At 39.4% G+C, this 144179-nt stretch overlaps 4 protein-coding genes, 3 long non-coding RNA genes and 5 other non-coding genes across 15 annotated transcripts; 6 read left to right on the top strand and 6 right to left on the bottom strand.

Moving 5' to 3' along the window:
• Positions 1–25551: 25551 nt before the first annotated feature.
• On the bottom strand, positions 25552–28926 carry LOC141911221 (uncharacterized). Its single transcript, XM_074802203.1, has 5 exons — positions 28903–28926; positions 28768–28821; positions 27183–27942; positions 26811–26951; positions 25552–26642 (listed from the first exon to the last, which is right to left on the bottom strand). The coding sequence occupies exons 1-5, from the start codon at positions 28924–28926 to the stop codon at positions 25552–25554; spliced, it is 2070 nt and encodes a 689-aa protein (XP_074658304.1).
• Positions 28927–46677: 17751 nt separating this feature from the next.
• On the top strand, positions 46678–49326 carry LOC141911281 (uncharacterized). The gene is made up of 3 exons (XR_012619996.1): positions 46678–46911; positions 47332–47708; positions 48635–49326. It is a non-coding gene; the product is annotated as an uncharacterized LOC141911281 (long non-coding RNA).
• A 229-nt stretch (positions 49327–49555) lies between these two features.
• On the bottom strand, positions 49556–50525 carry LOC141911081 (uncharacterized). The gene is made up of 2 exons (XR_012619969.1): positions 50017–50525; positions 49556–49930 (listed from the first exon to the last, which is right to left on the bottom strand). It is a non-coding gene; the product is annotated as an uncharacterized LOC141911081 (long non-coding RNA).
• A 2641-nt stretch (positions 50526–53166) lies between these two features.
• Positions 53167–56175, bottom strand: LOC141911140 (uncharacterized). The gene is made up of 4 exons (XR_012619982.1): positions 56127–56175; positions 55898–56006; positions 55501–55793; positions 53167–53830 (listed from the first exon to the last, which is right to left on the bottom strand). It is a non-coding gene; the product is annotated as an uncharacterized LOC141911140 (long non-coding RNA).
• A 9455-nt stretch (positions 56176–65630) lies between these two features.
• Positions 65631–66978, top strand: LOC141911059 (elongation factor Ts, mitochondrial-like). The gene is made up of 2 exons (XM_074802021.1): positions 65631–65691; positions 65957–66978. The coding sequence occupies exon 2, from the start codon at positions 65964–65966 to the stop codon at positions 66933–66935; it is 972 nt and encodes a 323-aa protein (XP_074658122.1). The 5' UTR covers positions 65631–65691; positions 65957–65963; the 3' UTR covers positions 66936–66978.
• Positions 66979–75806: 8828 nt separating this feature from the next.
• LOC141910698 (UDP-glucose:glycoprotein glucosyltransferase 1-like) lies at positions 75807–109639 on the bottom strand. Of its 4 annotated transcripts, none has more exons than XM_074801427.1 (36): positions 109613–109639; positions 108420–108562; positions 106743–106828; positions 106219–106349; positions 105685–105794; positions 104881–105055; positions 103559–103655; positions 101605–101775; positions 100864–100963; positions 100384–100444; positions 99886–100041; positions 99091–99177; positions 98368–98573; positions 97546–97681; positions 96253–96381; positions 95009–95173; positions 94389–94611; positions 93847–93941; positions 92904–93116; positions 92091–92222; positions 91556–91686; positions 91052–91147; positions 90090–90192; positions 89571–89650; positions 88649–88838; positions 88075–88233; positions 87541–87711; positions 86970–87091; positions 84428–84529; positions 83855–83939; positions 83117–83226; positions 81967–82143; positions 81034–81205; positions 80374–80490; positions 79588–79762; positions 75807–79047 (listed from the first exon to the last, which is right to left on the bottom strand). In XM_074801427.1, the coding sequence occupies exons 2-36, from the start codon at positions 108557–108559 to the stop codon at positions 79019–79021; spliced, it is 4632 nt and encodes a 1543-aa protein (XP_074657528.1). In that variant the 5' UTR covers positions 108560–108562; positions 109613–109639; the 3' UTR covers positions 75807–79018. The 4 variants fall into 4 exon arrangements, with proteins under 4 accessions (XP_074657528.1, XP_074657530.1, XP_074657527.1 ...); XM_074801429.1 differs by having other exon boundaries at positions 87006–87091; XM_074801426.1 differs by having other exon boundaries at positions 101605–101779; positions 103560–103655.
• Positions 109640–112830: 3191 nt separating this feature from the next.
• On the top strand, positions 112831–120451 carry LOC141911219 (uncharacterized). Its single transcript, XM_074802201.1, has 11 exons — positions 112831–112844; positions 113430–113578; positions 114570–114682; positions 115723–115816; positions 116142–116329; positions 116420–116522; positions 117256–117353; positions 117986–118112; positions 118308–118601; positions 119366–119473; positions 120270–120451. The coding sequence occupies exons 1-11, from the start codon at positions 112831–112833 to the stop codon at positions 120449–120451; spliced, it is 1470 nt and encodes a 489-aa protein (XP_074658302.1).
• Trnah-gug (transfer RNA histidin (anticodon GUG)) lies at positions 113714–113785 on the bottom strand. The gene has a single exon. It is a non-coding gene; the product is annotated as a tRNA-His (tRNA).
• Trnah-gug (transfer RNA histidin (anticodon GUG)) lies at positions 115616–115687 on the top strand. Its single transcript has one exon. It is a non-coding gene; the product is annotated as a tRNA-His (tRNA).
• Trnah-gug (transfer RNA histidin (anticodon GUG)) lies at positions 117814–117885 on the top strand. Its single transcript has one exon. It is a non-coding gene; the product is annotated as a tRNA-His (tRNA).
• On the top strand, positions 119841–119913 carry Trnat-ugu (transfer RNA threonine (anticodon UGU)). The gene has a single exon. It is a non-coding gene; the product is annotated as a tRNA-Thr (tRNA).
• Positions 120452–141485: 21034 nt separating the features above from the next.
• On the bottom strand, positions 141486–141558 carry Trnat-ugu (transfer RNA threonine (anticodon UGU)). The gene has a single exon. It is a non-coding gene; the product is annotated as a tRNA-Thr (tRNA).
• Positions 141559–144179: the final 2621 nt, after the last annotated feature.

Here is a 144179-nt window from a genome sequence, read left to right as displayed (position 1 = left end):
CCCAATAAACTCGAATATAGTCAACTTTTGAATACGAACTAGACTCCCGTGAAAAGAAGTATAATAATTTTCCCTCAAAATGTGACATGTCTGCCCACACTAGACAATGATGATTTTCCTAATAGCTTGTTTAGTAATCGCTGATGAAGTAACTTATCAAATGCTAATTCATAATCCATAAATACTATAGGCCTATCAGTCGATTTACCAGGGTCAAAGCATCTGTTCTAGTCACACATGGTTTAAAGTAGGCCAGATTGACTGTTTGTAGACCTTCCTTTTATAAAACCGTGTTGACCGTTGAACAGGATTCTAAATTCCCTTCATTTTCAATTATATGATGCGGATGCGTCAATCATACGCGCTATCGTGGTCAACACGGTACAACAACAAGAATACGCGCCTAATTCCAATATTCAAATGGCAAAATCTAAACCAACACATCAAACTCTCGACTTCGATCGATTCAACGAAATCTTGATTTAAAAAGTGGACCATAGACAACTATCAATCATAAAACTAGTTTATTTGTTGATTGTAATCTGCTTGTAATTGTTACATTTGACATCCATCCGCCTTTGATCTAATGTTATTTCTTGTATGAATCTGTATGCGAGGGGAATGAATGAAGTGTGATTGTGTGTGTTTTAAGGTGGCCCAATGCTCCAAACAAGCATTCATGCTTTCTATTGGGCTATCCTTCACTAGATATCATAACATCTTGTCGACTCTTTATTCATATTTATATCTGTTATAATTTCTCTTGAAAATAAACTAGTATATATATAATACGAACAAGGCTGTGCAGAAAATCCGTTATCGCTGCCTTGCAGCTATATTTACTATCGCTATTAACTTGTTAATAATATCGTTTCGGCAATGTAGACAAATAAAATACTTATTCCATTCTATTCTGCAATAGCTACGGTACGCCAACGAGGAAGAGATGACCTCCAGCGCGCCAGTAGAAGCTGTATAACGTCATCAATGTATCGCTACTGGACTGGTTACCGGTCAATTCGATAATCGATTTTTTTTAAAATCCAAAATTACTTTATTGATCCTAAATACTAGCTTACTTTATATCACGTTTTTCATTGTCGACAATATAACGCATTATGTGTTATTTATAAATGCGTCTAAAATTTCAAGTTAGTTTTCTTGTTTACCTGTGTTGTTGAGATCCGCTGAAATGTGTTCCTGATATTCGTAAAACCTGACGTGCGGCATCAACATGAACAGCATGAAAATACACAATCTAAAAGCGCTTCCCAGACAGTGCACGTATTTACTCCTAGCCCAAATCAGCTTCGACCAGGCCTCGATCGACGGGTTCTTCAAACAGGCGCTGGCGTGCATCTTCTCCAGCACCGAATCGGCGTCGTTCAAGACGATAAACCAGTGCGGCGATTTATCGTAACGATCGCCGTCCGCATCGTAAACCCCGAGATCGTACGAGTATACGACCTTCATGCCGTGATCGGCGGTCATCGTGCGGTAGACGCCCTCCGTGTTCAAAATAACCGAAAACAAACCGAACGCCCCCACGCGGGCGGCGAACTCTAACGGTCGAAGTTCTAGTTTATTCTCGTCCGTCAGTAGAACTGCCATATTCGGCGATATTTGGCGGTTTACGAGACGGTAGATTTCGACGAGTTTTGACTCGAGACGCGGGCACGCGGCCGCCGCCGAGACCAGCGCGTGAACGACGTTGTTACCGTTAACGTCCTTGACCAGCACGTCTGCTCCCTCGGCGATGAGATACCAGACGACATCCGCGCTGCAGAAAATACAAGCCAGAAACAGCGGGTTCGAAACCACCGACTTGTCGGCTATCTCGTCCGGGTAGCGCCGTTCGGGAACGACGACGCTAGAATCGTCGGTTAGATTTACGGTTAGATCCGAATCGATCAAATCCGATCCTCGCTCGAGTTTGAAGAATTCGTCGCGCGTTTTCTTGACGACGCCGAGGTCGTTACGTTTGATGGCGTCCCGGAATTCGCGGGTCACACGCCTTTTATCGCTTTCCATTTATTCGCGGATAAATTCTCCTGAAAAGTTCGCTCCAGTCAACTTGATCGCGAAGTGACAATCAGCTTAGAATGATTTCGCTTCCAAATCACGATTAGTTTTCGATGATTTGGCAAGAAAGTCACAATCAGTTTTCAATGTGTCAATTTCTAAAGAAATTCAAATTCAATTTTCCATCGATTTAGAACTTACAATCAGATTTCATTTTTCACAATCGTTGTCCAACGATGATATCTGTAATGTCACAATCAGTTTTAGCACGTCACTGTTAAGTTTCTTCCGATTGTTTCGCAATAAATTCAAAATCAGTTGTCAATTTTTCCCTCCGAGATCCCGACCAGTTTTCAATATATGAATCACTCGTCATTATCCAGTTTCCAATGTAGTCGCCATAGAAATGTTTAGTTTTTTTGTATCATATACGATCGAGATTAAGTTGTTTTTTTAACATTCATAAATTCAACATAATCAAATTGTAACGGCAACTATGGAACTGGGTTCGACCGGCTCCCGAAGTTGACGAAATCCTAGCGATGATAAAGTACAACTGGTAGCTAGATCACAGAACTGTGTGACAAACAGTCACTGATGAAAAACGCGATTAAAATGACTGTTCAAGTACGTCGCGCACTGGTACGTACATACGAGCTGATGTGTGGAGAGGTGTTGTATCGATACAGATTCGTTTAAAACGTGTTTTTATAACTCATCACCGCGGTTTTATTTGCATTTATTACGAGTGATTTATCCGCTGATATGATCGCCGGCTCGCTGGTGCGTTCGTATAATATGTGGTAAAATATTTATACATCGCTATGAAACGATGTATCTAACCGTGATGTTTATCACTGGCTGTGATATTTGTTATTGGAGAGGGAAAGGAAGAGGCAGAGGCAGAGGCAGAGGCAGAGGCAGAGGCAGAGGCAGAGGCAGAGGCAGAGGCAGAGGCAGGGGGAAAGGCAGAGGCAGAGGCAGGGGCAGGGGCAGGGGGCAGGGGCAGGGGCAGGGGCAGGCAACGGCAGATGCAGAGGCTTTTTGCAATCATCAAAACTATGAACAAATGAAAGTAAGAATTAAATGAACTTTGATTCTGTTATATTTCTAAAATTTAAACTTTTATATATTTTCGAACCAGAGGTCACCCCGGAAAATATGAACTGCACCAGACGTTAGATACATTCAATCAGCAGCCTTTCAATAGTGATCGCTTGAAGCGATGTGGTTCCATGGATACAAACTGATACCCGCATTAAGCGTACGGAATACAATGGATACTCGGTACCGTAAAACAGACAGGTTTGAACAGTTCATATGGCTAAATAACAACATCGCTTACCTAAAGGAATTTACTTGCTTATACGAAAACGGCAAGAGATTTATGAAAAAGTTCTAACTTTAAATCGCGGTTGAGTTTGAATTTTTTTTCCGCATTGAAAGCGATTTAAAACAAAATATTCAGTTAACGAAACTGGGTCCTACATAAAACTTAAGATGGGGCATCCATTCGGCACCTACCCACAAAAGTGGTTGATATCGAAAAGCGATTTTTGTCATTTCCAGATGATCGTACCAAAGCATTATCTATTGGCTAACTCTGCAAACTGTTAGTTGATAAACCCACCTATAGTAAGAAAAGAGACGTTTCGACAATTCTGTGAGCCATTAAAAAAAAAATTTCAAATTGTTCATTTTCCAGAATAAGTGGATAGATGGAGAGTTAGTGTTCTTTTCTGATAACTGATTAAGCGTGATCAACGAAAGTATCTGTCAATCCAACTGTATCGTGACCGGAATTAAACAAGGACAAATAATCATAAACTATATACCTGTATAGCGAGCAATATAGTCAACTTTCGAAATTAAATCTGATAAAGGGGTTAACATGATTAAATTGTGAGAGAAATAAATCTACTATTCTGTTTAAATCACATATTGCGAAAAGAAAAATCAAACCAATCACTCTTACACACACGCTCACACTACATCAGTGAATATATTTATAAATTAATAAGTCGTCAATTATGTAATCGTCTATTTCAATTGCAGTGGTCAGTAAAGAGCTCACCGAGCACCTTAAATCCACACCTTAAGTAAATACTATTGCATTTAACAAACGATCTACAATTAATCTAATAGCTACGAAAAAAACACTGTTTCATGTGAATTGTTTAGATAAAGTAGTGATATAAAAACTGAATAGACCATGGGCCCAAAGGTCGTCGTTAATATCTGTCCTTTGTTCTTTAGATTCATTACTAGAGCTTGGTGCGCGACCATGAACACTAAAACGATTCGTTTAAAAGCTCCTTTATTGCTACTGAAGTGTTCGTAATCTACTTCTTTTGTTGACGTTTATATCTCGTTCTAATTGATTTCATATCGATAGTTAGTATTGTATAAAGAAGCGGATTCAGAGACGAGTTGATCGGTAAAAATAGAACGGCCAGCCAAGCGGCCACCTGGTTCGGTATCTCGACCGAAAATACGGCGATAAACTGAACGATTATTATCGGTAGCCAACAAAATAGATTACAAAGATTGATTACTAAACTCCTTCGAGCTAAAACCAGTTCGGTAGGATCGGCTCTACCCGAGCCCAACCTACTTCCAGATACGAGTCTATACATCTGAGCGTACGTCGTCATTATCGTAGCCAATATGGCCGCATTAAACAAGGCAAAAATAGCGAATGAATAGTGCCAGCCATTGACGTCGATCGTCAGTAAATTCATAGGCAAACAAACTCCGGTTGTACCGTAAAAATTATCTCCGAAGTAAGACGACGATGACAGCGGTAGAATAGAAACTGTGCTTATAACGAGCCAACAAATGCAGCAAATACCGATAACGTATTTCGGAGTTATAATCGGACTTCTAGAAAACGGGTTGACGATATTTGAATATCTCTGACGCGTTAGAATTAAGAGAAAAGTTAAGGAACCTTCGCACGAAACGGTGACAATAACCCCGGCGAGACGACATAATGAGCTATCCGTCCAGGTTTCAGAATACAGAAAATAAACGCCTTTGAACACGTAGTCAGCTCCCGCGATCAAAAACAAATAGACCGACATCAGAAAATCACAACCGGCAATATTTATGATGAAGATATCTGAAGATGTGTTTCGTGTTCCAGAGGATTCCATCCGCAAAGCTTGAACGCGAAATAAGATAACGATACTGTTAGCGAGAAAACTGAAAGATGCGATCATCCAGATAATGGCTCTCAGCACAGCGTTACCCATCAGGTCAGAGCAGGTCGAAAATTGATCAGCTTCGGGAAGACATCGGTCAACATTCGGCGCCATGCAGCAAAATTTGTAAGCATCCGAAGCGAGGTATTTCAATGATGTAAGATCGCCAAGAACGTTTCTTTGTACGGATATTACTTCATAATTGTTGACAAGGTCTAAAATTTCAAGTCGAACCAATCCAGAAAAAGCATAGCTAGAAATATAATGTATTCTGTTACTGCTGATATTTAACGACTGTAATGCGGATAAACCTTTAAATACATTTCCACCGAGAACCGATATAGAAAGTCCGTGAAGATCGAGAACAGTCAGTGACATCAGACCTCGGAAACTACCGTCTTCTAAATGTTGCAGCGGATTTCCGATAAGAAATAGTTGTTCTAAACTGATCAAACCTGCGAATGTATTAGCAGATAATGATGTTATGCGGTTGTGAGTCAGGTCTAATGTGTGTACATTGTTTAGATTAGAAAACGCGTTGGGAACGATGTAAGACAAATTATTGGCCGAAATATCGAGAAAACGAAGATAAATGAAAGAGTTGAACGTCGACTCGTTAAATACAACTCGGTTATTCGACAAAATCAAAACCCGAGTTGATTCTATAAATTGACCAGTAATATCTGATAAAAGAGCATCTTCACAATCGATTAAATGGCCCCGACAATTACAACGTTCAGGACACGTGACGTTACAGTATGTCTCGTCATCCGAGTTATGTTTACAATTTACGAAACCGTCGCAAACTTCAGATTGCGGAAAACATCGATTTTCCTGGCCGCATTTAAACATTCCCGGACACGACCAAGTCTCGCAGTTTCGTTCATCTTCTGAATTAGGACAATCGGATCGACCGTCACAAACGTGTCTGATCGGTATACAGTAAGATGCCGGACATTTTACAGTACCAGCCGCGCATTGGAAGTCATTACACGCGAGTATGTGTTCAAGATTTCGACATACCGGGAAACCAATCGGCATCCTTTCTAAAATACACCTTTCGTGTCGGGAATAACAGCGAGGAGAATTGAACGAACATCTTTGTTCACCCGATTGTTTACACAGATCTGTGAAACGAGTCGTACAGTGATTGTCATTATTACAGTAAACCTCGGGATTCAATGTCATATTATTGACCAATTCGTCTTCTTCGAGACTTCCGCTACAATCAACGACACCATCCCGATACAACTGAGAACTAATACATTCACCGTCCGCGCACGAGAATCCCTGACAAAGTTCGGCAGTGCATCCGATCTCATCGGAACCGTCTTTACAGTCGGCTAGTCCGTCACATCGTTTATAACTATCGATGCATTGGTCATTGGAACAGCGATATTGCGTAGATAAACACGGTGGATGATAGCACGAGTTCTCATCCGAGCCATCGACGCAATCTCTCATAAAGTCACAGAAACCGCTAATCGATATAACCTGTCCATCGTTACAGCGGAACTGACTGTGTAAATTGATATCCGTACAATTGAGTTCATCTTCACCGTGTTGACAGTCGTGTCTGGTATCACATACGCGATGGTCGCTGATACATCTTCGATCGTTACATTCAAACTGCCACGATTTACAACCGCTTATAGAAGCTAACTCTTTACCAGTTACATTATAGGTACACAACACGGAATGCACTTTATCTTTTGTATTATCGAAAGGTTTCAATAACCATTTAACTGACTGAATATAAGTAATTTCATCTCTGGTCACCAGTGGTTTGATAACTTTAAATCCGCCGCGATCCATTGTCAGTATAGCGCCATATTGATGGCGATATTGAAATTTGTTGATCAAATTTTTCATATCACTTTCTATATTTAAGTTGATTCTTACTATTTCGGTGCGGATGCTGTTACACATTTCTCTAGCAATCCGAATATTCAAACCTCGATTGTTTTTCCAGTCGGTTAGTATGTGATAACATTGTCCGGTAATAGTTACCCAACCTCTTGGACAGGTTGAATTAATTAAAGTAACATCGGGAATCATTTGATCTTTGGTTTTATTTAAGCCTGTATTTGTTGAATTGTTCGCGTCGTTTATCGTTGAATTATGTTTGTTTTTGATGTCGATTCTCTCAGATTCACAAATGAATGTCGTGTGCGTCTCCTCGATTTGACACGGGAATCGAACCCAGTTCGCTGATCCTCGTGGATTATTCAGTATCATCGCCGTACACGGCATATTGACGTCATTAATCGGTTGTTTTCTTAGCGGAGATATCAATCCTCGAATAACTTCTGGTATCGTTTCATTAATAACAGGTTTATACCACTCTGCGTAGCTTAATGGTTTACCGTCAGTCCACGTGTAATAACCATCATTCTGTTTCGTGAAGAAAATGAAATATATATCATTCTCTTTAAAAACCTTTCTTTTCTAATTCATATTTGAATACATTAGTCTTACCTGCCATTTCAATCCAATCATCATTATGAGCGCTTTTAATGTGTACGCCATTCGGAGAAGTTCTGTAGCGAATAATCTTTTGATCGAAATCATTTCCTGTTCTGAGTTGACACTGAGTAGATGTCCCGCGTACTTCTGTCTACAGTATATTTCAGCGTTCTCCCAATTCAGACGTTCATCTCTGATGAATTTGACGCAGGAAATTCCGGAATCCTGAAATTCTTGTTTACAGTAGAAATCATCGAAATGTTTAATCGGTAACGACTCGTGTAAAGTGTATTGTATTTGAAATGTCGGAATTCCATTGTTTACTTCAAAACGTAGAATATTATCTGTTAAACTATAAAATATAAGTCCACGAACCGCGTTATTTTGACATATTTTAGTTTCGTGTTGGGTAATAATAATTTTGATCAGTTTTCCATTTAGAAAGAGGTCGTAATTTATTGATTGTATCAAAATGATCGGATCATTCTCAACCCTGCTGTTTGTTTCGCATGAAACTGATCCAATAGATTTGACAATGAATCTGTAATATTGAAATATTTTTTGTTTTATCGGGTTTTCAAATTTATAGGAAATAGATTTTGATGTACTTCCTGCCCAACCCGGGTAGTTCGGTGACTGCACGAGTCCACATTTATCTTTAGTAGTAACTGGAAGACGGGATCCAAGATATCCAGAACTATCCGCTTTTTTCACTCCTAGACATTCACGACGTAGTTTAACTATTAGTGGTTCTTGCCAGAATACAAACCCACCTGTGGAATTTACAGTGTTTTTTACGAGACTGTTATTAAGAAACCGATTACTTAATCTCAGAAACTGTTCACATAATAATGTCACCTTGAGAAAACATTTATCAGTTTGATATTCGTGTTCTGATAATATGTGAATATTTTTCAAGCGAAGGCGTCGATTTTCAGGTGTAATCACGAGACAGTGTGACGTCATATTGATCTGACGTTCTTCTTCCTGTAGAACATAACCGTCACAATCAGTAGGAGCAAATGTAAGATATGAGCTACCAACTGTTAACTGATCGTTATAGTAATAAGCGTATGCTACTACAGTAACCGGTCCACCTGATGTAATCAGGCTGACGACAGATCGACCGTAGTATGAACCAGGACAATACGGACCATAGCGTCTAGCTGTAAAATTACTACCATCAAATATATAAAAACCAGCTCGATCACAGTTTTCTGATAGCACTGTTAGTTTCAACTGTTCTTCATAGATGTTCACTTTCCAGTTTAGTTGTAATGTAGTTCCACGATACAATGTATTCTTTGATCTCGGGAACAAATCATTAGCTGATATTGAGATCACAAGATTAGAAATCTGAAATATAAGAGAATCGATTACAACATTGAACGTTTACAATTCAACGATTCCAAACTCTGTACGACCTCGATATTTTGATAATAGTTCAAAATGTTGCAATCAAATCTTAACTTAAATTCTTCCACAAATCATCGTAATTACTCTGCGTAAACAACAAGTTCGTCCGAATATATTGAAATTTGGGTCACACATAACATTGTTATTCCAAGTTTCTCGGTAAAGTTTCACTGGTCAAAATTGCCATCAAAATCAGAGACTTTTACAATGATTCTATTACACGAACCTAATTTACAAATCACTGTAATAAACTTACCCATATCCTTGGTTTGTTGACGTAGACGTCTAATATTGTCATTGATTTCACTTCAAATTCTATTTTCAAATTCGATCTTAAAAAATCCGATGTCGTTAAAACGCACAGAATCACAAGAAATCCGTCTGATTTTACACTCAGAGATTTAAGATGGTTAAAACTGAGCAAAATATCAGTTCTCACAATACGTAACCCTTCCCGTGTATATACACCAACGACACCTGGTGACGAGACGAGATCACGTGTCCAGTTGAAGACGACATACTGCAGAACATCGACTGTGATAGACCAGCAGTATAAGTGTTTAGACTGAGTTACTATATGTGGTATTCCATCAATTGTAGCGAGCAGTCCTGATTTATTATAGACTTGAATTAACGGGTTAGAGATGTTCCAATCTGATAATTTGTAAACTTGCACGAGTAACTGCGACTTAAAAAGTGGGTTTCTATTTGAAATAATTTCAATACGTGCTTTATTAGTTTTAGTATAAAACGATGAAGGTGGATGTCCGGTTTGTTCTCGTATAAGACCTATAGGTTCACTGGTGCTGTTCCATCCGTCGTAAATTTGAGAACGAGTTTTCATCGGATCCTCACCTGGATATAATCTGAAATCTATCTGTATAAACGTTAAATTCATTGCAAACCCGTCTGACATCCCGATCCATTCTAACAACAATTTACATCGGATGGTAGAAATCATGAATTTATAACCTGTTTGAGTTGGTAATTCTTTTACTGCATGTTTGTAACATGTATGTAAGATTTTCAAGCGACTCTGTTCCTCAAAACGATATATGATATAAACCCGACTACCTCGCGCTCCATCGACGTTACTCCTAAACAACAACGAAATCAAATCGTTACTGCCGATATCTAGTTGTTTTCTTCCGGTAGCGCAGAATTTGTTGTCGGACTCGCCGACGAGAAGGTAGTTTTCGTTACAGAATATCGACGGCTCGATGTCGTAGTAAACTTGAACGAGAAAACTTCCCGGTAAAGAGCTGTTGACGAACCAACGACATTCAACACCGCGCACTAACGACGGATAGTTCGGTGAAACGATGTAACCAGACGTAGAATCGACGGAGTATTGAGTGTTGTTACAAGATGAACTGACTGTAACAGACGCGGCTTCCTCGACAGAGTTTGCGCGATCAGCCCGCATAAATATACAGTCTCCGCAAGCGATCAGTAAAACTACGAACAACGCTTTCATTCGCTGCATATTGAACACAATTCACGCTTCAAAACAAACACATTTCTGACTATTTCCAAGTTTGCGCGATATTTCTCATAAGAGTCGCTGCAAAGTAATGACGAATTCGCAAATACCAGAAGTTGACGAATTGATCCAGAGTCCAATTATTTTATAAAAAGATCTCCCATCAAACTGGCGCCAGTCTCGTATTTGTGAAACTTTCATCTGTTCTCGGTTTCGCTGTAATTACCGCGGTTTCTAAATTTAAACATGTTTCAATATATCGTGTTTATAATCATGTGCAATTATTTCTCTAAAATCATTTACTATCTCTCCCGATCTGCGTTCAGTTTGTGATAATATTCTATGACATTTTCTATCTATACCTCAAAATATTCTGCGTCTCTGTAAAACACTTTGTCAATATCTGTTTGGACTAAATTCGCTCTACAGTCAATATAATAACTGAGTTGAAGCTAAGTGAAGCGCGTGGATATCTGATTGTGGTGAGTAAGGTCTTGTTTGGTACAGATTGTTTTGAAGAAACAATAGCAACCAAGTAAGACGGGGATGACAGCGGTAGAATCGAAACAGAAATGTTAGGAATCTTTAGTTAGGAAACAGTGACAATAACCCCGGCGAGAATCTGACTCGCGCACTCTGATTCCGTCCGTTCTAAATCTGTCCCCTTCCGGACCCGTTTAGAACGGTCAAATTTCCGATGATATCATCTTAATTTATCTTTTATAATAATCAATTGCAAATAGTTCTAAGATTCGCGCTTGATTCCTGTGACAATTCGAGTGACAATTCAATAATGGAAATGTGATTGATTGTTTTGCAAATTGATTTTCTTTTAATTCGATTTTGAAAGGATTTAAATTACTGCACAGAACTATCATTTTAACGAGGACTGTTAGAGAATATCTGATATTGTTTCTACTTCATATATTAGTTACGATATTGAAGTTGAAATATTAACAGGGTCAGTCCGGTATTATTCAGCCAGTGGTTCTCATGTCCATTGAACCGCATTTTATGACAAACTCAGTTCATATTGTGTCCTGTTATTGTTATCGGTCTTTGAAATCATTGAATACTTATTCGTAACATTATTTAGAATTGAGAGATATGTTATAGCAGCCTCTATTTATTACTCTTGATGATTTGAATAAATAAAAATAACTGTGCCTGCTGCTGCTGCTGCTGCTGCTGCTGCCGCTGCCGCCGCCGCCGCCGCCGCCGCTGCTGCTGCTGCTGCGATAGTTCTAAGAAATTCGAGTTACAGACAATGGACATTTGATTAATTGAATTTATTGCATATTTACTATGATGATATCGTCTTAATTTTATTTATTTTATGATAAGATTCGTGTTTAATTTCAGCGACGATTCGAGTTATAGACAATGAAAATGTTATTTATATTACAGACAATTAAGATTTGATTAATTGAATTTTTTGTATATTTCCTATGATGATATCATCTTAATTTATTTTAGGTGATAATCAATTGCAAATAGTTCTAAGATTCGTGCTTGATTCCTGTGAAAATTCGAGTGACAATTCAATAATGGAAATGTGATTGATAAATTGTGTTGCAAACTGATTTTTCTTTCAATTCGATTTTGAAAGGATTTAAATTACTGCATAGAACTATCATTTTAACGAGGACTGTTAGAGAATATCTGATATTATATCTACTTCATATATTCTACTTCGAAACTCGGAATTGCACTTGCGCGAAACGACGCAAAATCGTTCTGGCGTATTCTAAAATCCACCCAGGAAAAAAAAACGAAAGAAAGGGTAATAAACCGACATTAAATGAATTCGAAACTTATTTTGCCGGCCTGGGCGAATCCGTGAACAATGCTACTATTGATCCCGACCTCGAACTTAATAATCAAGACCAATTAAAGTCGCAGGAGCCACGTGATTTAGATTTTCCTGTTACGATAAAGGAAGTGAAATTTGCAATAAAAAAACTGAAACGCGGAAAATCGCCTGGATTAGATGATATACTTCCTTTGTGCTATGTTTGTAGCAGCAGTTGATACCTTGGCGCCTACCCTGACTATATATTCTAATGCCATTTTAGAAACCGGTTTGTACCCAAGCGACTGGTGTGAGGGTTGTATCACTCCGATCTATAAAAAGGGCTCCGTATCAGATCGCAATAACTATAGAGGGATAACTGTGCTAAGCTGTTTCGGAAAGGTCTTTTCTACCATTATTAACACTCGTACAATTCAGTGGACAGAAACATATATCATATCATAAACGAATGTCAGGCTGGCTTTAGGCCAAACAACGGTACTACGCAACAATCGTTTGTGATATCATCCTTAATTAACCATTGTCTTCAGTCGAAAATGAAAGGTGTGTGCTTTGCGTTTATCGATTTCTCTAAGGCCTTCGATGTTCTAAATCATGAGATATTATGGAAGAAATTAATCCAATCGGGAATTACAGGCAAAGATTATAATATTTTGCGCTCGACGTATGCTAGTAATAGATCCTGTGTAAAAAGTGATGGTTTCCTATCTGGGTTTTTTAACTCTGATACTGGAGTGAGACAGGGGGAATGCATTTCACCAGCTCTTTTTAATCTCTATATAAATGATATGGAAAATTTCTTTATTGAAAACGGTCACACTGGTGTAGATTTTGAATTCTTTAGAATATACCTCTTGCTCTATGCTGATGACACTGCCATCGTGGCTAAATCACCCACAGAGCTGCAGAGATCTCTAGATATACTTAACCATTGTACAAAAATGAAACTATCAGTTAACACTGAAAAAACCAAAGTCATGAAAGTATGCTATCGTAGGTCTGCATTTCAACCACTTAGGTGTGTCTACGATGGTAATCAGCTTGACGAGGTATCTGTGTTTAAATATCTAGGATTGATTACACAGGGTAATGGCTGTCTCAGACATTCAATAGAATCGTTAGCTGATCAAGGATTAAATGCTATGTTTGCAATGAAGAAGTATTTGCTAAGTGCAAGACTCTTGACCCCAAAAGTAAAGGGGGATATTTTTGATAAACTTGTAAAATCAGTCTTAAAGTATAGTTCTCCGGTATGGGCATTCCAGAACTTAGAGGCTATTGAATCTGTACACCTTAAATTTTGTAAATATGTGCTAAGACTAAGACGTTCTACTCCTAATGTAATGGCTATGGAGAACTGGGCAGGTATCCCATTAGCGTTGACGTTGCTATTTCTGTTTGTAAGTTTTGGGTAAAAATATTAGATTCCCCTGCCTGGACAAGCTTGAGAAAAACTTACGATCTGTTACTAATGGACTCGAATAATGTTCCAAATGCAAAAAACTGGGCAACAGATATGCGAGATTTGTTGAACCGCCTAGGTTTAGGTAATTTTTGGCTAGACTAGGCTATATACAATAAAACTCTGAGGGATATTTAGATATCAGCGACCATCATTTGGTTAACATTTTAAGTAAATTTAGGTGTAGTAATCATAACCCGCATGTTGAAACTGGAAGATGGGCCCGACCCATCACACCCAGAGAACAGCGTATATGTAGCCTTTGTAACACTGACCAAGTAGAAGATGAGTACCACGTATTGCAATGCTTACAGTGCCCTGAGAAGCAATCTTCTTTCGAACTATTATGTTCACCATCCATCTGTCTTCAAATTTATTAACTTATTATCTTCCAACTCTCCTGCCACCATTATAAAACTAGGCAAGTGTTTATATCAATTATTTAAAAGAAGAAAATTGCTACTCAGGAACGATAATCTCTAAATCGCATAAACCGTCATGGGAGATATTGTTGTTTTGCTTTATCCCGTATTGTAATAAAATTAGTATAACTGTTATAGACTGATCTTAAGAATGATAATGGATCATAATGAAGTTCTGAAGCAAAAGTACTTTAAATAATTCAAAAAAAGAAACAATGAGCATTACTGTAATTTGAGACGAATAGCTAAAGTTTTGAAAATATATTTAATTTGAGTATCCTGGATGTTAATTAAGAACAAAGTCTCTATAATCGCTAAAGTTTTATGAAAATTAATTTCTGTTAAATGATAATACTAGCTCTCTAAAGTTTCTCTTGTTGTATACGTCTGTTGGTAACTCGCAGAGAATAGCTGTTCTCTCAACGATAAGCAAGGAGTGAGTAAATCATTCCGCGTCATGACAGGAGGGTTGGAAAGAAAAAGTGTGTTTAGCAAATCAGTTTCCCAAATAAATTTAGATTAGCGAATCATTAGGGATAAATTCTACATGACCAAAGCAGTCATGACAGTTAGGTTGCTGCTCCTTGCCAAAAGTCGAGTGGGAGAGTCGGTATTTTACGAATGCCGATTCTTTCTATAAAAGGGATCCGCAGTCTTGGGAGAGCAGACACTCGATAGAGATTCGATAGATACTTGTTAGGAAGCTTGTTTGGGACTTGATTCAGGACAGTTACCAGCAGGAGAGTCCAATAGGAACTTAGAGTTAGGAACTGGACTGTGTTTTAACTGGAAAGCTTAGATTAATTATAAAGGTAAATACAATTCGTTTTACTATCATTATATTCATTCAAATTTTCGGCATTCTAGTTTTTTCTTGGGTTTGTGCACGGACACATTCTCTCGACAGGGACCTATCATCGCTTTTATTAAACAACGGCTAAGGAGAGGATTGTGACCGATGTATCACTATGATGATATCAACTTAATTTATATTAGTTGATAATCAATTGCAAATAGTTCTAAGATTCGTGCTTGATTCCTGTGAAAATTCGAGTGACAATTCAATAATGGAAATGTGATTGCTAAATTGTGTTGGAAATTGATTTTTCTTTCAATTCGATTTTTGAAAGGATTTAAATTACTGCATAGAACTATCATTTTAACGAGGACTGTTAAAGAATATCTGATATTATATCTACTTCATGCATTAGGTAGGATATTGAAGTGCACATATGTCCCTTACGTGAGGTTAGGTTAGTAAAAAGGGAGATCTATTAGCTTTTTATCAATTAGGTCTACTAGATCTAAATTCTAATATGCGAAGTTGCCGAGGAATGCTTTCGACAGTTCACATCTCGTGTATGAATTAGTATAGTTGACTCCCTGTCTCTGGGATCTCACGCGGGCATCCAACCTAAACTTGAACATTGATTCAATCTTCCAGTCAGAACTGAAATATGAAATTGTTGTTTTTTAGATCAGCCATTCCTCACTCAGGACCTGATTGCTGCCAATACCCCGAAGCTGAGTAAACCAATGCTGCAGAATCCAGGTTTTTCTAGATAATCCATGATGCTCCACACAGAAATTGGTGGTGAGTAGATTTGTAGGTTTTTAATACTGGCTATAACAGATTACAATGTGCATGTATCGAGGCAAATTAGAAATTATTATTGAGATCAATACTATTTTTCAGACAAGCTCTACTTCCTCGGGACCTGATTGCTGTGAATGCTTGCTGAATAAATCAACATGACCGGACCGATATGATTCCTGTTGCTTGAGTGTCACATCTCCCAATGAAACGATAACTGATCGAAAAAATTCATGAAGTTCCACTCACGAATCGGTAAGAGACACTTTAATTTCAATTCTAAATGTCAAACTTAAGTTACGTCGGATTCAAGCTGATTCAAGTCTCATTAAACTTTGGTCGCTTTTTCAGAGACGACCTTCCTCTGCAGGATCTGATCGCTGCCAATGCGTGTTGACTAAACCGACAAATACAGTTTCCAGATTCCAGACCTTCCTCACTTCATCAGGACCTGATTGCATCAAGTGTGTGCCGACAAAAACAACCTGATCTGATAGATGACTCATGTGAGCTGAATGATAAATCTCTTCGAGGAAAAGATAATCGAAAACTGCTCACATAAATCGGTGAGTAGAAATTTTAAATTTTTTCTCTACAGGAATCTGAGGTTAGGTAAGGTTTAATTTTAATTTTAACAGGAAATTTCGTGTTCACTCACGCGTGACGAGGGTGGATATGCAAACTACCATCGTCACGCATTGAATCATCCAGTAAAATTTCAAATATTGGTTTTTTAAATGATGCACTTTCGCCATTTTTCGGGATCAACCCAAAACGCGACCGGTAGACTCAAACTCTTCCGGCTACGGATCTCCACACTTCACATGAATCTAATGTCTAATCACCATGATTTCATTTCAATAAACTGCAGAGTTATATGATATTGAATAACAACTTATGTTTCAAAAATGAGCGCAAATTATCGCAACAATGGGAACCTCGAGGGACCGCCACAAGATGGCGCCTAGAAACTGGAAACTTCTTTATTATGAATGATACAATGAATCATTGTATTCGTTAAACTTATCAGGTCGTGACCCCAAACGAACTCAACCAAGTTTTAGGATTTCGAGGTTCAAACCCAATTTATAGATAGGCAAATATTATAAAGGGACTCTTGTCAAACTGTTGTTTATTTACTAGATGTCGTCAATCCTAGTCGTCGTTTATTGCGTTCACGAATAGATTTCATATCGATATTTAGTATTGTATAAAGAAGCGGATTCAGAGACGAGTTGATCGGTAAAAATAGAACGGCCAGCCAAGCGGCCACCTGGTTCGGTATCTCGACCGTAAATACGGCGCAAAACTGAACGATTATTATCGGTAGCCAGCAAAATAGATTACAAAGATTGATTACTAAACTCCTTCGAGCTAAAACCAGTTCGGTAGGATCGGCTCTACCCGAGCCCGACCTACTCCCAGATACGAGTCTATACATCTGAGCGTACGTCGTCATTATCGTAGCCAATATGGCCGCATTAAACAAGGCAAAAATAGCGAATGAATAGTGCCAGCCATCGACGTCGATCGTCAGTAAATTCATAGGCAAACAAACTCCGGTTGTACCATAAAAATTGTCTCCAAAGTAAGACGACGATGACAGCGGTAGAATAGAAACTGTGATTATAACGAGCCAACACGTGCAGCAAATACCGATAACGTGTTTCGGAGTTATAATCGGACTTCTAGAAAACGGGTTGACGATATTTGAATATCGCTGACGCGTTAGAATTAAGAGAAAAGTTAAGGAACCTTCGCACGAAACGGTGACAATAACCCCGGCGAGACGACATAATGAGCTATCCGTCCAGGTTTCAGAATTCAGATAATATACGCCTTTGAACACGTGGTCAGCTCCCGCGATCAAAAACAAATAGACCGACATCAGAAAATCACAACCGGCAATATTTATGATGAGGATATCTGAAGATGTGTTACGTGTTCCGGAGGATTCCATCCGCAAAGCTTGAACGCGAAATAAAATAACGATACTGTTAGCGAGAAAACTGAAAGATGCGATCATCCAGATGATGGCTCTCAGTACAGCGTTACCCATCAGGTCAGAGCAGGTCGAAAATTGATCAGCTTCGGGGAGACATCGGTCAACATTCGGTGCCATGCAGCAAAATTTGTAAGCATCCGAAGCGAGGTATTTCAATGATGTAAGATCGCCAAGAACGTTTCTTTTTACAAATATCACTTCGGCATTTTTGACGAGATCTAGAATTTCAAGTCCAACCAATCCAGAAAAAGCAAATCTCGAAATGTGATGTATTCTGTTACTGCTGATATTTAACGACTGTAATGCGGATAAACCTTTAAATACATTTTCAACGAGAACCGATATAGAAAGTCCGTGAAGATCGAGAACAGTTAGTGACGACTACCGTATTCTAAATGTTGCAGCCGATTTCCGATAAGAAATAGTTCTTTTAAACCGATCAAACCTGCGAATGTATTAGCAGATAATGATGTTATGCGGTTGTGAGTAAGGCCTAATGTGTATAGATTGTTTAGATTAGAAAACGCGTTGGGAACGATGTAAGACAAATTATTGGCCGAAATATCGAGAAAACGAAGATAAATGAAAGAGTTGAACGTCGACTCGTTAAATACGACTCGGTTATTCGACAAAATCAAAACCCGAGTTGATTCTATAAAACGACCAGTAATATCTGATAAAAGAGCATTTTCACAATCGATGAAATGACCCCGGCAATTACAACGTTCAGGACACGTGACCTTACAGTATGTCTCGTCATCCGAGTTATGCTTACAAGTTACGACTCCGTCGCAGACTTCAGATTGCGGAATACATCGATTTTCCTGGCCACATTTAAACATTCCCGGACACGACCAAGTCTCGCAGTTTCGTTCATCTTCTGAATTAGGACAATCGGATCGACCGTCACAAACGTGTCTGATCGGTATACAGTAAGATGCCGGACATTTTACAGTACCAGCCGCGCATTCGAAGTCATTACACGCGAGTATATGTTCAAGATTTCTACATACCGGGAAACCAATCGGCATCCTTTCTAAAATACACCTTTCGTGTCGGGAATAACAGCGAGGAGAATTGAACGAACATCTTTGTTCACCCGATTCCTTACACAGATCTGTGAAACGAGTCGTACAGTGATTGTCATTATTACAGTAAACCTCGGGATTCACTGTCATATTAGTGACCAATTCGTCTTCTTCGAGACTTCCGCCACAATCAACGACACCATCCCGATACAACTGAGAACTAATACATTCACCGTCCGCGCACGAGAATCCCTGACAAAGTTCGGCAGTGCATCCGATCTCATCGGAACCGTCTTTACAGTTGGCTAGTCCGTCACATCGTTTATAACTATCGATGCATTGGTGATTGGAACAGCGATATTGCGTAGATAAACACGGTGGATGATAGCACGAGTTCTCATCCGAGCCATCGACGCAATCTCTCATAAAGTCACAGAAACCGCTAATCGATATAACCTGTCCATCGTTACAGCGGAACTGACTGTGTAAATTGATATCCGTACAATCGAGTTCATCTTCACCGTGTTGACAGTCGTGTCTGGTATCACATTCGCGATGGTCGCTGATACATCTGTGATCGTTACATTCAAATTGCCACGATTTACAACTGCTAATGGAAGGTAACTCTTCACCAGTTACATTATAGGTACATAACACGGAATGCACTTTATCTTTTGTACTATCGAAAGGTTTCAATAACCAGTTAACTGATTGGATATAAGTAATTTCATTTCTAGTCACCAATGGTTTGATAACTTTAAACCCATCGCGGTCCATTGTCAGTATAGCGCCATATTGATGTCGATATTGAAATTCGTTGATCAAATTTTTCAAGTCGCTTTCTGTATTTGAGGAGATTCTTACTATTTTGGCGCGGATGCTGTGACATATTTCTCTAGCACTCCGAATATTCAAACCTCGATTGTTTTTCCAGTCGGTTAGTATTTGATAACATTGCCCGGAAATAGTTACCCAACCCCTTGGACAGGTTGAATTGATTAAAGTAATATCGGGAATCATTTGATCTATTGTTTTATTTAAATCTGTATTTGTTGAATTGTTCGCGTCGTTTATCGTTGAATTGTGTTTGTTTTTGATGTCAATTCTCTCGGATTCACAAATGAATGTCGTGTGCGTCTCCTCGATTTGACACGGGAATCGAACCCAGTTCGCTGATCCTCGTGGATTATTCAGTATCATAGCCGTACACGGCATATTGACGTCATTTATCGGTTGTTTTCTTAGCGGAGATATCAATCCTCGAATAACTTCTGGTATCGTTTCATTAATAACAGGTTTATACCACTCTGTGTAGCTCAATGGTTTACCGTCAGTCCACGTGTCATAACCATCATTCTGTTTCGTGAAGAAAATGAAATATATCATAATTTTAAAAATCATCCTATTCTAATTCATATTTGAATACATTAGTCTTACCTTCCATTTCAATCCAATCATCATTATAAGCGCCTTTAATGTGTACGCCGTTCGGAGAAGTTCTGTAGCGAATAATCTTTTGATGGAAATCATTTCCTGTTCTGAGTTGATACTGAGTAGATGTCCCGCGTACTTCTGTCTACAGTATATTTCAGCGTTCTCCCAATTCAGACGTTCATCTCTGATGAATTTGATGCAGGAAATTCCGGAATCCAGAAATCCTTGTTTACAGTAGATATCATCGAAATGTTTAATCGGTAACGACTCGTGTAAAGTGTATTGTATTTGAAATGTCGGAATTCTATTGTTTACTTCATAACGCAAAGTATTATCTGTTAAACTATAAAATATAAGTCCACGAACCGCGTTATTTCCACATGTTTTAGTTTGATGTTGAGTTCGAATGGCTTTTAAATTTTTACCATCAAGAAATGGTTCGTAATTTATTGATTGTATCAAAATGATCGGATCATTCTCATACCTGCTTTTTGTTTCACATGAAACTGACCGAATAAATTTGACAATAAATCTGTAATATTGAAATATATTTAGTTGTATCGGGTTTTCAAATTTATAGGAAATAGATTTTGATGTGCGTCCTGCCGAACCCGGGTAGTTCGGTGACTGCACGAGTCCACATTTATCTTTAGTAGTAACTGGGATACGGGATCCAAGATATCCAAAACTAACCGCTTTTTTCACTCCTAGACAATTACGACGTAGTTTAACAATTAGTGGTTCCTGCCTGAAACCGAACTCATGACCTGTGAAATCAACAGTGTTTAATACGAGACTGTTATTAAGAAAGTGATTACTCAAACTCAGAGACTGATCACACGACAATGACATCTTGAGAAAACATCGGTCAATTTGATATTCGTGTTCTGATAATATGTGAATATTTTTCAAGCGAAGGCGTCGATTTTCAGGTGTAATCACGAGACAGTGTGACGTCATATTGATCTGACGTTCTTCTTCCTGTAGAACATAACCATCACAATCAGTAGGAGCAAATTTAAGATATGAGCTACCAACTGTTAACTGATTGTTATAGTAATAAGCGTATGCTACTACAGTAACCGGTCCACCTGATGTAATCAGGCTGACGACAGATCGACCGTAGTATGAACCAGGACAATACGGACCATAGCGTCTAGCTGTGAAATTACTACCATCAAATATATAAAAACCAGCTCGATCACAGTTTTCTGATAGCACTGATAGTTTCAACTGTTGTGATTCATAGATGTTCACTTTCCAGTTTAGTTGTAATGTAGTTACACGATACAATGTATTCTTTGATCTCGGGAACAAGTGACCAGCTGTTATTGGTGTCACGCCTGCATCATTCTGAAATATAAGAGAATTGATTACAACATTGAACGTTTACTATCAATTTTTACGTTTACAATCCTCCCTCCCCCCATAATAAAATGTTTGTCCCTGTTCCCTCTCTGGGGATAGTGTGTGTCGTTCTTGCTTGATATATATACATATATATATATATATATATATATATATATATATATATATATATATATATATATATATATATATATATATATATATATATACTGCGAAATGCCATACTTTTAGTCATTCTTGAAAATAGTTTTTAGCATAAAACCGAAAATTCGAGGTTTTGAATAGATTTAGATAGTTTTGATGTTTTAAAATCTTTATCGATCCTGTGATTGTGGGACTCATATTTCATTCGTCTCTCGCGATTTATTGCGTTGTTTTATCACGTTGAACAATACAACAATTTCAAATACCCTATTACAATGATTCTATTACACGAACCCAATTTACAAATCATTGTTATAAACTTACCCATATCCTTGGCTTGTTGACGTAGACGTCTGATATTGTCATTGATTTCACTTCGAATTCTATTTTCATATTCGATCTTAAAAAATCCGATGTCGTCAAAACGCACAGAATGACGAGAAATCCGTCTGATTTTACACTCAGAGATTTAAGATGGTTAAAACTGAGTAAAATATCAGTTTTCACAATACGTAACCCTTCCTGTTTATATACACCAACGACACCTGGTGACGAGACTAGATCACGTGTCCAGTTGAAGACGACGTACTGCAGAACATCGACAGTGATAGACCGGCAGTATAAGTGTTTAGACTGAGTTACTATATGTGGTATTCCATCAATTGTAGTGAGCAGTCCTGATTTATAATAGACTTGAATTAACGGGTTAGAGATGTTCCAATCTGATAATTTGTAAATTTGCACGAGTAGCTTCGACTGAAAATATGGGTATCCTTTTGAAATAAATTCAATACGTGCTTTTTCAGTTTTAGTATAAAACGATGAAGGTGGATGTCCGGTTTGTTCTCGTATAAGAGCTATAGGTTCACTGGTGCCGTTCCATCCGTCGTAAATTTGAGGACGAGTTTTTATTGGATCCTCACCTGGTGCTAATCTGAAATCTATCTGTATAAACGTTAAATTCATTGCAAACCCGTCTTGCATCCCGATCCATTCTAACAACAATTTACATCGCCGGGTAGAAATCGTGAATTTATAACCTGTTTCAGTTGGTATTTTGTTAACTGCATGTTTTGAACATGTATGTAAGATCTTCAAGCGACTCTGTTCTTCATAACGATATATGATATAAACCCGACTACCTCGCGCTCCATCGACGTTACTCCTAAACAACAACGAAATCAAATCGTTACTGCGGATATCTAGTTGTTTTCTTCCGGTAGCGCAGATTTTGTTGTCGGACTCACCGACGAGTAGGTAGTTTTCGTTACAGAATATCGACGGCTCGATGTCGTAGTAAACTTGAACGAGAAAACTTCCCGGTAAAGAGCTGTTGACGAACCAACGACATTCGACGCCGCGCACTAACGACGGATAGTTCGGTGAAACGATGTAACCAGACGTAGAATCGACGGAGTATTGAGTGTTGTTACAAGATGAACTGACTGTAACAGACGCGGCTTCCTCGACAGAGTTTGCGCGATCAGCCCGCGTAAATATACAGTCTCCGCAAGCGATCAGTAAAACTACGAACAACGCTTTCATTCGCTGCATATTGAACACAATTCACGCTTCAAAACAAACACATCTCTAACTATTTCCAAGTTTGCGTGATATTTCTCACAAGAGTCGCTGCAAAGTAATGACGAATTCGCAAATATCAGAAGTTGACGAATTGATCCAGAGTCCAATTGTTTTGTAAAAAGATCTCCCATCAAACTGACGCCAGTTTCGTATTTGTGAAACTTTCATCTGTTCTCGGTTTCGCAGTAATTACCGCGGTTTCTAAATTTAGACGTGTTTCAATATATCGTGTTTATAATCGTGTGCAATTATTTCTCTAAAAATATTTACTGTCGCTCCCGAACTCCGTTCAGTTTGGGATAATATTCGATGACATTTTCTATCTATACCTCAAAATATTCTGCGTCTCTGTAAAACACTTCGTCAATATCTGTTCTGATAATTCACACTCTACAGTCAATATAATAACTGAGTTGAAGCTAAGTGAAGCGCGTGGATATCTGATTGTGGTGAGTAAGGTCTTGTTTGGTACGGATTGTTTTGAAGAAACAACAGCAACCAAGTAAGACGGGGATGACAGTTGTAGAATAGAAACAAAGAAATGTTAGGAATCTTTAGTTAGGAAACGGTTACAATAAACCCGGCGAGAATCTGACTCGCGCACTCTGATGCGGTCCGTTCTAAATTTGTCCCGTTCCGGACACGGACCCGTTTAGAACGGTCTAACTGGTTCCAAGTGTGAACGCGACGAAAGTCCAACCAATAATTAATGAGGGGAATTGATAATTCCGAAACTTATGATCATCATTTAAAAATGTTTGATTTGACTCAATCTATGTACATTACAGTCCGTTCAGCATTTTTAGTTGGGACACGGATCAGCAAATTCATCGAACTGAATTGTTTTTATTCCTCCTTCCTCTTTTTGGTACAATTTTTCAACAATAAAAAATTCTGTTATTCCTGTCCTGGTTTCAATCCACTAACTTATAGAAGTTATGTTCATCTTAATTTTCAATCTCATGGGATGCGAAAGCTAGTTCTTTTTTCATTTTTCCAATTATTTGAATCAACTTAATCACGATTTCCAATTATTTTCATTTTTTGCGGTCGTTATTTTTTTTTGTGTTGAATACTCTTATAATAAAACAAATTCATTTTTTTCCTGTTTGTCTCCCTCTGTTTTGGAACGCCTACACGTATGATGGCAAAAATGATGATCTGATATGTTCGGTCACCGATAGTTGGGGAAATGTTTGTGTGTCTAAATAATTATTATTGACAATAAGTTGGCGCCAGCGGTAGATTCAACTTTTAAGTATCTGATATAATTTGTTCTTCTGGTACGAAATTATCATCGGTTGATAATAGTTTTAATTCAGATATATTAAAGAACTTTAAAATATTGTATTATTTCAACACTGGTGTATATTCGGTCCGTGAAAAAGAACATATTTCAATATTCCCCAATCAACTGTGTTTATGCATTATGATGTTATATTTCTGAAGGGAGGTGCTTCGTCTCTCGTGGTAGAAACCGTTATATTGATAAATCTAACTAACAGCGTCCTCGCGAGAGACATGAATTCTTAATCATTTTCATCGAGTGACTTAAATCATCGTTAAACTCAATTCTTCTTCTTTCGGAACTTAATGACAATACTTCATAGATTTTTGAGGGTTGAATCGTAGATTACTATTTAGTAAAATAAACGCCTTCGAATTAGGGGAATTTTATATGCATGAAACCCTAAATTCTAGTTTCAAACGGATGATTCCCTCTCGCTCCAATCAAACCCGCTTATATTTACGCAAGAATCTTGGGGATATAGATGTTGAAGTATTAGATATTAAGTGTAAGCTTAATCCTTCACAGTTAGAAATAATTTTGAAGGTTTTTTACGAGTTAGTAATTCGGAAAACACGACTCCGGTAAAATTACTACCTATTCGAGAATGTTGTGAGTTAGATATAACAATAACCAAAATTTACGGTATTTATGATAATCGGGGTAATTATGCCCTGCTGTTAACTTATCTCATAGTATTCGTTCATCTAATGCGGTCACGTGACTCCAAACGAACTCAACCAAGTTTTAGGATTTCGAGTTTCAACCCCGATTTATAGATAGGCAAACATTATACGGGGACTCGTGTCAAACTATAGTTTATTTACTGGATGTCGTCAATCCTAGTCGTCGTTTATTGCGTTCACGAATAGATTTTATATCGATATTTAGTATTGTATAAAGAAGCGGATTCAGAGACGAGTTGATCGGTAAAAATAGAACGGCCAGCCAAGCGGCCACCTGGTTCGGTATCTCGACCGAAAATACGGCGCAAAACTGAACGATTATTATCGGTAGCCAGCAAAATAGATTACAAAGATTGATTACTAAACTCCTTCGCGCTAAAACCAGTTCGGTAGGATCGGCTCTACCCGAGCCCGACCTACTTCCAGATACGAGTCTATACATCTGGGCGTACGTCGTCATTATCGTAGCCAATATGGCCGCATTAAACAAGGCAAAAATAGCGAATGAATAGTGCCAGCCATTGACGTCGATCGTCAGTAAATTCATAGGCAAACAAACTCCGGTTGTACCGTAAAAATTGTCTCCGAAGTAAGACGACGATGACAGCGGTAGAATAGAAACTGTACTTATAACGAGCCAACAAATGCAGCAAAAACCGATAACGTATTTCGGAGTTATAATCGGACTTCTAGAAAACGGGTTGACGATATTTGAATATCTCTGACGCGTTAGAATTAAGAGAAAAGTCAAGGAACCTTCGCAGGAAACGGCGACAATAACCCTGGCGAGACGACATAATGAGCTATCCGTCCAGGTTTCAGAATTCAGATAATAAACGCCTTTGAACACGTGGTCAGCTCCTGCGATCAAAAACAAATAGACCGACATCAGAAAATCACAACCGGCAATATTTATGATGAGGATATCTGAAGATGTGTTACGTGTCCCGGATGATTCCATCCGCAAAGCTTGAACGCGAAATAAGATAACGATACTGTTAGCGAGAAAACTGAAAGATGCGATCATCCAGATGATAGCTCTCAGTACAGCGTTACCCATCAGGTCGGAGCAGGTCGAAAATTGATCAGCTTCGGGAAGACATCTGTCAACATTCGGCGCCATGCAGCAAAATTTGTAAGCATCCGAAGCGAGGTATTTCAATGATGTAAGATCGCCAAGAACGTTTCTTTGTACGGATATTACTTCATAATTGTTGACAAGGTCTAAAATTTCAAGTCGAACCAATCCAGAAAAAGCATAGCTAGAAATATAATGTATTTTGTTACTGCTGATATTTAACGACTGTAATGCGGATAAACCTTTAAACACATTTTCACCGAGAACCGATATAGAAAGTCCGTGAAGATCGAGAACAGTAAGTGACGTCATACCTCGGAAACTACCGTCTTCTAAATGTTGCAGCGGATTTCCGATAAGAAATAGTTGTTTTAAACCGATCAAACCTGCGAATGTATTAGCAGATAATGATGTTAATCGGTTGTGAGTTAGGTCTAATGTGTATAGATTGTTTAGATTAGAAAACGCGTTTGGAACGATGTAAGACAAATTATTGTCCGAAATATCGAGAAAACGAAGATAAATGAAAGAGTTGAACGTCGATTCGTTAAATACGACTCGGTTATTCGACAAAATCAAAACCCGAGTTGATTCTATAAAACGACCAGTAATATCTGATAAAAGAGCATTTTCACAATCGATGAAATGACCCCGGCAATTACAACGTTCAGGACACCTGACCTTACAGTATGTCTCGTCATCCGAGTTATGTTTACAATTTACGACGCCGTCGCAAACTTCAGATTGCGGAATACATCGATTTTCCTGGCCACATTTAAACATTCCCGGACACGACCAAGTCTCGCAGTTTCGTTCATCTTCTGAATTAGGACAATCGGATCGACCGTCACAAACGTGTCTGATCGGTATACAGTAAGATGCCGGACATTTTACAGTACCAGCCGCGCATTCGAAGTCATTACACGCGAGTATATGTTCAAGATTTCTACATACCGGGAAACCAATCGGCATCCTTTCTAAAATACACCTTTCGTGTCGGGAATAACAGCGAGGAGAATTGAACGAACATCTTTGTTCACCCGATTCCTTACACAGATCTGTGAAACGAGTCGTGCAGTTATTTTCATTATTACAGTAAACCTCGGGATTCACTGTCATATTAGTGACCAATTCGTCTTCTTCGAGACTTCCGCTACAATCCACGACACCATCCCGATACAACTGAGAACTAATACATTCACCGTCCGCGCACGAGAACCCCTGACAAAGTTCGCCAGTGCATCCGATCTCATCGGAACCGTCTTTACAGTTGGCAAGTCCGTCACATCGTTTATAACTATCGATGCATTGGTGATTGGAACAGCGATATTGCGTAGATAAACACGGTGGATGATAGCACGAGTTCTCATCCGAGCCATCGACGCAATCTCTCATAAAGTCACAGAAACCGCTAATCGATATAACCTGTCCATCGTTACAGCGGAACTGACTGTGTAAATTGATATCCGTACAATCGAGTTCATCTTCACCGTGTTGACAGTCGTGTCTGGTATCACATACGCGATGGTCGCTGATACATCTTTGATCGTTACATTCAAACTGCCACGATTTACAACCGCTTACAGAAGCTAACTCTTCACTAGTTACATTATAGGTACATAACACGGAATTTACTTTATCTTTCGTATCATCGAAAGGTTTCAATAACCATTTAACTGATTGAATATAAGTAATTTCATTTCTGGTCACCATTGGTTTGATAACTTTATATCCGTCGCGGTCCATCGTCAGTATAGCGCCATACTGATGTCTATATTGAAATTCGTTGATCAAATTTTTCAAGTCGCTTTCTGTATTTGAGGTGATTCTTACTATTTCGGCGCGGATGCTGTGACACATTTCTCTAGCACTACGAATATTTAAACCTCGATTGTTTTTCCAGTCGGTTTGTGTTTGATAACATTGTCCGTAAATAGTTACCCAACCTCTTGGACAGGTTGAATTAGTTAAAGGTACATCGGGAATCATTTGATCTATTGTTTTATTCAAGTCTGTATTTTTTGAATTGTTTTCGACGTTTATCGTTGAATTGTGTTTGTTTTTTATGTCGATTCTCTCAGATTCACAAATGAATGTCGTGTGCGTCTCCTCGATTTGACACGGGAATCGAATCCAGTTCGCCGATCCTCGTGGATTATTCAGTATCATCGCCGTACACGGCATATTGACGTCATTTATCGGTTGTTTTCTTAGCGGAGATATCAATCCTCGAATAACTTCTGGTATCGTTTCATTAATAACAGGTTTATACCACTCTGTGTAGCTCAATGGTTTACCGTCAGTCCACGTGTAATAACCATCATTCTGTTTCGTGAACAAAATGAAATATATCATTTCTTTAAATATCTTTCTATTTTAATTAATATTTGAATACATTAGTCTTACCTTCCATTTTAATCCAATCGTCATTATGAGCGCTTTTAATGTGTACGCCATTCGGAGAAGTTTTGTAGCGAATAATCTTTTGATGGAAATCATTTCCTGTTCTGAGTTGATACTGAGTAGATGTCCCGCGTACTTCTGTCTACAGTATATTTCAGCGTTCTCCCAATTCAGACGTTCATCTCTGATGAATTTGATGCAGGAAATTCCCGAATCCAGAAATCCTTGTTTACAGTAGAAATCATCGAAATGTTTAATCGGTAACGACTCGTGTAAATTGTATTGCAATTGAAATGTCGGAATTAAATTGTTTACTTCAAAACGCAAAGTGTTATCTTTCATACTGTGAAATATAAGTCCACGAACCGCGTTATTTTCACATATTTTAGTTTCATGTTGAGATTTAATAGTTTTGAAATATCCACCATTATGAAAAGTTTTATAATTCATTAGTTGTATTAGAATAATCGGAGCATTCGCTATATCGTTATTTGTTTCGCATGAAACTGATCCAATAGATTTGACAATAAATCTGTAATATTGAAATATATTTTGTTGTATTGGGTTTTCAAATTTATAGGAAATAGATTTTGATGTACTTCCTGCCGAACCCGGGTAGTTCGGTGACTGCACGAGTCCACATTTATCTTTAGTAGTAACTGGAAGACGAGATCCAAAAAATCCAAAACTATCTGATTTTTTCACTCCTAGACATTTACGACGTAGTTTAACTATAAGTGGTCCTTGCCAAAATCCAACCGCATAAACTTTGAAATCTACAGTGTTTAATACAAGACTGTTATTAAGAAACTGATTACTCAAACTCAGAAACTGGTCACATGACAATGACATCTTGAGAAAACATCGGTCAATTTGATATTCGTGTTCTGATAATATGTGAATATTTTTCAAGCGAAGGCGTCGATTTTCAGGTGTAATCACGAGACAGTGTGACGTCATATTGATCTGACGTTCTTCTTCCTGTAGAACATAACCATCACAATCAGTAGGAGCAAATCTTACGTATGTCCAGTCAGGACGATCTACTGTTAACTGATTGTTATAGTAATAAGCGTATGCTACTACAGTAATCGGTCCACCTGATGTAATCAGGCTGACGACAGATCGACCGTCGTATGAACCAGGACAATACGGACCATAGCGTCTAGCTGTGAAATTACTACCATCAAATATATAAAAACCAGCTCGATCACAGTTTTCTGATAGCACTGTTAGTTTCAACTGTTTTTCTTCATAGATGTTCACTTTCCATTTTAGTTGTAATGTAGTTACACGATACAATGTAATCTTTGATCTCGGGAACATTTGATGAACTGATATTGGGTTTGTGAGTAAATGCTGAAATATAAGAGAATTGATTACAGCATTAAACGTTTACAATACAACAATTTCAAACTCTGTACGACCTCGATATATTGATAATAGTTCAAAATGTAGCTATCGAAACTTAACTTAAATTCCTCCATTAATCATCATAATTACTCTGCGTAAACAACAAGTGCGTCCGAATATATTAAATTTGGGTCACACATAACGTTGTTATTCCAAGTTTCTCGGTAAAGTTTCACTGGTCAAAATAGCCATAAAAATATAGATAATTACATTGATTCTATTACACGAACCTAATCTAAATCACTGTAATAAACTTACCGATATCCTTGGCTTGTTGACGTAGACGTCTGATATTGTCATCGATTTCACTTCAAATTCTATTTTCAAATTCGATCTTGAAAAATCCGATGTCGTTAAAACGCACAGAATCACGAAAAATCCGTCTGATTTTACGCTTAGAGATTTAAGATGGTTAAAACTGAGTAAAATATCAGTTCTCACAATACGTAACCCTTCCTGTTTATATACACCAACGACACCTGGTGACGAGATGAGATCACGTGTCCAGTTGAAGACGACGTACTGCAGAACATCGACTGTGATAGACCAGCAGTATAAGTGTTTAGACTGAGTTACTATATGTGGAATTCCATCAATTGTAGTGAGCAGTCCTGATTTATTATATACTTGAATTAACGGGTTAGAGATGTTCCAATCTGATATTTGGTAAACTTGCACGAGTAACTGCGACTTAAAAAGTGGGTTTCTATTTGAAATAATTTCAATACGTGCTTTATTAGTTTTAGTATAAAACGATGAAGGTGGATGTCCGGTTTGTTCTCGTATAAGAGCTATAGGTTCACTGGTGCTGTTCCATCCGTCGTAAATTTGAGGACGAGTTTTCATCGGATCCTCACCTGGATATAATCTGAAATCTATCTGTATAAACGTTAAATTCATTGCAAACCTGTCTGGCATCCCGATCCATTCTAACAACAATTTACATCGGAGGGTAGAAATCATGAATTCATAACCTGTTTGAGTTGGTAATTCTTTCACTGCATGCTTGTGACATGTATGTAAGATTTTCAAGCGACTCTGTTCTTCAAAACGATATATGATATAAACCCGACTACCTCGCGCTCCATCGACGTTACTCCTAAACAACAACGAAATCAAATCGTTACTGCCGATATCAAGTTGTTTTCTTCCGGTAGCGCAGAGTTTGTTGTCGGACTCACCGACGAGAAGGTAGTTTTCGTTACAGAATATCGACGGCTCGATGTCGTAGTAAACTTGAACGAGAAAACTTCCCGGTAAAGAGCTGTTGACGAACCAACGACATTCAACACCGCGCACTAACGACGGATAGTTCGGTGAAACGATGTAACCAGACGTAGAATCGACGGAGTATTGAGTGTTGTTACAAGATGAATTGACTGTAACAGACGCGGCTTCCTCGACAGAGTTTGCGCGATCAGCCCGCGTAAATATACAGTCTCCGCAAGCGATCAGTAAAACTACGAACAACGCTTTCATTCGCTGCATATTGAACACAATTCACGCTTCAAAACAAACACATTTCTAACTATTTCCAAGTTTTCACGACCTTTCTCTAAAGAGTAGATGCAAAGTAATGACGAATTCGCAAATGACTGAAGTTGACGAATGGATCGAGTCCAATTATTTTGTTAAAAAAATCCGCCTATCAAACTGGCGCCAGTCTCGTATTTGTGAAACCTTCATCTTTCTGTTCTCGGTTTCGCTGTAATTACCGCGGTTTCTAAATTTAGACGTGCTTCAATATATCGTGTTTATAATCACGCGCAATTTTTTCACTCAAAATATATTCACCGTCGCTACCGAACTGCGTACCGAATGATATTTTCTCTATCTTTACTGCAAAATATTCCTCGGGTTCTGTTCAACTCAAATCGAACGTATTTCTTCTAATTTCAAAGACCGAGGACAATAACAGGACGCAGTATGAACTGGTTCGGTCATTTGCCGTTCAATGGACACGAGCACCACCGGCTGGAATAATAGCAGGATAGTACTTATTTCAACTTCAAATATCTTCTCGAATACATATCGAATGTATGACGTGGATGATCAGATATTCTACCAGTTCTCAGTAACATTTAGGGTTCGCTTTAAAAGCCGCATTAAATCCCTTTGAAAATCGAATTATCGCGAGCAAAATTTGTACAACAATACATAGATTTGTAGAGCAGTTTGTACCGCGTCGTGCTGTCGGTCACGGGCGATTCCTCGTCCTTGTGAGAATCGGCATCGACAGACGATCTCAGCAATCACGGTCGCTCCATGTCCGCAGAGAACGATATCGACACATCAACGAACGGCCAAACTCTTGGAAACGTCAGCTTTGACTTTCCGAATGAGTAAATCGCGCTTCACGTAACCAAGAAATTGAAAATCTATACTCAGATGCATATAAACGAAAATTCTAAATTATTGATTGTGTTTGGTAAACAGGACGGAATATTTCTTTTTGAAATATTGATTCCGATTAAAACGTCAATTTCTGTAGGGAGAGTTTTTCTTAACCAATATTGACCTAGTCGTGGCTTGCTTAACTATAATATGAATACAGTCAATCCCCGATATACAGCCCTCCCATTTACCGCTACCCCCGCCTACCCCCAAGATTTCTCGATGTACATCTCTATATACAGATACACGTACATAGTAAACTATAAAGAAGAACATTCGTGATTCATAAATTCTCGTTTGCCTTCGGCGTTCGGTGGATTACGGTGCCGAGTATGGGATATAGTTCCGCTCGTATTGATTCTGACGAATCACTCTTACACACACACGCTCACACTACATCAGTGAATACATTCATAAATTAATAAGTCGTCATCTATGTAATCGTCTATGGGGCCGTGCATAAAGTACGTACGTCCGTAGGGGGGGGGGGTTCTTAAAATCCGTACAAAAGCGTACAGGGGGAGGGGAGGGGTCAGCTAAAAACGTACATACTTTCCAAGGGGGGAGGGTTAATATTAATAGTAAGTACTTTGTGCACGAAACATAATGTGAATTTCACAAATATCCCCGTTTGCCGACGATCCTAAGTGTGTCTAGTGACAATAAAATGAATATATTACTTGAAGTTTGTTGGATTATTTTTTCACATTCGACTGTTTGGGGTTCGATCATAAGCCGTAGCTGTCGCTAATTGCTCATTTAAACATCCACTATTGTTTCAACATTGGTACTCTTTATTAGATCCTACGATAATGGCCGCTACGAAATATGACCAGTTTATGGAGGCATACAAAGCCGCATATTCTGACATTTTACAATTGTTTTTTAATAAACTGTCTTGAAGATAAATCTGTTGAAATGATAGATACATCTGTTCATAATTATATTCAATAGGTAGTAGAATAAAACAAACAATAGTTTATTTTTATTGTGATCATTATTTTAATATTAACATCTATGTCTGCGGGTAAACCTGTCTTCCTTTTATGTACAGCAAACACTGCCTTAATTGCGAAACCGGTCTCCCTGGGTTTGTTGCATTCGATATATTATATTTGGATCGCGGGAATTCCCCACTTTCAGTCTTTCATTTTGTCGCCATGGAAGATCGTTGATCAACGTCAGCAGGAACTCTGTTGAATCAGGGTGGATTTTGCCTTCTTTAAACCATTATTCCTGAAAATTCTGTTTTACTGGGGGGGTTACCCCTAAAAGTATGTACGCAAGAGGGGTTATAAAAAACATACAATGAGCGTACAAGGGGGGAGGGGGGTTAAAAATACCCGGAAGTCAAGCGTACGTACTTTATGCACGGTCCCTATTCCTGATCAGTAAACTGGTCAGTAAAGGGCTCGCCGAGCACCTTAAATCCACACCTTAAGCAAATACTATTGCATTTAACAAACAATCTACAATTAATCTAATGGCTACGAAAAAAAACTATTTCATATGAACTGTTTAGATAAAGTAGTGATAAAAAAACTGAATGGACCATAGGCCCAAAGGTCACCGTTAATATCTGTCCTTTGTTCTTTAGATTCATTACTAGAGTTTGGTGCGCGACCATGAACATTAAAACGATTCGTTTAAAAGCTCTTTAATTGCTACTGAAGTTTTCTTAATCTACTTCTTTTGTTGACGTTTATATCTCGTTCTAATTGATTTCATATCGATCGTCAGTATTGTATAAAGAAGCGGATTCAGAGACGAGTTGATCGGTAAAAATAGAACGGCCAGCCAAGCGGCCACCTGGTTCGGTATCTCGACCGAAAATACGGCGCAAAACTGAACGATTATTATCGGTAGCCAGCAAAATAAATTACAAAGATTGATTACTAAACTCCTTCGAGCTAAAACCAGTTCGGTAGGATCGGCTCTTCCCGAACCCGACCTACTTCCAGATACGAGTCTATACATCTGAGCGTACGTCGTCATTATCGTAGCCAATATGGCCGCATTGAACAAGGCAAAAATAGCGAAGGAATAGAGCCAGCCATTGACGTCGATCGTCAGTAAATTCATAGGCAAACAAACTCCGGTTGTACCGTAAAAATTGTCTCCGAAGTAAGACGACGATGACAGCGGTAGAATAGAAACTGTGCTTATAACGACCCAACAAATGCAGCAAATACCGATAACGTATTTCGGAGTTATAATCGGACTTCTAGAACACGGGTCGACGATATTTGAATATCTCTGACGCGTTAGAATTAAGAGAAAAGTAGTAAAGTAGCCTCTATTTATCATCTTGATGACTAGAATTCATAAATATAAATAGCAGTATTTCCTGCTTGGCTACTATTACTACTACTGCTGTTGCTGCAGGTGCTTAGACAGTTCTAACAAGTTACAGACAATGGACATTTGATTAATTGAATGTATCGCATATTTCCTATGATGATATCATCTTAATTCATTTTATTTGATAAATCGATTGCAAATAGTTCTATGATCCGTGTTCGATTTCAGTGACAATTCGAGTTATAGACAATGTAAATGTAATTAACAGATTGTCTTGCAAAGTGATTTTTCAGTTAATTCAATTTTGAAAGGATTTAATTCACTGTATAGAAATATCATTTTAACGAGGACTGTTAGAGAATATCTGATATTATATCTACTTCATATATTAGTTAGGTTTCTAAAGTTAAAATATTAACAGGGTCAGTCCGGTATTTTGTAGCCAGTGGTTCTCGTGTCCATTGAACCGCATTATGACAAACTCAGTTCATATTATGTCATGTTATTGTCTTCGGTCTTTGAAATCAATGAATACGTTTCGATTTGAATTGAACCAGTTTGGATTAATTCTTAAAACACGTTGAATTCACTATACACGCGCATATATGTCCGGTCCTTACGTGAGTTTAGGTTAGTAGAAAGGGAGATCTATAAGTTTTTTTTCACTAATTTAAAGACTAATTTGGGAAGTTGCCGAGGGATGTTTTCGACAGTTCACATCTCGTGGATAACTTTGTCTAATTGACTCCCTGTCTCTGGGATCTCACTCGGACATCCAACCTAAACTTAAAATTGATTCTTCCAGTCAGAACTGAAATATGAAATTGTTGTTTTTCAGATCAGCCATTCCTCACTCAGGACCTGATTGCTGCCAATACCCCGAAGCTGAGTAAACCGACGCGTGAACTCCAGACATTTTTGAGATAATCCATGATGCTCCGCACAGAAATTGGTGGTGAGTAGATTTGTAGGATTTTTATACTGGCTATAACAGATTACAATGTGCATGTATCGAGGCAAATTAAAATTTATAATTGAGATCAATACTTTTTTTCAGATAAGCTCTACTTCTCACATGATCTAATTGCTGTCAATGTTTGCTGACTAAACCTACAAGGCCGGACAGATATTAGTGCTGTAGCTCGGATGTCACATCTTCCAAGGAAACGATAACAGATTGAAATCCATGCAGTTCCACACATGAATCGGTGAGCGGACATTTTAATTTCAAATCTAAATGTCAAACTTAAGTTAGGCCGGATTCAAGCTGATTCAAGTCTCATTAAACACTTAAGTTGCTTTTTCAGAGAAGATCTTCCTGTGCAGGATCTGATTGTTGACTAAACCGAGAAATAAAGTTTCCAGATTCCAGAACTTCCTCACTTCATCAGGACCTGATTGCATCAAGTGTGTGCTGACTAAACCAACCTGGTATGATAGAGAACTCCTGTGAGCTGAATGATAATCTAAAAACTGCTCACATAAATCGGTGAGTAGAAATTATAAATTATTTCTCTCTAGGAAACTGAGGTTAGGTTAATTTTAACAGGGTATTTCGTGTTCACTCACGCGTGACGAGGGTTGATATACCAACTACCATCGTCACTAATTGAATCATCCAAGAGAACTTCAAATATTGGTTTTTTTAAATGATGCCCTTTCGCCATTTTCTCGGGACATGATTGCTACCGTTTCGATTAAACCAACCCAAATCGCGACCGGAAGACTCAAACTCTTCCGGAATAAACTAAGGAGCTCCACACGTCACATGAATCATGGCGAGTAGACATTTTGTGGAGTCGAAATATCTAATCACCATGATTTAACTTCAATACACTGCAGAGCTGTATGATATTGAATAAAAACGTATGTTTCAAAAAATGAGCGCAAATTTATCGCAACAATGAGGATCTCGACGGACCGCCAGGCGCCTAGAAACTGGAAACTTATTTATTGTGAATGACACAATAAAAAATTAAACTAATTCGGTCAAGCGATTTCAAACGAACTCAACTAAGTTTTAGTATTTCGAGTTTCAACCCCTATTTATAGACAGGCAAACATTATACAGGGACTCCTGTCAACCTGTTGTTTATTTACTGGATGTCGTCAATCCTAGTAGTCGTTTATTGCGTTCACGAATAGATTTCATATCGATAGTTAGTATTGTATAAAGAAGCGGATTCAGAGACGAGTTGATCGGTAGAAATAGAACGGCCAGCCAAGCGGCCACCTGGTTCGGTATCTCGACCGAAAATACGGCGCAAAACTGAACGATTATTATCGGTAGCCAGCAAACTAGATTACAAAGATTGATTACTAAACTCCTTCGAGCTAAAACAAGTTCGGTAGGATCGGCTCTTCCCGAGCCCGACCTACTTCCAGATACTAGTCTATACATCTGAGCGTACGTCGCCATTATCGTAGCCAATATGGACGCATTAAACAAGGCAAAAATAGCGAATGAATAGTGCCAGCTATTGACGTCGATCGTCAGTAAATTCATAGGCAAACAAACTCCGGTTGTACCGTAAAAATTGTCTCCGAAGTAAGACGACGATGACAGCGGTAGAATAGAAACTGTGCTTATAACGAGCCAACAAATGCTGCAAATACCGATAACGTATTTCGGAGTTATAATCGGACTTCTAGAAAATGGGTTGACGATATTTGAATATCTCTGACGTGTTAGAAATAAGAGAAAAGTCAAGGAACCTTCGCACGAAACTGTGACAATAACCCCGGCGAGACGGCATAATCAAAAAATCTCCCGCGATCAAAAACAAATAGACCGACATCAGAAAATCACAACTTGCAATATTTATGATGAGGATATCTGAAGATGTGTTACGTGTTCCGGAGGATTCCATCCGCAAAGCTTGAACGCGAAATAAGATAACGATACTGTTAGCGAGAAAACTGAAAGATGCGATCATCCAGATAATGGCTCTCAGCACAGCGTTACCCATCAGGTCAGAGCAGGTCGAAAATTGATCAGCTTCGGGAAGACATCGGTCAACATTCGGCGCCATACAGCAAAATTTGTAAGCATCCGAAGCGAGGTATTTCAATGATGTAAGATCGCCAAGAACGTTTCTTTGTACGGATATTACTTCATAATTGTTGACAAGGTCTAAAATTTCAAGTCGAACCAATCCAGAAAAAGCATAGCTAGAAATATAATGTATTCTGTTACTGCTGATATTTAACGACTGTAATGCGGATAAACCTTTAAATACATTTCCACCGAGAACCGATATAGAAAGTCCGTGAAGATCGAGAACAGTCAGTGACATCAGACCTCGGAAACTACCGTCTTCTAAATGTTGCAGCGGATTTCCGATAAGAAATAGTTGTTCTAAACTGATCAAACCTGCGAAGGTATTAGCAGATAATGATGTTATGCGGTTGTGAGTAAGGTCTAATGTGTATAGATTGTTTAGATTAGAAAACGCGTTTGGAACGATGTAAGACAAATTATTGGCCGAAATATCGAGAAAACGAAGATAAATGAAAGAGTTGAACGTCGACTCGTTAAATACGACTCGGTTATTCGACAAAATCAAAACCCGAGTTGATTCTATAAATTGACCAGTAATATCTGATAAAAGAGCATCTTCACAATCGATTAAATGGCCCCGACAATTACAACGTTCAGGACACGTGACGTTACAGTATGTCTCGTCATCCGAGTTATGTTTACAATTTACGAAACCGTCGCAAACTTCAGATTGCGGAAAACATCGATTTTCCTGGCCGCATTTAAACATTCCCGGACACGACCAAGTCTCGCAGTTTCGTTCATCTTCTGAATTAGGACAATCGGATCGACCGTCACAAACGTGTCTGATCGGTATACAGTAAGATGCCGGACATTTTACAGTACCAGCCGCGCATTGGAAGTCATTACACGCGAGTATGTGTTCAAGATTTCGACATACCGGGAAACCAATCGGCATCCTTTCTAACACCTTTCGTGTCGGGAATAACAGCGAGGAGAATTGAACGAACATCTTTGTTCACCCGATTGTTTACACAGATCTGTGAAACGAGTCGTACAGTGATTGTCATTATTACAGTAAACTTCGGGATTCAATGTCATATTATTGACCAATTCGTCTTCTTCGAGACTTCCGCTACAATCAACGACACCATCCCGATACAACTGAGAACTAATACATTCACCGTCCGCGCACGAGAACCCCTGACAAAGTTCGGCAGTGCATCCGATCTCATCGGAACCGTCTTTACAGTCGGCTAGTCCGTCACATCGTTTATAACTATCGATGCATTGGTCATTGGAACAGCGATATTGCGTAGATAAACACGGTGGATGATAGCACGAGTTCTCATCCGAGCCATCGACGCAATCTCTCATAAAGTCACAGAAACCGCTAATCGATATAACCTGTCCATCGTTACAGCGGAACTGACTGTGTAAATTGATATCCGTACAATTGAGTTCATCTTCACCGTGTTGACAGTCGTGTCTGGTATCACATACGCGATGGTCGCTGATACATCTTCGATCGTTACATTCAAATTGCCACGATTTACAACCGCTTATAGAAGCTAACTCTTTACCAGTTACATTATAGGTACACAACACGGAATGCACTTTATCTTTTGTATTATCGAAAGGTTTCAATAACCATTTAACTGACTGAATATAAGTAATTTCATCTCTGGTCACCAGTGGTTTGATAACTTTAAATCCGCCGCGGTCCATTGTCAGTATAGCGCCATATTGATGGCGATATTGAAATTTGTTGATCAAATTTTTCATATCACTTTCTATATTTAAGTTGATTCTTACTATTTCGGTGCGGATGCTGTTACACATTTCTCTAGCAATCCGAATATTCAAACCTCGATTGTTTTTCCAGTCGGTTAGTATTTGATAACATTGTCCGGTAATAGTTACCCAACCTCTTGGACAGGTTGAATTTATTAAAGTAACATCGGGAATCATTTGATCTTTGGTTTTATTTAAGCCTGTATTTGTTGAATTGTTCGCGTCGTTTATCGTTGAATTATGTTTGTTTTTGATGTCGATTCTCTCAGATTCACAAATGAATGTCGTGTGCGTCTCCTCGATTTGACACGGGAATCGAACCCAGTTCGCTGATCCTCGTGGATTATTTAGTATCATCGCCGTACACGGCATATTGACGTCATTAATCGGTTGTTTTCTTAGCGGAGATATCAATCCTCGAATAACTTCTGGTATCGTTTCATTAATAACAGGTTTATACCACTCTGCGTAGCTTAATGGTTTACCGTCAGTGCACGTGTAATAACCATCATTCTGTTTCGTGAAGAAAATGAAATATATATCATTCTCTTTAAAAACCTTTCTTTTCTAATTCATATTTGAATACATTAGTCTTACCTGCCATTTCAATCCAATCATCATTATGAGCGCTTTTAATGTGTACGCCATTCGGAGAAGTTCTGTAGCGAATAATCTTTTGATGGAAATCATTTCCTGTTCCGAGTTGATACTGAGTAGATGTCCCGCGAACTTCTGTCTACAGTATATTTCAGCGTTCTCCCAATTCAGACGTTCATCTCTGATGAATTTGATGCAAGAAATTCCGGAATCTAGAAATCCTTGTTTACAGTAGAAATCATCGAAATGTTTAATCGGTAACGACTCGTGTAAAGTGTATTGTATTTGAAATGTCGGGATATGATTATTAACTTCAAAACGCAGAGTATTATCTGTTAAACTATGAAATATAAATCCACGAACCGCGTTATTTTCACATATTTTAGTTTCATGTTGGTTACTAATAATTTTAGATATTTTTCCATTTAGGAAAAGGTTGAAAATAATAATCTGCATCAATATGATCGGATCATTTCGACGGGCATTGTTTGTTTCACATGAAACTAGTCCAATAGATTTGACAATAAATCTGTAATATTGAAATATATTTTGTTGTATCGGGTTTTCAAATTTATATGAAATAGATTTTAATGTACCTCCTGCCCGACCCGGGTAGTTCGGTGACTGCACGAGTCCACATTTATCTTTAGTAGTAACTGGAAGACGGGAACCGGCAAATCCAAAACTATCCGCTTTTTTCACTCCTAGACATTTACGACGTAGTTTAACTATTAGTGGATACTGCCAGAATCCAATCTCATAAACTGTGAAATCTACAGTGTTTAATACGAGACTGTTATTAAGAAACTGATTACTCAAACTCAGAAACTGATCACATCGCCATGACATCTTGAGAAAACATCGGTCAATTTGATATTCGTGTTCTGATAATATGTGAATATTTTTCGAGCGAAGGCGTCGATTTTCAGGTGTAATCACGAGACAGTGTGACGTCATATTGATCTGACGTTCTTCATCCTGTAGAACGTAACCGTCACAATCAGTAGGAGCTAATTTAAGATATGACCTGCTGGGATCACCAACTGTTAACTGATTGTTATAGTAATAAGCGTATGCTACTACAGTAACCGGTCCACCTGATGTAATCAGGCTGACGACAGATCGACCGTAGTATGAACCAGGACAATACGGACCATAGCGTCTAGCTGTGAAATTACTACCATCAAATATATAAGAACCAGCTCGATCACAGTTTTCTGATAGCACTGTTAGTTTCAACTGTTCTTCATAGATGTTCACTTTCCAGTTTAGTTGTAATGTAGCTACACGATACAATGTGTTCCTCGTTCTCGGGAACAATCGATAAGCTGTTAAATCCTTCGCGCCCACATCATTCTGAAATATAAGAGAATCGATGACAACATTGAACGTTTACAATACGACAATTCTAAACTCCTTACGACTTAGAATTAGATAAATATATCAATAACAGTTCAAGATGTTCCAAACTTAACCCAAATTCTCAACACCCATCATAATTAGTGTCTGCGCAAACAACATGTGTTTTGGGTCGCATTACGTTATTATTCCAAGTTTCTCGGTAAAGTTTCACTGGTCAAAATCGCCATCAAAATATATGTAATTACAATGATTTTATTACACGATCCAAACTTACAAATCACTGTAATAAACTTACCGATATCCATGGTTTGTCGACGTAGACGTCTGATATTGTCATTGATTTCGCTTTAAATTCTATTTTCAAATTCGATCTTGAGAAATCCGATGTCGTTAAAACGCACAGAATCACGAGAAATCCGTCTGATTTTACACTCAGGGAATTAAGATGGTTAAAACTGAGTAAAATATCAGTTCTCACAATACGTAATCCTTCCTGTTTATATACACCAACGACACCTGGTGACGAGACGAGATCACGTGTCCAGTTGAAGACGACGTACTGCAGAACATCGACTGTGATAGACCAGCAGTATAAGTGTTTAGACTGAGTTACTATATGTGGTATTCCATCAATTGTAGTGAGCAGTCCTGATTTATTGTAGACTTGAATTAACGGGTTAGAGATGTTCCAATCTGATATTTGGTAAACTTGCACGAGTAACTGTGACTTAAACGACAGTTTATTTGAAATGAATTCAATACGTGCTTTATTAGTTTTAGTATAAAACGATGAAGGCGGATGTCCGGTTTGTTCTCGTATAAGAGCTATAGGTTCACTGGTGCTGTTCCATCCGTCGTAAATTTGAGGACGAGTTTTCATCGGATCCTCACCTGGTCTTAATCTGAAATCTATCTCTATAAACGTTAAATTCATTGCAAACCTGTCTGGCATCTCGATCCATTCAAACAACAATTTACATCGCCGAGTAGAAATTGTGAATTTATAACCTGTTTGAGTTGGTAATTCGTTTACTGCACGTTTTGAGCATTTATGTACAATTTTCAAACGACTCTGTTCTTCAAAACGATATATGATATAAACCCGACTACCTCGCGCTCCATCGACGTTACTCTTAAAAAACAACGAAATCAAATCGTTACTGCGGATATCTTGTTGTTTTTTTCCGGTAGCGCAGAGTTTGTTGTCGGACTCACCGACGAGAAGGTAATTTTCGTTACAGAATATCGACGGCTCGATGTCGTAGTAAACTTGAACGAGAAAACTTCCCGGTAAAGAGCTGTTGACGAACCAACGACATTCAACACCGCGAACTAACGACGGATAGTTCGGTGAAACGATGTAACCAGACGTAGAATCGACGGAGTATTGAGTGTTGTTACAAGATGAACTGACTGTAACAGACGCGGCTTCCTCGACAGAGTTTGCGCGATCAGCCCGCGTAAATATACAGTCTCCGCAAGCGATCAGTAAAACTACGAACAACGCTTTCATTCGCTGCATATTGAACACAATTCACGCTTCAAAACTAATACATTTCTAACTCTTTCCAAGTTTGCGCGATATTTCTCAAAAGTGTCGCTGCACAGTAATAAATGACGAATTCGCAAATGTCAGAAGTTGACGAATGGATTGAGTCCAATTATTTTGTAAAAAGATCTCCCATCAAACTGGCGCCAGTCTCGTATTTCTGTTACTTTCACCTGCGCTCGGTTTCGCAGTAATTACCGCGGTTTCTAAATTTAGACGTGTTTCAATATATCTTGTTTATAATCATGTGCAATTATTTCTCTAAAAATATTTACTGTCGCTCCCGAACTGCGTTCAGTTTGTTATAATATTCGATAATATTTTCTATCTTTACCTAAAAATATTCTGCGTCTCTGTAAAACACTTCGTCAATATCTGTTTCGACAATTCACACTCTACAGTCAATATAATAACTGAGTTGAAGCTAAGTGAAGCGCATGGATATCTGATTGTGGTGAGTAAGGTCTTGTTTGGTACAGATTGTTTTGAAGAAACAATAGCAACAAAGTAAGACGGGGATCACAGCGGTAGATCCGGAATCTACACCTCGGAATACATCTTCCTACCAAGTTTAGAAGGAATCAGAGAAAAAATTTTTTTCGCCGAAAAAAAACTCCTGGACTAACACCTTAGATTTTTGCCGTTTTTGGCCAAAAAATCGAATCTCTTCGATTTGCTTAAAATTTTAGTCCTAAATATTTTCGGGGGTGCTGATTCCAAATCTGCAATCTCAAAAACCCTGGGGTCTAGGGCCTTTTTAAAATTTAAGGGGTACCCCTAAGAATTCGAATTTCTCATTTTTGAGGCCTCGGATCCTAAGAATTCTTTCAGATTTGTGATCAGCACCCCAGAATACATGTCTATACTAAATTTCTCCGAAATTGGAGACAAAAAATATTTGACCCCTAACCCTCGTTTTAAGGGGTACCTTAGATTGCCATTTCTATGATACACCAGTAACTAGACTTAACTCTAACATAAGTCAAATTTATTAAGTTTCATGTATATTTTTAGGATGTTTGTCATCAATATGGTGGAACTATTGACGGATGTTATGGTGGTGACGATTCCCCCTTTACCTACAATCAGTAGAGAATTGATTTGAACATTATACAGACATTGATGCAGTGGAGCAGATGGACCAAGATGAACCAGGACGAGCCCCAATAAACCAGGATGAACCAGGACGAACCCAGATAAACCAAGATGAACCAAGTAGAGTTGTGACTTGGAAGAAATGTTAGAAATTGATGTCTCATTTCAATAGTTATCAATAGGTACGTAGGTAATCGAGGCTGGAGACATGCTAGTACATAGGAATAGGGATTTCTATTCTTAAGCCTAGTTACTGTGTGAAACTCCCTGGCCCTGCTCCCTCTCTCTATCAATCCCTAGCCTAGCATCTAGAATGATGTTACATTGTTTACAATGTTATTACATGTATATTGTAGATAACAATGATCTGTACGTGTGGGGTAGAAATAAACATGGCTCCTTAGGTTTAGGAAACATGGACGATCAATTCTTTCCGTTTAAGGTAAGTCTCAATTTCTCTAGATTTAAAACACTCCTAAAGCACCACTCACTCAAAATGTTTGGTTTATTTCTACTAGACGGTGCAAAGAGTTGTCGGCTTTTAACTCAAAAACAGTAAACCTTGTCTTACTGAAATGGAGACTTGCAAAATTTATACTGAAATGGAGACTTGCAAAATTTATACTTGCGAAGCAAAAATCTGAGTTGAGGATCAGAAAATTCCATTAGAAAGTCAGAAAATTTCATTTCCGTCTGAATTCGACAAAAGTCCAGGAGTTTTTAGACATTTCCGAGTTAGATTGCTAGGTTTTAATTCTCGACCACAGAACTTGAATCATCAGTCAATGGGATATCACTGGTATCACATTGATTCAAGTTAGGAACAGACTCTTCTGTACTGTAATAACATAGCGCACCAGAAACAACATGTGTGATACTGATGCATCATAAATCTGATGTCTGATATTGTAAATATGATTTCAGGTTTCGATTCCTGGGTTAGTTCAGTCAGTTCTTTGCGGAGTTGATCACATGTTCGCTTTATGCAAGACTTTTATTTGATATTTAACTCTGATGCACATTTTTCACTGAAAGAAATAAATTTCACAATAAATTGATTATTCACTAATTTTGTGGTGGTTGTAACTGATTTTCTGTTCTAGTTTAAGTGGAATCTCGTTGATATGAATCTTGTGGGATGCAATTGTTGAATCAAACTGGTTTCGTCTTTACACAGATTTGTCGTATTAACGAGGTTCAACTGAAGTTTTTCCAGTTGTTTGCGCCAATTTGTGGTTGGGAGAGTTTGATTTTAACCCTGACCAAGAAGGGTCGACCTTAATAGGAGGTTTAATGGTTCACGTGCTGCAACTTTGATGATAGCGTTGGATGAATGCACTTTTTTGGAGAATAAAATTTAATTTGCTTTAGATTCTGTCTGTGGCATGTGAGTCTACCTCTTTACCGCTTTATGCAATTAGATTCCGTTGACAGAAGAGTTCTATCAAAAATGGCTTGAAAATCGTTTTAAAAAGAAGATCCCCTTTCCAAAAGCTTAAAAATTAATTGAATTATTCATAGAAAACGGAATCGTGGTGAATAATGAACGAAATTCGGCTAAAATAATATCTGTATTACTTGCATGCCACAGTAAGATTGCGAGGCTGGGTTAGATATCAACCGTACAGTGCTGCCCCTATGAATAACGACAGCGGAATTTCTGTGAACTAAAATAGCGCCGCCGGAATATGAATTTCCCATTTACGTACAATACGGACCAGTGTGGCACCTAATTCTATTAAATATTAAACTATGAATACTCTATAATTTTTTAATGAAATTTTCTTATTTTTTAGGTAACGATATTCAATTTTGATAGCTAAAATTCACTTTCTTATCAATTAATTAGTATTTATATTCAGAATAAGTTATTCATTTATATTTTTGAATGATAATTTATCATCTGAATTGACAAAATTTCCATATTTTTTCTTCGATATATTTTAATTGCGCGCAAATAATCAGGGAACATTCAAACACCTGTCGCTCTCTGCCAGACGATACTAGAAATATCCCGATTCAAATTTACTCTTTTAAGGTTAATTCTCTTATAGAATGATTGTTTGGTTCAAACGTTTCAGAGCAGTTGAAAGATTTTGAGAATTCCCTCGGAATCCGGCCCGCAAATCGGTAATTAGTTCGTCCACTACGGCTGTCCGAAGACTCTGGCAAGCGAGTATTAAGTTAGTTCACGTTTTCCCCGCTATCGTTATATGTAGGGGCAGCACTAGACGGTCGACATGGAAATCGCGCACTGTGGAGCTCGCTCAATTCAATCTCTAATTCTTTATTTACAATGAAACTAAGTCTCTCAATTGATAAAGACTTTAAAGCCACAATGATTCCCAACGTACGAGCTTTGATATTGGTTTAAAAGATAAGAATTCATGAGATTTCGTGCCCTCACAGACACTCGGACTTTACAGACACGTCCACAGGGACCTGGAGTCAAGTGTTTAACGGTAACCTTGTCCTTGCTGTGGTCACTTTCACTTGGCCGTTTAAAGTAAGACATACGTAAGAATAAGAATTCACAAGATTTCATGTCCTCAGGGACACACAGGGGGACCTCACAGACACAGGGACCTCGGCACTCAGTATCAATAACCACTTTCACTAGCCAGGCGGCGCCGCATGCACGACATGGTGCAGGTGATAGTTTCACAAATCTTGATGAGCTGTTGTTACAATTCCTGTTAATTCCTCCTCTTTTCCACATGTTCAGCAGGTTACCATCACCAGCTGACTCAACCAGTTTCACCATCTTACTCCTACAGTGGCCGAGTATATCAGTTACGTAAAAACAATCTGTTAATCCAGTAAAGTTGTGAAAACTTTTGTATAAGCCTTTACTAGTATGTCTGAGAGTTTGAGTTTGAGTTTGTTAATGTGTTTCTCTAGAGACTGTTTCAATTTCATATTTCAGGTTTTCCTCTCTCGACTATCGTTGGTAAACTTCATCACAAATACTGGATGTGGACTTCGACTGAAATTCATCAGTTTTACTTCTTCAGTCAACTTCTTCCGGACTAGTGAACTTACCGGACTACTAGTGAACTAACCGGACTATATGTGAACTTACCGGACTACATGGGAACTACATGTGCACTAACCGGACTACTAGTGAACTAACTGGACTACATGTGAACTTACCGAACTACATGTGGACTAACTGGACTAAAAGTGGATTGATACTCGTAAAAAATAATCAGTGGTTGACTCCTGAAGGTGTGGAACTCTGTATGTGGAATTGTGGAACTCAGTGGACTATTATTACTGCTAGACAAGGGAGGAGAGACTTGTGTGAGTAGAATTTCTTTTATGTTCCAAAAACAATTATGAGAGAGCAGTTTATCTGTAAACATAGTGTTTACTGAGTGTCATAAGAATTGTCAATGGAGTTTCTGCCTTAAAAATTAATTGAATACTCGGCTCAATAGATGAAATTGTACTTTTGGACCAAATTTCATCAAAATTTGTGACGAAAATAAGGGTCAAAACACAAAATCCTGAATATCTCATTTTAGAGGCCTCAGATCCAAAAACTAACTTCATATTCGTGATCAGCACCCCAAAAAACATGTCTGCACCAAAATTTATTAAAATTGGGCCAAAAAAAAATTTTGACTTTGTACCCCATTTTTGGGGTGCATATTTTGGGCATTAAAACCCTTATTTGCCAATGAAGATGAATTCCGATTCAAAATCTGATTGCATATCCGGAATCTACACCACAGAATACATCTTCCTACCAAGTTTACAAGGAATCAGAGAAAAAAAATTTTTCGCCGAAAAAAAACTCCTGGACTTACACCTTAGATTTTTGCCGTTTTTGGCCAAAAAATCGAATCTCTTCGATTTGCTTAAAATTTTAGTCCTTACTATTTTCAGGGGCGCTGATTCCAAATCTGCAATCAGATTTTGAATATCTCGAAAATTCTGGGGTCCAAGGCCTTTTGACAATTTAGGGGTCCCCCCAAAAATTTGAATTTCTCATTTTTGGGGCCTCGGATCCGAAAAATTCTTTCAGATTTGTAATCAGCACCCCAGAATACATGTATATACTGAATTTCATCGAAATCGGAGACAAAAAATATTTGACCCCTGACCCTCATTTTGGGGGTACCTTAGATTGCCATTTCTCTGATACACCGGTAACTAGACTTAACTCTAACTCTGTATGTTTGATTGATGGCCTTAAATCTATTAAGTTTCATGTATATTTTTAGGATGTTTGTCATCAATATGGTGGAACTATGATCAGGACTACATCAGATGGTGTGGGCAGTGTTCAAACTCAGCGACAGGATAAACAAACAAACGAACTCATATTGGGAGAACTTGACTTCAGTTATAGTGAACTTTATGTCCACGAGGACAAAATAATAACATTACTGCTGATGGGATAAATATCTGTTTGAACTAGAAACTGTAAACGGCATTCTAGATAGAAAACAAGAGGAACATAAGTTCAGGTGATATGCCATCCTATCCTCTCTATCTCTTTCTATCCTCTCTCATTCTCACTCTCTCCTCACTCTGTTTCACTCTCATCTCTCCTCACTCTGTCTCATTCTCACTCTCTCCTCACTCTGTTTCACTCTCATCTCTCCTCACTTTGTCTCATTCTCACTCTCTCACTCTGTTTCACTCTCATCTCTCCTCATTCTGTCTCATTCTCATCTCTCCTCACTCTGTCTCATTCTCACTCTCTCTCTGCCCACTCTTGTCTCATTCTCTATTACCATCTACCGGGTTGAAATGGGAACTAGTTCCTGTCTCGCCCGGTAGATGGCATTATTTTTTTGATAAAATTTGCTTAAGCAATGGATAAATATGAGTTCCTCTGTGTGCTGCCGGTACGTCCCTATAGCGTAGTGGGTAGGGTGCTGGACTGCTAGTCGAATGGTTGGTGGTTCAAATCCCATTTTAGTTGATATTAAATATTGATGTTTCAATAAAATGTTGAATTTTACTTTTGCAAACAAGCTGTAAGAAATTCCTACTTTGAATTTGGAATAAATTCTTTGATTTGTACTTTGCGTTTGTCCTTTCCTATTTGACTTTGTCCTTTCCTTGATTGTGTGAGAAGTTGTAAGCGGAAGAGTTCTTTCCGGAGCCCGAGACAGAGATTTTTAGTAAGACGAGCATTTTATGTAGATGGACGTTTATTTATTTACGTTACTTTATAACATGCGGCAAAACGAAATAATGACGGAGTAGAGTCTGCGTCTCGAGGTTTGGAGATGGTGCTTTAGTCGGAGTAGAGTCTGCGTCTCGAGGTTTGGAGATGGTTCTGTAGTCTGAGTAGAGTCTGCGTCTCGAGGTTTGGAGATGGTGCTTTAGTCGGAGTAGAGTCTGCGTCTCGAGGTTTGGAGATGGTGCCTTAGTCGGAGTAGAGTCTGCGTCTCGAGGTTTGGAGATGGAGTGGAGTCTGCATCTCGAGGTTTGGAGATCGTGCTTTAGTCGGAGTTGAGTCTGCGTCTCGAGATTTGAAGATGTTGCTGTAACTCAAATATAGCCGGCTGAAAAACAAATCGGATAATCGTCAAGCTATTGAAGAAGATTGAATATGCAAAATGTAAGGATGGGTGTAGTTTAATATAATTACCTTATCTTAATGTAAAGATACCGAAACAGCAAAATGTGGGTTGATGCGGTTCCCAATGCAGCAGCAGCAGCAGACTAGTTAGGACGTTGCGACAAACGAGTTGTGTACATGTAGTTGTCAGTAGTAGCGAACTGGTTTCGGTTTAACCCTAAAAAGACACAATATTCATAATGTATGAATGTGCGCGAAATAGAACATCGGAAATCAGCGACAACAGCAACTCGTCTTCATCAGCAAATTAGCCGTAATCTGTTTGTAGTTGAAATCAGACATCATCAACAGCAGCAGCAGCAGTATCGTGATCTCCACCGCAATCATCAGCATCAACAGCCGCCAGTCTCATCTTGCGTTCTCAATCGCAAGGCGTCACAAATTCCTTCACGTTCCAGTCTCTCCTAACATCATCAGCCGCTTATCAGTAGGTTGTTTGCTTGAAGCCACACGTTCTTCACGCCTTGTTGCAGAGCTCTTATAGGTCGACCTTCATCACTGGACATCGGTTCTCGGACTGGCACCGGGCGGCTCGAACCGCGCTTCTAATACCTACGTCAACCAATCAACGACGGTGCATAATCGATGCGACCGGAATGGATCAATCAGAAAGCTCGATCGCGCATTCCTGTGACAGACCCGAGTCCGTGACGCTAATCCGAAAGAACTATTCAATTCGTGCCAAACATTTTCAATGGGGCCTACAGGTCATCGAGTTTAATTCGACTATTCATAGAGGCACATATTGTTTAAGATAGAAATATCGAATGCTTCGATTTTTGCCTAAAATTGTAAGCTGAAATTTTATCTAAACTATCCAACAAACTTTAGTGTAGATTTCCCTTCTATTTACGTCTGGTTTTGAACTATAATACCGGCTCAATTTTACTATTTTCGAGTTTTGCTTTAGGATATCGAAGTTTGCTTAAGGGTTTGTGCAGTGACGCGGCACTATTGTGTAGTAGAGCGTATGGCAGGTCTCCAGTGAGTGATTCTCTATTGGATAGAGTCGTTTTGAATCCGAATTTATACACAAGTTCACCAGACATCGCCGCGTACACATCTTCTTTAACCGAAATCTGGTGAAGTTAAAAAAATTATCAAAGTTTTATCATCAGTTGAGAAAGAACTGTGATTGATAACCGCGTGCGCTGCTTGTACCGAATAGTCGCTTGGATTTCTTCAGTTCGAGGAATTGAATAAATATAAAAAAATTTCCCAAACCCTCACCACTAAACTTAAAATAACAAACTAATATTGTAAAAAAGTCGAAGGTCCCTGGGGGAATTACTCCGCAGCCTGGACCGGTATTGTGGGATAAATAAATAATTCAGCCAGAAACGACTGAATTAAACATAATTTACCCCACACCAGTTATTTTGTAGGACTCACGCATTAGCAACCTCATTCCAGGGAGGACAGTACTCTCGACTCGCCCGCTTACCGGAGATCATTTGCCACATCCTGACCCGCCTCCTCCGAGACTCGAACCCGGGCCACAGCGGTGACACGCTAGTCGCCGACCGACTAAGCCATCCGGTCCGCCCGATTGTGATTGGAAAACATTCTAACATGTAACTACGTGTAACCATGTTACATGTAAATGTAACCATCGATTTCAAATTTGATTCATGCAACTGATTTCATGATGCTGTATTTTGTCGAGATACATTTGGTTGACGAAAAGTGGCTTAATTACATCAGCAAACTGCAGAATTTCTTTTCTATTGCGTCTGGCAAATCCGGTAAAATCCACCGAATTACTAATTAATTCGTGTAATTTGTATTTATCTCGGATTTAGCTTTAACTCACAACTGTGCCACTGGGTCCAGCATGTTTATCCCCGTATCAACGCGGCGAACCATCCGTTTCGGGATCCCAACGGTAGAGTAGAAATTTTGAATTATTTCTGTTTAGGAAATTAAGGTTAGGTTAGGTTTAAGCTTAGTCGAAGAAATGACGGACCCTCGTTATAGCAAACTGAAATACAGTGGACTCAATCTTAACTCGAATCGATTGTGATCTCAGTGATTTGTGTTTGAATTCCAATTAAACAACGGAAATCTGATTGCCAGCATCGAATGTAAGTATTCCAATATTTGTTTTCGGAGTTTCAATGCTTATTCGACTTAAAGAGATTCGAGTTACGAGTAATCTAACGATTTATCAGATATAAACAATCGAAAACATTTGCTTCATTGCATATTGGGTCATACAATCCACATCGTATACGTTGTAACCCGCGTTAATCGTCTGAGACTAAAACCATTCTGGATTCTGTATTTAGACGCGAGACAAATGTGAAAATTATTGAGAAATAACTAAAATTGTGGCTTTGTCACCTGACACTCAATAACACAAAACTTTTGCAGGGATTTACTGAAACTGAAGTGTCCGTTCAAACTTTTAAATTGGCTTTAAGTGCAAAATATAAAACCAATTCTAAACACATTTAACCTGGTCCAGAGTTGATACGGGCAATTCGGCAGTATAGGAAGGTGGGCTAGACTATAACGGGCACCGAGGAGTCGAGTAAAGGTTTGTGAAAGGTTGCCAATATATAAATATATATATATATATATATATATATATATATATATATATATATATATATATATATATATATATATATATATATATATATATTTGAATGAAGTGTGGGTTTGACTATTTCACGGAATGGCTTCTTATTGTAATAATGTTATAAATGTGTAAGTCACCGGGTCCGGAGATTGTGGTTCTAAACAACGCAACAGATGTCGCCTTCGCTAATTTACACTTGTCGTAGAGTTTTCTCAGGAGACTCAGGAGGTTAGCTCGGTGGGCACAGGACGGCGCTCCGGCCCACAGACTGATGGAGGTTAGAAACTGACTTTCACCGAGATGGTTATTGCGCTTTGCGTCCTGTCAGACGTCAACTTCATTCACAAATCCTCAAGCTCGTGCCACTAATTTCCCAATTAACTGAATTACTGTAGAGATTGATTTAAAAGTTGAAATAATGTTCCTGTAACTGGTATCTGGCTGACGAATGGAGATGTCATCAACTTAAGCAAGCAGAGCCTCATCAGAAATGATTTTGTCCCAGAAACCGATTTTACATTCGAATAAACTTTGTACAATTTTGAATAAAATCATGTAGGAATCAAGGTTTCAAATTTGTCATTTTATTTAAATCTGCAACAAGTGTAAATTACGAGTCTCCTTTATTTTAATAATTCTTGCTCAGTCACACGTATAAAACCAATAAACCAAATACAATACATCGAAATAGTAAAGCTGATCTTTGAGTGAATACCTGGCTTAGTTGAATAAAAAGTTTTATAATCAGTTTATTATCTTCGGTTATGAATATATCCGAAAAATGACATCTGTTGCGTTTTCTAAGAACCACCCGGTAGAGTTTGGATGCTGTAACGACGCTTTGCTCATATGCTGGTGCTGTATAAGGACTTCTCTCCGCTGCTGGTTCAAGGTTCCGATAACGATATACATTTGACAATGTCGCGTTCCTCTAGGTAAGTGAAGTGTTTAGCGATTTGAAATATTGAAAACCAAGATAGAAACTTTCGAAATAATGCATTTATCTATAACCATTTCGAATTCTCTTGAACTTCGAGCGTTTGGTGTGTTGACGAAACCTGTTATTTCGGTATTTCTATGAAAAGTTCTTAAACCCGACCTAAATTGCAGAAATCGAATTCTTTATTTCAAACACTTTATTTTCATTGAACACACACGCAATGAATTTCAGTATTTACACCTCGCATATCTTCAGGTATTCCACCTCCTCACAGCGTTATTCACTTATACTACGACACCCTACAAAACAAATAGCATCAACATTTTAAAAATATGCAGGGCATATTTATGAAAAGGTGGATGTGGTTGTTAGGCTTTAGACACGTCAGTGATACCTTTTCAACGTGTATTTCTAACTCAAATTCGTTTTAACAGTGTCTTAATCTCTAAACCTAACCCTAAGCAGAACGCCGTCCCCAAATATGTGGAACTGCATCACGAAACGGCCTAGATAGTGGAAGGCTATGGAGGGAGACGTGTTCGCGCTGGTGGAGGGAGACTCCGACTATTTCGTGTTCACTCAAGGAACAACTCGAAAAAACTTTGTATCAATTGCATCAAGCTTCACTTCAATGTATTTTACTGTTTTTACACGTGTGACTGAGCAAGAACAATAAGAGAATAAGTAATTTACACTTGTCGCAGATTCAACCAAAATTACAAACTTAAAACAGAACACAATAACATGATATGATTTATTTTTCACTTAAAGATAACAATGAAATAAAGAATGCCGAGTTAACATCAATAAGTGAGGGTGCAGTCACAGCGCTCACAGGCTGTAACAACTTTGGACCAAGCCAAGTGGTTTCCGCAATGGTTTCCACGATAATGTTATTCAAAATCTGCCATCATTTTTCCAAGAACCAGGAAGGGCCATCACAAAATAGCTATGTCTTCATTCATTCGGCTCGGAGAAAGTACAGTCAACATCGCTTAAGTCTTCTTTAGTTGGGAGAATCGTTTAGATGATGACTTACCGAAAGAACGTATTACAAATTACTCCAGAGAATTGTTATTAGAAATACTGATGTAGTGTGATGATTATCTGATAATGACTTAAGCGAGGTTGAGTGTGTAGTGGCAAGGTGTTAGGTCTGGTAAACGAGGGGATCATCTGTTGGTCGGAAATGTAAAAAACCATTTTAGTAAAAAAGTCTATTTCTGTCATGAATTCGCCGGTGGGCCGGAGCGCCGTCCTGTGCCCACCGAGCTTACCTCCTCGGTCTCCTGAGAAAACTATACGACAAGTGTAAATTAAGCGAAGTAACTCACACATTTATAACATTATTACAATACGAAGCCGTTCCGTGAAATAGTCAAACCCGAACTTCATACCACTCGTCATAACCGGATTAATCGTCCTTGACCGATCAGAGATTACATTCATAATTCCAGGCAAGCAGACGATCGAAACTAATTTGAATCAATGATTTAGGACAAAATTGCGATCTATATTTAATAATTGCGACCACCTTCCCAAGCCTATAGCTCGACTACTCTCAGGTGCTGTATAAATGTCTCGGACGATTGAACCGGTTACAAGTTGAATTTACAAGTAATATTTCATTGTCCAGTTTTATGGAATAAGTTTCTTTTATCTGATAAATGGTTTTACATAGGACTCCTCTTAACTCAAATTTGTCAAAACCGGCAAGTGGAATTATCATTTCAAACTTTAATACAGATTTAGAACCATTACAACAAAAGAATAATCAAGAATATCAATCAGGTTTTTCTAACACCTCAAACATTTAACACTAGTCAGAAATTAATTCGAGTTAAGAGGAATGTTAGTAGTCTAATGTATCCGAAATTGCTGTAACGAGGACCAATCTGTTTGATAGATAGGCTTAAACCCGACCTAACCTAAGTTTCCTATACGAAAAACTGTTAGAAATTCTACTCACCAATTCATGGATTACTTCGATCAGTCTTCTGTTTGTTTCTTAGAAGATATGACATCCAAGCAGGCTACAACATTCTACTGGTCTGTTGGTCCAGGTTGGTAAAATCCAGCACGCAGACAGCAATCGGGTCTGGAGTAATCGAGGAATGTCTGAATTCCAATTATGCATTTGTTGATTTAGTCCGCAGCAGGTATTGACAGCAAACAGGTCCCGAGTAAGCGAGGAAGGCCTGAAGTCCACTGTGTATTAGTTGATTAAGTCCAGCACGCATTGACAGAGGAAGAAGAGCTCCTCTGAAAAAAAACGTAATGATCATCGTTATGATTTTTAATTGGACTCGATACATGTACATTGAATCCGTTGTATCCAGTATTAAAACACCTACAAATCTACTCACCACCAATTCAATTCTGTGTGGAGAATCATAGATTATTTTGAAAACAGCGTTGGTTTAGTCAGCCCCGCGGTATTGGAAGCAATGAGGTCCTCAATGAGGAATGGCTGATCTGAAAAAGAAAACAATTTCATATTTTACAGGTTTCAATTCTGACTGATGAATCAATATTCAAGTAAAGAAGCCCGAGCCCTTATAGCTTATAGATTTACAAAATCCCGATTCAACTCACCTAACCTCACGTAAGGACTGGACATATATGCGCGTGTAGTGAATTCAACGTGTGTTAAGAATTAATCCTCAGAATTGGTTCAATTCAAATCGAACACGTATAACATGATTTCAAAGACCGAGGACAATAACAGGACACGATATGAACTGAGTTTGTCGTAATGCGGTTCAATGGACACGACCACCACTGGCTACAAAATACCACTGAACTACAAACGCGTGGTTCTATGATAATACGTACCACACCCTCTGTACTATTCTAACAAACTCAAAAATATTCATTTCAAATACAATGAATAAGAAGTGGACCAGTGGGTATCAATAATTCATTAGCTGGATTCATTAGCATCGGTCAAATATAAGAAGTGGACCAGTCTTCATTAGAATGCACAAGAAATATCTTAGAACAGTTCGCACTACATTTCAAAAAATCTAGTTTCCATTGTGTATGAATTGTCGCTGAATTCGAAGAAAAATCTTAGAACTATTAGCGATAGACTGTTAACTAATGCCAGATCTAGCTCATTATCAGACCTAGCTCATTCTCAGAACTAGCTCATTCTCAGAACTAGATCATTCCCGCCAGACCTAGCTCATTCCCAGACCTAGCTCATTCCCAGGCCTAGCTCATTCCCAGACCTAGCTCATTATCAGACCTAGCTCATTCTCAGAACTAGATCATTCCCAGACCTAGCTCATTCCCAGACCTAGCTCATTCCCGGGCCTAGCTCATTCCCAGACCTAGCTCATTATCAGACCTAGCTCATTCTCAGAACTAGATCATTCCCGCCAGACCTAGCTCATTCCCAGACCTAGCTCATTCCCAGGCCTAGCTCATTCCCAGACCTAGCTCATTATCAGACCTAGCTCATTCTCAGAACTAGATCATTCCCAGACCTAGCTCATTCCCAGACCTAGCTCATTCCCGGGCCTAGCTCATTCCCAGACCTAGCTCATTATCAGACCTAGCTCATTCTCAGAACTAGATCATTCCCGCCAGACCTAGCTCATTCCCAGACCTAGCTCATTCCCAGGCCTAGCTCATTCCCAGACCTAGCTCATTATCAGACCTAGCTCATTCTCAGAACTAGATCATTCCCAGACCTAGCTCATTCCCAGACCTAGCTCATTCCCAGGCCTAGCTCATTCCCAGACCTAGCTCATTCCCAGACCTAGTTCATTCCCACCACACCTAGCTCATTATCAGACCTAGCTCATTCCCGACGGACCTAACTCATTCCCAGACCTAGCTCATTCCCGCCAGACCTAGCTCATTATCAGACCTAGTTCATTCTCAGACCTAGCTCATTCTGAGACCTAGCTCATTCCCGACGGACCAAGCTCATTATCGGACCTAGCTCATTCCCGTCAGACCTAGCTCATTATCGGACCTAGCTCATTCCCGCCAGACCTAGCTCATTATCAGACCTAGTTCATTCCCAGACCTAGCTCATTCCCGCCAGACCTAGCTCATTCTGAGACCTAGCTCATTCCCGCCAGACCTAGCTCATTATCAGACCTAGTTCATTCTGAGACCTAGCTCATTCTGAGACCTAGCTCATTAGCACAAATGGTGCAAAATTACCACATTAAAACGAGAAATTGCCGCGATAAAACGAAAATGACCACGTTAAACGAGAAGTCGTTCTATCGCGAAAATGAACCCACAACATTTCGGTTTTTACTGACAGCCATCATCAGTAATAGCGAGCCAGCGGGATTGACGTATCTTCGACGGGGTGTGTACGATGAATCTCTGTTTAGCAACTACTACCGAGTCACTGGTTCTGCTCTATAGGTTAGGGATAAAGAGGCGTTGCGCACGTAATGTCGCGCTAGAGAGTCGCCATATACGTAAACAAAAAAGATAACCAAAGCATTTACGAACGTTCTTAGTTAAGTGCGACTCTCAGAGTTAAGATCAGTATTTCGATACATGGATTATCAATGTTCGAACTCAGTATGCTCGCGTTCCTGGCGGTACATGCAACGGCGGTTCTCAATGAACGTTCTGTTCTGGTTGGTGTAATAGGCCAAAAACACCGGGGTGCCTTTTGCTCAAAAGTTGATTACATTTAACCAATGGATAGTCAGGCGTCCCGAGGAATTCGAATAGGGGGTTCGAATTAGCATCGATCCAGCATCCGAGCACAATGTCTGGTGTTTAGTGGACATCCCCCTCAGTAACTGGTCCCGGAATGTTCTCTCTCCTCTCCGATGACGAACTAATGAGAAATACACGTCTTGTCTTTCGTAAATTTGTATTTATTGATATCAGTCAGAATCGGGAGTCGTTTGAATGCAAACTGCTGGCTGCTGAACACCGAAATCTTGGTAATCCAAATCTACAAAAAAAAATCAATTGAAAATTAACATACCGGTACGTGAACTGAACAGAGCAAGGCGCATCTTTGAAAGCTGGCCGAAGGTCGACCTTGCGACGCGACGCGATCGTCGCGTTGCATCACAAGTGGCTGCACAAGTCGGTTGCGACGCGATTGTCAGCGACCGTGTGCGACTAGTTGCTCTTCAGTCGCAAGAGCGCGTTGATCGGTTGCGATGGTCGCGTCGCGTCGCAGAAAGTAGAACATGTGCGACTCATTGCGACTGGCGTTGCTGCCAGTCGCAACCCGTCGCTGGCAGTCGCAAGGTAGCGTAGGTCGGTTGGTCGTTGCGACGCGATCGTCGCTGGCGGTTGCAGTAAGTCGCGTCGCAGTGAGTCGCAAGCCGTCGCAAGGCCGACCTACGCCCGGCTTTAGATAGCTGGGCGTAGGTCGGTCGTATTTGGCATTGTAGTAATTAAGAATGGTATTTCCATCGAAATTGTGTTAAATCGGGTGGTAGATTTCTGACGGATCCCTGTAAGATCCGCCTACACTCACTCCAGCCGGTAGTACGGCCGACGACGTCGTAGTTGAAGATGGACTTGACCTTGACCTCGATGACGCCGTCTGCGGGTACGTCCTTCATGATGAAGAACGCGCCGTATTTAGCGCGTTCGGTCGCTCGCCACGTCTCTTCTCCCGGCCATCGGTAATTCACTTCGTAAATGGCATTTCTAAAGATAAAACTGACATGAAAGTTTATTGACGTCTTGAAGAATAACCCACATATTGCTCGATATCTTCGACAACGAATGATATACTATGAATGATATAATATCAAGGATCAAGAAAGTTATTTTCAATTTGAATATATCGACAATATTGAACGCCAACCAGTCCAGCCCCAATATCAATGACGTAGTACACACATCCACTCCCACAATATCCCGATTACCATTAAAATTCGCTATCATAAAGTTCATCTTAGTTCTATAACCAATACAATAACTTAAGGCTAGTCTCAAGATTTAGGAACACTTGTACTCAAGGTACGATGCGCAACTGATCCCGGAACGCCCTAAAATTTTTGTTGTAAAAATCTTCTTTCTTCTACGTAAAAAATAAAACGCACAGTTATATGAAGAAAAGTCTATTTTCTTACTGCTTCGGGGTTACTCCTAAAACTCCATCATCAAAGAAACTAAAAAGAAAAAATGCTTCTACGTGCATCCCTCGGAAGAACTATTTCCATACCTGTAATTGTGAAATGTTAATTGCGTCCAGAATTTGTTTTTTTCGGTGAATCGGTACTGTATGTTACCGCGAACAGGACACGGCACCATTTTCCACGAATTCGGGATCCAGCCCGACGGAAGCTGCATCGCGATATCGAAACCACCTTCAACAAAAACGAAATAAACATCATCGATCTATAAAACCAGGGAGGTCTCATTACATTTCCCTGATAAAACCAACGAGGGATTTCTGGTTAATTTTATGGGCCCAAGGGACCGGTTCCGTAGTCAGGACTTCAGACCAAAAGAGGTCTTAAACCTTAACACTGGTCTTAAATTATCAGATTGGCTATAGAATTAAGTTTGTCTTGGAACGGTCTGAAGTCTAAGCCCTGTCTATGGAACCGGCCCCTCAGGTGCTACGACTTAAAGTCTTAAAAATGGCCTTAGATCGGCCTTAAGTCGCTAGAACCATAACAGAATCTAGCAACTTTTAAAAACGCTATATTTCCCATGAATTTTACACGATCGATTTCGCTGATAACTATTTACAGATTTTTCAGTTCTAGAAATTGGGAAACGAAGGTTAAGGCAGTAGTGGCGAAGGACGGGCTTACTACGTTAACTCACCTGGAGTCGGGCAGCCGTAACAGACGTCTTTGACCATTCCCAGGTACTTCCTCCCGTTGTACGTTATTTCCATGCACATTCCACACGTTAAAGACTCGTGGTAGTAATCAGAGCCCAGCGCTACAGCCGCGTAACCGAAATATCCGTGTAGTGGACCGGCTGGCCGCACCTCCGATGGCATTCCGCATGATCCCGAACTTTCCGATGCCATGTGAGTTGACATGACTCCATCACGTCGCTGCAAAATATGTATTTGAATTTATGTTGAGATTTCTGATCATCTTTCGGCGAATACTCATCTGTTTCTTATTCCAAAACTTACCTCGAAGAGTTCGTACAACGATTTAGGACCTAAGTTGTTAAGTGTAGTGGTTTGTACAACTGTCGTTGTGGTTGGAGGTTCTGTGGTATGCGGTTCCGGTGTAGAGGGTTCTGTGGTATGCGGTTCTGGTGTAGGGGGTTCTGTGGTATGCGGTTCCGGTGTAGGGGGTTCTGTGGTATGCGGTTCTGGTGTAGAGGGTTCTGTGGTATGCGGTTCTGATGTAGGGGGTTCTGTGGTATGCGGTTCTGGTGTAGGGGGTTCTGTGGTATGCGGTTCTGGTGTTGGGGGTTCTGTGGTATGCGGTTCTGGTGTAGGGGGTTCAGTGGTATGCGGTTCTGGTGTAGGGGGTTCTGTGGTATGTGGTTCTGGTGTAGGGGGTTCTGTGGTATGCGGTTCTGGTGTAGGGGGTTCTGTGGTATGCGGTTCCGGTGTAGGGGGTTCTGTGGTATGCGGTTCCGGTGTTGGGGGTTCTGTGGTATGCGGTTCGGGTGTTGGGGGTTCTGTGGTATGCGGTTCTGGTGTAGGGGGTTCTGTGGTTGGAGGTTTGGCATTTTCTTGTAATGGCTTGAAAAAGGCTACAAATAGAATACATGAAATCAACACTTACAAATCTGTCATGAGTCATATCAACAAAAAAAAACAAACTTACTATTCCAACCAGAAGTCTTCGCTTGTGTTTCAGTACCCATTATATCGGTGACCTTGATATCAAATTTACCGCTACCGGCGACTTGGGTCATCGTGAACAGCGCCGCGTAACCGGCTGGCTTCACCTTCACCCATCGATTTCCACTTTTATACTCAACGAAAGCTATCGGATATCTGGACATTAACAAGAAAAGACAACTTGAAACTTTGACGCCTTGACGAAAATAATAACACATCTACTGCTTGATATTGTTGAAAATAACTGATATGATGTAATGGCCCGATAACAATTGAGAATTGTGATTGCATTTGTTAGAAAGGACAACATTTAGGTGTGTTTGTTAACAGAGTTCGTACTTGTTATTGGAAAACGCCATTTGAGTCCACCAGCGGTTAGCCTGCTTAAATCTATACTTCAGACCCTCGCCCGTGACCGGGCAGGGTATAGCTTTCCAGCGGTTTCTTCTGTATCCCGACGGTAAGCTCAGTCCAACGTTGAAACCGCCTGAAATAGAATGATATATACGTAAGGAACAAATTTCTAAGATCGGATAGACATTTTTCTAAGACCCCCCCCCCCCCCCAGCTTTTCTATGTAAACGCAGTCATTAAACCTCCAACCCAGTTCTCAGTCTGTCGACCAGAATAGCCCCCTGTCTAGGTCGCCCTTGACGTATAATTGTTATAGCTTGTCATTCTCCATTCTTGAGTTCCACATGGTTTTTAGTTTGACTATGGATCCACAGTTGTGTCGTTTTAATTTGACTCTGGATCCAGTTCCACTGTTGTGTGGGTTTCATTTGACTCTGGATCCAGTTCCACAGTTGTGTGGGTTTCATTTGACCCTAGAACCATTTCTACAGTTGTGTTGGTTTAATTTGACTCTGGAATCAGTTCCACAGTTGTGTGGGTTTAATTTGACTCCGGATCCAGTTCCACTGTTGTGTGGGTTTAATTTGACTCTGGATCCAGTTCCACAGTTGTGTGGGTTTAATTTGACTCTGGATCCAGTTCCAAAGTTGTGTCGTTTTGATTTGACTCTGGAATCAGTTCCACAGTTGTGTGGGTTTAATTTGATTCTGGATCCAGTTCCACGGTTGTGTGGGTTTAATTTGACTCTGGATCCAGTTCCACAGTTGTGCGGATTGAATATGAATTCCAAGATTCAAACACTGTTTACCTGGTCGTGGGCAGCCCCCACATTGATCCTTGACCAATCCAATATACCTCTTGCCATTATATTGTATCTGTAATTCAAATATTAAAATCAATTCACAAATTTAATAATGCGTGAAATTTCAGGAAATTAATTTAACTCATCCAATAAACCTGACTGCACTCTTTCAGCAGCGGAAGACTGATATAGATGCACACACGTGTAGATAAATATCCGTCTGCGCGCGTATTTATACAAACAATATCGATCGTCTGGACAAATTTGCACGAATGCCAAAAACAAAGATAGAGATTTCCAACAACAATTTTGCTAAGCATTTGACCACTATTTTGCTGGACGGATTCCTGAAGATGTCTATTACGTATAGGATATGGTTGCAAAAGTCGGATAAACTTTAAACTAGCCAAGGGAAACATTTCGGACTCTTTTTATTCCTAGTACGGGATTCTATGTTGAGATCGAGATGATATAAGAATCCGTTTGGTTTGTTATGTATTTTGCAAACTTTTACCGAGAAATTCGGGGATAGAATGATTATTTGCACGGATTACCTCTAAACACATGCCACAGGCCATTCCACGGTAGAAATTATTGTCGCCAATCGCAACGGGAGCATAGCCGTCATAGCCGGTACTATCAACCTTCTGTAAACCCATATTACACGATCCCTGAGCGTAGTTTCCCATCACTGAAGACATCTGAAAATCATTGAGAATATTTTTAAATATGCAGGTGTCTCAATCGGCAGTCTCCACACCTCGTATACCAATCAGCCTGGACTATAAGCACGACATCGGACATTCGTTATTTTTCACCATTCTTTACTTTACTTTTTATCAGCACGCTTCGAGCTTCACCAGAGTTAGAAATGAACTACAAACACCAGACATTAGACATTTTATCAGCAAACTTTCAAAAACTGATCATCCACACTTCACATGTGTTCAGTGCTTCACCTGAGACATTTTTAATTGAAAATGAAATACAAACACCAGATATTAGACATTTTATCAGCAAACTTTCTAAAACTGATCGTCCACACTTCACATGTGTTCAGTACTTCACCTGAGACATTTTTAATTGAAAATGAACTACAAACACCAGATATTAGACATTTTATCAGCAAACTTTCAAAAACTGATCGTCCACACTTCACATGTGTTCAGTGCTTCACCTGAGACATCTTTAATTGAAAATGAAATACAAACACCAGATATTAGACATTTTATAAGCAAAGCTTCAAAAACTGATCGGCCACACCACATGTGTTCAGTACTTCGCCTGAGACATTTTTAATTGAAAATGAACTACAAACACCAGACATTAGACATTTTATCAGCACTCTTTCAAAAACTGATCGTCCACACTTCACATGTGTTCAGTGCTTCACCTGAGACATTTCTAAATGAAAATCAACTACAAACACCAGACATTAGACATTCTATCAGCTCACTCTTCCGGGGAAGTTATTTTCAATAAAAAACCCCGTTATTACCTTTCCTCTGGTCCCTTTAGTGTAAAGTCTCTTGAATTTAGCTGGAATTTGCGCCTCCGTTAAAACGACTGAAGTTGCCGCCAAAAACAAAACTGCCAACACGGCGGTGAGACTTCCAGCCACCATCATAGAATCTGCACGCGCGTTACCTTCAAAATATGAAGTGAACCGTGAGCTAACAAAAACCTATAGATACACTGAATCATAAAAAAATCACATAGGTTAAAACGATTTGCAGAAGAATGAATGATTTATTTACTTACAATATGTACAAGATTATAAACATAATTTCTTTGGATATCATTTCATAGATGAATAGGTACCTATATGAGAAGGACAACCCCGAGCCTTAGGGGCTGAGTCTGATAGGGAGATTTCCCTGGGAAAAAAGAATTGATAAACTAAGTGATAATTATATATTAATATGTATTACATATGTATTGATATTTAATTATATATAAGAAACACGCTTGTACAACGAGTTTTCAGGCGCGGATCCAGGCCATTCGGTGACTACAGCACAGTGAAAAAAGGGCACAAACTTTGAAAAGGGCCCGTGTTGCATGTGCGATAGTCTGGATCCGCGCCTGCTTTTATGTGACTGAACGTACCTTTGAACGAAAACACTCGTCTAGATATCCGCCACGTATTTCAGACCGGTCACCAACAACTCTCGTTGGATCGTCAGATGATCGCGATCGAGCAGACTTGTCCGTTCTTATCTTGTCCGGGGGTTGTATCGATACACTGTGGCAGTTTGTTCCGGTCACACACACGCACACTGACTGTCCGAGCCTAAACTAACCGCGCGTGCCGTGCTCATCATCAAATAGTTATTAATCAAATACGAATTTATTAAATTGTGTATCGATTCGGGGACAGTTTTGATGAGTTTGTACGAACAGCGTACGCGTGTTATATAAGATACGAACCAGTGCAAATAGTCCAAGTTTAGAAATGTCGGTTAGAACGTGGGACCCGTTTCATAGGATGAGTAGGCCAACATACAGACTATGTTGTTATCATAACTACATGTTTTAAGTTACCTTGATTTCTATTCCTGCATGAACTACGACAATGCGATCAATGATCAGTGGGACAACATAAAGAAGAAGGGCTTGTGACATATGCGCCCCCCCCCATGAGAAAACTTTTCTGCTGCAAATCCGCTGAGTTTTCCCAGACTTTGTTTTTTATACTTTGTTTTTCCGCGGTGTCGTTGCCGCGCTGTGGCTGGTCCTCTGGCCAGGGCGGTAGCACATCCCGGGATTCCGTAAACTAATCCCTTGAAAGTTTGTGAAATTATATTATCTCTTTCATTTTCGCTAATAACCTCCGTGTTTTTTTTAATGCATAAGATTTTTCTCATCCTTTCTAAATTGCTCTACCGGACCGAATTCGTGATATTAGTAGGGGGAGGGGGGCTTCCGCCGTGGTGACAACAGAAGTACAAAAACCTAGCAAAAGACCAATTCGAGAGGACTGTTGAATAATCTCGTACTTATGCAAACTATGTCAGCTACGTCGATATCGGTTTTAATGCTATTTCAGTCACAATAAATTTCTGTTCTTTTATGAATAAAATTCGATTTAATTGATCCATTCGCCTAAACGCCACCCTTGGCAGTAGAGCATAAATGACGGAATAGTTACAGCCGATTAGCAACAATTTCGTCAAATTTTGCCGCATAGAATTTTCACCCGGAAATTAATTTTATTCCACCAAAAACACAAGGTATTTGTCAATTATGTCTTCATCTTATTGAATTTCTACCGATTACTCTTTCATTCCGCTGCACAAGACGCCAATTTGATATCGGTAGCTTACTTGACCTTGAAGGGCTAAGAATATCAAAATACTCCCACAGAAAATCAATAAATTTGTTCCGATTTTCAATTATGAAGGCCTTCAACAGTTCACCCCCAAACTTCAAATATGATGGCCCTGGTTGATAATCTTAAAATTCTGTGTGATTTGTGAATGTTTTTTTCTACGGTAGGATCGCGATGTTTTCCGCTGCTGTGCGAGGTCTCTGTTCGCGGCATCTCCGTCGAATCGTCGTTAGACCGCCGCCTGTGATAGGTCGTTCGGTGCACCTGACCGCCTACCTAACCGCCGACAAGGCCTCGTTAAGTAAATTACGTAAACGGACTGGTTATCCGTTTATTAATTGTCGCAAGGCTCTCGACCGATTCGAAAACGACGTCGACAAAGCCGAGGAGTGGCTTCGCGCCGAGGCGCAGAAAGAGGGATGGGCGAAAGCGACTAAATTACAACACCGCGCCATGTCTAACGGGCTGATCGGATTAATCGTCGAGGGCGACGCCGCCTCCATCGTCGAGCTGAACTGCGAAACAGATTTCGTCGCGCGCAATAAGAAGTTCCACGCGTTGGTGCAACAGGTCGCCGACGCCTGTTTACGCGGCGGCTCGACTTCGAATAGCGATACGCGAAATATCGTCGCGTTCGATAAAAGTCGAATCGCGTCGTTGCCGTGCGACGGCGCCGAAACCGTATCGGACGCGATCGCGTTGGTGATCGGGAACATCGGCGAGAATATGGCGCCGCGTCGCGGCGTCGTGATGCGCGCGGCGGACGGTTTCGAGTTAGCGAGCTACGTTCATTCGGCCGGTCCCGAAAGCGCGAGTTCGGGCGCGTGCCAACTCGGTAAATACTGCGCCGTTGTTTCGTACCGCCGGACGGCGTCGCCGCCTGACGGCGCGCGCTTCAAAACGGAGGAATTGGCGCGCCAGTTGTGCCAGCATATCGTCGGCATGAACCCGGACCGCGTCGGTTCGCCGGACGACGACGACGAACCCGACTCGAATAAAGACGACGAAAAGCGGTTGTTGTTTCAGGAATTCCTGATGGACGAATCGATCACCGTTAAAGAATTCTTGGAACAAAATTCGTTGGAAATTTCGGACTTCGTGAAGTTTCAATGCGGGGAACAACTTCCCGGGGACGATTTAGAATAGATTAATTACTTTAATTATGAATGGTATAAATATGTTTTTGTCTTCGAATAAAATAAAGAAATAGCTTTAGAAATATTTCTCAGTTTTTTTAATGTTCATTAGACATATTGAAGCGCATATAGCTATCGGCCAGCCCAGGATCCAGTTGCGCAGTTCTGAGTTATAAGTGTTATATTTAAAGCCCTATGATAACAGACACGTTCAAGACCGTCAGTATGCCTACACAGTCTCATCGAGTACATCGCATCAGAAAATGGAGTGTTTTTATAAAATCCGTGTTTCGAGTAAGAAAATCAATAACGTTTTGCGTATATGCATGAACAGTTCCTAAATAAATAAATTCCCCCTAAAATGATTTTCAATTATTCAATTTTGGCTATTAACGTACATCCGTTCGATTTTCATGAACGTAGAACTTTTTGTAAGGTAATAGCCACGCGCTATCGGGTCGGGGTAGTGCTCGCGTGGAAAACCTGAAATTGAAAATCAGATGCAGAAGCAATTTCACAACTTCACATTTTCGGGTGAAAATTTTGCTACTTTTTCCTACAAAAATGAACTAGGCTTGGAAGTATATATATGCGTATATTTTTGAACGAAAACGAATAAGTGTTAGGCTAAACAAAAATCATACCTTGTTTCTCCGCAGCGGCCGGGTCATTTTTGTAAAATATGATAAAATTTATAAACAGTTCATTTCTATAGCGGCCGGGTCTGTTATGGTAAAATTGATCACGATTTAAAAAAAAGTAATGTATAGGGTAGATAGGCGGCCGGGTCAACTTATAAGCTCAGCAGAGCGGAGAAACAAGGTATCAATTTTTTTTAGCCTTACGTACCAATGAATAATCCATAAATCAGGTCTTTTCTAAAAACCAATCGCCCAAGTTAGAAATCTATACGCGCCCGTAAAGAAATAAATCCCCCTTCGTGACGCGTGTACGGTAGTGGATCTGATTCCGTGAACGACGAAGAAACTGTTCCTATTACGTTATTTAAGCAAACTACGTCGTCAGGTTGACAATAGATAATTTATTCTACATATGGTTACTCTCTGACTGAGGGGCTTGTGCCTGTATTTAACTGGGGCCAGTCCCGCGAAGGTAATTAGCGACCAGTTGCTTATGATAACCTTTGAATTTGAATTTTTGTTTAATGTGTAAAATTGATATAAAACTGCCCATCGCCGGTGCGGCTAATGCTGTTAAATCCCCACTTGCCATTTATAACACAAGTAATGATATCGTGCACTAACATAGGAAACAGATTTTGTCAATGCTGATTTTATTTTGTGGACAATGAAATATCTATCTATCTATCTGAAATAAACGACAAAGAAGAGATGAACGATTGTCAACGGATTCGTTTTCTACTCAAAAATATCAGCAGTCATGTACCCATGAGTCAGTAGTATAGGCCTACAAACGAGTTGTATGTAGGGCGCATAAACTCTTAATTCAAATTATTCGTCCAATTTAGAAATTCGTCCCCTGACGCAAGTCGCGGAACTTTCTCTTGTTTTGGTATCAAGGCTTCTTTTAATAATCATTTTGATCAGAGGCGGATCCAGGGTCAAAGGGGAGGGAGAGGAATCCACTTAGCAATTTAGGGCCTTTTTCCAAACTTCGCCGTGGTTTCGTCGCTCGCATTTTCAGATCTGGTAAACCAGCGAATATAATTGCCACTACAAAATTTTCAACCTTGAATATTGATCTTTCTTCAGAAAATATCCAGTCCAGAATATCGGAGGGTGGACCCCTCACAAGAACCGAAACACACGAGTGTTCTTGCCCAGAACATCCAACGTTTCGGTTCGTAGGCAGTAAATGTGTCAGCATCCACCCGTAAATAACACCACGCGGGATCTGTTGGTAGGAACTTTGTTCGGGACCTCATGAAACCTGACTCAATCAGGTCAGGATGTCAATCAGTTTTACTTCTGGCTGGTTTATCATAGAACCAATGATCGCCATACTCTGGACCTAACTATAAGCACACGTGGTTAACCCTAACCCTAATTAAGTTTTTTCCCAAGAGATCTGTTTTATTATTATACACATACAATATGTTTTCTAACTGAAGTGACGGGGTTTAAAAAGGACTTGATTTCTTAATCGATGATGCGTTGTACCCGATGAGACAACTGTCTCGCAGCAGTCGTAGAGCTCACCTGACTTTATATATGACATATATAGAGATTCATCTTCGTGAAATCTGAATTTTCAGCGCTATGTAATTTACGTTCCATCCGACGAGAATTTTGAAAACGTGCGTCCGCGTGTAGTACGCTTAGATGTAATAACAGAGACAGAGAGCGAGTGGGGTGTTACCGAGTCACTGATTACAGGTCATGGAAGAATGAATTCTACCACAATCTCCACGACTTCTGCTCCGCGGCAGTGCAAGGACCTGTTACCACCAGAACGATGGGATCACGTTTTCAGTTATAGAATTTATGTGTACGGATATTTTCCGGCTACAGTTTTAGGAATGATTCTAAACTCTGTTTCTATTCTAGTATTCAGAACAATCGGTCGCGCTATTTATCAAACTATAATGATTCTCGCCTGGTTTGATTTACTGTTCGTATGTTCAGTGTTTCTTCTTTATCCACTTCGAATATTCAAAATCGGTATGAATTCCAGCGTGTCTATTCTTGGCCGTTACGACGACTGGTTTTTTGGACACGAAATTACAATTTGGGTTCAACCGCTGTTTCATACGTTTCAAATGACAAAAAATTGGGCCGTAGTTATAATCAATTTTGAAAGACTTCTGGTCGTCGCGAGTCCGCTGTATTTCAGACGATTCTGGGACAATAAACAAATAATTTTTCTGTCGGTTTTCAATGTCGTTATATCCATTGTTTGTTACTGGCCGTATTATTTGCCACAACGTTTACCCGGAAAGGCCACGCGACATTGTTTCAGGAGTCAATCCACGATGGGAGCTTTTGGAGCGAAAACAATTCGAACACCTTTTGCCTATTCCCGTGCTAATGCTGCAGTTCACGTTAATAATTCCAACATTTTCATGACTGTTCTTGCACCTTTCATTACTTTAATTGTGATAAATCTAACTTTATTAGGAATTATGATGTTTAGAAAACTAAATCGAAAGAAACAATTTCACGCGGACGCAGCGGCGCCCGGTAAAAAATCTACCGAATTCAAAATATTAAAAGTGGTTATTATCATTGTAATTCTGTTTTTTATTTGTGAAACTCCCGCCTCGCTGGACCGCGTGTTAGGGTTTTTGCAGAAAAGGTATGGATTACTCCACGGCGTATCTTTTGATGAACGAATGATCATGCGTAAAGTAGGAATTCTGTTCAGTGTTTTAGACTCGTCCGTAAATTTCTTCGTTTACTGCGCTACAAACGGCGCCTTTAGGAAAAAAGCTAAACAGATTTTACTAATAAATTATCTGTGGGATTCTAAATAGAATTAGAAAAATAATTGATTTCATAAGAATCAGATCGAAACATCTGCCGCATCGAAAGCGGTGACAATACGATTTAAAACCCGATACGATGTTCATTTATCTTCGTAATTTTGATACGCTGCTTGAACTGATACGACGCCTTTTCCATCAATGACTTTGTTTCTGAAGCGCGGGTTCGATTTCATCATTATCAAAGGGAATGCATATAGAATGGACTATTGATTTCGTATGCGGTCTATTCAGGACAAGAATAGCTTTTGTTTCACCTTGGACTACTCCCAAGATTTCACATTCGTCCGATCACTTAGAGACAATGGTATTTAGTGACACGCAAACCTGTGACTTTTCTTATCGTCGACGTATTTTATTATCCATACAAAAAATATATATTTCAGTCGACTCCTTTAAAACAGAATGCTTTCGCGTCGAACGAAAATCTCAGAACCGTTGCATTAGCAGAATGTGAATTAGATTTCATGTGAACACAGCAGGCACAACGATTCATGATGGAATTTTCATCCCAAGCGAGAGACTATTTCAATCAATTTCTTACTGGTTAAAACGAACGTATATTCTGGTCCCGTGAAGTTCGCTGTAACGAGCATCCACTGTGTACACTTATAACGCGAATTTTATCGCCTAAACTCGAACACAAAATATCTCAATTGATTTGAGTGCGGAGGAGTTGATTTTATTATTTGATATACATATTATCCATCATCAAGCCTACGTAGTTCTTATTATACCTATGGACATGATTGGTGCAGTACCGATTGCGATGACTAAATTACTTTTCTGGGTAGGATTATTCTGTTTACAGCAACTTGTTTCCTATACTCGGTACCGGTAACCGCGCGCCTGTATAAAAAAATATTCTCTCTTTTCTGAAATTGGTACCGGGCAAGTCGCTTGTCTGGGTATAGGAGATTCCGCTTCCTCGGGATGATCTTATATACATTGGGGTTGTCTAAGAGAGATTTGCATAATAATCAACAAGGTCTAAGATAACAATTTTCCCACCATTATCCGCTTTTGAAATTTCTAACAGTTGTTAAGTTTCAGAGTTCATGAAGAGTGAGACGGAATCGACGTGGTAAATTATCAAAATAATTCCTGTTCAGTTGATCACAAATGGTTTGTAAGTTCATAAATATGAAATCGTAGTCCAGACTTGGGTGATAATTTCCGATATTCTAAGTGAGTGTCGAAGTCCAAAACATGCTTATTCCGATGTGGAAGCGAAAAGTTTAAACCATATATATTTTTGAGATTGGCGAAATCTTTCTTAGCGCGATCTATTGCGAATTGCAGTCGTTTGTTAGCTTCAGGCGGAAAAGCTGAACTGGAATCATACTTCCAAATCCAAGACAGCGAACGCGGAATAACTTTTTCGTAGTAACAGTCCCGGAGAGATTTAACTATACTCTCGGCGGTTCTCGATTTAATGTAGCATTTTTGATAATTTCGGAAACTGGTAACGAGATACCGAAACGCGAGGAAATTCAAAACAATACTTCGATCCGTTGGTAACATTATAACCATTGAAGAAACACTATTCCGTAGTCGCCATTACTCCTAGTTTTAAACAATGAAGGAATATACCCTTAATTGTTCGTGTGTAATGACTGTAGACCCGGGTATAGGACTACCATTGTTAAATTGATAAAGCTATAAATATGCTTCCCTCATATATTCAAGAGTGAAAGTGAGCACCAGAGCATCTCATTATCAAATAGTTGGGTCCGCTCGGCCGTTTGAGGTTGGGCAACACAGCCCAGTAAATGCAAAACTACAAACATGGATACCTGATTTCGTATATTTAGTATATATAGTGACACTGCGAGGGATGGTTATATTTCAAGACCAGAATCAATAGTCTATCACGCAGAGATTTTTTGCTTGTGTGATCGCGGCTATAGATAGGCCTAAACCAACATTTTGCTTGCCATGACTCCTGGAATTTTTCACTTTTCGCCTGGACAACTCCCAGAAAACACCTGTATTTCCACTTGCCCTGAAGTTTACGAACTCTGTAGGCACCATTTAGGCAGAAAGTTTCCGGAAATAGATCCTCCGGAAATTTCCGGTACGATTCCCGAGAGAAATCTTCCGGAAGTTACTGACTTTCTGTTCGGTGTAATTTCTGGACACGAATGCATTCTCTCTCATAAATCAGATCTCAGTTGAACTGAGTCCGGGATGATAAACTTGCTAATAAACGCAATAACGTGCGGTGTTGCTGCATTGCAGGACGCCGAAACTACAGGTCCCGGTTCCACAGTTGTGAGTAAGAGTTAACTCCGAGTCGAAGTTAGTTCATTTTCGATATAATTTTTTATATGTTTGATAATGCAGTCATAGAATCTGAGGTTTCTTTCGAGCTCGCAAATTAGCCAAGTTTCACGGGTTTAAGATCATTTTGCGTCTTTGCTCCACGTCTATTCATCAGTTTGCAAAAACATCGGGGCTATATCATCTTGAAGTTTCCAAAATCATCACAGTCAAGTGTTAGTAAGAGCTTTGCGATTTGAGGGCAGAACCGTTGCATCAGTTCAAGCAGAAAGCAGCATGAAAAAATCATGAAGTTACAAACAGCAACCACTGAGTTCGACCATCTTACCGTCATTGATAATATGGACGCTGTGGTCTGTTTCTTGAAATGTGGAATGAAAGGAACTTTTATCTGTCCTATTTAGAGTCCAACAGATAATTTATTAGTAAAATCTGTTTAGCTTTTTTTCTAAAGGCGCCGTTTGTTGCGCAGTAAACGAAGAAATTTACGGACGAGTCTATAACACTGAACAGAATTCCCACTTTACGCATGATCATCAGCCCACCCCCAACTACACCGTGACGTAAGCCATACCTCTTCTGCAAGAAATGCAACAGTCGGTCCAGCGATGCGGGGATTTCACAGATAAAAAACAGAAATACAATTATAAGAACCACTTTTAATATTTTGAGTTCGGTAGATTTTTCACCGGGCGCCGCTGCGTCCGCGCGAAATTGTTTCTTTCGATTTAGTTTTCTAAACATCATAATTCCGAACAAAGTTAGATTTATCACAATTAAACTAATAAAAGGTGTAGAAACAGTCATGAACATGTATGAATTATCAAGATAAAGCGCGGCGCTAGCAGAGGAATAAGTAAAAGGTGTTCGAATTGTTTTCGCTCCAAAAGCACCCATCGTATATAAACGTGTGTAACAGCGCCGCCTTGGCCTTCCGGGTAAACGTAGTGGAAAATAATACGGCCAGAAACAAATGGCGGAAATAATGCCGTTCAAAACCGATATAAAAATTATTTGCTTTTTGTCCCAGAATCGTCTGAAATACAGCGGACTCGCGACGACCAGAAGTCTTTCAAAATTTACTGTAACTACGCCCCAATTTTTTGCCATTTGAAACGTATAAAACAGCGGTAGAACCCAAATTATAATTTCGTGTCCAAAAAACCAGTCGTCGATACGCCCGAGAATAAATACTCTGGAACTCATATAGATGATATACATTCGAAATGGATAAAGAAGAAACACTGAAAATACGAACAGTAAATCAAACCAGGCGAGAATGATTATAGTTTGATAAGTGGAGCGACCGATCTTTCTGAATACTAGAATAGAAACAGAGTTTAGAAACATTCCTAAAACTGAAGCTGGAAAATATCCGTACGTATAAATATTATAGCTGAAAACGTGATCCCATCGTTCTGGTCGTGATAGGTCCTTGCACCATCGCGGAGCAGCAGTCGTTAAGATTGTGGTAAAATTCATGTTGAAGCGCACAGAATGCGTTTTAGCAGTGATTCCAGCAGTTACACCCACTTAGCTCTCTGTCTCTCTCGACCTCCCATCAAAATCTAAGCCTACCGTACGCCGCACATTTTCAACATCGTTGTCAGATGGGAAATAAATTACATAGTGCTGAAAAATTCCGATTTCACAAAGATGAATCTCGACAAGTCTAGCGGGCTTTTCGACTGCCACTATACCTGACGCAATCAAAACCGAAACGAGAAGACTTTCTATAGTATATACAGTCTCATCGAGGTTACAAAAATGAAATATTGTCAGAGGAAACTTCGGATTTCACAAAGATAAATCTCTAGTCAGGCGAGCTCTAACGACCGTCACCGTGCCAGACACGTTTGAAACCGAAGATAGGACTCCGGTACAGTCCCATCGAGTACGTATTGCACCATTGATCCAGAAATCATGTTTTCGTACTAGAATCAGTGTTCCAACAAACTAGATGAAATAGCCCCGGAACTTTGTTCGGGACCTCGTGAAACCTGACTCTAGTTGCCGGATTTAAACCCGGTTCACTTCTGACCGGTTTATCAAACAATCAGTTATCGTCATATTCTGAACCTTACTTATTTAAAACGTATGGTCCCTTATATAAATAAACAGATCACACGGTTAAGGCTAAACAAAAATGATACCTTGTTTCTCCGCAGCGGCCGGGTCATTTTTGTAAAATATGATAAAATTTATAAACAGTTCATTTCTATACCGGCCGGGTCTGTTATGGTAAAATTGATCACGATTTTAAAAAAAGAGTAATGTACAGGGCAGATAGGCGGCCGGGTCAACTTATAAGCTCAGCAGAGCGGAGAAACAAGGTATCCATTTTTTTAGCCTAACCCTATCCCTAGCTAGCTTCTGATTGGGCGAGAGTGGTCAGCTCATTTGAATAAACAGGCCACATCTAGTATGATAGTACCATAGGTTACTAGGGATCGTATGATTTACTAACCCTAGCCTGTGATTGGTCAAGAGCTGGTCACTTGCAGCATGGCCAAATCACAACATGAATTTCTACTCCGCCTGGTTATGAGACAAAAAGTTTCAAATCAATTCAAGTCCAAATCAATCGAATCCATTACAATACATTACTATCAGGCGAGAAATGATGACAGGCTAAACTCGCCAACTCTTGGGAGTACCGGTGCCCTAAAAGTGGTTCCGAAGATAAGGGAATTTATTGCGTAACCAGTACAGTATTTCAAACTCCTTAAACACCTTACCTTAGGCTAAACAAACATGATACCTTGTTTCTCCGCAGCGGCCGGGTCATTTTTGTAAAATATGATAAAATTTGTAAACAGTTCGTTTCTATAGCGGCCGGGTCTGTTATGGTAAAATTGATCACGATTTAAAAAAAAGTAATGTACAGGGTAGATAGGCGGCCGGCCGGGTGAACATTTAAGCTCAGCAGAGCGGAGAAACAAGGTATCAATTTTTTTAGCCTTATCGGACCTTTACTTCGACCTACATTTAAGAAAGAAATCAAAGAAATCCCTGATAAGAAACAATATGGCATCAACTGCCGACATCTGTAAACCTGAGCTCGAAGATAAAGACAAAAACACGAAAATAACAAATCCTCGAGAGTTCTAATTTACATAAATATGTAGCAACCTGTTTTATTAATTACTAACCGAATCACAAAATACAGTATTTACAAAAAATGACAAGATATTCATTTTTTTAAATGAACAGTTTTCTACGCGAGTCTCCTTAAAGGAAAGAATAGAAAATTCCAATGCAACCCAATGCAGTAACATGTACAGTTGAACTCAGTAATACAGCGGGACCTCGCTACAGCGAATTTCACGGAACCAGAAAATCCGTTGGTTGTAACCGATAGTTCGTTATATCCAGTATGAAATTGATCAAATTTTCTTAAGTTTTCTGGGACGCGAAATTCTATATTTGTTATATCCGAAGAATCGTTGTGTCCGAGATCGTTATAACGAGATTCCGCTGTATTCCGCTAACAGCAAATTGCCCTATATCCGCTATCGATCGAGTCAGTACAAACCGCTCGTCTGCGTCTGGGTAGGAGATTTTTGTTCCCTCGCGAGGTAAACGAATTCGCTTTCTTGCGAATTGCGCGCGATATTTGAAAGAAAACAAACGGTTATTCGATTCGTGGAAAGTGCGAGTGAAACTTAACGAAATACTCGGCATAAATTCGCACCGATAGAAAAACGAGAAAGGAAAAAAAATGGATCTCGATTGTACCACAATAAATAGCATGAAAGTGTTAACAGTGAACATTAAGAGACAAACACCGTTTTACTCCATCTTGCTGATAATAATACACGTAATTCAAAATCATAATTCCTGAAATAGTAATTTCTGAAAAACTTTCCCCGAACATCTGACGGTGCTAAAAGCCTCAAATAAAATACACGTATCATCACATCTTTCCTCGGCAGACGCCATCAGTTTCGAATCCCTGCCGAGGGACGATGGTCTGTCTTATCCCTAATTTTACCGAGATTTGAGCCCCTCTTTAAGGTTCTTGAAGATATAAGCGAATCAATACTTGAAGCCATTGAAACTAATTTCTTAGGAAACATTCACTGTACATTGATATTTTGTAAACTTTAAGTTTTTACACAATTTACATGAAATATTTTATCATCTAACAACATCGAAAAAAAGGATAAAAACTGAACAATAAGTCTCTAAATGATGCGACGTATGATTTACGAATATTCGATGATTCTGGAATGTTATTCACATTTTGTTACATGATCTTGAATGAATAAATAATGGTCGTAACGTAGTCGTCAATTCGCTGTCTGTACCCGCTATCCAGGATCGGTGCCGGAGCAAGTTGACCCGGCTCATATCCGAGCTCAGAATTGCGTTCATACTTTTTTTTTTACGTGGATGCAATTCGAGACCATAGCTATCCTGCACCACATTCCAGCAAAAGTTTTGGAATTTGGAATTTTCAGTCAACAAATTTTATCGGGGGCAAAACTATTGGCCCGACTAGTCATCCCTGCCACACCTCTTGACAATTACTGACAGCCCTACAAAAACTGATCGTCTGGACGTTAGTCTCCTGTCTCGACCCTGACGACACGAAATTTCATGAGAAGATTGTCAATAAAACAGAAGTATCAGAATTTACAGAATTCAAGTGAGCTTTAAAAAATACGTCATCTTCTGGGACCCATTTCCACATTCGTGTAACCACTTTCAAAGATACCCTTACTTTACTGGAGATACTTTACCCTTATTTTACCAACTAAAAAGCCCTGACAGATTACGACAGTAAGATTCAGCAAATGGAATAAAGACTAAAAAGGCGCAAACAGTCTATTTTCTATGTGCAGTCAACCCCCGATATACCACCCTCCCCTTTGCCGCCACCCCGCCTACTACCAGGTTTTCTCAAGGTACATCTCAATACAAATACATAGTAAAACACCCCCGATATACCACCCTCCCATATACCGCCGCCCCCGCCTACCGCCAGGTTTTCTCAAGGTACATCGCAATACAAATACATAGTAAAACACCCCCGATATACCACCCTCCCATTTACCGCCACCCCTGCCTACCGCCAGGTTTCCTCAATGTAGATCTCAATACAAAAACATAGTAAAACACCTCCAATATACCGCCATACTCTCTATACCACAAAAATCGTTCTGCACCGATGTGGGCGTTATATCGGGGCTTGACTGTATACTGAATTTGTGGGAAATTATGCAAAATTTAAGTAGTTACGTATATACCAGGTCCCTTTAACTCGGTGACTACTAAATAGGCTTGGAAATTAAGCCGAGATCTATTAGATCGGCTATAGAAGTAAGAATGGCTCAGAGCTATAGAACTAAGAATAGCTCAGTCTTAAATATAAGCTTCGACCGTACATATAGGCCAGAACTCGAAGATGGCAGTTAGGCTAGAAAAAAGAAGATACCTCGTTTCTCCTAATCGGCCGCATCATTTTTAAAACATGCTGCAAAATTTATAATCAACTCATTTCTGTAACTGCCGCGTCAGTTATGGTTACCTTGATCATGATTAAAAAAAAAAAATTATCTACAGGGTTGATAGGCGGCCGGCTGAGCAGAAATGAAAAACTATTGTAGCTAGCCTTACGTTTCATATCTATGACAAAATCCCTGAATTTACTTTCATCGCAGAGAGATATATGCATTGAATTCAAGATGAAGTGGCACCTTAACCCTTTCAGTGCATCTACACCGCAGTGCGGTGTATGAATCGGTGATGGATTGCAATGCGGTGTATTGATGTAATTAGTTTTTATCTCTATTGAATGATGGCAGCACCTGTCAAACATAGTGAAATACTAGTAACTAACGATACACCGCACCGCGGTGTAGACGCACTATAGAGGTATTCCCGTTATTCAACACACTAGGGCGGAATTTTTCAAAATTTTCAAATTATCTCCAGCACTATAGGGTATTAAACTAGTCAGCACTGAAAGGGTTAAACGGATAAAAAAAACTCTTCTTCACCACGAGTTAGAGATAAACTCTGACGACGGCAGGCGATGTACCCCCGTATCGATGACAATGAGAACATAAATTACAGAACTAGTTAAAGCGACCTTAACCTTCGTAGTGATGCGTTTACGATGACTAATGACTAATAACGACTCGTCGAATGAGAACATCGCGAACTACCGAAAAAACCGACTTAATCCTGATCAGTTCAATCCCGGATTCACGCGCCCTCGACCATTTTTATCGGATTTTTTTGTACAAATAAACCAGATGTCGGCCCCCAGATGGTCCGGATTATGCCGGTTTTTACTGTATTTTCTTAACGGTAACTCTCTGCTAAAATGAAATTCTTCGTTATAGCTCTGTGTGCTGCTTGTGTCCGTCTGCAAAGAACAAATTTAAAGAAATCATCAATAAATCATAAATAGGGGCCGAGCGGAATCAGCGCCCATTTCTGCTCCGTTCAAGGGATATTTCCCGATTACATCGGTCGGAGTTCGTACAGATCAGTCATTCCTGGATAGAAAAAGTTTTAAAGGAGAAAATTCCATATTTTGAGGAAGCGTCTGCTTCGCTTTCGTCCCAATGACAGTAGACTCCTCCTGTCTATAAGCAAATATTCATCCTTGACGCGACTAAACTTGTTTTCCCAATCGGTAACCTCCTAATAGGGTAACAAAAAGATCGTGCTTCCAACCGTATGCATTAGGTGTACAATTGCTAGAATTTCTAATTCCCGATCTCTCAAATTGAAGGAGTTTTAAAGTACTTTCTGACATTTTGTTCAAATTAAAGGAGTTTCAAACACCTTGAAAAACATTTTCCCTTAAGAAGTTTTTCATGAATCAAGGAGTCGTGGGGACCCTAGTCGATAACCAAGGCGCCATTCTGAAAATCATGGATCCACGCGGACCGCAACTAACCTGCTTTTGTAGTTGTCTTTCGTTGTGACGACGACGTCGATGAAGTTTTATCTATTTTTTTATTATTGTAAATTTTCTCCCAAAGTTGTTTAATCTCGGCGTCGTAGTTTTTCCACTCAGGCGCGATTCTCATCGCGGCCGCCAGTTTCGGCTCCTTCGTCTGAGGATTATTACACTGAAAAATATATGTGTCATTCAGAGTTAATCCTCCAGTGATTTGATATCAGATTTGATACCACGATAATGACAGCCAATTTGGATAGATGGCGTATGGGTGTAAACTGGTGATATCATATATGACACAAGAGCTGAATAAAATTTGATACCACAGTCTTGACAACCAATTTGGATAGATGGCGTATGGGTGTAGACTGGCGATATCATATATAAAAGAGCTGCCATCCGTATCAAATTTGATACCAGGATAATGACAGTCAATTTGGATAGATGGCGTATGAGTGTGAACTGGTGGTACCATATTTAAAACGAGAGCTTTGGCGATAAATACAAATATAGAATGAAATGTGAACCCCGAGGGGGTAAGACCTTGTGGGGTCCTAACATCAGGCCTAGTACTAGGTACTGTGACTTATCATTAACAAAAAGAAGTCTGCAACAGAGCAGTCAAACAAGTGAATTCAGATGTATTTAGGTGTTTAAAGCCTATTCAGTACTTAACATCAACTCGGGGTAGAATTTTACCGGTTTTAACTTTACCACAGTAAGAGACAGAGTCTACTGCATTTTCGCCAATGCAGGGTGGGTTCTATTGTGTTCAACACTTACCAAATCGATAGTTTTCGCTTGAGGTTTTTCAGTATCCGAGCACCAGGTTTCGCACCAAAGCCATTCTTGCGGCAATGATTTTATCGCCACTTGATGAATCATATTGTTCGGTAAATCCTAAAAATAGTAGAAAAGAAATTTTTTTTTTGCTTATCTAAAAATAACTATTGATCTAGCACTCTTCAGCGCTCATGTTGTAAAGATAATGTATAAACCAATGATAAGAACGAAGAATAGAGTCTGAAATGTCTGCTAGAAGTTATTTCAATGTTTCCAGAATACCATAATTGTCACCGGTTTTTCTAGCCCCAGTGCAAAATGGTCTTATATGTAAAGACTAATCTTAAGTTGTTAGATTGGCTATAGAACCAAAATAAGCTTAGACTGGTCTTAAGTTATGAGATTGGCTATAGAACCAAAATGAGCTTAGACTGGTCTTAAGTTATGAGATTGGCTATAGAACCAAAATGAGCTTAGACTGGTCTTAAGTTATGAGATTGGCTATAGAACTAAGATGGTCTTAGACTGGTCTTAAGTTGTTAGATTGGCTATAGAACGACTAGCTCAAGGAAACATTTCGGACTCTTTTTTCATCCCTTTCGGGGGATTTTAGATTGACCTTGCGACTACAAAACCTTAGGCGTCTGTGAGTAAACCTACCTGATCCAGATTTGACAAACTGTTCGGATCTTGACTGAGACCTTGATATTGCCCGCGCAGACGATCGCCGGCGGCAACGCGACGGAACTTCTGTAAATCGACGACGTACAACGCGCTGATATGGTACTTCCTGTGACCCAAATGGTTCGCCCAGTATCCGTGCTTCCAAAATCTGTAAACGGGAATCAACTTTTTATGAATTGATTACGATCGATTGTAAGGGATCTAAGGCTAGGTTGTTAGTTTCAGTGCAGATTCAATTCTTCAGTTAGTGATTTTCAGACTCGGCTTCAAATCAAACCCACATATCTGTGGAACTGGATTCAGACCCAAATTAAACCCACACAACTGTGGAACTGGGACAAGAGTCAAACAAACCCGCACAACTGTGGAGCTGGATTCAGAGTCAAATTAAACCCACACAACTGTTGAGCTGGGTTCAGCGTCACATTAAACCCACACAACTGTTGAACTGGATTCAGAACCAAATTAAACCCACACAACTGTGGAACTGGGACAAGAGTCAAACAAACCCACAAATTCTGTGGAACTGGATTCAGAACCAAATTAAACCCACACAACTGTGGAACTGGGTTCAGAGTCAAATTAAACCCACAAAACTGTGGAACTGGGACAAAAGTCAAATCAAACCCACACAACTGTGGCACTGGGTTCAGAGTCAAATTTAACCCACAAAACTGTGAAACTGAATTCAGTTATCTCGGCCAAGGTTAATTCAAGTTGATGACCTAACCGTTGGTATTCCAAATTTTCGAATTGGAAAGTGCTTGAACCAAAAGAGATTTGTGAAAATATTCAATCATGAAAATGAACTACGCTCTCGTTACTGAAAATGCTACGATAATGACGAATCATTCGAGGCCAAGTTTGAGTCCAGAATCTAAGTAAACTCATATTTTTTTCAGCTCTCACCGGAAGCCGTCCATTTCGGTTCTGCTGTCGCAAAACGGAGTATAGGCGTACGGCGCGCCCTCAAGGTCGAGGTCGTACAGCTCTTGTAAATCGGCGCGCACGATTTGATCGGCGTCGACGTAGATGATCTTCTTTACGTCGAGCGGGAACAAAACGTCCAAAAATAGAATCTTATATCTGAAAATATAAATAAGCTGCTAAATTAACCCTTTCAGTGCATCTACACCGCAGTGCGGTGTATAAATCAGTGATAGATTTTGCTAGTACACCCCAGTGCGGTGTATTGATGTTATTAGTAATTATCTCTCTTGAAAAATGGCAGCACCTGTCAAACATAGTGAAATATTAGTAACTAACAATACACCGCGCCGCAGTGTAGACACACTATAGTGGTATTCCCGTTATTCAACACACTAGGGTGGGATTTAAAAAATTTTCAAATTATTTCCAGCACTATAGGGTATTAATTAGTCAGCACTGAAAGGGTTAAACAACTGAAGTTTGGTACGTAGGCACGGAAACATATTGTTAAACTTATAAATCGTGGAGTTACTTTTCTCCTTTCAACCCCTTTTAATGAAGACGTTTTCGATATCCTTCTATACAGTGAAGAATGGATTAAAAAACAATGTTTCAGTTCAACTGCCATTCGTTCTGGTCCTAATGAAACTTTTATCAGGTACGTACCACCAAAACTGACTGAGCTAGGCCACTTGATGTGCTCTCAAGTCAAGTTGAAATAGACATTAGTAGGCCTACTGTAAAGTCAATTGATGCAAGAAAAGATGGCCGCCTCCATAAATCCCCATTTCATTAATTCAAGCCCTTATTCAAAGGTTTTGAATGAGATTTGAATTCTCTGAAGACTTAACCAGGATCCAGAGTTCCACAGTTATGAGTAAAGATTTGATTCTCAGTTAACTCATCGACAATGAACAGATTTCAACTAAAGAGTTTCAACTCGCTATTTCACAACTGTGGAACTCGATACAGGGCAATATTGAAACTGCGCAGCCAAGGAACTAGTTTCACAGTTGTGAGTTTAAACTTGGCTAGGAGTTAACACACCGAAAATGAACTAATTTAAACTCAAATTGTTAACTCCATCTCACAACTGGGGAACTGCGCCGTATATCACGTCGAAATTTACCCCCAGATGATTCGTTGTTTTTCCGTCTGCTGATGCAACCATCGCGGCCATTTGTACGTCACAAACTCAAACTCGAAACCGTACTCTTTAGCCATATGCGGAATAAAATCCTAAAATAAATCGACGACCAAACATATCAGTTATCTATTTTTGACAAGAAAATGATTCTTGAATAAGGAACTCGGTCTTATGCACCGTGTGACAGACATTCATTAATGACATTTGGTGAGTAGTCTCTTGTTTTCTGAACGACAGTCCAGCCTGTGGCGCAAGGACCAGTTGCAGAATCATGACTAGAGTCCAGGGCCCAGTTCCATAGTCATGGCTTAGACTTAAGACCAATTTAAGACCGTCTTAGTCCTATAACCAATCTAACAACTTAAGACCAGTCTTAAAATCTAAGACCATTTTTGGACTTAAGTTTTAACTGAGGAACCGGCCCCAGAAGTGGTCTTATATCTTTAGACTGACCTTAAATTGTTAGCATGGCTAAGTTGTTAGATTGGTTATAGATCCAAAATAAGCTTAGACTGGTCTTAAGTTTTTAAATTGGCTTTCAGAACTAAAATGAGCCTAGACTGGGCTTTTGTTAGATTAGTTATAGACCGAAGGAGCCTGAACTGGTCTTAAGTTGTTAGATTGGTTATTGACTGGTCTGGAATCGATTGCCAGGACTGTGGTCCCGGGATAAATTATCTCATCCCCGCAATAGTAAAGTACTGATAGATTAGAGCTTACCTTAACAGACGGTGATAAGTAATTCTTGATGAACCAGAATTTCACTTTCGACTTCGTATTTTTCAACACGCCCAACATCATTATTCTGAAAAAGGGGAGGCAAATCTGTTTAATCCGACACCGCAAAACTCTGGATCCTGCCCTCAGGACCTAGTTTAATAGTTCCCGATTTAACCCTTTCAGTGCGTCTACACCGCAGTGCAGTGTATAAATCAGTGATAGACTTTGCTAGTAGGCCTACACTGCAATGCGGTGTATTTTATGTAATTAGTAATTATCTCCCTTGAAAAATGGCAGCACGTGTCATCTATAGTGAAATACTAGTAACTAACGATACACCGCACCGCGGTGTAGACGCACTATAGTGGTATTCCCATAATTAAACACACTAGGGCGGAATTTCTAAAAATTTTCAAATCATCTCTAGCACTATAGGGTATCAACTAGTCAGCACTGAAAGGGTTAACCGGTAACTCAAAAAGTTAAAAACGTTGGATCTGAAGTAATTCTATCTCTTCATTCCAAGAACTGTGTTAACGGCCTGTTATGTCTAACTTCGAATTCGAAAATTACCTCAAGAATCGCTCGTAAAGATGCCCGGACGCGACGGAGAAGATATTCAAAGTCTGATCTTTGTCCTCGGTTTTCGTTTCTTTCGTTTTGCCGGAAAATCGACTGTAAAAAACCGCGGAAAAGAAAACGCTTAAAACGAATACAATTACGCGAATACTTACGTATGCCCGTTATATGCTAAGCACCGGGGTGAAATTTCCCTAAATTTTCAAATGATCTCCACGAGCCAGTTGCACAGTCGTGACTTAACCTCTTCGCTACCATGCGTGACGTATATTTACATCGCAAATAATGATTTACTACGATTGCTGGTGTGGTGAGTCGCTACTCTGCTGGTGTATAGACGTACTAAATTATCGTCTGCTTCAGTTTAGTTACACCGTTTACTCATAGATGGCGAATCAGTGCCTCAAATACTGAACTGAATCGAAAATAAATATGAATATGGGAAAATTCTCTGGTGAGGGGCGTTACATTACCTATGGTAGCGAAGAAGTTAAGTTCAAAAGTGGTCTTAAATCATAAGACCGGTCTGTTAGATTGGCTATAGAACTAAGTCGGTCTTAGACTAGTCTTAAGTCTAAGCCATGACTAAGCAACCAGCCCGAGCATTTTGTGGCACGAAACAATCCGCAATGAAAGGGGTGAAATTCTGACGTTATGAACAAGAAGGACTGCGGCAAGTAAAATTGGGGATTGAACTTACCAAATACACGTTCGTTTCCCCCATTTCTGTTTATGTAAATTATGTTGCGGTGAAAAAAATGAATTCAGTAACAGACGACAAAATAAACCCGTTCACGACGACGACAAGAACATCGAGCAGACGCACGTCTGCTATACGCAGACTGTCACCATGGCGATGAAAAAAGCATGAGCAGCCGGCTGCTAGGAACGAAATGGCTGTGATTATCATAATATCTACGTACATGTAGGGGGTTAGAAAGATTTTTTTGACGAAGAACATAGAATCAAATTAAGTCATTCCGTAACCAATAGTGGAGGGATTGGCCCAGCAACATACATCTAATATCAAAATTGCTGGTCTCAACTCTTTAAATCAGTTAAAGGGTCAATAAGAAGTTTTTGGGTTAAGTTGTTCAAAAGCTGTTTAAAATCAAACAATGAATAAATAGGCAATTGTCCCGATAGGGGATAAATGAATCTAAGTAACGCCAAAAATAGGCATTCCAGATAACAAGAGGCCAGCCATGATGAATCTTAGTTCGCGAGCGAAGACCGCAGAAATGCGACGGATAAGTGTATAGGGCTGAAGAAATCTGAGGAATGCAGCAGGAACAGAGGAAGGAAGAATGATAGAGAAGACAGACGATTCCTGGTGAACTTTACTGAAACACGCAACAACAAAGAAAACTGCACAATCGTCAAGTGAGTACAGAGACGAAAATAGATTCAAGCGCAAAAGTTTTACTGAAACCAGACACCACAGAATATCAGTATAAAGATCAGAACATTGCAACCGTAATCAAGAACAGAGAATATCGTAGCCATAAACCAGAAGACTTCTTATTGGATATAGGATTCTAACTTCCAGATGTACAGATAGAAAGAATGCTTGTATACATGTACTTCTGAAATGTTTCGAGATCCATTTCCGCAGTTGATCCGACAGTAGTGGCGTTAGTTATCTCAAAAGTGCAGTAGCAATAGTCCCGGGAGTCCTTGCATATGACACACTGAATACTAGTTCGGAACTTACAAACGGCAATACAGACAAACAGAGACATATAGACAGACGCACAGGAACGAAATCAGAAAATGATTAAAAAGAGATTATTACGAGAGATAACAATTATTTACATTAAATTCCTGTAGTGTATTGAATATCCATGTAACTAGTGCATTGAATATCCATGTAACTAGTGCATTGAATATCCATGTAACTAGTGTATTGAATATCCATGTAACTAGTGTATTGAATATCCATGTAACTAGTGTATTGAATATCCATGTAACTAGTGTATTGAATATCTCTGTAACTAGTGTATTGAATATCCATGTAAATAGTGTATTGAATATGCATGTAACTAGTGTATTGAATATCTCTGTAACTAGTGTATTGAATATCCATGTAACTAGTGTATTGAATATGCATGTAACTAGTGTATTGAATATCCATGTAACTAGTGTATTGAATATCCATGTAACTAGTGTATTGAATATCCATGTAAGTAATGTATCGAATTTGTGCATAATTTTATGAATCATTTGTACTGGATGTATTAAAATGTAGTTCAGTAATTTCCTCATAAAAAGGATGCTGACATGAAACAAGTTGTCCGTTGTTGGATGGGACTTTTTTCTATCTCTATGCATTCGCTTTTATAAATGTATAAATCTTCATGTCTAAAACTGGTTAGTTTTGAATGTATTTTTGGAGCTGTTTTCATGAGCTCAGTTACGATTGTGACATTTCAAATGAAAACATTACATTAACAGGATTATAACAGCACGGGACAAAGAAAGAGAGAGAAGAGAGAGAGAGAGAGGGTAGGACTTAGTACACATTTATGATAATCACCTCCATACCCAACGCTGAATGTTTTCGGGGACCCACCTAGACAAACTGTCCCATAATCCTTCATCCTCAGTAGAATCCGTCTGCAGAACGTCCTCTTTCAGTTTACCGGGCTTTTTAGACACCTACAAAAATAAAATTGAAATTTGAATGAAAACTAATAGTAAGCTTCTAACAATTTTGATTTTGACTTGTCTTTGAATAAGTAAGGAATGTTGGCAATCTTTTTTTGCATTTACTGGGCCGCTTTAAAGATCGAATTATCGAGGCCAGAATTTTCCAGTTAGACGTCAGGACCCAGTTCCACAGTTGTGAGTTAAGATTTGACTCAAGAGTTAGCTCATTGAAAATGAACTAATTTTTAACTCAGAGTTAATTAACTCACAACTGTAAAAATGGGTCCTGAAAATTGAATTTCTGCAAAAGTCTACAGCCCACAACCCCTGAATCCAGTTTCACAAGACAAGGATTTGAATGAATTGACTGCACTCAGAAATTATTGAGAATGAGAAGGTCGTCATTAGTAACTAATCATAATGTTTGTTTTTAACTACAACTGCATTAAAAAACTGACCTTGACTTTGATGATTTTCGATTTGAAGCTATCGATGACGGCGACCACGTCCGCCGAGTCGGCCGGCGAATCGGTGAACTCGTGACTGGCGATGTCATAGATATCCTGCGAGCGACCCTCGCGCAAGCGTAGCAGCCACGCTCCGGGCTTAGCCTTCAGTTGGAAATATCCCTAGAAAACGGAAATACGCAAAAATCAGGGGCCCGTTTTGTGGGTCGTGACTTAACTCCAAAAGACAAGTGGTGTTAAATCAGTGTTCAAGCTGTTACGTAGAAGAGCCATGCAACTAAGATGGATCTGAAATCTTAACCTTGACTGTAAAACTACATGCTGGGCCCAGTCATGACTTCAGTCCGTAAGTGGTCTCAAACCATAAGATTGGTTTCGAGTTGTCAGATTGGCTACATAACTAAGATCGTCTTCAACTGGTCATAAGTCTAAGCGATGACAATCAGGTTGAAATTTGCGTGTTAATTTGCATAATTTATCCACCGTCTGCAGCCGTATGCAAATCGAACACTTTTGGCAACTTACCAGATTCGCCATGACGATCGTGTCGACCATAACCGGGGTATCCTTAGTACCGAGAGTGAATTGCAGTCCTCTAGGGGGCGCTCCAGTCGTCGTGTCGTAACAATGCCCCTCTAACAACAGAGATTCCAGTTCAAACTCGGCAGTTACTCCATTGGTGATCTAAAAATGATAAACACCTTCGCGATTAGTTTAACAGTTCCCGATCAAGATGGCTGTACCCGTTAAATCACCCTATGACATCATCAAATTGTCTTACGATATGTTCTTAATCTTTCTCCCTGAACAATGCCTCCATAAATCCTCCTATGACATCATTTATCCGACGTCGACTTACGTATTTAGCAGAGGACTGTGAAAACCAGGAATGCAATGACGTCAAAAGGGGATTTATGTAGGTAGCCACCTTTATCAAAAATCACGCAAACCAATTTGATGATTTTCCAGGTTTTTGAAAAAAATTGTGATAATTTTTGAGAGTTTTTCCCTGAAGAGTTTTCTGGTCCCTCGGTTTTCCAGGTCAGTGGCCAACCTGTCATTCGCGTTAAAACCCGTCTGCTCGGAAGAATAAACGAACCTCTTCCAGGTAGATGTTGTCGAGATCGTAAACCGAGCGTTTGCTCTGCACGAGCCAGCTATGCGGCGCCAGCAGTCCCAGCGTGAACAGCGGCTTGTGAGGCAGCGAATCGAATCGCGCGATCGGCCCCGGAGACATCGACTTATCCGCTTTAAACTGCAGTTCCGAGTCCAAAACGAACCGATAGAAACTGTGAAAAGAAAAAAAAATGCGATTAGAAGAAGTCATTTTTACAGAATCTTTTTAGCAGCTCTTCACCACGTTTCTGAATACATATGACTTTATTCATTTTCTTCATTTACATTTTAACTAAGCAAAATTATGATGACTAGTTAATGACATTCTCGATGACTTCTAAAATTCAGTAAAATTACAATTAGTTAATTATGGAGACTTTCTCATTTTCTATGACTCTAATGATTCAGTAAAATTATTATTAGTTACTAATAATGACCTTGATGAAAGGATCAACACCGGTAAGCTTATTAGGCCTAGCTGCAGTCATGACTTAAGTCCAAAAGTGATCCTAAATCTTAAGACTAGTCTCAAGTTGTTACATTGTTTAAAGAACTAAGATGGTTTTGGACTGGTCTTAAATCTACACTATAACTGTACAACTAGTATCTGAAACTTTTAACCCTTTCTGTGCGTATACACCACAGAGCGGTGTATGAATCGGTGATGGATTTTGCTAGTACACCGCACTGCGGTGTATTGGTGTAATTAGTTTTTATCTCTATTGAATGATGGCAGCACCTGTCAAACATAGTGAAATATTAGTTACTAACAATACACCGCGCCGCGGTGTAGACGCACTATAGTGTTATTCCCGTTATTCAACACTAGGGTGGAATTTTTCAAATCATCTCCAGCACTAAAGGGTATTGGTTAGTCAGCACTGAAAGGGTTAAATTAAACTTACTTTTTCAGCGGCAATTCCGAATGTTTTTCCTTCGTGTTCATATAAATACGAATGTCCGTGTTAACGACTTTCTGCAGAACCTAAAAAATATACAGAAACCCGAGAAAATTGAAATCAAAACAAGCACCGAAGGGGTGAATCATTTGTCAAACATTTGTCAATCTTTCGTCAACTGCTTATCCTTTCAGTGCGTCTACACCGCAGTGCGGTGTATAAATCAGTGATAGATTTTGCTAGTACATCGCACTGCGGTGTATTGATGTTATTAGTAATTATCTCTCTTGAAAAATGGCAGCACGTGTCAAACATAGTGAAATACTAGTAACTAACGATACACCGCGCCGCTGTGTAGACGCACTAAAGTGGTATTCCCGTTATTGAACAATATAGGGTGGAATTTTTTCGAATTTTCAAATTATCTCCAGCACTATAGGGTATTAATTAGTCAGCACTGAAAGGGTTAAAACCTACTATAGCACAAATTTATTCACAGGATTTAAATTTAGCGAAACTACTCACCATGAGAACGTGAGACACTTTCTGTGCGTCGCGCGTCAACGGGTCTAAAATTACGACGAGTTCGTGGGCGGGACCCGAGTCCATCGCCGGCAGATGTATCATGCTGCGAATAATAAATGTACATTCTTAGCATGAGCTATTTACGCAAGGTTAGATAAAGTACGTACACAGGATCCACTTTTACAGTTGTGAGATACAGTTAACTCTGAACTAAGGATCCAATTCCATGATTGTGAGTCACAGTTAACTCTCTGAACTAAGGATCCAATTCCACAGTTGTGAGTTACAGTTAACTCTGAACTAACGATCCACTTCCACAGTTGTGAGTTACAGTTAACTCTGAACTAACGATCCAATTCCATGATTGTGAGTCACAGTTAATTCAGAACTAAGGATCCAATTCCACAGTTGTGAGTTACAGTTAACTCTGAACTAAGGATCCAATTCCACAATTGTGAGTCACAGTTAACTCTCTGACCTAAGGATCCAGTTCCACAGTTCTGAGTTACAGTTAATTCTGAACTAAGGATCCAATTCCACAGTTGTGGGTTACAGTTAACTCTGAACTAAGGATCTAATTCCACAATTGTGAGTCACAGTTAACTCTCTGAACTAAGGATCCAGTTCCACAGTTCCAAATTACAGTCAACTCTGACCTAAGGATCCAGTTCCACAGTTCTGAGTTACAGTTAATTCTGAACTAAGGATCCAATTCCACAGTTGTGGGTTACAGTTAACTCTCTGAACTAAGGATCCAGTTCCACAGTTCTGAGTTTCAGTTAACTCTGAACTGAGGATCCAGTTCCACAGTTGTGAGTTACAGTTAACTCTGAGTTAAAATTATTTCATTTCAATGAGTTGACTATTAGTCAAATAGATCTTAACTCACAACAGCGGAACTGGTTTCAGATGGATAAATCTTGAATACGAATGGATTTCTCCTTTCTAATTGCGGTACGAACCTGTTTTGTCCGGAAAGCGGAGGCAGTTTTCGTCTCGATTCAATTTGCGGATTTCCCAACAGTAAACTACTGATTTTCATCATCAAATCACTGATCCTAAATAATCGAATGAGGATATATTTACATTATAGCAATAGCATTCAGCTTTAATTACCTATCAATTAACCCTCTAACGATACACCGCGCCAGGGTGTAGACGCACTATAGCGATATTCCCGCTATTCAACACACTAGGGTGGAATCTTTCAGAATTTTCAAATTATCTCTAGCACTATAGGGTATTAATTAGCCAGCACTGAAAGGGTTAACTTAAAAAAACTTTCATCAACTACTTAGAATTTTTATGAAGCTTTTAGCTGCTTAGAATAAGTTCATAAAATATGTCCCTGGATCGAATAAATGTTCATGCAAATAAGACAAAAGTGGGGAATACCGTATGAGATTCCCAAAAATCCCCGGCACAGGTTTACCAGTTGGCAACGAGACGGTTAAAGATTGACTTACTGCGAGTCAGAAACGCCGAGCCAGTTGATTTTAAATTGTAGTTTGCTTTTCGCGCCTTTCGACGACACTTTTTGCAACAAGGTGAAATCTTCCTGCGTGAATTCCTCTCCGTCTGCTAAAGCACCGATGTTCTGAAAAACGAAATAACGCGTTTATCGATCGAACGTCTGTTACTCGCTAGATCGTACTTTACCCTAAAGATGGAGATACTGTCAATTTCATTGTCCAGCAGTACAAAACAATCATCTGCTTCCTGCTAGGTCAAACTTTACCCCTAAAGATGGCGATACTGTCTATTTCATTGTCCAGAAGAACAAATAGATCGTCTGCTACCCACTAGATCAAACTTTACCCTATAGATGGCGATACTGTCTATTTCATTGTCCAGAAGAACAAATAGATCGTCTGCTACCCGCTAGGTCAAACTTTACCCCATAGATGGCGAAACTGCATCAGTACCAATGGATCGTCTGCAACCCACTAGATCAAACTTTACCCCATAGATGGCGACATTGTCAATATCCGATATCCTTACCCTGCCGTTTGTGATGACCGTTCTATCACCGGGCTGTAATTCCAAAACCTGATCGCAAAACATTCGATGCGTGAACAGAAAATCAGTCGCCTTCGACTTGAAACCTTTCTCGTACTTTTCCATATCCATTCCCTACGAAATAATTCACAAATCAGTGAAGCAATGACTTTCTCTAAGATTTCAATCTGGTAATCAATGATGGTTAAATCAACGCCATCCGAGGAGGATTTATCATGGTAGTCATTTCATCCGGAAGTTTCCATAAATGATGGCACAAGGCAATATTATGATGTCATAGGGGAATTCATGGAAGTAGCCATGTTTGTTGGAAGAGTCTGGATTGAATCATTAGATAATCTAATTAAGTGATAGGGGAATTTGATCGAGGTAGTCACTTTTCTGAAAGTTTCCACGGATAATGTCTGAAGGCAATTTAATGATGTCATAGGGGGATTTATTGAGGCATTCATCTTTCCTAGAAGAGTCGATTGACTAAATTACGAGGTGATGCCACCCGACTATGATCTCTAGTGTGAGATCGAAACGTCGTGTCCTTATATTTTAGATTGTTTCAATAATAAATTCTCGATTTTAGATTTCTTTTAATTTTTAAATAGTGGGTTTTCATCTTATCATCTGATCACCACGTTTGAGTGTGGTTATCGTACCAAATTACGAGGTACGTGATGATGTCATAAGGGGATTCATGAAGGCAGACATGCTTTACAAGAAACTCATATTAATATCATCAGTATTATTTCTATATCATTACACGTGTTACTATCACTAATTCAATTCTATTTTCGAACTTACGTGGACTTCCAAATCTGAAATTGTTTTCGTACCCGACAGCAGACCGTCGACGTTCTCCTCTTTGACGAGTTTAGTGATGAAACTGCGAGCGAGGCCGGTCGGCAGAGTCGCGATGGCCGTCTGAATCGCTCGCGAGATCAGCGTCGATTTCTCGTCGGTCGGCACGTGCGTCGGATTGTGTACGACGCCAACGCGAACGTCGTTCGAAGTTTTCTGAAGAGAAAAAAAATCACGAATCGCATACTTTCTAGAAACTTTTCTCGAAAAAGGCTCCCGGAATTGGCGCCAAGGTAACAAGGAGTAGTAAGAAGGACTTTTTCAGCAATTTTAGACCCAAAAGGAAGGAGTTTTTGATTCGGAAAGAAGCGCTTTCCAGTGAAATGAGGGCCATAAGAGAGCATTTAGAATACTAGTCATGTAGACCAATCACATGTACCAGGGTAATTCCATTCCAATATATTCGATCTAACTGACAAGTGAATAACCAGGCCTTACTGATAAAATACTTCAACTTTCAACGAGAAATACATAAAAATCTAATTAGGAAGGACTTTCTTATTTAACCCTTTCAGTGCTGGCTAATTAATACCCTATAGTGCTGAACATAATTTGAATATTCTGAAAAATTCCACCCTAGTGTGCTGAATAACGGGAATAGCACTATAGTGCGTCTACACCCTGGCGCGGTGTATCGTTAGTTACGAATATTTCACCATGTTTGACAGGTGCTGCCATCTTTCAAGAGAGATAATTAGTAATTACTAATTAAATCAATACACCGCACTAGCAAATTCCATCACCGATTCGTACACTGCAGTGCGGTGTAGACGCACTGAAAGGGTTAAAAGGAAGGACAAAGATGATGCTTGTCCAAACTTTTTCCAAAAGAAGGACAAAGAAGGACTTGAAAGGACTGCTGGACTGCCGGATGTTTAATACGTACCATCTGTTTGATAGCGCTGTAAAGCAGTTGACGCCCGGCCGGTGAATCGAAATCACCAACAATCCAGTTCGTTATAGATCGCGCGATTATCTCATCTGGAGAACGAAAAGAATTTATAAATTTTTTCTAAATTTCGAACCGACAACCGCGAAAACGTTATTTTCGATTTTTCGTACGGTTTGCAAATACATTTTATGTTATCGAAAATTCTATTACTAAATGAATTATCCAGTAGTGAAAATATCTCAAATTTATCAATTCGACAGTTATGGGATTTATCCAAATCAGGGTGCCCACTTTCTGCCCCTTATCCCCAAAAGTTTACCCTGATTTTTCCAAATAATTACGCAAAATTCCCTATGAGTGAATCGGAGAAATTTCGAGATTTAAAATAGAAACCTGCAGTCAATATAGCATTATCCAAATTCCCTGCGTTCTACTTGATTTTTTCGATATTTCCAGGTTTTCGATATTTGCTGAGTTTTCCAGGTTTTCCACCTGATGTGCTGCTCTCGAAGTCAAGTCGAAATAGACATGAGTACCTTTTTTAGTCAGATAGTTCATTCCGCTGGTCACCGCGCCGGTCATTTCGTCGAGTTTCAGTTTTTTGAACTCGTCCAGTCGATCGACGTGTCCGGCGTCCGCCGTCTGCGTGAAGTCGACGTAGTCGACGTCTGTCGATAGAACGCGCGGATTCAAACGAGGCATCACGTTTTCGCGAGACATCAACCAATCCAACACGTCTTGATTATCGGTCAATTCACGCTGGAAAAAAAGTGACTTTTCAAATGACTGGGAGCTGAATTCTCTAAGGACTGCTAGGACTGGGTGGCTTTCTGGAAATTTACAAATTCAAGATTCCCAGATTTTTCCATGTGATTATAAAAAATTCCCCCCCTGAGAGGATCAGAAAAATTTCTAGGTTCGATTTTCCCTGATGTTTCCATGTTATAACCGAAAATTCCCCGAGTAAATCGCGAGGAATTTCTAAGTTTAAAATGAAACAATTTATTCATTTTTCTATGAATCATCTATTGATAAAGAAACACGCGGCCAATAATATTATCCGAATTCCCTGATTTTCTCCAGATTTTTCTGATTCTTTCCAGTCGAAATTTCGACCAAATAAAAATTCTATCTAAAAAATCCGAAGAAATCTTACGTTGTAAATGGCTTTCTGTATCTCGGGAGTTCGTTGCATGATGGCGTTGACGACGGCCTCTTCGAAGCTGTCGCCGGTCACTTCTTCCTTCTTCAACGGAGCGCCGTTCAACAGAACCTGAGGCACGTTACCGAGACCGAGTTTCTTGAAGAATTCCGCGGCTTCCTACAACGAAGAAATATCGAGGATGATGTCATACGAGTCCCTACAGATCGGCCATTCCTGGATATACAGAATTTTAAAGGAGTTTTAAAGGCGAAAATTTCAGATTTCGAGGAAGCGTCTGCATCACTTTCATATCCAAAATACAGAAGACTCTTTAATCAGTACTGTTAATCTTGGTTAAGCGTTTATTTAAATCAAATAACTAATCGACAGCTGTGGAAGTGGGTTCAGTCAAATTGATAGGAGCAGACTATCAGGTCATGGGGGCAGTTTCACAGACCAGCAATTTAGGTTCTATAACCAATCCAACAACTTTAGACCAGTCTGAGCTCATTTTGGTTCCATAGCCAATCTAACAACTTAAGACCAGTATAAGACCATTTTGGTTATACAACCAATCTTACAACTAAGACCAAACTTAGCTCATTTTGGTTGTATAACCAATCTAATAACTTTAAGACCAGTCTGAGCTCATTTTGGTTCCATAGCCAATCTAACAACTTAAGACCAGTATAAGACCATTTTGGTTATACAACCAATCTTACAACTAAGACCAAACTTAGCTCATTTTGGTTGTATAACCAATCTAACAACTTAAGACCAGTCTGAGCTCATTTTGGTTCCATAGCCAATCTAACAACTTAAGACCAGTATAAGACCATTTTGGTTATACAACCAATCTTACAACTAAGACCAAACTTAGCTCATTTTGGTTGTATAACCAATCTAATAACTTAAGACCAGTCTGAGCTCATTTTGGTTCCATAGCCAATCTAATAACTTAAGACCAGTCAAACTCATTTTTAATCATAGCCAAACTCTGGTATTGTTAGTGAGTCACTGCACCTGACCGATCACGCCACAGCTGACTGGTCAGTCACACAGAGTAGACAACTGTCGAACCCTGCAGTCTTTCACCATAGTTCTGTGGTCTAGCGGTAGGATGCAGGATTTTCGACTGGGAGACCCAGGTTCAAGTCCCAGTGCAGGCTAGGGAGGTTTGCCGAGATTTAATGAAAACGAAGAAGAACAAACTAACAACTTAGGACCATTTTTATTGACTTAAGAAACAAACGTACCTTTCTGCCGGCGTCGTACTTTGAATTTTTATCAGTAATTTGACTAACAGCGCTCGCCCCGAAATTAGATTCAAGTTCGTCCAGTATCGCATCGGATTTAGGAAGGTCGTCTTCTTCGCTGTTAAAAATCTGCATCGAAAATCATGAATACAGAGGCTATGAATTACGTAATGCAGCAGGTATGAATCTGCAGCCTGGACCCTGAAACCCTCAAACATTATCACGGAGCAGCCAACCTCTAAAAAGTGCTTTCCGTAACGAATCAAATTTTTTTCAGTAACATTTCATTGCAATACGAAAAAAAATGTTCAAATGAATCAGTAATCAACAGTAAGACCCTCAGTAACATCTTTCATATTTCTGTTCAAATGAATCAGTAATCAACAGTAAGACCCTAAGTAACATCTTTCATATTTCTGTAGGCCTACAAATTCATCAGTAATCAACAGTAAGACCCTAAGTAACATCTTTCATATTTCTGTTCATATCAATCAGTAATCAACAGTAAGACCCTCAGTAACATCTTTCATTTTTTTGTAGGCCTACAAATTCACCAGTAATCAAGGGGGTTAGACCCTCAGTAACGTATTTCATATTTCTGTATGCATCAAGCATTGTAGGCCAATTCAAAGTTAGTAAGTGACAATTATCAACACCATCGACAAAAGTGTTTTCCGCATAACAATTTTTATCAAATGCATATTGGCTATAAACAACCAGGGGCTGCAGTTGCTCAAAAGTTGTTTCTAGTTAACCAGCAGATAATTGACATAGTGACAATTAAAAGTTCATTGTTACTATGGTATTTATCCACCTGGATCCAGTTCCACAGTTGTGAGTTAAGATTTGAATCTAGAGTTAAAACATTGAAAATGAACTGATTTTAACTCCGAGTCAACTCTAACTCACAACTGTGGAACCGGACCCAGTTATCAATACCCTTTAGTGCTAGAGATAATTTGAAAATTTTAAAAAATTCCACCCTAGTGTGCTGAATAACGGGAATACCACTATAGTGTGTCTACACCGCAGTGCGGTGTATCGTTAGTTACTGGTATTTCATTATGTTTGATAGGTGCTGCCATCTTTGAATAGAGATAAAAACTAAAAACTAATTACAGCAATACACGGCAGCGGTGTACTAGCAAAATCCATCACTGATTCATACACCGCACTGCGGTGAAGACGCACTGAACGGGTTAACCAACTTTTCAGCAACTGCAGCCCCTGCTGTTATCTGGAAAGTGGCAACTCCCATTTGTCATCAAAATTGAAAAGACAATTCGAACTTACGTCGGTAATGAATGAAAGCGCTTTATAAGGAGTACTGTTTTCAGAGATGTATTTGAAAGCTCTGTACATCGCGACGTCCGCGTCTTTCTTGACATCGACGTCGTCGCCATCGTTCACCACCCAAACAAATCCAATCCTACAACAACATGAATTTTCATTACGGAATTTAATTAAGAGATTTATTGTGGTAGCCATCGAACCACCGATAATTGCTAGGCAATACGATGATGTCATAGGGTGATCGACGAAGGCAGACGTCTTTAATGGAAGGTATATAACCTGTATAAAATTACTACAGCAGGTAATTCGATGATGTCATAGGGAGATCTATTGAGGTAGATATTGGTCTACCAATATTTGCTAGGCAATACAACAATGTCATAGGGGGATCGATGAAGGTGTATAACCTGTATCAAATGACTACGGTAGGTATTTTGATGATGTCATCGGGGATTTATTGTAGAAGCCATCTATTCAGGGAGGTTCTACAGATCAAATCATCCCGTAATTCTTTTGTAATGATGTAATAGGGGGATTTATGAAAGTACGTAGCAATCTGGAATGGTTTAAAGATCAAGTAATAAGGCGATTTGATTATGATGATGTCATAGGGGGATCTAATGCAGATAACCACCTTTTCATTATTTCACAACATCATAGGGGTATTTATGTGAGCAGTTATTTTTTCTTAAAGGGTAAATGAGTTCGATGATGTCATAGGGTATCTATTGAGGCAGCCATCGTTTTTGGAAAGGTCTATGAACTACACTAGACATGAAATCATAGGGGGATTTACTAAGGGCAGCCATCTTATAATCGTACCTGATCGGCGCGCTGTGAACGTAGAACGCTTCGGCCAGTTTGAGAATATCGCGACTTTCCTTGGCGACCGGGTCGCCGACGAACACAAGGTGGAAGATGTTCTTGGCGACGTGGCGCAACATTCCCGGGAACGTCGGACGCAGCATGTCGTTCAGCGACCTCGGCCAACCGCTGTATTTACGCTCCGTCTCAAGGTCGTTTATATACTGCGGAAATATAAGAGCAGACGACAATCGAATTAAATATCGAATTCGAAACCGATTTAAAATACAAAATAAATCACAATTCTGATATTAAATAGGAACAAATCTTAACACATTCACTGCCATCATGGTAATACGGTGCTGCCCCCTATTGCCACTACAAGTTATCTCATAGTTGGAATTAGAGGGTATCAGGACAATTGCGCCTTGACAACTGCCCCCCGGATAATTGCCCCCCCCAAATTTAATCTTTTTAATCTTAAAGTAACACGAGTATTAACTTCTAATCAATTAGACAAAGCGAACTAACGCTAGCTAGTTAGTATAACACAGTCGGCCATTGTTCAAAATTGACCAATGAGCATTGAGAATGAAGCAGAGTTTGTTCCCATTGCCAGCCAATCAGGAACGCGTGTCACTCCTGTGTGCTAATAATGATGGCGGAACTGGAACTACAATAAAACTCATAGTCGGCAGCGAACGTTTTAGAATTTGTTTCTTCCCTAAATGATTGTCGTACCACGACGTGAGGACTTCTGATATCAACTGCGTAAGATTCGTCCGAGGTCTTCATATCGATTTTCATGAATTCTGAGATTTGCGCTTCCTGAAAAATGGAAAACGAATCTACGGTCTGGAACATGTCTAATTTAAATCTGAACCCGGTTGTGCGGGTTTAATTTGACTCTGAACCCAGTTCCACAGTTTTGTGGGTTTAATTTGACTCTGAATCCAGTTCCAGAGTTGTGTGGGTTTGATTTCACTCTGGATCCAGTTCCACAATTGTGTGGGTTTCATTTGAATCTGAACCCAGTTCCACAGTTGTGTGGGTTTCATTTGAATCTGAACCCAGTTCCACAGTTGTGTGGGTTTCATTTGACTCTGAACCCAGTTCCACAGTTGTGTGGGTTTCATTTGACTCTGAACCCAGTTCCACAGTTGTGTGGGTTTAATTTGACTCTGAACCCAGTTCCACAGTTGTGTGGGATTCATTTGACTCTGAACCCAGTTCCACAGTTGTGTGGGTTTAATTTGAATCTGAACCCAGTTCCACAGTTGTGTGGGTTTCAACTGACTCTGAACCCAGTTCCACAGTTGTGTGGGTTTAATTTGAATCTAAACCCAGTTCCACAGTTGTGTGGGTTTAATTTGAATCTAAACCCAGTTCCACAGTTGTGTGGGTTTCTACTGACTCTGAACCCAGTTCCTGAGTTGTGTGGGTTTAATTTGACTATGGATCCAGTTCCACAGTTGTGTTGGTTTTATCTCACCCTGGTTCTGATGATTGTATAGGATATAAGTCTGGTCTAATTACCTCAATGCCGAGTTGGTGTAGGCCGGTGAGTAGTTTAGTTTCCGATTGTAAAATCTCTAAAAGTGCGAACGGGTCGTGAACGTCGAGATCAATAGTCATACCGTTCAGAAACATGGCCGCATCTCCGGCCCCAATTCCGAGATAATTCTCAAACAACTGCAACAAAACGACAAAATCTAAATCAAGGTTTTATTCAATGAGAAATACACAAAAGTCGTGTTTCAACCTTTCAGTGCATCTACACCGCGGTGCGACTTTGCTAGTACATTGCACTGTGGTTTATTGATGTATTTCGTAAATGTGTTGATCTCTGATGAAAGATGGCAGCACCTGGCAAACACATTTAGATAGAAGCAACTAACAATACACCGTACCGTGGTGCAGATGCATTATAGCGGATGCCTGTTATTTGATGCACCGGGTTGAAATTTTCAAATTATCTCCAGTACTTAACGGTATTGGTAGTCAGCACCGAAAAGGGTTAATGATAATTTTTACCTGTTGGTTCAGTTTTATTTCTGATCGGACGTCATCTTTGACAGAAACTTTCGCGAGATTTCTGAAAGAAATTAATGGATAGATTTCATAAATTTCCCTTGGAGTCGAAATACTCGAAGAGAAAAAAGATAGCAGGTACCATGTGTCCCCCTATGACATCACGAATTTACCATCAAATACGAAATTAGTTGATAGATTGTAATGATTAAAATCTCTCTAAGCAGTTTTATCTATGATGTCATAGGGGGAGCGATTGAGTCAGCCATTTTTTTGGTTGGGGGTCTCCATAGTCTCCATATGACGTAACTAAGAGACCTCATCTTTTCTGTCGGGGTCTAAATCACTTTGATGATATCACAGGGTGATTTCTGGAGGCAGCCATCATTTCACGACGCAATTTGATGATGTCATAGGGGGTGTGAGGCGACCATCTTTTCCGGAAGTGTCTATAGCTCAATTCTTAACGACCTGTTTTCTTACTTTGCCTGGGTAGGGAAGTTCTGACTGATGGCCCGCATAGTTTCGAGACTCTGATCTTTGGGCGACGACAGGATGCGCTGAGCTGCTTGGAAACTCAAATCTGAAATATATTCCGATTCAACGTTTAAAATCAAGACCCAAAACCGATACAAATACAGTGTACTGCAATCATGGGCGCTAAAGAGGTTCGAATAGACAAGGAAGAGATCGACTGAACTCTGGAGTTTCACATTTTTTCACATCCTCGCAATCGACATTTTCGCATTTGAAAGGCTGAATCCAAGAACATGTCTATCGCACTTTTGAGCCCAAACGTCTACTTTTACTTAGTAGCCACTTGAGAACAATAAGCAATTAACGATATCGGCTACTTTTCCAGAAGTAAACATTTCAAAACAGTCACTCTGAAATAGTATTCCTTTCAATTCGGTTGCTTTTCTATAGTGGCTGTTTCGAAGAGTGTACTATTGAAAAGTGACCATTTTGAAACATCTGAAAATTACAAAAAATACCAGGATTCTTCACATTTTTCTTTCGCATAAATTTTCGAGATTTTTCACATTTTTCACCCCAAATAAAATTTCTCCAGCGCGTAGCAAATTCAGATCTCTGCAGTATATGGCATAAAAAGGGCACCGAAATATTTTCACAGAGACATTTCTCTCGAATTTTCAAACTTTCTCGCGATTTTTCGCGCATAAATTTTCATATCGAAGGGAACCCGCGCGCAACAAAACGTACCCTGAATTTCCCAGACTTTCAACGGAACGATTTCGTTCCCGCTCTCGATCAGGTGCTTGCGAAACTCGTCCAAATTGCCGGACAAATCCGGATGCAATTTCTCCAACTTCGAGAAAATGAAACCTTGAACTTCGTCTTCTTTTTCGACGGTTTCGCCGGCGTCGTGAGAATCTACGAAAAAAAAAAACCAAGAGCAGACGACATTACCGAAACGGTACTTTGTAATTTGTTTCGCGAAAAAAGTCCATGAGATTTTTTAAGATTTTAACAGGCTACATATTTTCTTAGGAATGATTAATTGAAAATTGGATCAGAAATGGCTCGGAATTTAGGACCAAAATTCGGAATCAAAATTCATTCACCGCGGGGTTAGAAGAGCTATAACTTAGCCTAGTGTAATGGTCTAGTTCATGGTTCATACAATATATACGATATACTTGGCCATTTTTGGAGGTGAAAATATCTAAATTCATGGCAGTAAAAACTCTGCAAAAAGTTTCCCGAAACAGGACCCTGGGTGGATTGAAAGAGCAAAAAAGGTAAACCTGATACCACAATTCAATAAGTCAAATGTAACTACCGTACTTAAAGTAAAAATATATCAGAAAGTGTCATCACTTTCAAATTTAACCAGTACCAAAAAGAGCGAAAAAAATACATCGACCACTAAAAAAGAATCTTCAGGACCTTTAAAAAAAAGTCAGGGAAAAAGTCAGGGATAGAAATTAGAGATTTTCGAAGCAGACGAAAAACGTGAATGAATGAATGAAGGAATGAATGAACGAATGAATGAATGTATGAAGGAATGTATGAATGAATGAATGTATGAATGAATGAATGTATGAAGGAATGTATGAAGGAATGTATGAATGAATGAATGCATGAATGAACGAATGAATAAATGCATGAATGAATGAATGAATGAATGAATGAATGCATGAATGTATGAAGGAATGCATGAATGAATGAATGTATGAATGAACGAATGAATAAATGCATGAATGAATGAATGAATGAATGAATGAATGAATGAATGTATGAAGGAATGCATGAATGTATGAAGGAATGCATGAATGAATGAATGTATGAAGGAATGAATGAATGTATGAAGGAATGCATGAATGAATGAACGAATGAATGAATGAATGAATGAACGAATGAATGATCAGTTTCTTACCCATTTGAGATTCTTCTACATCCACGAAAATGACAAATATTTTTTCGATGACACAAATATTTTTCACAAACATTAGACAACATTAAAACGATACATCGAACATTGAAAGCAACTTTGAATAAATATATGAACATTAACAGAGGCGGATCCAGGTTGTATTCTTGAATACTGCAGTTTTTTAAAAAAGTGACATTTTCCGCATTGAATTTCCGAGGCAGAAAACAAGCACTTTTATCAAGCAATTTTGGAGACTTTTCACTTGCAACTCTACAAAAATATTTACATCAGTAATATTATATACATGTAAGCCACATACGTGAAAGTCAATGACTTCTATTATGATGTATAAGGTGCCCTGCGCAGAGAGGGTGACAACACTTTCCGCCAATTTACAAATTCCATGAGTTTTCCATGTTATAACAGAAAATTCCTGAGTGAATCAGAGAAATTTCGAGGTTTTAAAAAAATGCTACAATTCATTCATATTTCATTGAATCACGTATTGATAAAGAATAGCGTCGTCCGAATTCCCAGCAGTTTTTTACAGGTCGGTCAGTGGCGCCACCCTGGCAGAATAGAAAGCGCGTTCTAAATGCGGCACGCAATGGAAAACGTCGTAAGTACTGGATCCGCCCTCTGATACATGACCGACATGATAACGACTTGATTACGATTACGACATTTAATGATTTCACGGACAAATGAAATCTAGCGCGAATTTAAAAGGTAAATTTCAAGCGCGCGGAAATAATTTCGAATAAATACAATCGAACTGACCTTCGACCTTCGTGTCGTCTTTCGCCTTGTATTCTTGGTTTTTGATGTCGAGTCCGACCCCGTATCCGCTAAGACGCACTTTCTCGTTGCCGCGATACTGCAACAATAGAAAAATAATCGATAAAATTGTACATAATGCACATTCTTAGCAGACGCACAAGTAAGCAACAACGCCTAGTAAGCTTATTCTTATACTATAAGCTACATGATCGGAAGTCAGTTTCTAATTCGGTGACCGCCTAATATTGGGCGAAAAAAAAATCACGGTCCATCTGTATTGATTTAGGCCTTGTTAACTGTACCACAACTACAAACTAGACAAACATTTCTAAAATGTCTATTTCTCAAAATTGAAGGAGTTTCTGACATTTTGCTCAAATTGAGTTTCAGGCAGGTATGTCTTTCAGAGCATTTTCCATTTCCATTTAGAGAAGGAATCAGGATAGTCATAGGGACCCGGTTTTTGCTTCATAAAACCATTAATTCAGTGGTTTCGCTAGCTAATTTTCTATCCTTTACACTAGCTTCTGGTCTAGGATTCTAATTCGGATACTGCCTAATTTGGGTAAAAACAAAATCCTGGTCCCAATTTTACCGATTGAGGCGTAGTTTACTGTACAACTAGACAAAAATTTCTAAATAGCTTATTTCTCTCAATTGATGGAGTTTTAAGCACCTTTAAAAGCAGTCGAATGAAACACTCTAATGCGTGTATGCTGTAGACAATCGCAGAAGTCCCACGATTCGAAATTTTTATGTTAGAATTTATCATTTTGAAACCGCAACGTTTCGGCTGCTGACTAACAGCCATCATCAGGTGGAATGACCGGAAAACAGAAGTTCCACCTGATGATGGCTGTTAGTCAACAGCCAAAACGTTGTGGTTTCAAAATAATAAATTCTGACATATAAAATTCGAATCGTGGGACTTCTTCGATTACCGTTAACCCTTTCAGTGCTGACTAATTAATACCCTATAGTGCTGGAGATAATTTGAAAATTTTTTAAAAATTCCACCCTAGTGTGTTGAATAACGGGAATACCACTATAATGCGTCTACACCGTGGCGCGGTGTATCGTTAGTTACTAGTATTTCACAGGTGCTGCCATTTTTCAAGAGATAATTACTAATTACTGATATCATCAATACACTGCATTGCGGTGTACTAACAAAATCCATCACCGATTTGTACACCGCACTGCAGTGTAGACGCACTGAAAGGGTTTAAAAGCATTTTCTTTGATTTTTTTTTTGAGGAATCAAGGAATCTTATGGACCCTGTTGCTTGCAAAAAACGAAAGAAACGTAAAATAATCATTACCTGCACGTAATGCCGTACGATGTAATCCACTTTACCGTCGTCTGCCAGCGATTTGATTCGTCGATGAAACGTTTTGAACGAGTCGGTTCCGATTTGACCGTACAGAACGACGACTACGTCTTCGTCGTCTGCGCTCGGGTAGCGGTGGTCGACTTTCAAAATCATCGACGCCGGCCTGAAATATATTCGAACACGATCGAGAAAATGTTCATCGAAAAAAACTTAGGCAGTCAGGCCAGAAACAAAAATGTTTCCTTGCTTTTCCTAATCGGCCGGGTCACTTTTGCGACAACATTTGTAATTCAGTTCATTTGTAACTCCGGATTAGGAGAGAGAGGGAGGGAGGGAGGGAGGGAGAGAGGGAGAGAGAGAGGGAGAGAGTGAGAGAGGGAGAGAGAGAGGGAGAGAGAGATGGAGAGAGAGAGGGAGAGAGGGAGAGAGGGAGAGAGAGGAGAGGGAGAGAGTGAGAGAGAGGGGGGGAGAGAGAGGGAGAGAGTGAGAGAGGGGGAGAGAGAGGGAGAGGGAGGGAGAGGGAGAGAGAGAATATCTTATCTTAGCCTTACTTCAATACTTTACAACGCTGCCCTCAATATTTCCCAGGGCTGGGTTTCTTAGATGTGAAAGAAAAATAGTCCCTGGGAATATTTTGAAATTCGTCACTTATAACCTTGGTTTCTCATCGTTACTACGGTGGTTGTCACCCAGATTGACAATTTACCCCTAGGGATACTCAGTCTATGAAACCGGGCCCATAAATCCGAAAAATAGCAATAAGTTTTGTGACCTAGTTGGTGGACGAATTACCTGTCGGCAGACGACTGAACCAGTTTCTCGACGTCGTTCACGTTACAGCTGGTTTTACCTTGAACTTCGATGAACGTATCACAGTTAGATGGAGCCACCGTCTCGGCGACCTGCAATTTCGACGAAGAATTTCATTTCAGAATTGCAGAAATATACCCGTTACATTTTCGGATCTGTAAGAACCGTTACAGGGTGGCGCCACTTTCCACCCATTTTTCCTGATTTTTCCATGTGATTACACAAAATTCAGAGAAATTTCTAGATTTAAAATGTTTACATTGAATTTCATTGAATTATTGATGAAGACGCGATCAGCATTAGCATTATCCAAATTCCCTTTAGTTTTTTTCCAGGTTTTTGATAAAATTCGTCAAGTTTTCCCTGAATTTTGTTTTAGATTTTTCTAATTCCCATTCTAATTTTTCTAATTTTGCAAGTTTTCCAGGTCAGTGGCGCCACCCTGACCCGATTCAAAGAGAACTGAACGAATTTCCGGATTTTTCCGAAAACCCGTCGTAAAATAGTTCGTCCTACCTGATTGTACATTTCGATGGTCGGAGACTGAGCTCTGAGAGCGAGAGAAAACCGGAATATTTTCAGCTGCTGTGGCGACAGGAACTTATCGGCGATTTTCAAGATGAAATTATAATGTTCCTGATCATTTTCTGCGTGAAAACAAAAAAGCGAAATTTACTTCAACATTCACGCAGAAAAGGAGGCCTAAATTTTCCAAGCCCTATTTCAACGAAGGCCATATCGGCTCCACACAGCCTCGCGTCAAATCGGCAAGAGAGGACTGACAGAAAAAATTAAACGCATTGTCTTCAGACCCCCCAAATTTTCTCCAACCCCATTTTCCCCGTTTTCGATTTAGCCAGAAAAAAGTAGGCCCTATCCTCGATGTTATTCCCCGAAATATTCTCGAGTCCAATTTCCCCGCTTCTGACTAGATAGACTAGAAACTAAACGCGAATATTGTCAATGATCTCGGGGGCCACAGAGCTCGCACTGATTTCCCTAACGGTTCTTCCTTCTTCACTCATGTCGAACGTACTGACCTCCGAAAACGCTTTGCTCGGAATGTTCGCAAACCGCGTCGACGAACTGCCAGAAATACGCGTTTCCGCCCTTCGCGATGTATTCACTGTACGAAATAGAAAAACGCATTATTTACTTCACGAAGTCGTTGCAAGGAATTTCAAAACGAAGGTGGAAGAGATCACTACTCGCTCAGACCCAGTTCAAATAGTTGCGAGGGTTAATAAGAGTTAGCTGTAACTCACAACTGAATCCTGATCGAAATGAGTTCATTTTCAATTTTGCAAACCTCCTCGCAAGAATTCGAATTCCCCGATGTGGAGGAACCCTGACACTGATTAACCCTTTCAGTGCATCTACACCGCAGTGCCGTGTATGAATCGGTGATGGATTTTGCTAGTACACCGCACTGCGGTGTATTGATGTAATTAGTAATTATCTCTATTGAAAGATGGCAGCACGTGTCTAATGTAGTGAAATACTAGTAACTAACGATACACCGCGCTGCGGTGTAGACGCACTATAGTGGTATTCCCATTATTCAACACACTAGGGTGGAATTTTTTAAAATTTTCAAATTATCTCCGGCTCTATAGGGTATTAATCAGTCAGCACTGAAAGGGTTAACCAGTGCTGTCCTTTAGGTAAGCGCTAATTTTTAAATGGCTCGACAACGTCTGCTTAAGGTCCGAAAAAAATAAGGAGCGTACCAGGTGCAGAAATGACCAATAAACAGACCTTAACCTGACTTCAAAAGTGCAGAGCGAAAACTGTTTTCTGATATTCATTGAAATGAATTTTATTTTCGACAAAAAATGGCCGACCGACCGTCTGCCGATATATGTGCTTCATATGTAAACAATATGCCCAAGGGCCTTGAAGGGGTTAATCCATTTGTATGATTGCCAAAAAAAGTTTTCTTTGAATGTAGTGGAAGTGAGAAAAAGATACTCTTACAATTAAGTAAGGCTAAGTCAACTGCAGTGGAACACAAGAGAAATCAAAACCCGCAATAATTCAGCCATAAATGAAAAATTCTATAGTAAAGTATATATCTATATTTCGAAATGTTGCTCGAAATATAGATATCATTTGAGTACAGAAGTTTTCATTTTTGGCTGAATCTATTGTGGGATTCTTTCCAATGTCTATTTCAACCTGACTTGAGAGCATTCCGGGTGGCCTAGCTCAGTCAGTTTTGGTAGTACATACCTGATAGAAGTCTTATTAGGACCAGAATGCATTGGCAGTCGACCTAAAATATTATTTTTTAATCCACTTTAAACTATATTGAAGGATATCCAAAAAATCTGCATTGAGAGGGGTTCCTGAGAGAAAAGAGACTCTACGATTTGAATGTTTAACAATATGTCTCCATGCCTACCAACTGAAGTTTGGTACGCAGGCATGGAAACATATTGTTTAACTTTCAAATCATAGAGTCACTTCTCTTCATTTAACCCCTTTCAGTGAAGACTTTCTGGATATCCTTCAATACAGTTTCAAATGGATTAAAAAATGATGATTAAGGTCGACTGCCTGTCCTTTCTGGTACTACAAAGACCTTTATCAGGTATGTAATACCAAAAATTAGCGAGCTAGGCCTCCAGGAATGCTCCGAAGTCAGGTTGAAATAGACATTAGTTATTCATATTATACACAGTATCTTCTCAATTCATTATAGCATTACAACGTACCTCGCTTCGGCTAGAATAGGCGTCGCCGACCACTGCGAATTCAGCGAGATGCTCACGTATTTGTTCTTAGCCTCGGCGGCCGTTCGTACCGATATCAATACGATTACGAACACGGAGACAACGAGACGACACAGCGCCATTATCTGAAAAACGTCAAATGCAAATATATACACCGGTGAGAAGGGTCGGTTTATTTTTTACATGTTTTTCAATAGTGAAACTTCATAACAATCCGACTTTCAACTTTCCTAAAAAGCCTTGAATTCTTCATTAATATCATTATTATAATTGTTTAAAGCTTAACCCTTTCAGTGCGTCTACACCGCAATGCGGTGTATAAATCAGTGATAGCTTTTGCTAGTACACCCCACTGCGGTGTATTGATTAATTATATTGTAATTAGTAGTTATCTCTCGTGAAAAATGGCAGCACCTGAAATACATAGTGAAACATAGTGAAATACTAGTAACTAACGATACACCGCACCACGGTGTAGACGCACTATAGTGGTATTCCCGTTGTTCAACACACAAGTGTGGAATTTTCAAAATCTCCAGCACTATAGGGTATTAATTAGTCAGCACTGAAAGGGTTAATGGCCTTAACCCTCAGATTTCTAAGGCGCTTAACACAATATTAGAACATACGATAAAAGCTAAAATACAATTAGGCCTAAATGATATTGTTGAATGAAACCAATAAAACCGTTGTATGAAACCATTACCATAGAGGTAAAAAAGCTTTCTCAAGAAGATCTTACAACCACATTTCTACTGACTAACACCCGGAACCCCCAACCCGCTATGCTTAAGATTCTAAATGTTGCCAAATCCATCATTTATCATGACATAGCCTAGGCCCCTGGCCTAGCCCAAATTTCTACATAGACCACTTTGCCTGTCATAGCAATTACTTCACAATTCCAAAATGTTCCCTTCAACAATCAAGTGAGGAACTAGCAGCGCTGAAAACCTGCTTAAAACGACAATATATATATTCCAAACGCAAACACTTCCGGGTTCGGACTGGATCAAATTTTACTCTCAAGCGCAGTTTACCCGTTTTTGGTGGTTCGATAACGAAACAAATATTCTAAAAATAAAGATTATTTCACGCTCTTTCAGATGGCGTTATTTTCAAGGCGCTACGATCGATAGTAGATTGCTTAAAGGCTTAAAAACTGATAAATTTACCGGCGATTTCCTTCCAGCTATGGAGGCCGCCATATTGGTGATGTGCAGGCGCTCGCTGATTGGTCGACGAACGATCGTTGACTCGTTGGGTTCGAAACCCATCGATTCACTGTTTCATGAATTCAAATTCAAAATAGACTTTATTTATCCGTTAATAGGAGACCCGAAGTACAGAAAATAAGAGATATATACACAGCAACAGGCCTACCCTGTTCCACATTTCAAATTTTGATATCCAGTTTACTTAGTTTCGTCATTACATTCGAATCCGTGCTGCATATGCCCCGGCCCGGATTCAGTGGAAAAAAGAAATTGTCAACGTTTTCCCGAACTCACAATATCTACAAAAAATAAGCTCAATTGCCGAATACAGCTGGCCAGTGTTAGAATAAGCCGTAAAACGACTCGTACAAAATCGACACTACGGAGCCCGGGTACGGGGTCCCGGAGGGGGCATGGTGAGAAATAGATATATCTTTTTCGTTCGAAAGTCTGAGAACTGGAGTCTGGATCAGGTGAGTTAATGAGCTGGAGGAGACTCTGGATCAACGGAGTTTTCGCTTTCTCCAGACATTTCACATGTACTCACAGTTCACTAAAAAAAGAAAAAAATTCCTGAGCTCCCTATTTGTAAAGCAAAGTAAAGTAAATGCAACGTCACTGGAGGTATAGGTCTCTTCGCTCAGCGAGTGACACCTCCTGAATAACACACAGAGCGCGGTGCCGCCGCGGGCCGCGACAGAGTCACAATATTTATGTACGCCAATATTCTAAATTGGCGAATAAAGAGATTACGATCTTATCTATTCTGATCATCTTTAGATTGTCAGCTAATGGCGCTCGGCAGTCGGGCCGCGCCGGTTTCCAAATACAAGTCGATTCAACGCTTAAGAAATGTTTTAAAAAAAAACGTGCCAAAGGCTTGTGGCGAATTTTACGCTTTTAATGTGTTAATTTTTGTTTATTCAGTATTTTTGAAGCCACTATTTGGAGATGCAACTGCGGAACTGGATGCATTGGAAGTGCTCAAACAAAATCTGATTACATAAAATAAAACATGGGCTTTTTGATTCAGGCTACTATAGGCTCGACAGTATAAAACGTGTTGTAAATAATGTGGATTTGAAAGTTGGGCCAGACTTTTTAACATTGAAAATCATTATACATTTCAGGTTAAAGATCGCAAGTTAAATTATATTTCAAGCCCAGGCGAATGGTAAACTAACTCATAGATTACTTATGCTAACACAGTATTATGGTTACTGGCTTGATTTGGAGAGATGACTTGCTATATGATGTTCTTTAAAAATTGGAAAATGACCTCGGACAATTGGAGATACCGGTAGAGGCTAATCTTACCTAGGGGATTATTGCCAAGGGGATTTTTGCGTGGATAATTTTTTTATCGGTGTAACAATCGTGCTAATTCTAGCTTATATAAAATTTTGGGAAAAGTCCAATACATATGTATACAAAGTTAGCGATAGTTTTATAGCTTTCCAATTGAAATATTTACCAGATTTAAGGCGACTTTTCGAAGCCGCTAATAAACTTGAATACCATCGACAATAGTTCGGTGGCCGGCTAATAAAGGTGGCTCCGAAAAGCGAAATTATCTCTCAGAAATATCTCGCGTTAAATTCCTGCGCGGCGCTCACTAGCCGGTCGCCGCCCGATCGTCTGCCCAGATACGATCTATCAGTCCTCGCCTAATGAGACAATATTCAAAATTCGACGCCATTTTATATGTACGGGCGTATTATCTAACTAAATAACGACGCCTATATAGATTCATATCCCTGACTTGAGACATCGGCTGATATTAAAACGGGTTCTTTATATGTTCCAGGTACAACAACTATTGACCCCATTCCGTAGTTATCTTTCAGGCTTAAAATCTCAGGATTCAGTTCCACACAGTCGTGATTTAGAGTTAACTCTTGAGACTCGAAAATGAGTTTATTTTCAATGAGTTAACTCTGAAGTGCCTCCGTTATCTCCCGCGGTGTCCCTGCGCCCCTCGCCCTCTCCAGCATCTGCACCTCGTTCAACCCTTTCCGCCCTCTCACTTTTCCTAACCCCCTCCCTCTACCTCCCTTCACTCAACTCACGCATCAGCTTATATTCTCTCTCTACTCTTGCTGTACCACCGTCTCCATCAACCCTCTTCACTCTATTTTTTTTTCTTCTCTCCCTCTCACAACCCCCCTCTCCCTCTATCTCTCTCCACATATCTCTATCGCCGAGTCGACGCGTCTAATTAGTCCTCCGACTAGCGCCATGTCCGTTCTTAATCGGTCCAATCTAGCGTCTAATTGGCGAACTTACGCAGGTGGGCTCGTTAGGCTTGTCGTCGGATTGACGCCGCGATTTCTCATTTTGCCAGCTAATAATTCTACCTGTTTGTATGTGTAAGCAACGTACGCGGCAGCGCAAAAACAGATCCGTCTGCGCCCGCGGCCGCCGCCATAATGGTGATTTAACTTACTTACACGCAGACGAACTACGCGCATTATTGATTACTATTTCAAATAAATCTTTGCCGTTGTTGCAATTTTACGATTTAAGTTTTCGACGTAATTGAATTTTTACGATGGCGCGCGGATAATTTCATTCAATTTATTTGAAGGAAATAAAATCAGGTCCAGTCGCACGCGGAGAGACCCGGCCCTAAAAATCTGGACGATCTCGGCTGTGACATTAACCAGGTAGGCCTGTATATAAACCAAGTGGCGCTGCTGAGTGAATGGCTGGCGTCAAGGCGGTTTTATCTTCGCGGAATCCACCCCCCAAACGATGTATAATCGAATTATTCCAATAATAATATTGATGGTATTACAAAAGTGACGCCAATATTATATTGTACTAATAACTATACTGGCACGTGTGTTGGAGGAGTATATAGTATATAAAGCGGGGATGAAAGCGATCAGTTCATTCAATTGAGAGTGGATGCGGACTCAAACAGAGCTTACCCTCGGATCATCCCTAGCTACAGTTTTTTTTTAAAGTTTTTGTCGTTGAAGTTTGTGGATCGACCGCTGAGAAGAGACAATTTCACCGCGAAAATTTTTTGGATTAATTCACTTCGATAAGAAACAAAATATTTTCACGCGCGAACTGTATCTCGGCTTTTCGCTGTGAACGGTCAACGTTTTAGAAAGTTCCCGGAGCTTCAAGAATTCGTAAACAATTCTTTTCAAACAGTATCGGAAATCATGGAGACAACAAGGTAAGTTTTGCGAAAGAAATTTCTCGATTTTTTAATGTGAAATTTTCTCGAATTCGTTGAAAGTTGAATTTGATGAGTTGAATATTTTCAACGACATTTTTGGCAGCTGGTTTGTTTTTCTTCTTGACACTGCTGACCGTCGGGTCATATCCACACGAAAAACAAAGTTATCATAATTTTACTACTTAACTCATTGACGGATCAAGGGGTCTCGAGACATCCGCAAGACTCTCACAATTCTGAATGCCCATTTCCTTAAAGGGAAAAATTTTGTCAAATAGGTGGTCAAATAGCCTTTTCCTATCGAATTACCATGGAAAATATTTGGCAAGAGCCTTAGATTTTAACCCTGTGGTACACCCCTGCTGTAACTAGCATATCTAGCTTTCCTTTTTGGATCGTGGACGAGGATCAGGTGTTGATTATACATGAAAAATGAATATTCTGTGCTCAATTGTAACAAATTATTAACTAATCTGAAATAGTTATTAACTAATCTGAAATCATTTTTGACTTATCTGAAATCGAATAATGTACTAATTCAACGCAGTTGGTTCTTACGGATTACGCCTTCGTTTATTTTAGACTCGGCGCTTTGATTGTTTTCGTCGCTTTGTCTGTTTTTGCCGGATCAGTTTCTTCTGTCGATCCGAGAAAATTCGGAATCGTCGAATTCGCAGCCGACCCTGTCAAAGAGAAGCAACTGTTGGCAAGTCCTCCCGGAAAACCGAGAGGTAAGTTTTGGAGACGTCGACGTCGGTTAGAATGCATTACTTCTTGAAATCTTGAAATGATTAGAATTGTCATCTCACTTGAAAATCTGATCTGAATTTTGATAAAAATCTATTAGGCCCAGCTAAGAAAAATCTTGCCGTGACCAGGATTCGAACCTGGGTTATTGCGGCCACAACGCAATGTCCTAACCTCTAGACGATCACGGCCGTCACACCTGGCGTCGATTCTTTACGAGTAAAATCAATTAGCCATCTTATCGATCGTAGAACGCTAACTATCGATGAAACAAATCGAGTTCAAGTGCAACAAGTTAATTTATTCCATAGAAATGAAACATGTGCGACATAATGATTTTTAATCGATATATGTAAAAGAGGCTATACAAAGATGAACGGGTTTCAATTTGCATTTCTATGATGGCCAAGCAAAGCCTAGCCACTGATGCGAGTACCCGGATAAAATAAAATTGAAACATAAGTTACTCATTGTCTATATTTCTGCAGTTATGCTGTGTCTGCGTTCATTAAAGAATAAAATCCTACAATACAAAAGCAGAATTCAGTATTCCTGAAGATGATTATAACGATAGGCGAAACGTCGAATCACTTTTTTGTCAGTCACCCACGATATACCGCCCACATCGGTGCAGAATGATTTTGGCGGTATAGAGAGTATGGTGGTATATTGGAGGTGTTTTACTATGTATTTGTATAGAGATGTACATTGAGAAAACCTGGCGGTAGGCGGGGGTGGCGGTATATGGGGGGTGGCGGTATATGGGAGGGTGGTATATCGGGGTAACTTTACTATGTATTTATATTGAGATGTACCTTGAGAAAACCTGGGGGTAGGCGGGGGTGGCGGTATATGGGAGGGCAGTATATCGGGGGTTCGCTATAAAAGGTGGCATTTTGTCTCAAGTTTGTACGTTCGAATTAAGAAAGGCGATTTTTAAAATGTCTCCGTTCTGGTTTTTTTTTTCTGTCGTAGTTCAACTAGAAAGTTGCATGTTGGGAGGAAAGTTTTACCAAGTCGGTGAAAAATGGCATCCCGAACTGCAGCCGTTCGGTAAACTGAACTGTACCACGTGTCATTGTAAAGAAGTAAGTAGATTTGTATCGTTATTTCATGATTTCAAAAGCTTCGTGATTATCATTTGAAATGAAAGATAGTTAATCTTTATCTCCTTTGTCTATGGGGACCTTCTTAAAAACCTGGGCCCAATTCGACAGTTCTGAGTTCAAATTTGACTGAAACTTGTTGAAAATGAACTGATTTTTTGAGTTGAAACAAACCTTTGAAGTAAAAACGGTATAAACTAGACCAGTCTATTTCAACTTGACTTGAGAGCACATCAGGTTGCCTAGCTTAGTCGTTTTTGTTTGTAGTACTTACCTGATTAAAGTCTTATTAGGACCAGAAAGGACTGGCAGTTGACCTAAAACATCTTTTTGAAAAGTAAGGACTTTTTCGATAACCTCAAATAAAGTTTAAAATGGATTAAAAATCAATGTTTAAGTCAACTGCCAGTCCTTTCTGGTCCTAATTAAACGTTTCAGGTGTACTACCAACTGAGCTAGGCAACCTGATATGCAAGCTGAATTTGAAATAGACATTAGTTTCTATACTCTATGCTTAAAACTCGCTAAAATACAATTATGCGGATGGGCCGATTCTGATAACTGCATTGCAATCTATTCTGGGAGACGAACCCTAAACTCCATCCGATACCCGTGATGGGATTTTGAATTTTTTTCATCCATCTATCTATCTATCGTTGAAAATATTTACTCGTTTAAAACATCTGAATATTGAGGTAAATCCCGGAAAAGACATTGATTACCGTAGTTTTGAATTTGATTATTTGACGATTGGTCATAGTATAGTAACGAGCATTTGGAGAGCATTATAAATGTAGTTTTCGTTAACAATAGTATTAAAGCCATAAGCATAATTGATACTCATCCATTATGATAATCGATAAAACATTAATCGATTTTAATTCGGTTGTATGAATCGCGTCTGCGTATAGCTCAGCCGTGATCGTCTAGAGGTTAGGACATTGCGTTGTGGCCGCAATAACCCAGGTTCGAATCCTGGTCACGGCATTTATTTTTTTACGGTTTTTTATTTATGATTTTAGAACGGTAAAGTCTCCTGTTGGCGCAAGTCTTGTCCGCGTCTCAACTGTCGAAATCCGAGGATCGTAGCTGGAAAATGCTGCCCGATTTGTCCAGGTAAACGCTATGACACGAAATCTTAAAATCGAGTTTTAACTAATTCGTATCAGAGGCCATCATGGTTATATCATTCTTCCGCCTTACGATTACGATCAAAAATGTTTCTTCAAAATTGATTTAAAAAAAACATGATTTCATGTGACCTTTATTCAATGAAAACGTATGAAAAAAACACCAACTTTTTGATTATATTTTTCAATTATTTGACTGTGATTACCTGTTTAGAAAACTACGTTACTGAACAGAAAAACGGCTCTTAATCGATTATCTTCAATCTTAATTGAATAATCTTCTAATTTGTTGAATTCAATTAAAATCATAGATCGCAAAGACGGCAAGGCAAGGAGAAATGGCGGCAACCGACGCCGACGCCCCCTAACGGCGCTAAGCGTCGGTAGGTCTTGTACACACGACGGAAGTGTTTACTACGATGGGCAGACGTTCGTTAATCGCGAGCAGACGACTCTGACGTCACAGGAAGCCGATCAATGCGTTCAGTGCGTTTGCGTGGTAAGCATAGAACAAACGCATTCAAATATAAAATTGACTTTTTGCGGGTTTTGTTTCATGACAAACTATTCTGATTTTGTTTTTTCCAAGGACGGGAAAACTTTGTGTCGTTTGAAAACGTGCCGCGTCAAGATTCGACACTCGTGCCAGACGATAACTCAAGGGAAGGACGACTGCTGCCCGGTTTGTGCAGGTGAGCTGGAAAATCCTTTAAAATAAACTCTGAAATCAACTTTCACTCTTGTGTCTTTCTAAAGCTTCTAAAACGACTCGTTTAGTAGAATGTCTTCATGAAAATCGGTGTCATTGCTAGTTTCAACTTGAATTCATTTTAGTATATTGCCGTAATTATGATTATCATTGTATTTGTATTTGTATAAGTTATTGTTGTCATTATTATTAGAATTTGTATTATTATTATTATTATTGTTATTATTATTGATTAGCATTACATGTATTATTATTGTTAGCATTATTATTATTATTATTATTATTATTATTATTATTATTATTATTATTATTATTATTATTGATTAGCATAATTATTATTGTTAGCATTAAGATTATAAATAGCATTATTTATAAGTATCACTGCACATTCCCCTGCACTCTGCACAAGGTTCCAGCGCCTTAATTTTATGTACAGCCTGTTGGCTTGCACTGGATACCTCGTAACCGGTTTACGAAAATAAATTATTATTATTATTATTATTTAAAACTTCGTATCGCCATCCAGATTTATTGTCAAGAAACTTTTTTATTACAAAGATGACCCGTTTACTATTAGTGCACTTATAGCGAAAGCTCGTAATTCATTTTCTTAACACTGATTATTAAGAAAATGATAGATTTTTCTCCTTCAAATTCATGAAAAGCAAAACTCGCTTTTTAAAAGATATCATAAAAGGTCGTTTAACTCGTTTCAGATTGTAATTATCTGGGAGACACGCACACGAACGGAACCACGTGGCACCCGATCGTAGATTCAGTTGGTCAAATACCGTGTATTACCTGCAGTTGTTTGGTAAGCGAATCATTCCATACATTTCTAACATACTGTAATAGTTAATTGAGTGTAGATTAATTCCGCCGATTACGTCATTGGGGGATTAATAAGAGGCCGTTTATTATTCATACAGCGTTTCAGAAATTGTTTTCCGATACGATTTTGACATTTAGCCTAGCAGACCAACGGCCGTGATCGTCTAGAGGTTAGGACATTGAGTTGTGGCCGCAATAACCCAGGTTCAATAACCCAGGTCACGGCATTTCATTTTTCCACCTTAATTATTTTCTGAAAACAACTGACCAACCATACAACATTGACATTCCCTCCCAACATACAAAATTTAAGCTCAATGACAGAAGAAAACCCTTAACATACGCTTAACTCTTAATCTAAACGTTAAAACCCATTCAGTGCGCTACGATCCACTCTATAGCTTGCATATCTGCTCGTATGAATCGCGCCGGCGCGTGTGGCAGCCGTGATCGTCTAGAGGTTAGGACATTGCGTTGTGGCCGCAATAACCCAGGTTCGAATCCTGGTCACGGCAAACGTTTTTTCTCTCAGTGTCCAAACGAAGCAGAACTGGGTGTCAATATTCTGAAATCCCTTGAATTGATTTCTTATTGAAAATTTCTTTCTTTATTTAGAACGGTGAAGTCACGTGTAAACGTCAGGTGTGCCCGCCCGACGAACAGTTGAAGTGCAGCCGACCTCTGCTCGAAGTAGGTCAATGTTGTAAGACATGTCCGCCATCTTCCGGTCGGCCAGATACGGGTGAGAATCGATCGAAATTCATGTAAATTTTGTTTTCATCAATTTTCAAAAACTGATTCTGGAACCGGCTCCAAAACGTCCACTCGCTTCGATTTACAAGGTCGTTTCGTCCACGGTCGATGAGTTGAATCAAGTCTCGCGTGTCTTGTGCCTTTTTCTAATCCAGTTTCAAAGACATTTGTGCCCAATTTTCAGAAGCCGCTGTCGAAACATCAGACGTGAATGCCGCTGACGAAACGACGCCGGATCTGTTCGGCGGCGCAGAAGATCGGCTGGTCAGTGACGTAGCAGACGATCACACCGAGGAGGACGATCCGTTCGCCCTGTTCGACCAGACGGTGACGTCCCCTAGTGACGGAAACGCGGCCTGCCTACCCCCGAGCACGGATACGTTCGTCTACTATCGGCAGAATCGTACGGCCGTTTTGCTGGTGTTCGAATTTCGGATCAGCGCCACCGTTTACGAGTGGACCTACACGAGAAATAAAGGTAATAAGATAGAATTTACGTCATACGTTACAGTATGGTGGCCGTTAAGGGCCATGAAAATAAATTTCCAACGAATTGTTTTCGCATATGAAAACAATGAGTCAAAAAGTCAAAATGATTGTGCTATGACAAAAATAAATCGCATTCAAAATATGTTAACACAGAAATAATTTTCATTTTCGAAATTATTTTTAGGGACTGTTACATTTTGAATGCGATTTATTTTCAATAGCAGTATTATTTTTACTAACGATTAATTTGCTATGGAATTTTATTCAAAGACAAATATCGTTTTGTCAAGAAATATTTTTTTATGGCCGGCTTATCTGCACCATAGATCAGCGTCCTAGGGGAACATATTACGAAAAAACGAATCTGAGTTCAAAGTCGCGATTAACTTGTTTTCTCAGTTAAGTAAGTGTCACTCAGTTAAGTAAGAGTCCTCGGAATAAACTAGTTTTTTCAGGCAGTTAAAACCATTTTCCAGATTAATTCCGAGTTAAAACTAGGGTTATGCTAGTTTTTCCAGTAAAAGTGATTCTGTAGGTCTGTTCCGATTTCGGTTAGTCGGGATAAACTTAAAAGATCACTTTTAACTGATAAATTGTTAGTTTATTCCGACTAAGCTCGCGCGGAATAATGCTTTCTCATAAATTTGCCGCGGGACGCCTCTGTAACTTTGACGGCATCTGAAAAAAAAGATAAACAATATTTTGAATAATCGCTAAATGAATTTCAAGAATCGGTTCTTATTGCATTTTCAGGCAGAAATGTGACCAGTATGTATAAAAAGTGCATTTCGGTACCCGAATTGGGTAGTTTATTGACACGTCACCAGGGGGCGGTAAAACTGCTCGGAGCCACAACAGTAGGTGAGTTTTTGGCCCTTTTTGAATTCTGAATAAGGTAGAAAAAAAGTTTTAAACGATTCTTATCCGTGTTTTCGCTTGGGGAAACAATCTTATGCATGTCTATTTATCGAGGAGTCCGTTTAAAACAAAAAGACACATGCCGGGAACTTAATAGGGCGCTTTAATCCGAAAGAAATCGAATTGATTAATTCCTTTATTCGAAGTCAACGATCGCTATGATTTTGTAAAAACGAATTACAAGGCGCGGACGTCAAATCAAAGAATAAACCCTCGAACTACTATCTCTAACAATAGCCTACAACAGCCAACGCGTCGTACACTGCGTCGTAACGATCACTTGAAGCTCAGAGCCTCGCTGACTCAACGCGCCTCCATAGCTCAGGGGTTAGAGCACTGGTCTTGTAAACCAGGGGTCGAGAGTTCAAATCTCTCTGGGGGCAACGCTTTTTTCGATTTTTTCTTCGCTGTAGATTGAATTCTGAAGCGTAGTAGTCTCTTGTTGGAATTTCAATTTTTCAACAATTTTTTTATGCTATGTTTATCCGCCCGAAATAGTTTTGAGAATTAAAAAAGCTCCTCTAATGTGAAGTTGGATCTCCAAGACCGGGTACTTAAGGGAAAGGACTTTTGGATTGATACAAGGGTGCATTTTTTGGTTTGTGGGTTTACGATAATTACTGGAGGAGTCCTATTTCCGAAGGATCTGAACTCCTTTTCGTAAAATAAACAAACAATTTTGAATTTTTATTAAACTTCTACAAAATGTAACCATATCATTTTCTTGTTCTTGTATCAGGCCGAGTGGAAAGGTACAGGCGTCGTGTGGCGAAATGGTACCGGAAATGCGGTCAGAATTGCCGCTTGAGGTCGCTGCGACGCAAAGAGAAGACCCTGAAATTGACGAGCGTTCTGTACGGACCGGCGTGCGCTAAACAGAGGCGACAACAGCAGCAGCGACAAGCAGACGGTACTCGCTAGAAACCGATCAATAAACGTCTGTTGCCTGAAAACTACGCATATACGGATTGCGCATACGGTTAAAGGGTAACTGACACTTTTTTTTTTATTTCAAAATATGATGTATTCTATTGATCTATACACTCATCTTCAACCGTTCTGTTCCAAAATGTTTAGTTAACGCGCAATTTGTGATTTTGTAACAAGATTTTTGACCTCATTTCGTTGTTTACATCGCTTACTGTTCAGCGTCGGCTAAATCAGCAGGTGCGCGCTGCAACGTCATTACAGGCAGAGCTGAGAAATAGCGTCTATAGAAATGTGTTGAATTTTGAGGAAACTGCGTGTATTTTCTGTTATATCTCAATGCCAGATTGTTTTACAGCTTTGAAACTGGCCAGGGAGTTAAAAGGATCTATTGTCTATTGCATAAACCTATTTCAAAGAATCAATGAGTAATTTGAATAGGCTAAATCGATCAAATTGAAGATGCAGATTTCAATCCGCTGCTATGAAGCTATTTTAAAGTACACTATGCTAAGCTCTCAGCACTGTTACTGCTGCTCCATAGTTCACCTATAGTTCAGCACCACAAGCATACTACAGTGTCTTATGTAATCACAGATTTCGATCTCGCTAAAGAATAAATAGATTCATATTCGTTTACTATTTTTCAAAGTCATTTAAGACTAAGTAGGCCTAGTTTTAAAACTAACACTTCAAAACTCTACAAAAACTTTCATAAATTTCTACAGCTTTACAACAAATATTCAAAGAATAATGTTTTTCGATTAAAGTTTCACGCTGCAGAAGAGTTTTGATAGATTACATCACAAATCTTTCACAAATGTTATTTCTAAGTTTTAAAATAGGATGGATGAGGAAATATTCTTATTTTGTGACCAAAGCCGCTACCAATACGAGGTATATTTCAAGAAAAGAATTGAAATTATTCTTGCGGCTAATTCTGTCTAAGTTTCATCATCAGTTCATTAGTCAAAATATTCTTAGATCTAACCATGATCTTACTTACTATCACTAAATGATATTACAAAACGATGATTTAAACATCCGTGTTCCCTGCTGTCTACTAGAAAATGCCATGGATTGCTATTCAAATCCTATTTTTGCGCTTAGTTGGAACGGATATGGTCCATTCAACAGTTAAGTATGATCATTAATATGTAGACTTTCAAAATCAAGAGGCATTTTGTCTCAATTCGAATGCCAAATAGGTATAAAATTAAGTTGAATTGCTCTTGTAGCTTATTTCCTATTCATTTCTATAGACATCATTTCCGAGCCGTTACTTTAGTGACGTAGTTCTATTAATAGACACAGTACCACGCGTTCAGCAGAAGCAATGTATACACTGAACAGGTGCGCGAACATCAAAATCATCAATTCTGACTAGATTGAAAAGATTTGTCCAATTATGAAATCACCTAGCCTTATTGTATACTATAACATATCGTTTAGTGTAAAAAGTAGAAAATCTTTTAAAAAGTGTCAGTTACCCTTTAACTTCGGTTTGCGTCGGAGCTTCGCCCTAATTAGTTCGATCTTACGTATTTAACAGTTTCGGCCATCTTGGAGATGGGCCCGAACTACAGCGACCGTGCTCAATCCCGTGGTCGACCATTTCCGGATTTTAGTTCCGACTAACTGACATTCAGTGTCACTTAGTTAGCAAAATAGGACTAACTCCGACAACCCAAATTAGAATCTTCGTATTTATTGTAATAATGAAAATAGGGCCTAATAAAAAATCACGTGGTTGCACAAAAAATCGTAAGTGACGTCATGCACTTGGATAAAGCGTTAGACTAGAATTTGTACTTTTGTAAAGATTGATGTTTCTACAAAACAAACGAAGTGACTTTTGGTTCTCTAAAATGAGCAGACCTACGTTTCGAAACGCTTCCGTGTATAGAATCAGTGACGTCACACCGTCGTTTCCCGGACCCGGTTAAACCTTAGTCTTCATACAAATTTTGTTTAAATTCGAATTAGGAGATTTTGTTTGTTCTGAAATCTGCAGTGTTTATAGTTTTACAATGCTACTGTTTGTATATCCGTTTAGTTTAGTAGACGCGCTCGCTTTTTGATAAATAACTAAACGTGTATTTTGTTAATGATCATAATTTCCCGCCTCGATTATAGTATATATATATATATATATATATATATATATATATATATATATATATATATATATATATATATATATATATATATATATATATATATATATATATATATATATATATATATATATATATATATATATATATATATATATATATATATATATATATATATATATATATATATATATATATATATATATTATAATATTATTATATTATGTGCTTTTATATATATACATAGAATATATACATCTATTTTTCTAAGAAATGAAAAATTTAATTTGTTTCAATTTCCTCTCGATGTAAGGATTAAGGATAAGTTCCCCAGAATGTTGTTGCGTAATTGAGAAGTCGAAAATAACCAAAAAGAAATTGAAAAATTATGCCCTACAAAGATTTAAAACTCTCGGCCCCTGGGGCCAGTTGCGTAGTCGTGGCTTAGACTCAAGACCAGTCTCTAAGGACCAACTTAGTTCTAAAGCCAACCTAACAACTTAAGACCAGTCTTAAGATTTTAGACAACTTTTGGACTTATGTCATGACTGTGCGCCCCTGGTTTACTCCTGGGACTGACTCGGAAGCTGCGGCAAAACTTTGAGTATGCAGAACCAATCCATCCAACTATACGCGCTTCGATTTCTGATCGGCTTTTCCGAGGATCGATTTTGCAAAAATGTTTGGAGCCATGCCCCCAGAGAGATTTGAACTCTCGACCCCTGGTTTACAAGACCAGGATCCAGTTCCACAGTTGTGAGTTAGAGTTAACTCTGAGTTGAAATTAGTTCATTTTCAATGAGTTAACTCAGAGTCAAATCTTAACTCACAACTGTGGAACTGGGTCCAGTGCTCTAACCCCTGAGCTATGGAGGCTTCTTGCCACGATCGAATGGAAACTTTTTGTCACATCTGAATGATCTGTCGCGTTCAACGTTACCAACAGTCGTTGCCGCACATGGTCGAAAATTGATTTGTAATCAATACGCCGGAAATATTGAGTATCTTGCAGCACATGTTTCTCTTTAGTGGACAAATAAATTTGAATTGACAATTTTTAATGTTTTCACGATTTTGAAATCGGCCGCGTTTTCACCACACTGGGTTTCGCCAGATGCTCGGTCGTGTTTGTCGCATTATTACAATAAACAGGTCACCGGTCACTTTGTACCAGTCCCTCATATATCCTTCACCGCTGCATTCAACTACACGAACCACGACACAGAACACTGTCCTTCCTAGAACGTTTATGACGTTTTGCGATTAACTGGAACCTCGCAACAAATGTACAGACAGTTTAGATAGAGATGGCCAAGTAAGTATTTGAATGAGCGCGCATTGGATATAAGTTTTTGTAACCATTTTCAATCAAGTTGCTAGCCGCCTTTTGTTAGGGTATATTGTCCTTGATCCAGTACCTGGCTCAGAGTTAACTCATTGAAAATGAACTGACTTTATTTAACTCAGAGTTAACTCTAACTCATGACTGTCGAACTGGACCCTGTTTTTTGGGCCGTTTCTTTTAAGAAAATATTTGTGTCACGAGTTGCTTCATATTTATTTCATCGGTCCCGAGATCGATTTAAAAAACTATTTTCAAACTGGTCACATGCAAAACCGCGTTAATCTCTAGTTTTCAGGGATATGAAATTCATTTCACAAATTTGCAATTATTCAACATGAGAGCGATTGAAAAAACTAACAACTTCTTAAAATCACGCGTACAATTTCAGTGTTCTCAACTTCGAATATAGTTATTCTGACGCGGTGTTATGCAATGTTGTTCTCGCGGTGTTCAGTCCACACGACAAGCGATTTAACATATCGGAATATACATGTTTAAAGTTCGCTCGCGTTTTCTATCCATAACTTGAGGAATTAGACTCGGGATTATCTCATCAACTGAATCCGGAAACCATAAAAGGAAATGCGCGCGGAAGTCTGAAAGTTGTTGGCAATTGATGATTGTTTGGTAAGTAGAGTTTCTATTTTTCGATCGGCAAATGATGAATTTCACTGCATTTTTTACTTCACGCTCGTTTTTTTGAATTGAAATATTTCTTCAGTCTTATATGAAACAGGGACAATGTTTCGACCGCCGTACAGTAGGCGGAATCGTCCTTATACAAACAGTATTTTTGAAGGGAATCGTCGCCTTATCCCACTGAGCTACTGGGACTGACAAGCGGACTACAGCGGAAAACACCGACAAGTTTGTGTCGGAAAACTCTCAGCGTTGTTACGTATATAAAGAAATTCACGCAGAAAACGCACTGTCGAGGAAGTGTTAACATATTGGATAATGTGTTCCACAACGTTAAAACAAAGAAGAAAATGATGGGGTTTTCTGTAGGAGTGATTACGAAGCGATTAATCATAATCGATAACGAGAACACCAAATGGAACAAATTGTTCCAACATTCACATATAGCGTATGGCATTACTAGTACCAGATAAACAAGAACTATTAGTAGAAGTGTTTTACTGGTTTCAGTTTTATGACGACTGTTGCCGACTGAGGCGCCAATACGTGTTTTACCTCCCCGGCGAATTGTAGCAGTTGCTACTGATGTCGTTACTACAATCAAAACCGGGACTATATCCCGAATAAATACCGCAACAGATCTGTATGTACGAATCACGACAATGATGTCGAAATTAAAACTACTATGACTACAGGAGAACACATCGTAGCCACCATAAATTGTTTTTACTAACCTAATTCTATTGAATATCGGTAGATCTAAGTTCAAAATGATTGCAAAAACGACCACAATTATTAGGGCATATCTACGGTTAGTTGCGGTGAAATTTTTCATGTGAAAAAATGGAAAACGAACGGAGACAAATCTCTCGATAGAAATCACAACAATGATATAATTAGACACAGTGATCGCTTGATTATTGAACAAATTCTCGATGTAACATATCGGAATATTCCGTTCTATTACACTATAGAAATAATACCAGTAATAGTAAATCGATGGACATAATGCACTTGCCTCTTTACTTTCAAACACCATCCGACTCTTACATTCCGGATGATATCCTAATTCGTAGATAACCAATGTCCTGATGGTTACAGCGAATGTTCTTAAACCAAACAACACGACAAGTTGATCCGAAAACGCTAGTGTTATGAGATAGGGGAACGTGTAACGAACCGACTGATATTTGCGACACTTTATCAGTAAAATGATTGTCAGAAAGTTGAACACGCTTCCCAGCGGATACAGGAACAATGCTTTAGCAAAATCCATGCGTCTATAAACACCGTTATCACGGAAAAATTGCGCGAACGCCCGGATAAACTGCAGCAGTGGAACTGGACGTGGCGGAGGTAGCGGGGTTAGGGTTAAATTTCTCATCGTAAATTAATCTCACGAGCGCTTGAGAATTAACTTGAAGTTTTCCTCCTTCGCGTCAACTGATTCAGTTCTATGTTACATCGAGTTTACGATATCTCTCCTGCCTCTCTCCTCCGGTAAGCTCTTCAGATTGACACTCCCTGTTTGTACATGGTTGTTGAATGCGCTTCGAATCTGTCGGCTTTATGCAGCAATACGCACATTACAGACGAACTGTGAACATATTTCTCGTCGTGTATTATTTTTGAAATCACGCGCAGAAATATGTATATACATGTAACATGTATATACATGTAATAAATGTATATGTATGTATTTCGTGGTTTGACGCGACAATATGAAAGGAATTTAAACTATATATATTCACTACTAAAGCTGCAGCCTAACTTTGAATATCCAGTCTAGAACCAATGCTAAAACATCCAGCTATCCGTGCTTCGATTTTCGATCGATTTTCAAAATCCAAACCCTAGTTTCTTGTTGTCGCAATCGAAAACTCATTGAACCACCAGTGTCCGAGGATCCATTTCGCGAAAAATGTCTAACTTCGCAACAAATTTATTGGCGGCTAGTTTACAGAGATATGGCCAAGTAAGTAAAAAGTAACTGAAAGAGCGCGCGTTGAATGTAAGATTCAGTAACCGTTTTAAAGTTCCTAGCCGCCATAACGCCACATTTTTCTCGTTTTGAGCCATGTTTAAACCAGTTCCAATTACGAACTCCGATTTAAACGAAAAAATTCTGTAAATCCGACAACCGATCGGATATATATCGCCAACTATATCTGTACTTCGATTGCTGATTTCTAATTTGAACCCCCTGTTTCGTTCCCGGCAGGTGTCGTGGGTGGGTCTGTAAGGGACACCGATCAAATCGAAACAAATCAAGCGAAATCTATCAATTAAATGAACTTCAGGGTCAATCACTACTTAAGAATTTTAAGAAAGATCAGTTGTTCGTTGTAACGTGGTCTTTTCGGGTTTAACCTGTTTTTTTTTTGTTGAAACCATATTTGCTGATTCGCAGTAAAAACGAAAGGCTAATTCTTTCTATATATTAAAATACGGATTGACCCTATAATTTATTTGATTGGTCAATGATTTCGTTTGATTTTTTGAGTTGGTCTCCCCGAAAGGTTGGTTGTAACGTGGCGTTAAAACGAATAGTGTAAAAATGTAAAAAAAAAAATGATTAGTGATTATCGAGCGTCGTATCTTGTTGAATGTGGCCCGAATATTATTTTCTATCTGATGAATTTTTATGTCTTCTTTAAAATGAATTTCGATCGCAATTAGGACAACATTGAATTGTCGATATAAATTCACTACCTAAATGTGACCATTGAAATCTGAATGCGATATGCACCGCAGATGCGGTTTAGACCTGGTATATTGACCATATTTTCGTCAAATCCGCCCTGTTTTTAACAAAAACGCTCAGTAATTCATTTTCGACAATATTAAGCAATGCATTTTATCGTTCAAGGCTTCAATAAACTGAGTTAGTTAGTTTTCTTGTTTAAAGCTTCAACAACATTAATATCAAGTGAAGAGAATTGATTAAATGGTACAGTTTTAGCGATATTAATAACGTTTTATTTCAAATAAGAGTTTATCTTGCTTTAGAGTTGGATCTTGGTTTCACCACATACTAACCCTGTTGGTTTCATTTAACACGGTTTACCTTCAGGATGGGATTAAGGCCCCGTACACTGTACACAGCCAGCAGGACTAGAACCTGCTTGTAACTCAGCGCTTTACGTCAGTTGGATCTTAATTTCACCACACTAACCCTGTTGGGTTAATTATTACCATCGTTTACATTAGGATGGGAAGATGGATTTGTGATTCTACACCGGATTGGTTTTCCCAAGACTGCCCCCCCCCCCCGAGATTCTATCCCGACGGGACCAAGGTCCGCGAAGTGTTGCCCGCACACTCTATAAGCAGCCAGCAGGACTCGAAGCCCGCACACGCTGCAGGCAGCAGGACTCGAACCCGATACCGCTCAACACTGATAGTAAATGCATCTCGCCTTATCCCACTGACTACTGGGACTGACTCGGAATCGTTCGGCGACAGTTACAGCGGAAAACACCGACAAGTTTGTGTCGGAAAACTCTCAGCGTTGTTACGTATATAAAGAAATTCACGCAGAAAACGCATTGTCGAGGAAGCGTTAATATCCGGGCTAATATATTCCACAGTATCCTAACAAAGAAGAAAATGATGGGGGTTGTTCTAAAAGTGATTTTGAAGCCATTTATTCGACGCACCAACAAGGGCACCAAACTGCTCAACTTGTCCGTACAGTCACATGTAGCGTATGGCATTACTAGTAACAGATAAACAAGAACTATTAGTAGAAGTGTTTTACTGGTTTCAGTTTTATGACGACTGTTGCCGACTGAGGCGCCAATACGTGTTTTACCTCCACGGCGAATTCTAGCAGTTGCCACTGATGTTGTTAATACAATGAAAGCCGGGACTATATCCCGAATAAATACCGCAACAGATCTGTATGTACGAACCATGAGAGTGTTGTCGGGATTATTATAACTACATAAGTATAAGCCAATCGTTGATAACCTAATTCGATTAAATATCGGTAAATCCAAGTTTAAAATGGTTGCAAAAACGACTACAATTATTACGGCAAATCTACGTCGAGTTCCAGTGAAATGTTGCATGTGAAGAAAAGGAAACCGAACGGAGACAAATCTCTCGATAGAAATCACAACAATGATATAATTAGACACAGTGATCGCTTGATTATTGAACAAATTCTCGATGTAACAAACCGGAGTATACCGTTCAATTACACGATAGAAATAATGCCAATAATAGTAAATCGATGGACATGATGCGATGCCCTTTTGACGCCCAAGTAGAGTCCAACTTTTACATTCCGGATAGTATCCTAATCCACGGGTTAGGATTGACACAATGGTGTTCGCGAATTTCCTTAAACCAAACAACACGACAAGTTGATCCGAAAACGCTAGTGTTATGAGATAGGGGAACGTGTAACGAACCGACTGATATCTGCGACACTTTATCAGTGAAATGATCGTCAGAAAGTTGAACACGCTTCCCAGCGGATACAGGAACAATACTTCAGCGATATCAACGCGCCTAAAAACATTGTTTTCGTAGAGAAATTTATTGAAAGCCCTGATAAACTGCGGCATTGGCAGCGAAGGTGGCGGCCGTGTCGGTAGTAGCTGTCGTGTCGGTAGTAGCTGTCGTGTCGGTAGTAGCTGTCGTGTCGGTAGTAGCTGCGGTAGTGGCGACAGCGTAAAATTTCTCATCGTATATAAATCTCACGAGCGTTTACGAGTTTACGATATCTCTCCCTCACTCTGCCATCTCTCTCTCCTTCCTCTCTCTCTCCCTCTCTCTCTCCAACTCTCTACTTCCTCTCTCCTCCCTCTCTCACTCCCTTACGTCAGACTGCCGGTAAGCTCTCTAAATTGACACTCCCTGTTTTTTCCGTACATGGTTGTTGAACGCGCTTCGAATCTGTCGGCTTTATGCAGCAACATGCAAATTACAGACGAACTGTGAACATATTTCTCGTCGTGTATTATTTTTGAAATCACGCGCAGAAATATGTATATACATATAACATGTTCTATTTCGTGGTTTGATGCGACAATATGAAAGAAATTTAAACTATATATATTCACTACTAAAGCTGCAGCATAACTTTGAATATCCAGAACCAATGCTAAAACATCCAGCTATCCGTGCTTCGATTTTCGATCGATTTTCAAAATCCAAACCCTAGTTTCTTGTTGTCGCAATCGAAAACTCTTTGAACCACCAGTGTGTCCGAGGATCCATTTCGCGAAAAATGTCTACCTTCGCTACAAATTTATCGACAGTTAGTTTACAGAGATATGACCAAGTAAGTAAAAAGTAACTGAAAGAGCGCTCGTTGAATGTAAGATTCAGTAACCGTTTTAAAGTTTCTAGCCGCCATAACGCCACATTTTTCTCGTTTTGAGCCATGTTTAAACCAGTTCCAATTACGAACTCCGATTTAAACGAAAAAAATCTGTAAATTCGACAACCGATCGGATATATATCGCCAGCTATATCTGTACTTCGATTGCTGATTTCTAATTCGAACCCCCTGTTTCGTTCCCGGCAGTTGTCGTGGGTGGGTCTGTAAGGGACACTGATCAAATCGAAACAAATCAAGTGAACCTAATTAAATGAACTTCAGGGTCAATCACTACTTTAAGATTTTAAGAAAGATCGGTTGTTCGTTGTAACGTGGTCTTTTCGGGTTTAACCTGTTTTTTTTTGTTGAAACCATATTTTCTTAATTCGCAGTAAAAAACGATAGGTTAGAATTTTCTTTATCTGAAAATACTGATTGACCCTATAACTTATTTGATTGGTCGATTTCGTTTGTTTGTTTTTGTTTGAGTTGGTCTCCCCGAAAGGTTGGTTGTAACGTGGCGTTAACACGAAAAGTACAAAATGTAAACAAAAAAATGAATGATGAATATCGAGTGTCGTATCTTTTTTGATGTGGCCCGATCCTTATTTTCTATCTGGTGAATTTTTATTTCTTCTTTAAAATGAATTTCGATCGCAATTAAGACAACATTAAATTGTCGATATATATTTACTACCTAAATGTGATCAGTGAAATATGCACCGCGGATGCGGTTGAGTCCTGGTATGATATTCGTTTAATCCTCCGTGTTTTAACACAAACGTTCAGTTATTCATTATCGACAATATAAAGCAATGCATTTTATCGTTCAAGGCTTCAATAAACTGAGTTAGTTAGTTTTCTTGTTTAAAGCTTCAACAACATTGATATCAAGTGAAGAGAATTGATTAAATGGTACAGTTTTAGTGATATTAATAACGTTTTATTTCAAATTAGTGTTTGTCTTGCTTTAGAGTTGGATCTTGGTTTTACCACAAACTAACCCTGTTGGGTTCATTTATCATGGTTTCACCTTCAGGATGGGATTAAGGCCCCGTACACTGTACACAGCCAGCAGGACTAGAACCTGCTTGTTACTCAGCGCTTTACGTCAGTTGGATCTTAATTTCACCACACTAACCCTGTTGGGTTAATTATTACCATCGTTTACATTAGGATGGGAAGCTGGATTTGTGATTCAACACCGGATTGGTTTTCCCAAGTCTGCCCCCCCCCCCCTGAGATTCTATCCCGACGGGACCAAGGTCTGCGAAGTGTTGCTGCACACTCTATAAGCAGCCAGCAGGACTCGAAGCCCGCACACGCTATAAGCAGGCAGCAGGACTCGAACCCGATACCGCTCAACACTGATAGTGAATGCATCTCGCCTTATCCCACTGACTACTGGGACTTACTCAGAATCGTTCGGCGACAGTTACAGCGTAAAACACCGACAAGTTTGTGTCGGAAAACTCTCAGCGTTGTTACGTATATGAAGAAATTCACGCAGAAAACGCACTGTCGAGGAAACGTTAATATCTTGGCTAATATATTCCACAGCATTATAGCAAAAAAGAAAACGATGGGGGTTTCTGTAGGAGTGATTTCAAAGCCATTTAATCGACGCACTAACGAGAACACCAAATTGTACAACTTGTCCCAACAGTCACATATAGCGTATGGCATTACTAGTACCAGATAAACAAGAACTATTAGTAGAAGTGTTTTACTGGTTTCAGTTTTATGACGACTGTTGCCGACTGAGGCGCCAATACGTGTTTTACCTCCCCGGCGAATTCTAGCAGTTGCCACTGATGTTGTAACTACAATCAAAACCGGGACTATATCCCGAATAAATACCGCAACAGATCTGTATGTACGAATCATGACAGCGTTGTCACGATTGCTATAATAACTACAGTAGAACTCGTGGTAGCCACCATTACGCCTTTTTGATAACCTAATTCTATTGAATATCGGTAAATCCAAGTTTAAAATGACGGCAAAAGCGACTACAATTATTACGGCGAATCTACGGCGAGTTACGGTGAAATGTTTCATGTGAAAAAAAGGAAAACGAACGGAGACAAATCTCTCGATAGAAATCACAACAATGATATAATTAGACACAGTGATCGATTGATTTTTAAACAAATTATCGATGTAACAAACTGGAGTATACCGTTCAATTACTCGATAGAAATAATGCCAATAATAGTAAATCGATGGACATGATGCGATGCCCTTTTGACGCCCAAGTAGAGTCCAACTTTTACATTCCGGATAGTATCCTAATCCACGGGTTATGGTTGACACGATGGTGTGAGCGAATGATCTTAAACCAAACAACACGACAAGTTGATCCGAAAACGCTAGAGTTATGAGATAGGGGAACGTGTAACGAACTGACTGATATCTGCGACACTTTATCAGTAAAATGATTGTCAGAAAGTTGAACACGCTTCCCAGCGGATATATGAACAATACTTCAGCGATTTTAACGCGCCATACAACATTGTATTCATGGAGAAAATGTAAGAAAGCCCTGATAAACTGAGGTGGCGACGCAGGTAGCGGCCGTGTTGCAGGGGGCGTTGGTAACGACGGCAGCGTCAAGTTTCTCATCGTACATAAATCTCACGAGCGTTTGAGCGATAACCTGAAGTTTTCCTCCTTCGCACAAACTGAGCCAGTTCAGTAGCATCGAGTTTACGATATCTCTCCTCCCTCTCTCTCCCCTCTCTCTGTCTGTCTCTCTCACGGCAGACTGCCGGTAAGCTCTCTAGATTGACACTCCCTGTTTTTTTTTCTTTTCCGTACATGGTAGTTGAACGCGCTTCGAATCTGTCGGCTTTATGCAGCCGTAGGCACATTACAGACGAACTGAGAACGCAGAGAACGAGCGCGCTTTGAATGTAAGTTTTAGAAACCATTTTAAAGTTGCTTGCCGCCGTTTTGTTAGGATACTTTTCGTCCGGTTGGTTGAGCCATATTTTCTCTTAAATAAAAACAAATATTTGTGTTGCGTGTTTATTCATATTTGATCGGTCCTATAATCGATTTTGACAACATTTGGTAAAATTCTAACCGTGTGAATATCTTGCTGGCATCAGACAACAATTAGGTTAGCAGCTCGAAGGTGCGTAGGGCCGGGCCCCAAAAATAGTACCCAGGAAGAAAGACACTAAATATTTGGATGGATATATGAAAGCTGTGGGTACTGGAGTGTGTATAGGGTAGTGTAGTGTGATCTGTGTGCATTTGTGGCCAGCACACAGATCACATTGTTCATTGGGGTTTGGTCCAGGACTCGCGAGATTTTCAACGACACGGAAGTAACGTGTAATAAATGATGACTTGAATTGCATGACTACCTACCACCCCTCATTATTGTTGGAAAACTAAACGTTCCGCACTGACTAAAAATAAGTAATAACATTTTAGAAATGGCCAGCTTAACTTAGGTTCTATCTCATTTTTATTTTACAATTGCGATTGGTATAATTTTTTTTAAACGGCCGTTAAGGCTTCATGTTTCGTCTGCAATTCACTGGAAATAGTTACGCAACTACGCACATTTCAGTGTTATTGGCAGCTGTACACTCAATCGGCACCGTTCGTGACTAGCTTCACTGCGGAATTATCATTAATTAACATCGCCATATCACATCATCAACTAGTATTGTGCCTTAAAACCCTAACAGCCGAAATAATTGAAATGCACACACGATTTCTATCATTGAAAATTGAGAGAGTGGCCATGTTTGTGTTCTGCTGCTTCGCATAAATCCCGCGCGGTGGCGCAACCGCGTGGCGTGGGGCCGATACGTCCAGAACGAAACCCTAGTTTTTGTTCCCGCAGTCGAAAACTCTTTGAACCACCAATGTGTCCGAGGATCCATTTCGCGAAAAATGTCTAACTTCGCAACAAATCTATTGGCAGCTAGTTTACAGAGATAAGGCCAAGAAAGCAAAAATTAACTGAAAGAGCGCTCGTTGAATGTAAGATTTAGTAACCGTTTTAAAGTTTCTAGCCGCCATAACGCCACATTTTTCTCGTTTTGAGCCATTTTTAAACCAGTTCCAATTACGTACTTCGATTCAAACAAAGAAAATCTGTAAATTGGACAACCGATCGGATATATATCGCCAACTATATCTGTACTTCGATTGCTTTGCTGATTTCTAATTCGAACCCCCTGTTTCGTTCCCGGCAGGTGTCGTGGGTGGGTCTGTAAGGGACACTGATCAAATCGAAACAAATCAAGTGAAATCTACCTAATTAAATGAACATCAGGGTCAATCACTGCTTTAAGATTTTAAGAAAGATCAGTTGTTCGTTGTAACGTGGTCTTTTCGGGTTTAACCTGTTTTTTTTTGTTAAAACCATATTTTCTTAATTCGCAGTAAAAACGATAGGTTAGAATTTTCTTCATCTGAAAATACTGATTGACCCTATAACTTATTTGATTGGTCGATTTCGTTTGTTTGTTTTTGTTTGAGTTGGTCTCCCCGAAAGGTTGGTTGTAACGTGGCGTTAACACGAAAAGTACAAAATGTAAACAAAAAAATGAATGATGAATATCGAGTGTCGTATCTTTTTTGATGTGGCCCGATCCTTATTTTCTATCTGGTGAATTTTTATTTCTTCTTTAAAATGAATTTCGATCGCAATTAGCACAACATTAAATTGTCGATATAAATTTACTACCTAAATGTGATCAGTGAAATCTGAATACGAAATGCACCGCGGATGCAGTTGAGTCTTGGTATCATATTTTCGTTTAATCCTCCGTGTTTTAACACAAACGTTCAGTTATTCATTATCGACAATATTAAGCAATGCATTTTATCGTTCAAGGCTTCAATAAACTGAGTTAGTTAGTTTTCTTGTTTAAAGCTTCAACAACATTGATATCAAGTGCAGAGAATTGATTAAATGGTACAGTTTTAGTGATATTAATAACGTTTTATTTGTAATGAGAGTTTATCTTGCTTTAGAGTTGGATCTTGGTTTCACCACATACTGACCCTGTTGGGTTATCCATTTATCATGGTTTCACCTTCAGGATGGGATTAAGGCCCCGTACACTGTACACAGCCAGCAGGACTAGAACCAGCTTGTAACTCAGCGCTGAACTGGACGTATCGGCCCCACTCCGCGCGGTTGCGCCACCGCGCGGGATTTACGCGAAGCAGCAAACACAAACATGGCCACTCTCTCAATTTTCAATGATAGAAATCGTGTGTGCATTTCAATTATTTCGGCTGTTAGAGTTTTAAGGCTCAATATAAGTTGATGATGTGATATGGCGATGTTAGTTAATGATAATTCCGCAGTGAAGCTAGTCACGAACGGTGCCGATTGAGTGTACAGCTGCCAAAAACACTGAAATGTGCGTAGTTGCGTAACTATTTGCAGTGAATTGCAGACGAAACATGAAGCCTTAACGGCCGTTTAAAAAAAAATTATACCAATCGCAATTGTAAAATAAAAAAGAGATAGAACCTAAGTTAAAATTCTGGCAATTTCTAAAATGTTATTACTCATTTTTAGTCAGTGCCGAACGTTTAGTTTTCCAACAATAATGAGGGGTGGTAGGTAGTCATGCAATTCAAGTCATCATTTATTACACGTTACTTCCGTGTTGTTGAAAATCTTGCGAGTCCTGGACCAAACCCCAATGAACAATGTGATCTGTGTGCTGGCCACAAATGCACACAGATCACACTACACTACCCATTACACACTCCAGTACCCACAGCTTTCATATATCCATCCAAATATTTAGAGTATCTTTCTTCCTGGATGTCTTACAGTCGTTTCAATGCCCAACACTTTCTAAATGGAGGTCAGACGTCAAATATGGCCACCAGGGTAGCCATCTTGGATTTCTTGTTCAGCACGATACAGACTGGAATATCTGATGGATATCGATGAACTTGAGAGTTAAGACAAGCAGGTTTATCTTTTTGAGAAAAAAGCAAAAATGAGCTTCAACCTTTTGCGGTTTTTCCGAAAAGGGAGGGGTTAGGGTAGTGTGTGTGTCGATGACGTGCACTACGTCATCGATATTGGCGTTTCACAAACCGGCGTCAATATAAAATACAGTTGAGAACATTTTGGCCATTATTTTACAATAAGCAAAATTTTGTGAATTATATTTTTGGTAATGAATCTTAATTGACTACTAGGATTCCATTGGGGCAATATTAGTTGCCGATCAATATTATCGATTCAATGGATTGAATTGATGATATGTTTTTTTTCTACCAAAACATGGCCAGTGAGATCTGAATACGCCGTACATCGCAGATGCGAATGAATCTTGGTATCATATTCGTTTAATGCTGTTCCCATTGTCATTCAGTTATTCATTATCGAAAACATTAATCAATATATTTCATCGATCGAGGCTTCAATAAAACTAAGTTAATTTCCTTGTTCCTAGCTTCCACGACATTAAATATCAAGTTTAGGTAATTGATTAAATGGTACAGCTTAAGTGATATTAATATCATTTATTTCAATCCTTTTGGATCATTGATTTACCATCATCTACCGTCACGATTGGACAACAGCCCCGCACGCACTGTAAGCAGCCAGCAGAACTCAAACCCGTTTGCCACTCGACACTGATAGGGTAGTGAATGAATGCAACAGCATCACGCCTTACCCCACTGACTACTGGGACTGACTCGGAATCGTTCGGCGACAGTTACAGCGGAAAACACCGACAAGTTTGTGTCGGAAAACTCTCAGCGTTGTTACGTATATAAAGAAATTCACGCAGAAAACGCACTGTCGAGGAAGCGTTAATATCCGGGCTAATATATTCCACAGTATCCTAACAAAGAATTGTAGGATGGGGGTTTCTCCGATAGTGATTTCAAAGCCATTAATTCGACGCACTAAAAAGGGCACCAAACTGCTCAACTTGTCCGTACATTCACATATAGCGTATGGCATTACTAGTAACAGATAAACAAGAACTATTAGTAGAAGTGTTTTACTGGTTTCAGTTTTATGACGACTGTTGCCGACTGAGGCGCCAATACGTGTTTTACCTCCCCGGCGAATTCTAGCAGTTGCCACTGATGTTGTTACTACAATGAAAGCCGGGACTATATCCCGAATAAATACCGCAACAGATCTGTATGTTTGAACCGTTAAAATGTTGTCAGGATTATTATAACTACAGATAAACTCATCAAAGCCACCATCATTCCTTTCTATTAACCTAATTCGATTTATTATCGGCAGATCCAAGTTCAAAATGACGGCAAAAGTGACTGCAATTATTACGGCAAATCTACGTCGAATTTCGGTAAAATGTTGCATGTGAAAAAAAGGAAAACGAACGGAGACAAATCTCTCGATAGAAATCACAACAATGATATAATTAGACACAGTGATCGCTTGATTATTGAACAAATTCTCGATGTAACAAACCGGAGTATACCGTTCAATTACTCGATAGAAATAATGCCAATAATAGTAAATCGATGGACATGATGCGATGCCCTTTTGATGCCCTAATAGAGTCCAACTTTTACATTCCGGATAGTATCCTAATCCACGGGTTATGGTTAACACGATGATGTGAGCAAATGATCGTAATCCAAACAATACGACAAGTTGATCCGAAAACGCTAGTGTTATAAGATAGGGGAACGTGTAACGAACTGACTGAAATCTGCGACACTTTATCAGTAAAATGATTGTTAGAAAGTTAAACGCGCTTCCCAGCGGATATATTAATAATACTTCAGCGATTTTAACGCGCCATACAACATTGTACTCGCTGAGAAAATGTACGAAAGCCCTGATAAACTGCGGCATTGGTGGAGTAGGCCGTGTCGGTAGCGGAGGTAGCGTAAAGTTTCTCATCGTGTTTAAATCTCAGGCGCGTTTGAGAAATAACTTGAAGTTTTCCTCCTTCGCACAAACCAATTCAGTTCTATGTAACATCGAGTTTACGATATCTCTCCTGCCTCTCTCCTCCGGTAAGCTCTTTAGATTGACACTCCCTGTTTTTTCCGTACATGGTTGTTGAACGCGCTTCGAATCTGTCGGCTTTATGCAGCAACATGCAAATTACAGACGAACTGTGAACATATTTCTCGTCGTGTATTATTTTTGAAATCACGCGCAGAAATATGTATATACATATAACATGTTCTATTTCGTGGTTTGACGGAACAATATGAAAGGAATTTAAACTATATATATTCAAAAGCTGCAGCATAACTTTGAATATCCAGAACCAATCCTAAAACATCCAGCTATCCGTGCTTCGATTTCCGATCGATTTTCAAATTCTAAACCCTAGTTTCTTGTTGTCGCAATCGAAAACTCTTTGAACCACCAGTGTCCGAGGATCCATTTCGCGAAAAATGTGTAACTTCGGAACAAATTTATTGACTGCTAGCTTACAGAGATAAGGCCAAGTAAGTAAAAAGTAACTGAAAGAGCGCGCGTTGAATGTAAGATTCAGTAACCGTTTTAAAGTTTCTAGCCGCCATAACGCCACGTTTTTCTCGTTTTGGGCCATGTTTAAACCAGTTCCAATTACGTACTCCGATTAAAACGAAAAAAATCTGTAAATCCGACAACCGATCGGATATATATCGCCAACTATATCTGTACTTCGATTGCTGATTGCTAATTCGAAGCCCCTGTTTCGATCCCGACAGGTGTCGTGGGTGGGTTTGTAAGGGACACTGATCAAATCGAAACAAATTAAGCGAAATCTACCTATTAAATGAACTTCAGGGTCAATCACTGCTTTAAGATTTAAAGAAAGAACAGTTGTTCGTTCTAACGTGGTCTTTTCTGGTTAAACCTGGTTTTTCGTTGAAACCATATTTTCTTGATCTTAATTCGCAGTAAAATACGAAAGGTTAGAATTTTCTTTATCTGAAAATACGGATTGACCCTATAACTTATTTGATTGGTCGATTTCGTTTGTTTGTTTTTGTTTGAGTTGGTCTCCTCGAAAGGTTGGTTGTAACGTGGCGTTAAAACGAAAAGTACAAAATGTAAAAAAAAAACTGAATGATGAATATCGAGCGTCATATCTTTTTAATGTGGCCCGAATCTTATTTTCTATCTGATGAATTTTTATGTCTTCTTTAAAATGAATTTCGATCGCAATTAGGACAACATTAAATTGTCGATATAAATTTACTACCTAAATGTGTCCAGTGAAATATGCACCGCAGATGCAGTTGAATCCTGGTATCATATTCGTTTAATCCTCCCTGTTTTAACAAAAACGTTCAGTTATTCATTTTCGACAATATAAAGCAATGCAATTTATCGTTCAAGGCTTCAATAAACTGAGTTAGTTAGTTTTCTTGTTTAAAGCTTCAACAACATTAATATCAAGTGAAGAGAATTGATTAAATGGTACAGTTTTAGCGATATTAATATCGTTTATTTGTAATGAGAGTTTGTCTTGCTTTAGAGTTGGATCTTGGTTTCACCACATACTAACCCTGTTGGGTTCATTTAACACGGTTTACCTTCAGGATGGGATTAAGGCCCCGCACACTGTACACAGCCAGCAGGACTAGAACCTGCTTGTAACTCAGCGCTTTACGTCAGTTGGATCTTAATTTCACCACACTAACCCTGTTGGGTTAATTATTACCATCGTTTACATTAGGATGGGAAGCTGGATTTGTGATTCGACACCAGATTGGTTTTCCCAAGACTGCCCCCCCCCCCGAGATTATATCCCGACGGGACCAAGGTCTGCGAAGTGTTGCCCGCACACTCTATAAGCAGCCAGCAGGACTCGAAGCCCGCACACGCTATAAGCAGGCAGCAGGACTCGAACCCGATGCCGTTCAACACTGATAGTGAATGCATCTCGCCTTATCCCACTGACTACTGGGACTGACTCGGAACCGTTCGCCGACAGGTGCAGCGGAAAACACCGACAAGTTTGCGTCGGAAAACTCTCTGTGTTGTTACGTATATAAAGAAATTCACGCTGAAAACGCACTGTCGAGGAAACGTTAATATCCGGGCTAATATATTCCACCGCATCCTAACAAAGAATCGAATGATGGGGGTTTCTCTACGATTGGTTTTGGAGCCATTAATTCTCTGCACTAACAAGGACACCAAACTGCTCAACTTGTCCGTACAGTCACATATAGCGTATGGCATTACTAGTACCAGATAAACAAGAACTATTAGTAGAAGTGTTTTACTGGTTTCAGTTTTATGACGACTGTTGCCGACTGAGGCGCCAATACGTGTTTTACCTCCACGGCGAATTCTAGCTGTTACCACTGATGTTGTTACTACAATCAAAACCGCGACTATATCCCGAATAAATACCGCAACAGATCTGTATGTTTGAACCGTTAAGATAATGTCAGGATCATTATAACTACAGTAGAACTCATAGAAGCCACCATCATTCCTTTTTATTAACCTAATTCGATATAGTATCGGCAGATCCAAGTTCAAAACGGTCGCAAAAGCGACAACAATTATGATGGCGAATCTACGTCGAGATTCTGTGAAATGTTGCATGTGAAAAAAAGGAAAACGAACGGAGACAAATCTCTCGATAGAAATCACAACAATGATATAATTAGACACAGTGATCGCTTGATTATTGAACAAATTCTCGATGTAACAAACTGGAGTATTCCGTTCAATTACACGATAGAAATAATGCCAATAATAGTAAATCGACGGACATGATGCGACGCCCTTTTGACGCCCAAGTAGTGTCCAACTTTTGCATTCCGGATAGTATCCTAATCCACGGGTTAGGATTGACACAATGGTGTTCGCGAATGTTCTTAAACCAAACAACACGACAAGTTGATCCGAAAACGCTAGTGTTATGAGATAGGGGAACGTGTAACGAACCGACTGAAATCTGCGACACTTTATCAGTAAAATGATCGTCAGAAAGTTGAACACGCTTCCAACGGATACAGGAACAATACTTCAGCGATATCGACGCGCATAAAAACTTTGTATTCGTAGAGGAATTGAAAGAATGCATCGATAAGCTGTGTCGGCGGAAGCGACGGTAGTGTAGAATTTCTCATCGGTTATTTCGCGAGCGTTTGAGAAATAACTTGAAGTTTTCCTCCTTCGCGCAAACTGAGTTAGTTCAGTAGCATCGGGTTTACGATATCTCTCCCCCCTCTCCGTATCTCTCTCCCTCTCTCCGTCTCTCTTACTTCTGACCGCCAGTATCCTCTATAGATTGACACTCCCTGTTTTTTCCATACGTGTTATAGTTGAACGCGCTTCGAATCTGTCGGCTTTATGCAGCAACATGCAAATTACAGACGAACTGTGAACATATTTCTCGTCGTGTTTTATTTTTGAAATCACGCGCAGAAATATGTATATACATGTAATATATATATGAATATGCATGTATTTCGTGGTGTGATGCGAAATGAGAGGAACTGAACGATGTTGTTGTAGATATATATTCATCACTTAAGCTGGTGCAAAATTTTGAGTATGCAGAACCAATCCATCCAACTATACGGGCTTCGATTTCTGATCGCTCTTTCCGAGGATCGATTTTGCAAAAATGTTTGCAGCTATGCCCCCAGAGAGATTTGAACTCTCGACCCCTGGTTTACAAGACCAGTGCTCTAACCCCTGAGCTATGGAAGCTTATTGTCGCTTTAGAATGGAAACTTGTTGTCAAATCTGAATGATCTGTTGCGATAAACGTTACCAACAGTCGTTGCCGCACATGGTCGAAAATTGATTTGTTATCAATACGCCGGATATATTGTGTATAATCCTGTAGCACATGTTCTCTTTAGTCAATAAATAAATTTGAATTACAAATTTTAAGATTTAAATTTAAAGATGTTTTCACGATTTTAAAATCGGCCGCGTTTTCGCCACACTGGGTTTCGCCAGATGCTCGGTCGTGTTTGTCGCATTACAATAAACAGGTGACCGGTCACTTTGTACCAGTCCCTCATATATCCTTCACCGCTGCATTCAACTACACGAACCACGACACAGAACACTGTCCTTCCTAGAACGTTTATGACGTTTTGCGATAATCTGGAAGCTTCGCAACAAATTCATCGACAGTTTAGATAGAGATAGCCAAGTAAGGAAAAAGTATTTGAATGACCGCGCCTTGGATGTAAGTTTTAGTAACCAATTACTAGCCGCCATTTTGTTTGGGTACTTTTGTCCTGGATCCAGTACCTGACTCAAGAGTTAACTCATTGAAAATGAACTGACTTTATTTAACTCAGAGTTAACTCTAACTCATGACTGTCGAACTGGACCCTGTTTTTTGGGCCGTTTCTTTTGAGAAAATATTTTGTGCCACGTGTTTCTTTATGTTTCATCGGTCCCGAGATCGATTTTTAAAACTATTTTCAAACTGGTCACATTCAAAATCGCGTTAATCTCTAGTCTTCAGGGATATGAAATTCATCTCACTAATTTACAACTATGCGACAAGAGAGCGATTGAAAACAACTGACGACTTCTTGAATCACGCGTACAATTTCAGTGTTCACAACATCGAATATAGTTATTTTGACGCGGTGTTATTCAATGTTGTTCCCGCGGTCTTCAGTCCACACGACAAACGATTTATCTTATCGGAATATACTTGTTTGAAGTTCGCTCGCGTTTCAATCCATAACTTGAGGAATTAGACTCGGGATTATCTGATCAACTGAATCCGGAAACCATAAAAGGAAGTGCGCGCGGAAGTCTGAAAGTAGTTGGCAATTAATGATTGTTTGGTAAGTAGAGTTTCAATTTTTCGATCGGCAAATGATGAATTTCACTGCATTTTTTACTTGGCGCTCGTTTTTTTGAATTGAAATATTTCTTCAGTCTTATATGAAACAGGGACAATGTTTCGACCGTCGTACAGTAGGCGGAATCGTCCTTATACAAACAGAGCATAGTATTTTTGAAGGGAATCGTCGCCTTATCCTGACTGAGCTACTGGGACTGACAAGCGGACTACAGCGGAAAACACCGACAAGTTTGTGTCGGAAAACTTTCAGCGTTGTTACGTATATAAAGAAATTCACGCAGAAAACGCACTGTCGAGGAAGCGTTAATATCTTGGCTAATATTTCCCATAGCATCTTTACATAGAAGAAAATGATGGGGTTTTCTCTTAAATCGACTTTGAAGCCATTAATTCTATGCACTAACGAGTTCACCAAATAGTACAACTTGTCCCAACATTCACATATAGCGTATGGCATTACTAGTACCAGATAAACAAGAACTATTAGAATAAGTGTTTTACTGGTTTCAGTTTTATGACGACTGTTGCCGACTGAGGCGCCAATACGTGTTTTACCTCCCCGGCGAATTCTAGCAGTTGCCACCGATGCTGTAACTACAATCAAAACCGGGACTATATCCCGAATAAATACCGCAACAGATCTGTATGTTTGAACCATGAGAGTGATGTTGATATTACTTTTACAGTAAAACTCATAGTAGCCACCTTTAATTCTTTTTGCTAACCTAATTCGATTAAATATCGGCTGATCCAAGTTCAAAATGATTGCAAAAACGACTACAATTATTAGGGCAAATCTACGTCGAGTTACGGTGAAATGTTTCATGTGAAAAAATGGAAAACGAACGGAGACAAATCTCTCGATAGAAATCACAACGATGATATAATTAGACACAGTGATCGCTTGATTTTTGAACAAATACTCGATGAAACAAACCGGAGTATACCGTTCAATTACACTATAGAAATAGAACCAATAATAGTAAATTGAAGGACATGGTGCAATATCTTCTTTACTTCTTAACGCGCCAAACATCTTACATTCCGGATAGTATCCTAATTCGTTGATTATGTTTATCAATAGTTTGTTAGCGAATTGTCTTAAACCAAACAACACGACAAGTTGATCCGAAAACGCGAGAGTTATGAGATAAGGGAACGTGTAACGAACTGACTGAAATCTGCGACACTTTATCAGCAAAATGATCGTCAGAAAGTTGAACGCGCTTCCCAACGGATACAGGAAGAATACTTCAGCGATATCAACGCGCATAAAAACTTTGTATTCGCGGATGAATTGTAAGAAAGCCAGGATAAACTGCGGCCGTGGCGGAGGTGTCGGCCGCGTCGGAGGTGGCAGCGGTAGCAGAGGTAGCGGAGGTAGCGTAAAGTTTCTCATCGTATATAAATCTCACGAGCGTTTGAGAAATAACTTGAAGTTTTCCTCCATCGCATCAACTGATTCAGTTCTATGTAGCATCGAGTTTACGATATC

This window comes from Tubulanus polymorphus, chromosome 9, assembly GCF_964204645.1.
Source record: "Tubulanus polymorphus chromosome 9, tnTubPoly1.2, whole genome shotgun sequence".
NCBI classification, from domain to species: domain Eukaryota; kingdom Metazoa; phylum Nemertea; class Palaeonemertea; order Tubulaniformes; family Tubulanidae; genus Tubulanus; species Tubulanus polymorphus.
The sequence above is the reverse complement of the archived record's forward strand: the minus strand, read 5'-3'. Positions and strand labels throughout refer to the sequence as shown.

Bases quoted from the DNA above. Each gene is read 5' to 3' on its own strand.
- LOC141911221 (XM_074802203.1), bottom strand. From the start codon at position 28,926: ATGACGATTGGATTAAAATGGAAG. The intron at 27,943-28,767 runs TATAAACCTGTT...TTACACAGTCAG, and splicing joins CATTGAGCTACACAGAGTGG to TTCCGCTGTAACGATGGACA. The intron at 26,952-27,182 runs GTAAGGTCAGGT...CGTTTTCTAATC, and splicing joins CTCGGATGACGAGACATACT to TAAACAATCTATACACATTA.
- LOC141911059 (XM_074802021.1), top strand. From the start codon at position 65,964: ATGTTTTCCGCTGCTGTGCGAGGTCTCTGTTCGCGGCATCTCCGTCGA.
- LOC141910698 (XM_074801426.1), bottom strand. From the start codon at position 108,559: ATGGCGCTGTGTCGTCTCGTTGTCTCCGTGTTCGTAATCGTATTGATA. The intron at 98,574-99,090 runs GTACGACAATCA...ATATTTCCGCAG, and splicing joins TCAGAAGTCCTCACGTCGTG to TATATAAACGACCTTGAGAC. The intron at 96,382-97,545 runs GTAAGTTCGAAT...TTTTCGATGCAG, and splicing joins CGCTTTCATTCATTACCGAC to ATTTTTAACAGCGAAGAAGA.
- LOC141911219 (XM_074802201.1), top strand. The intron at 117,354-117,985 runs GTAAGCGAATCA...TTCTTTATTTAG, and splicing joins GTATTACCTGCAGTTGTTTG to AACGGTGAAGTCACGTGTAA. The intron at 119,474-120,269 runs GTGAGTTTTTGG...TTCTTGTATCAG, and splicing joins GCTCGGAGCCACAACAGTAG to GCCGAGTGGAAAGGTACAGG.